The 121,896-nt window shown below is 38.6% G+C and overlaps 1 protein-coding gene across 1 annotated transcript; it reads left to right on the forward strand.

Moving 5' to 3' along the window:
• The first annotated feature begins 25,166 nt into the window (after positions 1 to 25,166).
• On the forward strand, positions 25,167 to 121,242 carry grin2da (glutamate receptor, ionotropic, N-methyl D-aspartate 2D, a). Its single transcript, XM_087787201.1, has 18 exons — positions 25,167 to 25,643; positions 33,010 to 33,147; positions 38,145 to 38,411; positions 46,070 to 46,257; positions 49,015 to 49,155; positions 68,582 to 68,696; positions 76,927 to 77,132; positions 78,811 to 78,979; positions 81,457 to 81,610; positions 91,996 to 92,121; positions 93,544 to 93,656; positions 97,780 to 97,896; positions 98,245 to 98,405; positions 101,930 to 101,999; positions 103,303 to 103,420; positions 111,431 to 111,492; positions 111,613 to 111,783; positions 117,335 to 121,242. Exons 1-18 carry the CDS (start codon positions 25,203 to 25,205, stop codon positions 120,425 to 120,427), a joined length of 5,850 nt encoding a protein of 1,949 aa, XP_087643327.1. The 5' UTR covers positions 25,167 to 25,202; the 3' UTR covers positions 120,428 to 121,242.
• The last annotated feature ends 654 nt before the right edge of the window (positions 121,243 to 121,896 follow it).

The following is a 121,896-nucleotide window of genomic DNA, read 5'->3' on the forward strand; positions in this document are numbered from 1 at the left end:
GTTTGTGCAGATGGAAATCAGGCAAAAGTCATAAAATTGGAAAAATCAACTAACGAAACTAAACGCAGACATCTGTCTTTTACAAGAAACTCACCTGGTTGATTCAAGAAATGCAGTATTGCGATCTCTTAACTTCCTACACAACTTTGTAGGAAACTTCAACTACAGACAAAGAGGGACTGCAATCTTAATCAATAATACAATTTAATTCACACTCAAAGCTTCAATCTCAGACCCAGAAGCGAGATATGTCATAATCAATATCACCCTAGATACCAAACAAAATATGGCCATAGTTAGTGTTTGGGCCAAACAAGGACAACCCAGATTTCTTCCACAACTTATTCTCAAATCTTATTGACTTACCAAGTTCTGATCTGATTATAGGAGGTGACTTTAACACTGTGCTTGATCCAGTCCAGGACAGATCCAGTTCTATCACTAATACCAGACCTCCACTATCATTGGCACTTCTTAAACAGTACATGGAGGAGTTTGGACTGGATGATAGCTGGAGACTGAAAGATCAGTCACACTTGGGCTTAATATTAAACCTCAACTGAAGTCTTCCATTGATAGAGGTTTAACACATCTCCACTGAAAGATAAAGATTTTAAAAATTATTTTAAGAAAGAATGTTCCTTCTTTCTAGAAACTAATGACACGCCAAACATCTCTGCTGACCTTCTCTGGGCAACATCTAAAGCAGTACTACGTGGAAAAATTATCTCCTTCTCTTCGCATAAGAAGAAGACTGGGGACCAACGAGAAAAAGATTTAGAGAGAAAACTAAAAGAACTTGAGGCATAGTAATTAGATAACCAAACCGATACTCTTCTCTGTAAGATTAGGATAGTTAAATTTATAATTAAATGATATCTTGAATAAAAAAGTGAAATTTAAAATACAAAGACTACTACTAACTGAACTCTAGCACAGCAACAAATCAACTAAATATTTGGCAAATTTAATTAATCGAGAAAAAGAAAAATCTACAATCTCCATTACAAAGGACAGTAGTGGAAAATCCTTTCACACACAGGAAGACATTAATAAAGTATTTGAGGACTTTTATAAACGGCTATATAGTGCAGATTTAAACCCAGACACGGATGATATCATGAAGTTCCTCAATGGATTACAATTACCACAGCTCTCTAGAGAAGAAGTAAATAGTTTAGACAGGCCCATATCACCAGAAGAAATTTGAATAGGTCTTAACAAGATGTCCATCAATAAATCTCCAGGCCCAGACGGGTTTCCAGTTCTACAAGCACTTCTAGCCGACTATCTCAAATCTATTAATTCGAATGGTGATAGAAGTCACATCAACAACTAGGATTCCTTTATCAATGAACACTACTATGATTACTCTTAAAACCTGATAAAGATCAAACTGGCTTCATCAAAGGGAGACAGTCCTCTGAAAACACAAGAAAACTATTCAATCTACTACCAATCTCAAATCAAAGCAATTCGGATGACTTAGTATTATCACTAGATGCAGAGAAAGCGTTTGACAAAGTTAATTGGAAATTCTTGTTCTCAACGTTATCAACATTCGGTTTTGGGGAATCATTTATAGGATGGATCAGAGCACTTTACACTTCTCCTATGGCCACAGTCACAACCAATGGGATTATTTTAAAACAACTTTGGATGAAACAATGGCACTAGGCAGGGGTGTCTGCTGTCCCCATCGTTCTTTGCTCTTTTCATTGAACCCCTAGCAGCATTAATCAGGAGGAATTAAAGGTATCCCAACACCAAATAGGGAACACAAAACACACTTTATGCAGATGATGTGCTGTTCTTCCTTAGGAAGCCGGAGCCATCTCTTAAAGAATGTTTTCACAACATCCAAACATTTTATAGTATCTCCGGCTACACTGTAAACTGGTCAAGGATTACCTAATTCGTTGGACAAAATTACCTTTATCACTTTTAGAAATGGAATAGAAAAACAGTCAAAATGTAAATTCTGCCGAAAATCAATTTTCTATTCACAATGATTCCCATCACTCCAAACTGTTCTTGGTTCAAAGCTTTAAACTCTGCAGTTGATGAATTGGAAAAATAAAACTCCAAGAATGAAATGAACTACTTTGTAAAAAGCAAAGACACAATGTGAACTTGAATCTCCAAATTTTGAACTTTCTCATCTATCCTATCTGCTAAAATATCCAAAGTCTGACTCTTCCTGGCTTGACACAGAACAGGCTCATTGTAACAACCTACTGCTATCAGATCTTCCATTTATCACTCAAACTATTACAAATCACCAATGTTTTAAAACTCTGACCATAAATACAACCTTCAAGGCTTGGTGGAGAACCTTCAAAATCAACAAACTCACAAAAAATAGCCCCTTCATCCACTCACCCATCTGGCTGAACCCAGATCTCACTATCAACAAAAATATGATTAATTAACTTCAGCAGCTGGAAGGAAAAGGGTGTTACACATCTGCACCATATCGTACAAGAAAACTCGCTCATAGGCTTCTCTGAACTTGTAGATACATTTAATGACAAATTCACACCTTTTAGAATATATGCAATTGCATTCTACAAATTTACCAAAAATATATTGTCTGAAGATTCCATTCCAGTGAATAAAATACTAAACATCCCCGGGTAAAAGGAAAATAATATCCAAAATATATTCAGTACTGAACCAGACGGACACCTATATGTGTATACCAGCCTCAAAATGGGATGAAGACCTCTCCATGAGCACCCACTCTGACTTTTGGAGTCTTATATGTAACAACATTTTTATTAAGAATACAAACAAACATTTACAGCTTATCCAATGTAAAGTTATTCATAGAACTCACTATACTGCTTCAAGACTACGACAGATTGGGTTTACTGAATCAGACAGTTGAAGTAAGACTATAGTGGAGAAAGGAAAAAAACATTTTACTCAACAATGAGTAAATCACATCGTGGCGTTGGCGAGGAAAAACTTCCTTTTAGAAGGCAGAAACCTCGAGCAGAACTAGACTTATTGTTGACGGCCTCCTGCTGTGACCGGCTGGGAGGTAGGATGGTTTATTGTTTATGATGTTTGCTGATGATATAGTTAGATAATTATTCCCCGTTATTGCATTTTTCAAATGATCTAAAACAACTATTGAGTATAAAAAAAACAAGTTATTATGACCTTTACAAACTATTTCTTGTAGACTTCTTTAATCTTCTTTAAAAGAGCAACCACACACTTAAACACCCACGCCCGCACACACGCATGCAAACACACCTGCCCTCACTCTTGCTCTCTGCAGTAAACAGAATGTTCACTCTCTGCTAAGACATTCAAATCATCAGAGTGCTTGCAGTGGAAGGAGGAAAAATGCACAGTCATGGTTTCGTTTTTCATTCTGGGAACAGAAAGAAACGAAACTGATCCAATCTCTCAGCGAGCTTGAGCCTCTCCGCCACCTCTGTCGAAGATGAGCCTCCATCATTGTGGTCGTTGTCTGGTTTTTCACGTTCGGTTCATCGTGTTAAGACATTGTCTTCTGTTTGTCTCGTTAGAAGGACTAAATCTTCCGCCGTTGTATCTCCCAGTATTTAGGTCACAATTCACTCTCATCTAATTGATGGTCCATTTGTTGATTCACACAAGCTCGCCTACTTCTGAAACTAAACCTTTGTTGAACCAAGCAGAACATTCAGACTGAATGTCTCCTGTATTCAGGCTTCTGAATAGATTCACCTCAATATTGCCTTTTCTACTTCAAACGGATCATGACTTGAAATTCTCTACTTTGAAACCTCCGCCTGGCAGATGCCTTGCTCATGACTTAACTTAAACTACGCTTTCTGATGTGCTCTGTCTTGGCTTCACTCAACAGCCCTACCACTTGTTTAACCTCTCTCTATCTGATGTCTCGGTTCTGAACTCGCAGAACTCGGTTGCTCCTTCCTCACCAGTGATACCAACTCTTCCGCTCAGCTGGAAAACTATCTAGGGATCTTGTTAGCTGAAAACAAGATGGCACATGAGAGTGATCCAAAAGCTTTGGTTTGTGAAGCGAGGGAGGGAAAATGTTCTGTCGTCTTTTTGATTACCTTTGCCAGGGAAGGAACATGAGCTACAGCGTCAATATTCTTGTGACATCTGACATTTGTTTACTTTCGCTTTTACCTTGGTATTTTATTACGTTAATCAAAGTGCATCTACTACTTTATTTTCTCTACATGGTAATTGGATAAGCCCTAATGGTTAGGAGGTTTAACCAATGGGCTGCTTTCTTTTGTCATTAGGGTCCAAGTGCTAAAAGATATGCTTGGATCCGCTGTATTTGGCTACTATTGAGTCTGACCGGTCACAAATGTGTTAAAGGTTTTACAAATGTGTAACTGTATCTGTGCTGGGTTTAATTAATTAGTAATGACTAATATGTAACTCAGTTTACAAATGTGTCATTTTGAATAAAACATTTGTAAATCTCCCAGGTTTTACTGAAAAAGGAAGTCTGGAGTCGCCATTTCTCCTCAGAGCCGTTAGATATTGGTCTTTCTGTCGAAAAATGTTCCTGACCGATGGGTTCTGTCCACTGACTCTTCTGATATTTCTGATCAAGTCTCACTTTCGTGGCCCTGTTGCCAACACATACTTTTTTTTAGGAAGGCTTTTCAACTGTTTATTTTCAGTTGTCAATGAGTTCTTCTTCTCATGGCCCTTTAGCTACGTGTACACGGGCGGAAACTCTCAATATTCTCTAACTTAATAAGACCTAATAAGATAGTGAATAAACCAACATTGCTTTGAGGTACGATCTAATTGATCTTACCGATCGTCCCCAAGTAATATCCAACCGTCACGTGGGTATGACTTGTTGTGCGATCGAGTTTTGGAACACTACTGCCACCGGCTGTCCCATTAAGCTCATCACTTTCAAATGCTAAAGAAAGGTTTCAAGCTGCGGTTGAAAATGGATCTAGGAGAATAATATGAGATCACAAAATGGGTGTAAATAGGGTTTTTTGGGGGCTTTTCTCTTAAGTTCTGTATAATCTGAACACACGTTGGGAACAGAAGTTTTGACTCCATTAGGCAGATATTTTGTGTTTTTGTTGTGAGTCAGAAGAAGGAGCTAATGTTACCGCCTGCTCAAATCAGTGTGTGACAAATGGAAAGTGTAATATTTGGAATCCATCATCCAAAATGTATTCATGAAGTCCCCGGCTGCCAGAGCCCGGAGCCAGAACTGGACAGCTGGCGGGACCTTAGCTTGATTTCTCACCAGTAATTGGATCCACAAACCAACGGCCCAAATGGTTTGTATCTCACCCGTTTTGTTCGGTTCTATTTTCAGTTACAGTGTCTTAATGGTGCGTATTTGTGGATCAGAATTCAGTTTCATGGAACAACTACTGCTGCTAGTAAACAGCTTCTCCATTCCTTCAATTCAGTTTTTCTTTTTGGATATTTTCAGCTAACCAGTGTTTACATACTGTAAGTATCCATCTAATGGTCATTTGTTTCTTTTATGTGAATGATTTCTATTGATTTTTGACCTTCAAATATTGAGGAATGTAAGATGAGCTGGCAGTATTTACTGAAGCTAGAAAACAAAATGTAGTCGCTAAAACTAAAAAGGATGTCTGCAGCTCCGTCTTGACTTTGAGGGTGAATCCTTGCCGACGTTCGTTTGAACACACACAGATCTTTTCTCTGCCGCATTATCATAAATTCTGCCACTAGTGTTTGGATTCTTGTAGGTGCTGATGAATTGATTCAGTGCGAAGTCACGTATCTGCTCTCTCTGGCAGCACATCACTCCACATCATGGCTGCCGGCTGTGTCGGCCCTTTAATATCCACCTGTATATGCAGCAGCAGTTCACAAAGGCAAGACTGGCTGTCGGCGCCATTCGAACTTCAACGCCGGACAGGTCTGAGAACAGGAAATCAGAAATCTTTATTCATCGCCTGAAAGCATTTATAGCTAATTTCTAACACTCTTCTCGTGTCTTTCATACATTTCCATCAGCACTGCTGCTGCTGCTACACTTTCTTCAACACCTATGCAGTCAAACATTTATGACAAGAAAGTCCTTTTAATGCAACTTCATCTCAAAATTTTTCAACAAAATATTTAGCACCACCTTACACAGATCCTTGTTAGCTTGACTTTGTGTTGCTGTTAAAACAACCTCAAACTAGACAATGAGTCTCCAGGTGTTGTGTCATGAAATTATTTTAAAAGACACATCTCTTAAGTCATGGTGACCTGATGGAAAAAGTTCCTTTTCATTTTTTTTTAGTTTTGACTTTATTACAAGTCAGGTTTGGAATGATACTGGTTGAAACCAGAGAGCTGACTTCTACTTCTATTGTTTTTTAATTGATTTCAAAATAGACAGAAGTGTGTTGTTGTTCCAGCCTTTATGTCTGGTCTGACAAGATGATGTGGGATTCATATCAGTTCAGAAAGAGAAGGATCATTCTATGAAATATGTTATTCTTCCACTGTGCAGTTTAAGGAAATCATGTAGGACAAGACATTCAAATTACATAAGACACACATTACCCTAAAAAAAGGTTTGAAACCTCAGGCATTAATTAGTATTTCTGTATTTACTTTGAACCAGATGCCTTGGTTTTTTTTAACCATCAACAGACAAAATGCACTTTAAGGAGCAGTACAAAATATAATATTCAACAAATTGAATTCACAATAACTGTGATTATTCTGAATACTTGACACACTCATGTCTTAATAAGGTAGTTTTCTCAATTTACATTTCAGGAAGAAAAAAATCCCAAGACATCCCATTTCTATTATGTGTTATGAGCTAATAGATAAAGCTAAACAGACCTTATTTTACTGATAAATAGAACAACAACGTCATATATAATTGTGCGTTAGGCCTGCAAGTGTGTGTAATGTTGCACAAAAATCAGCCTGGACACATGCAAGACTTGTATACAAAACAAAAAATAGGTCCAATTAAATTTTGTTTGGAAAATGAGTGAACAAATTATATGTGTGGCATTTGTGTCTACATGATTCGTAAATATGACTTAAAGGTGTTTATTTATTATCAATACAACATTTATTGTGTGGTTCTCAACATTCCAACTAACAGATTTTATTCTTGAAATTCCCGTGGACATTTCAGAGAACTGAAACGGACCATACACAAAATTCTGATATTCGTCTGAAGAGTGAACCCTGCCATAAACCCCATGTATTATTTGGGGTGAAAAGCTTTCAGCCATGGTGCCCGCGATTGGGTTGTCTCTCTTGAAGATGAATTGGCAACATTATTCTTATCTTGACAGGTTGGTCATGCTCTGCCAACAGCCTGCATGTGTTGGTAAATGACTTGATTTCATGAACAGTCAAGAGATGCAGCTGTCATTACATGTAATTGGATGAAACTGGCAGAAGTAACGTGATAAGAGCAGATGTCATATCACACAGCACTCGGGTGTTCAGACCCCCTTTGATGTGTTTTTTTGAAACGTATATTTTTGTGATTGGCTTTTATTTATTTAATATTTTTCAAGTTTTCTTTCTCCAAATGATGTTGGCTCTATTTTATAAAAAAATGTATGTCATAAATACAATTTTCCTACATTTTAGTAGCTAGGATTGGTTTATAAAATTTCCGATCCAAACAATGTTGGTCTTAATGTCTTTGCTTCCCTCACAAGCTGCTGTAAACGTCTCCCTCTCTTTTGAACTCTGCTCTGAAATGAAGCGTCTTAATCATCTTTAAGTCTCCTGCCACATCTGCGTCCTCATTGTTAAGAGCCTTCTGGGACAAAAAACGGAGACCCAGGGATGAAGAAATTGAGTTACAGGAACTGGAGAAAAGCGAGGTTTAAGTGGAGTTAAATGAAAGTCTCGTCAAATACATCTAATAAGTTTTATGTTGTGAAGCTTGCTTCGATTTAGGTCTGCTCTCTCTGACATGTTTGAGAGATGATGGAACAGTATTCTTTGTCCGTGATACAACTAAGTTATTTGAAAAGCTGAATTGATATGTTTAGAAGGAAAAAAAAGAAGTAATTCCCATGATGAGATGCTCCATTTTAATCTCAAAATCAAGGTGAGTCTTTGGAAAGAAAATGATGACAGAGCTCTCCTACTTGAGTAGTATTGGTATTTCAACTGCCTACTTTTGGAACCAGAAAACAAGAACTCCATCGGGTCTCTTAAGTAGAGTAGTTTTAGTCTCAGTGTCTCCAGCCTGACTGAGCTCCTCAATTCATCTCTAAAAGAGAGACCTTCCTGCTTTTATCTGCCTTTTTTTTGGTAACTACCCAGAGCCATAGACAGAGGAAGAACAAAAAGACAATAAGCACGTGATAGAACAATAAAGATTTGACTGAAAATGAGGATTAAAAGTGTTACTGATTGCTTCATACTTGTTTACTCTAATAGCATGGAATTCTTTTTTCCTTTTGATAAGATTTGATTGTTCTAAACTTTTTTTAAATTACATGTTCACTCTAAATGTACAATACTTTCTGTCTTTAGGTAAATAAAATTGATGTTAAAGACAGACGACTATATACAGTATAAACGTACTTTGAGATTTTGTTCATTTCTTAAATATAGTTTCTTTGATATTTACTAAAAGATGGATTGTTGGATTGGTGGATAGATGGATGAATTAGGGGTTGGATCAAGGATTTAATTGATGGATTGATGGAAGGATGAATAGAGGGATGGATTGGTTGACGGATAGATACATGGATGGATCAAAGGATTAATGGATGGATTCATAGATGGATAGAGGGATGGATAGATGCATTGATGGATGGATTGATGAATGCCTTGATGGATGGATTGATGGATGGATGGAAGGATAAAAGGATTTATGGATACAGATCCAGTCCCATTTTTTCCTCATATTCTTGAGATACAATATAAAGAAGGATCTCTGCAATCTTTATAAAACTGACGTTTTAATTGCACTGTAAATATCAGAGTAAACTATCAACATATATTTCTTCCAGAAAAAGGGTCAATACTATAATATAAATGCTCTTTTATTCTTGAAACTTGCACCAATTATGAGTTCTCTGTCCCGCTCTGGAGTCTAACCTGCAAGGGTCCTGTACGATGCTCCCGAGTGCCTTGTTTGAATGATAAAAGGTCTTTTACGATCTCGCTCTCCTTCTGATGATGTTGCAGAGCTCGTGCACACATGACTCCTGAGTAGAGATGAATAAGGTCGTGCAGCTAATAAGCACCTCTCTTTGGAGGTCTGCCAGAGTCCTACAGCTGTGCACAGACCCCCGGGTAGACCCAAGACCAGATGGAGTTTATTACCCGCACTTGCGGTCCATGAGTCGGAGCCAAAATTGCCAAGTAATTGGAACTTTAGGGATTGCTGTTGTAAAACCACAATCCTTAGCTACAAACCGACCCTGGACATCCATCATGGAAACAATGCAAGACAACATCAGTGACCTGTCGGTCACGTCTGAGTCCGGTTGTGTTGTGGGTGGCAAGGTCAGACATGCACGTTGAAATGTAGCGCACACCCATGCATTATTGTCAAGGTTCAGTGCCTGCCAAAGCAACAACACACACACACACTTTTCTGTCCTCTCACCTCCTCTCCCATCCATTACACACTCCAACCTTCCATTCACTCTCTTTAATTAACCCCAGCATCCCTCCTCGCTCTCCCCCTCGGGCTCCACAAACACACGCCAGGAAGAAATATACATTTCCTTGACTAAGCAGCGAATGCTCCTGCTCACCCACGTGCACGCCTCTGTGTGTGCGCACAGTCAAACACCCGGGAAACACTGTCGTCTTTTCGTCAAGCGAGTGGAGAAGTGGCGAGATCCTGTTGACGCAGGCTTTCAACATGGTGGGCGAGTGAGTCGTCTGGCAATCTGGGGTTTATCTGGCGAAGATGGTCGGACAAGAGAAGGGAAAGGTTGTCAGAATGATTGAAAGTATGATTCAACATGAACTCAAGTGAAGTCTAGGAGCAGAACATAGTGATGGTTTACCTCTTTGATTGAAGGTTGAATACTTTCTGGGCTTATTTCAGCCACTTTGGTTCACCCCCCTGTCAAACCATGTCTTATTAACTCCACTTTGCATTTAAAAACAAAACCATCAAGGACTAGAAATGTTTAAGACATCGACATGAGAAATGACGTCGCCAAATTTTTCATTACCACCCATGAATTCCATATAAAACATAATACATTCATTTATAATGTTAGACTCAAGTTTATGATGTAAATGATTCACAGAGATTTACAAGAGATTTACAGAATATATTTTGAAATGATAACAAAGACACCTACTGCAAATTAATTATATCTTTATTATATATTTATTTAAGGTGTAAAAGACCTTTAAATAGCAATTTGAAAGAAAAAGAAAAAGTTTTATGCATATTTTTTGCTTGTCCTAGCTAGCTACATAAAAATGTGTTAATATAAATCCTAAGCTAATAAATGGGGCAAATAAATAAGATCAAACTGTGTGTGTACTTGTCTGCTTGGCACCTTGGCTCCTTGGCTTCTCTCCTCCTCTAGCCAGCTGTAATAGCACCCTGCTTTGTTTATACAATGAGTCCCTTGGATGAGACTTGGCATTGATGAAACGTGATGACAAACCTCGATGTTTGACAAATCACAGCAGCACGTGTGTTCAGTGGGCGGGGCTGAAGCACATTTTCTTATTTAAATATTTAAATGAAAAGAGAGTTTTCAGACTTATACTGATGAGTACAATAGAGTCTAAAATATATTTTAGACACACTTACATCAATCCGTTTAAGTGCCAATTCAAAGTGATTTCTTTTTTTGTGCCTCACAAATTTTGTCATTTTTGATGCTATTAAATACATTTTGAAAAATAATAATAATTTCATGTTTTCCAGACAAAGCACATGTGAACGAATCCATTTGACCCGGACGTACCAGGAGAAAACTGTAATTAAATGTTACGACATGTTCACTGAGCCAAACTCTTGACAAATCAAAGGCTACCTACGTGTTCACAGATGATCACTTTCACACAGAGGAACATAAACCCAACAAAGGATCCATTAAAGAAATGATCAGACTTGATTTTTCGATATATATTTTTTCACTATGAATTTACTCGGAGGGCAGTCGAGCGTTTTATTATTTCTCCTGAAATAATGGCAAAACCAACCTTCCTCCCTTCGTCTCCCCTCGGGCTGATCGCGTTTCCTCTCAATTTTCCAACCAATTGTGTAGTTGGAGTTGAGGAGAATGATAATGCGAAACAACAATCGGATGATTAGGATTATCGATCGGCCGTGTGTGGGTGTTGAGGAGAGCAGTGACTCAGGTAGCGAGGGTCCCTCCTTGTCCTTCTCTGGTGTTAAAAAGACAAACTTTTGTGAGGACTTTTAAACATCAACTGTGAGATCACGGGCTCCATCTGACCCAATGTTCACGTCATATCTTCGTCTTTCACCTGTTTTTTGCTTCATTTTATTGAAAAAAAGACAAATACCATGAGTAAAAAGGATTTAGAAAAATTATTCCAGTAATAAAAACGCTACCAAAAGAAGACTTTTTTGTGCTGATACTGATCTGGCCTTGACTCGACTTAACACTGTCTGTATCCGGAGCATTATTCGCCACAGTTGCCACCCAGTGATGTGCGTCTTCCTTTAGAACATTTCCTCCATCTTTGTCCTTCTTCCGTCCCCATCTACCGCTCTGCAGGATTACTGCACACATGTTTAAAACTACATGTAATGAAAGGATAAAACAAAAGGCTCCTCTAACATATCAGGGTGAGTTTGGTGACTTCTTGGTTCCTGAAGGGTCCAATGATGCATGACTTTGGTCCACATATATATCCCATAATAATGGATCAGACATTTCTTACTCAGTATTGTATTTACACAAAACTTTTTTATTTATATAATACTGAGGACATGATACTAATAGGTTTGTAAACTTATAGTTTTTATTTTGTACAGTACATGACCTTTAGATATGTTATCACGTTTTTTAAAAAAAAAAACATCATTAGATTCCGTTTTATAAAACTATAAATCTATTGAGTTGCTTTATATAAATATTCTTAAACGCTCTCTCGTCGGTCACAATTTTACGGATGAAACGATATCATCAGGATTATGTCGTAAATTGGTCGTAACCCATTGAGTAAAGCTTCGTCTCGGATTCCATCTCGGTTCCCTGAAGTTGTTAGGTTAGGAATCCGAACACTTCTACTTAAACAAAGAAAAAGATTCAGATCTGGTTTGAAATCACACGTTTTACTTGTACAAGTGTAAAAGTAGGCTGGAACATTTGAAACATGTGAGTCAGGAGAGTTGGGTTCTTGACATTAGTTGACCTATAAGAAAATATTTTCTGTAAAAAAAATAATTGTTTGATTTCCAACTTAAAATTGAATCTACTATTCTGCCCCAGAACTGCCATCGATCCATGATTGAAATGGCAAAACCAAAGCTTGATAAATGAAGCACGGCTTCTGTTAAAAAGGCTCTGAACCTTCACTACATTAAGACAAAGATTTTACATCACAGTCTGGAAGAACTCGGTCGAAAACCCTTATAACAAAAAGTCGACCAACATTATTGAACAACGATTCAAAAACACATTCTTATATTTGCTCCAGTTTAAACAAATCCATGGTCTTGATTTTTTCTTCCTTTGTCTCTGTGGACACAACAACACCAGGAAACTGTGGATAAAAATGCTGATTCACAATCACCTCTTGTTAGTTACTGAGCGAACATTCACGGCGGAAGTACTGTCAGCTCCTAATGATGGACCACAGGGCGGATGTAAAACACACACACACACACACACACACACTCCTCTGTGACTGTAATTGCATATTGCGCACATGTATGTGTTCTCGTTCATGCTCAGTTTCATGCTCCGTGTTCGGTTATCTACGCCTTTGATATGCTGATGTGAGCGTGTGTGTGTGTGTGTGTGTGTGTGTGTGTGTGTGTGTGTGTGTGTGTGTGTGTGTGTGTGTGTGTGTGTGTGTGTGTGTGTGTGTGTGTGCGTGTGCGGCAGCAGCTCAGATTTATTGCTGTGCCTGTGTGTGCTCCAATGATGTGGTACTGAGTCATGAATCAGCCCGGCCCGTGATGAATCCCGATGTCCACCGGAGAGGGAGGAGTCTGAAGGACAGAATGGAATTTAGGGAGGCAGAGTGTGAGAGAGGATGGAGGAGAATAGAGGACTAGATGAGAGGGAGGTACAGGTGAGGATAATGTGCATGAATTCATCAGCGTACCTGATCCATTTCCACCTCATCTTCTCTGTATTCAGGTTCCTTATCGGGTTTTCATCAGCAAGGTTCTGCCGGTGAACGCTGGGCTGATAATAAGATCATGTTACCGTAACAGGTGTGTCGGCTACAGCTGATGGATTACGCTTGATTATTTCAACGATAAAGCGGAATATTTATGGAGACATTTAATCAAATGTGCTGAGAGAGGATGTCTCAAAGTGACCTGGAAATATCCCCCGGAACATTCCCTGGTTACCAGATTTAAACATGCTTTTTTTTTTTTTTTCTCTAAGAAATAGGAAAAAAAAATCTGAAACAAATATGCGATCTATATGATATATATGTTTATTTAGGGATAATAAATACATTTGAGTCATAACCTGTAGTCCTATTTTGATATTGAAGGCTTTTGTTTTTCTCTGGTATCTAACTTGAGCTCTATTAGAAAACTAGCAACCAAAATATGTTTTTTTTTTTTTAAATGAACATGTGACTGAAAATGTGTTATCGCTCACACATGGACATCATCTACATTTTTTTCGGTTTCAATTGCATTACATCTCTGAGTAGGCTGAAATAGAACTGATCTAGTGGTTAAGACAACAATTGTTTTCATAATTTCACATATCCAGTCCAAAAACATACAGAGGTTGATTGGGAACTTGGGGAAATTGTTTGATTGGTTGCGGTCTTTGTATGTGTCTGACTGGAGTCCTGTCCAGGGTGTCCCCTGCCTCTTGTTCCGAAGAAACTGGGATAGGCTCTAGCCCCCCTCACAGACCCCCATCAGAGTCAGAATTATTTTTATTGGCATTTTGAGTGCAAGCTTTGACCAATTAGGAATTTGCATAGGTAAATATCTTCAACATCAAACATAAAAAATAAAAGGTTAAATATAAATTAAGTCAATCTAATTTAATCTAGATAATGTCTCATTTTTTTACACACATTTTTGAGTCCGGCTTCCTTTATCACACAGCAGTTGATTCACTTAACATTTTAAACGTTCAGCCCTTGGGTGGAGTAATATTCTTTGATGAGTAACAATTTTTGCAAAAAGGATATAAAATATGTCAATTAATATCTATTTTCAGAAATGTATTATGAGTTCCAAGGGACTCACAATTGAAATAGCGTCGGTATTTTGTCATTCGCTTTAAGTGTTGTGTTGTGTTTCTTTCTATTTTTCAAAAACGAGTGTCCATAGTGATGTTGATTTTGGACTGCACACGATGGGAAATAATTCCATGGAAATAAGGTTACTGTAGTTCTCCACTGGCATCTAATGTGAGTCTAAAAAGCTTCTTAAATTAGCATTACATTGGATCTTTATCAAATCATGTTAGATGCGCAACAACCTGAATGTTAAATCGCAACATTAATGCGAAGAGACACACAATTACACACCTACACACACGCACACAAACACACACACACACACACAAACACACTCACACGTATGCTGACAAAAAAGATGGAAGACTGGTTCTGGAAACATGGAAACCGACATTTAAAAACGACTCTCCCAAAGGAAATGATGAATATGAAAAAAAAAATACTTTAAATTAAAAACATGAAATCATCAAATTTAATCAAAACCACAGAGCAAGAATCCTCCAGGGACAAACATGAATGTGTACTGGTCCGGCCCCCCAGAGGCTCCTGAGGAGTTGAATCTTGAAGTGTAATTTGACCCAAATTAATGCTGACTTTGAGCGAACACCCTAGACTGGCTTCGAGCTTCAATCCAGACTGAACTCGGCTCATAGATCATATTATTTATTTATTTCCTTCCACGTTACCATCAAGTTAATTGATATTCCCAACAAGACTTCTCCTATAGGGTTTCACATAAACAAATTAAAACCTAAATTATGGTTTATATATATTCATCAGAATATCAGAAAATGATCTTAAATGATCTTGATTTTTCACAGTTTTTAAATCTATTTTCTGAAGACTTACTGTCAATGCACAGGAGAACATGCCTCAATGTCTTGTCATATTATCTTCATCACAGTCTCAGGAGCTCATTGGGCAAATATTGAAAGGGTTTCTTTACTCATGGTTCTTCATTTCATCCATATATATGGCTGAGCTGATGATACTGGACACAATGTTGGGGAAACTCTTGGACTCGTGGTGATGAGAGAGAGGGAGAAGAATGTGTGAGATATCAGGGGAAGGTGTGAGAGGACGAGAAACGTTGAGGTTCGTGGATGTTGTAAATGAAGACGATAAGGGTGACTAGAGAAGGTGGTGAAGGTAAAGATGGAGGAGGCTTGCTATTGAAACCTCTGTCAGAGAAGAAGACTCGTATGTGTTGCTGTGTAAATAGAAAGCAATTTCATATCAAGTCCAGATCCCTCATCTGTCGGAAGACAAACAATAAAAGGACGACTCTGATTCCGTACTATAGATCGTTTTCAGCAGATATTTTATTTTATCATTGGTATTAAAAAAAGGGACAGATCTAGTGTCTTATCTCTACTTCGTCAACTAATGTCCTTCTGTGAATAGAAACAAAAGTAAACCCTCATACTGAAAACACTATAATAGATGTGTTGATTTAAGTTTGTCGTAAATAGATGTTGGACTCTATTGTACTCATCAGTATGTGTCTGTTTGTACAAAACTCTCTTTTCATTGAAATATTGACATTTGAAAATTATCTTGAGCCCCACCCACTGAAAACGCTTAGTCCACTCTGCTGTGATTGGTCAAGCATCAAGGTTTGTCACTGTGTGGCATAAATCCCGTAACCCTCTACCTCCTAGGGACTTGTTGTATAAACAAAGGAGGGCGTGATAAAAGTTGCCTGGAGGAGGGGTGAAGCCATTATTACGACGTAATGGACTTCGCTCTTGTAACCTCTCGTTCGCCGAGATTTCAGAGGAAGGAGACCTTTATAGAAATATAAATATACGTGAAGTAATAAGTTCAAAACATGGTCATGATGAGGTTCTTACTTTATCTTAGAGAGGAAGACTTCAACATTTGAAATATTTGGATTGGATCTAGTTTTTGGAGCATTTCTTAACCTCTTTTTATGGAAACGACCCTCTTCTTCATCTCGACCATCTTTTAGTCCGTGTCAACTTATAAAAACCCGTAGATATGCTGCTAGTATAAATGCAGCGCCTGTGAAAATGACACTAAGATAAATGGTAAAGCAGCTGTCAATGAAATGAAATGACTATATATTGAAAAACTGTGATTACGTGCAAATTATCGGTTGAATTACACTAAGCTCGAGGACCTACGCGCCACAATTGTTTCTCATCGCAGCCGGTTGACAGCTTTACCAGTTGGAACAATCTATTAGTTCACAGCTGCAGATGTTTGCGACGTTCAAGGTTTGATTGCTCTCCGAGCAAGACAGCAGAACACTGATCGAGGATCAATTATTCCTTATCACATTGTGAAGGAGCTTTACCAGCACCACAACACTCTAATCGCACAATGTTCTCCAGCTTCTACACAACGATCTGCATCTTCATCAGCGCTGAACATCCGGCGTTGGAGTCGAGTGAATTTAGTATTCACCCTTTTCTTCCATTGTTTCCACTACAGCTGCTTAATTGTAGGAGTCGGAGCGTTGGGACGCTCCTTATTTCACTGTTGAATCATCTCGAATGTTGTGTGTGTATATGTATATATATATATATATATATATATATATACGAATACGAATATGTTGATATCAATCAGTTTGGTTACATTTTTAAATATTAACAAAAAACGGTAGAAAATGATCCTCTAATAGTCAGAGCAACAAGTGTATTGATTTGTCCAGAGGCAAAATCAGGTCATTTTTCAAAACACCTTTCAGACACAATAATCTATACAATGGAAATATCGTCACGTATTTATTCTGTGAGGCCTGGTTACCCTCATAGGCCAGTACTTTCGTGATCACTTTAGTAAATTACAAGGTTCGAAAAAAATATAAAATAATAGAATATTAGTTGAAAAACACACTTTACTATATGTTGGTTTTATTTGTTATTTAAACAGGTGGGCACCATAGAGCAGAGGTCCGCAACCGTGGACCAGTATTAAAAACAGTAAAAGTAAATCATAAGAGTTTGTAATTCACTGATTTTCACTAGTTAACATATTCATTTTTTTAAATAAACGTAACTATTGTCTCTACTTGTCAATAGCCACAAGCTAATTTTACCTTGAAGAAAATACCATCTTCTTTCAAAACAAAACACATTTCGGACACTAACAATCAATAACTGATAACAAAACATTAGGAAAATGTAGTCATAACATGATCTGGATCTTGTAATCCATGTGTTTTTGTCTTCTCGTCTGGACTATTGTAACAGTTTGTTTTCTTGTCTTAACAAGAAGGAGCTGTCTCGCCTAAAGTTGATTCAGAACTCTGCAGCGAGAATTCTGACCCGCTCAAGTATAAGAACTTACATTTATCCGATCCTTAAAACTCTTCACTGGCTTCCAGTTTCTTTCAGAATCAACTTTAGAGTTAAAAAAGAGATCTATTCATGGTCAGGCCCCTCCTTGCGTCAATGATCTGATCCAGCCTTACACCCCAGCTCAGGCTCTGAGGTCTGTGGATCAGAATCTACTGATGGTTCCTCGCACACGGTTCAGGACCAGAGGAGAGAAATCCTTCCAGGCTGTTGCTCCTAAGCTTTAGAACGATCTTCCTCTCTCTTTACGCTTGATGGATCTACTGACTCCTTTAAGAAACATCTTAAGACATTTTCATATTCTTTTCCTTGATTTTCTCCTGTGTTGTTCTCGGTGTTATCTTGATCTTTTAAGTATATATTTTATTGAGTATTGTTTTGATTGTTTAATCGCTTTGTGACCCTGGTCTAGAAAAGTGCTCAACAAATATAAATTACCTACTTACTTACAAATGCCTCATGGACTTGTGCCGGTCGATTGAAGACCACTGACATACACTCTAGTTTAACCTGGAGCATCTCTGAGTTTTGGTTCCCCCTGCGCTTGAGTAGGTTTCCTCCAGGCACTCCGGTTTCCCTAATTTCCCAATGGAACTAGGGATCAATAAAGTTATATCTTTTTTGTTTCCTGCCACAGCCCAGAATCAAAAGTTAACAGATGACTAAATTGTCCGGGCCTGGCTTCGTGCCTCCAGCAGCGTATTATAAAGTGTTTCTTTCTTCAAATCATTCTTGCGTTGACCAGGACTGATGGTAGATCAATGGAACCAACCTCCTCCCGGATACAACACAATTATGACGGACAAAGGTGTTTTACAGACCAGAAGTCTGCAGCAGGAATGGTTTCTTTTCGTGTTTTTATGTACTTCTTTTTGTAATTGACAACATTTCAATTTTTACTATCCACTTTGAAACGACCCGTTCACTGGTGCTCGTGTGATGGATGATGGAGAAGAATCTCCTGAGAGAAAACAACTGTTTGCCAAACGAATGGCGTCTTCAAATGGTTCCATCTGGTGAGTGACAGCATCTGTTGCGAGGTATCACTCTGACGTATTTGATGAAACAAACACAGGAAGCAACAGGGAGCGTACAAGAGAGGCAGAGCTGCATATGTTTTCTGGATAAGTGTCCTCTTTACCAGCATAATGACGCACCAAACGGGAGGCATGGCGCTGAATCAATTGAGGAATAAACCGAATCAAGGCGACGAGAAGAATGGGGTCACTGTTGCTGGAGATGAAGATTAGCTTCGTTTCACTTCAGAGGATTTTGTAGTTTGAGTATAACTCCTGTGTTGTTATGTATGATGTTAAGAAGTACAAAGATACTAGTTTTTTAGGTCAACAGGAACCTCATCACACACAAGTTCTATTATGTGTTTAGAAAAGACAAAACTCTCAGCTGATTTTTCAAGAAAGATGTAAAAAGAAGGTGATTTAAGCTGCAAGAATCATTCTCTCTCTCAAATCGCACACTTCCCAAAGTGCGCTGTCTTACAGTACACTGTACATTTTACAGTACACTGTAAGATAGCGCATTTACTTGGGCAGTGCTCAAATTTAGACCGAGTAGTACTGCCACATATGAAACACTGTCGCTACACACTTACCGGAAATGACTTGACCTCTTCTACTTTTTAACGCTGATTGCAACCAGTTGTTGACAATGCTTTTCGCCAATTGAAACAAGTAGTTAAGTTGTGATTCATTTTGGTATTACTGTTGTTGTGTTATTTTGTGGTCGAATATGTGTTTTTTCTAGACATTTACGCCGTCCGAAGACACGTCGTCAGTAGCTTTAACAGTGTATTGTTTTTGAATGTTATCTAGAAAGGCGCTTTAGAAATAACCATTACTTAATTACTTACTTAATTACGTTTAGCGTCATCTACGGCACCAAGATGGTGGCCGTTAATAGTGGAAAGTGTCCATCAATCAACACTCAGTTTACTGGCCAATTAATTGCTGATTGTGCACTACATTTGATGCGTCTTTGTGCACTCAAAATATTAAGTGTAAGTGCAGAAGTACGTGGTTTGGGACACAGCCCCAGTCGTTCATTCACTATATTGATTATCTGCCAGATAACCTTTTGTTTTTCTGAAGAGTATTTAAGTATTTCAACATTTTGTAAGAGTGTGCTTGTGTGACAAGATGGGTAAATTATCTAGATGTGTAGTATATGTATATATTTCAATGCCAATATATTTTTTGATGAAAGTGCAAAACATTTTCAATATTTCTATTATTTACATACAGCTTGTATTCTTTTACATAGCAAGACATTGACATTTAGAAAAAAAAAGCTGAGTGAAAATGATAGATTCTTATTAGTTCTAGCCCTATTCAAATAATAGTTAAAATACTACTCTACTTGGCCTCATGTCGACTAAGGGTTGGGATTATTTAAAAAAAATACACACTTAAAAATATCGAAATACCTCTGTACTGCTCCCAGAGTAGACAGTAGACACAGCTCAAGCAAGATTTAGTTTGTCCTGTCTCTGTAGCATATTAGCTGTTTAACTTCTGCTAAAAACGACATTAAAATTGCCATTTTTTTAAGAACTATTTCCTTGTTGAGGTATGACTCCAAAGAGTCATCACTGCCGAGTAGAATGACATTATTTAGATGTTTTTAAGTTTGTCTTTTTTCGACGAAGAAAATTGTGCACAGTGACTGTCATATGGACATGAACATGTTTGTCTACAACTAACAGATTACTGTGAAAATAAACCCGACATGAGGGTAGAAAAATTTGTGAATTTTGGTTGAACTATCACTGTTTCTTTCAGTGCTTGTGACAGTTTAGCATACCACCCATTCACACACCAATGAAAACAAGTACAAGTTTGGGTGGTCATGTGTCTTACAAAGGAACACATCGACACACACATACAGTATGTAAGGATAGAATCGAACTACCGTCAAGTCAGAAGACGAACGTTCAACCATATCAACCACTTAAATGATTCCTTTTTGTTTCCCTCTGAGAATGTTGTGCCATTTTAATATGATCCCAACATTGTAAAAGGTCTTCTTAAAGGGTTGATGGTCACCCCTGACCCTTGTCTCAAGCTCACATTTCCTTTGGTCAAAACAAAAGTCATGTGCATCTCCAGTGGTAGCCATGGTATGTTTATCTTAAGTTAACTTTTTTGATTTCTCTTTCCATTCATCAGTTTTCCTAAAAGGTAAGCACATATTAGGTGTAGTAGCATCTACTAAATCAGTACAATGTCAATACCGATCACAATTCAGATCTTCCAAGCTCCACTTTACCGGAGTTCGGCTAAGCCGGACAGAATTTCTAAGATGGCCGCCATTATGGTTCAGTTCATGTCACAATTAATGCATCCAGATTTTGACTGTACTTTTGACTTTAGTTGCTGTTCGTTGAAGTTGAAAAACTATAGTTCTTGGTACGTACGTTTTGATAGTTTTATTCATGAGCTGCTTGTACTTTATTGTTTCACATAAGTCGTATTCACATGTTCACTCAGGCTCCAGCAGTGTCTTAATGGGAGTTTCGCTCTCCCACAATCTAATTTGTGGTTCATCATCTGGTCCGCCACATACGCTGAGTCGATTCTGAGGTCTTCCTCTCACACACCAGCTGCACCACAGTTTGAGGAAGATTCGAGATGACGGTTACCAGTGTGACGTTGGCCCGAGGTGCATCATGTCCAACTTTTAACAGCTGCAACCTGGTTCTGTACTCCAGTCAAATCTCAAGATGAAGCCAGATTTTCTTGAGGAAATAAATTATGTTTTTTTGGACGTTTGAAAAACTTGATTTAATTGACACCCAAAAGCAGTTCAAGTTGTATTTGTAAAAAAAAAAAAAAAAAGCTTGAACACAAAAATTAAATTTTCTCGTTGATTTTTTCCACGGCTCATGAACCATTTGTATCTATTATTCCGGAAATCTTTCTTTTCCATGTTGCCGTTGAATTTGTGTTCCAAATGAACATCGAGCTGCTGACTCGACTCCAGGATCGGACCAGCTGTCTGGCCCGATCGCTCGGCAGCCTGCCGCACTGCGTTTGCCTGCCGCTGTGACTCGTGTCAACAGCTTGAGCTAATATAGACGACGGCTAAGGTGAACATGATGAGTAACGATTGGTATTAAGGAGGAACACGATGATTCACGGGCAGAATGTTGCAGCAGATTTCAGCAAAAATAATCTTCCTCCTGGCAATTCGTTGGCGTTGGATGTTTCCAATTTGGTACTTTGCCGAGAACAAAAACGTGGGACTTGCTTTTAACCTTGAAATGAAATAGTTTCATTACGTCAATAAAAATTTAAAAAAAATCCAAAAATAGATCTTCATAATTCACACGGACATAAATGGTTCCATTTATAGTACTTGAGTAAAATGGGGCGACAGGACTATGTCAACTATGACAACACAAATGAATCTAACCAATCAGAAACCACATAACCCCCGTCCTCAATGAACTCCACTGGTTCCCTGTCATAAACCGCATATAATACAAACATCACTTACAAGTCCCCCAATAACCTGCCCCCCCTCATATATCATCGACCTCCTCCACTGTACACTGTCCCACCTGCCGCCTCAGATCCGCCAACTCCAACCTCCTCCCTCCCTTCAGGAGAAAACACCGAAAACTGGGGATCGCTCACTCAACCCATCCCTGCCTCACTCCAGACTTTTAAATCAATCCTCAAAACCCACCTGTTTAATAATGCCTATTCTTAATTCATGTATTATTGTTATCTAAGTTGGTTCATGACTATAATGCTGACGTTAAACTGGTCTGTGGTTGATTAAAAAAGGTTTGGGGACCCCTTCATTACCATCTGGGTCGTCAAAGAATTTCAAGATTTAAATAATAAGACTAATTAATTTCATTATTAAGAAGCCTTCCAAAGCACACAGGGACACAGTAAAGGGAGATCAGAAGCAACAGTGGAAAAGTCAAAGTCAGACAAGAATTTGTAAAAGACACAAAAGCAAAAAAGTTAGAGTAAAAACTACAAAACATGACCTTTTTGTTGTACATAAGTCTTGTCCTTTGGTTTGTAAAGCATCTTTGGTGTCTCCAAAAGCGCTCCATAAATACTGTCATCATAATCAGAAAAAGAAAACATATGGTTTATATTAGGGTTTTGTACTGTATGCCCCTTTTACTTTTAATATTTTGAGGAAACAAAAAGTCCATCGTTTTTATATTTATTTATTTGGTGTAGAACTATACTTGAATACAAGAAGTGAAAGTTGAGAGGAAAGTGTGAATCTCTTACACCTTTAATTGCCGTTTTTTTCATTGTCGCCCACCTTCTGCTTATTTCATTGTAAAGTAGACCAGATTCTAATGTCTCCTTCACATCCTGAGGTTGGACGGGGCACCCTGACACCTTGACAGAGTGACATAGTTGTCAATGATCCGAGTACAGTGGAAGATCTTGCTGACTCATTCCTGCTTTTGGAGCCATTACTGAACATACGATGGATTTTCTCTGTCCGCCTGTAATTCTCCTCCCACGACTCACTTTACTGCCTTCGTGTCCTTGACATATTTGCTGGGGTTTTTACTGTCATTATGACCCGGGGAAATGTCCCAATCTCCTGCTGGACGGGAACACAATGAATAACACTGTCATCATAAAACCACTTCATTGGTGCCACAGAAACCTCCGAAATGTGGTGGATATCTGCTCCACAATAGCAGAAGAAGTATCGAAAGACGAAATGATGGAGGATAAAACCGTCCTTAAGTAACAGGATGGGCCGAGTGTCTCGGGAAGAAAGTGTGAAATGATCTTCAGATAGCTTTACTGTTTTCATTCATCTCTCAGGAAATTTGTTCTCAGAGATGTTTTATCAATTTAATAAGTAAGACCGACGTAATGTCTTAACGTCTTAATACGCACTCAGAGATGTGATTGGAGCGACCGTATAGTCTAACTGGGGTGTAACACAAGGACGGAATATTAGTCTGGACTCTCAGATTTAATTATCTGCCTTCAGTCAAGCTCTGCTGTCATTATAGTGTTATTATTAAGTGAGAGCCTCTTGGATGTCCCTCTGCTGAGGACGCCCCAGGGCAGACCCAGGTAATACCATAGTGCTTGACCGAAGAATAACTAGATCAAATATACTTACACTTGAAGTAAAATACAATACGCTGATGGCGGCTGTGCAGCAAGTTCGTTAATGTCGATGATGACACTTGTTTCAATTACAATATTTGATAGTTTCCTCAAAAACAAAACTGTAAACTAGTGAAAATGATTAAAACTTTATTTAGTTTTAATCTAAATGTCGGTCTGTGACCATAATGCTGTTGTTTATTCAGTGCCTGGTTAAAAAAGGCTGATTACCATCTGTGTCCTCAAATAATTGGAAGATTTAAATAATAAGTATAACTGATTCGACTACAAAAGCTTAAAAAGTTTTTTTTTAAGGGAAACACAAGAAAAAAAAAGAAAACTACAAAACATGACTCGCAGTGAATAAACCAGTTTATAAAGGTGTTTATGTGATTTTAGAGTTGGAAAACTTCGCTCTACGTGAACTACTTCAAAGTTCAGTTCACCAGTTATACATTTTTTTTAAATATATTAGTTATTACAAGCTCCTATTTTTCAAACTCCTATATAAAACCAAAGTTTTAACATTAAAAATATACGTCATATTTCATTGTCAAATGAGAAACGATAAAACTCCTTGATACTTGATACGAGTGTGTCGACTTCATGCTGCTGTAGCTTCACCTGCTGCTCTTTGTTTTGATGATGTAAGCGGTTGTGCTTCGCTGGTGTTGCCAGATTTTGTGTTGTCCTGCGATACATTAAGACCTGTTTAGAGAGTGTTTTTGCGGGTTTCAGCCTGTAAGTCTCCGGCAAACCACCGGACGAAGATAAACGGTAAATAAGTCCCCAGAGTGAACATGTTCACAGAAGCATTCATTAGACAGTAATAAACTACGTTCAGCTCTTGTTCTTCCAAAATATGAACTAGTTCAGGAACTATCGTACATTGAACTTATTCAGGCAAGACACTGTGTGATGTGTCACTCTTTGTAGTGCAGAAGAGGCTGCTGTGTTTACTCCTGTTTTTGCCCACGTCCACTATGCGAGTTGTGCAAGCGAGCTTCAGAACACTACTGCTACCTGCTGGACCAATGAGCTCATTGCTATGAATGATATTTCAAATGCTAAAAAAGTAGGAGGATATAAAGGGTTCTGAAATGTGGGTGCATCTTGGTGGAGGTCTGGCCTTCATGAAGTGCTTATCCACTTGTGTTTGTCAAGTGTTCACAACTTAATAAAATGATAAACGCAATGAAAGCATTTTTAAAATGTTCTTCTGTCTGTCTCCACCAGGGTCTGGTCTCCACATCAGGTGAAGAACTGTGAGCTGCCGTCCCCCTTTCCCTTCCTGAGAGAGAGGTTACGGTTTCGAACCCCTGCCATCCTCACCTGCCCAAACCCCGTTCAGCAGCTGCCATTGGCCCCCCAGTACCCCATGGTGGCCCCGAGGCCCGCCCTCTCACTTCTACTGGCTGTCCTGGCCTGCACAGGACCTGCACGCCCCTCGCCCCCCCTGCTGCTCCGGCCCCGGGAGAGAGAGAGGGACTCGGGTGGTGTCAACATCGCCGTGGTCCACTCGGGCTCTTCCCTGCTCCCGGAGACGGCTGCTGTGGGAGGTGTGGGGGTCGGCGAGCCGGGGCAGGGGTCAGGTGTAGGGAACGGTCCGGGCGGAGGACGAGGGGTGACGGATACGGCGTCGGTGGCCGGAGTGTCGCTGTCCTCCTTCTCTTCCTTCACGACGCTGGCGGCTCTGGTCGGGGAAACGGTGATGACGCCGTCGGGTCAGGCCAACGTCATCTACCTGGCGGTGAACGAGAGCAGTCCGGGGAGTCTTCTGCTGCAACTGTGTGAGCTGCTGGCCACCACACCTCTGCAGGTAACCACCCACACGGACGCCTGACAAAAACACACCTTCAGTGCAGTGAGAGTTAGACGACGGATTGACTATATATTCACATAATAAATATCTGCTCAAAAAACTTGAGGTGAAGGGGCCAAATCAGGCCCGCCAACTAATTTCAACCATCAAGAGATTCAGGTAAAAAAGGAATACACATAAAGACATCCGGGTCAGAAAATCAATTGAATTTTGTTGAGTTTATCAACAGATATAGCACTTATCAAGGTGTCTGTGTAGTATTTACATTTACAAAGTGTTTTTCTTTTAATAGGAAACTAATGTGTTGATTTAAGTGTCTCTTAAATAGATGTTGGACTCTATTGTATCATCAGTATGTGTCTGTTTTTACAAAACTCTTTTCATTGAAATATTTACATTAGAAAATGTGCTTAAGCCCCGCCCACTGAAAACATTTTGTTTTTCTGGAGATGACATCTTGCTTACCATAAACACACCCACTCTGCTGTGATTGGTCAACCATCAACGCTTGGCACCGCGCTTCATCAATCGCAGAAGTCTCCACCTTCAAGAGACTTGTTGTATAAACAAAGCAACGTGATTACAGCTGGCTGGAGAAGTGAAGCCAGCGTCATAATGGCATATGCTCTCGTAACCTCTCGTTCGCCGATATTTCAGACGGGGGAGAACTTTATAAAGTAATAAGTTCAAAACATGGTCATGATGAGGGACTTAAGGTAAGGTAAGGTAAAACTTTAGTGATTACTGCATCTTGGAGAGATAACTTCAACATTTGAAACATGTGAGTCAGGAGAGTTGGAGTTTCGCATTAGTTCACATTTAAAGACTAAACTGAATGAATTTGGTCATTCTTATAATCCAATAAATAGCACATTATAACAAAAGCAAGATTGCTTTAAGAGCAGTAGAAACATGCTTTCACTGGAGATACAGAGAAGCCAGAGAGGTGATTAAGGAGCTATTTTACTAAAAGGTTTTTGCTTACTTGAACAAATGCTAAACTGTTTACTGATGCTGAGAAAATGCCAGAGCTTTGGGGGAAAAGACAAAGTTACAGTAGATTAGTTATGTTTAGCTTTTTTTTGAGAGACTGCTCACAGTGAAGTCATTAGTCCTGCTCCTTTAGTTTTCTTTGTTACTTTGTTTACTGCAGATGAAGCAAGAAGAAGGGATGAGGAAATTAAAATTAAAGCAAAATGATAATGACTAAGTGCTGTTATGAATATTTTCTATGAAGGAGAAAAGAAGACAACTGAACAAATTCATTTTAAACTGATGGTCAAAGCGAATTAACCCTTGTGCTGACTCTGGGTCACGGTGACCCTGTGGCCTAAAAACAAATGTTTGTGTCATACCAGAGGCAACACAAGGGTTAACATTAAAGCACAGGAAATTAATATATTTAAAGATTCATTATTATGTGATTTTTTTCAGAGAGATTATGTTTAAATTTGGCATCTTGCATCGTGTGTTTATAATTTTAAAGAGCGCTAAGCTGTCAGCATCGCGCCAACAGTGTCATTATGTCACTATTTGTTTTGGGTTTTATTTCTATTTCCACGACTCAAGCTGTCTTCAATGTTATTAAAAATGCTCTGCTATTTCGGTTCTTCTTCATAAAGAAATGATGCAGCCGAATAATCAAATCTGTTTATGGACATCAGTATATATGATGTGTTTGTGTGAATGTGACGATGAAAGTGCAGAATATAAATGAAGGTTCAAAAAGAAATTTTAACACAAAGAATATTTGCAGCAGCTTGAATTCTCAAACACATGTTTTAATCATATAAAACTGATAAAACTAAATGAAAGGGGAATAATCCACACATTTCAGCCAATTGTGTTACATTCCTCCTGGAAGAACAAAGCTTTTCCTTTCACAGGTTTCATGTAAAGCTTTAAAGAAACAGTTACACACTCTAAATACACATTGACACACAATTGACAACATATTGTAGTGTTGCAGGAGGGGAACACAATTGTTACCTTCGATGATAAAACATCAAATTGAATCATTGTGTGTATCATCTTGCTAAAAAAGGAATTATAATGTTAATAGAAGTATATTTCCTCCCTGCTCATCTGAATCAGGAGTGAATATTTGAATGATTCTTCTCTGGAAAAGTGGGTCAAAACCGACGCAAAACTTGCACTTCTGTGCTGAACCAGCATTTGAGAAGAAAAACACGTCTCTGTGTGTTCCAGTCCAACAGTTGTGTGTGTGTGTGTGGTTGACATGGGGAGTTGTGTTAATATTCTTAGAAGTAAAAGAAAAATATTGGGCCTCGCCACTGGTCGTAATGATGACCTTTGAAATATACGACTCCTACGACTTGATTCGTCAGCAAAAATGATGATAAATACACAATAACATGATGGTCTCGTCGTCGCACTTTCCAAATTGAAAGAACCAAACCGGTCCCTAATAACATCTTCTGCTTGTGCGGCAGTCGAGCTTCTTTCTCCGGGATTATTTTTCCTACGCCGCGCTGAAGATGGATGAGATTGGGCCACGCTGTAATTGAAACCGCTGGCTCTGGTTTCGCTCCCCTGGTTCTGCCTCATGAAGTTATAGGTCCTGCTCTCTTTACGAAACGGGATGTGACCTTTTTTTCCGAACTGAAAAGTCAAGTCCACTTCTTGTTGTGTCGGGTCTGTCATGGCTGGATAATCTGTCCGGTGATTTCAGATTAGTGGTGTTGACGCGAAGCTGGCGAGGGTCACTCCAGATCACAAAATTAAACATCATTTTAATTATATTTTAATGAACATTTCTTTCATTTTACAGATTACAAATGCGGAGTTGATTAAAAAATAGATCTTATTGACTGCAGGATAGTTTTCTCTACTCACTAGGAGTCGCTCGAACATCTGGGTGAATGAAGAATCATGTGATGAACGCTTGAGCAGGAAACCGAAGACAAAGCAAATGAGGCCAATAGTACGGCGGAGAACATTTGTTTCCATGGAAAGAAAAACACAGTCAGGAGGGTCAGGAATGGAGGAGAAGATGTGAAGATACAACGGAGAAAACGGAAACGCTAAAGTTAATTAAAGCTATTTAATATATGTTGTATCAGCAGTGGAGGAAATTAAATTAAAGAAAAGAAGGAAGGAGGTGAAAGAGGAAACTGATTCTCGATTATTATATTGAAAGCAGCAGTTTTGTTGAAAGCTCCTTATTACTTAGAAATTAACAAATACAATTTAAATACCATCCGACTAAACCGTTGTGTTATCTCTGGGTCAAGGTGACCCGAAGCCTTGAAAACAAATGTGTTTGAGGTATCCCTTATGTTGCCTTTTGTTTAAGATGAACGACCTGCAGCACTGCATGTGTATTCTAGGGAGCCACACAAGGGATACCACAAACACGTTTGTTTTCGTGCCTACGGGTCACCTTGGCACTGAGATAACACAATTGTTAACAACAAATAGATTGAGTAGATTAGCAGCATTTTTGTTGGAATATCAAAGTTGGGACAAACTAATTTGTACATCAAAATGATACTAATAATACAAGAAAATGGCCAATAAAACACATTAATCTCTGTTTGGTCAAACAATTTCTAAACTTTATTTTACGAGTTAATTTCTCATGAGTGATGAAAACTGCAGTTTTCAGAAGTGTTGACTTTCGGGTGGTATTTTTCCTCAATGGGTCTGTGCTTTTCATGTTTGAAAAATAATCTGACAAACCTCTGAGTGCTGGAAAACTGCACAAGTAGTGTTCAGTAAATGTATCGTTTTAGAAAGACACAGGAAATCAATGAAAACTATACCAGGCCTGGGACTGACTTTGTTAGTTATTTATACCTTTTTCTAGAAAGAAAACAAACCAACACAAAGTTCTAACCCTTATTATATCTTATTAAAGGCCCGAAGAAGAATGTGTTTTGGAACCGTTTCATACAGTTAAGGAAACACTTGGAGCCGCAAAACTGTTTTGACTTCAAAAATAAAATATGATGCCATATAAGGATTACTTACTTTGTTTAGCTTTATGCTATTACTACATAACCTGTAAAAAAAAAAGTTAGGTTAGAAAAAGTTTAAAATTCACTCATTTTCTACTCACCCTGATGTCGACTCATGGTTGGGATTATTTAGAGTAATCCGTTTCTTTTTAGAGTTATAGAGAAAACTGTATTTTCACTCTAAAAAGGAACTGATTACTCTAAAAATAATCCCAACCATTACTTTGAGAGAAAGTGGTAAAACAATTCATGTAGTTAACATGTACTAGTCAATGGATGGTGGGAAATGAATCCATCTTTAGTGAGAGCAGATCACTTTAATAAGATGATGAAAGTAGTGATAATGTGAAGATATCTTGCCTCTAAAAGCAAATGTACTTTTTGTATCATAGCTATTTAACCCGTACATGTATAATATGTTTAATTTCGGCACTGAAAATTGTCAACTACTCCATGTGATTCTCAAATGCTGGCTCAGGACCCAAAAGTGGGGGCAAGGTGGATTTTCCAGGTAAAAAAATACATATTTTTTGTTATCCAGTATAACTACAATTAGACTGTTTGCCCTGATTTAAGACAGACTAGTTATTATAATCATTTTTTACATTTCTTATCAAACTCAATTTGTATTTTTTGAACAAACTAAAGTAAAATACTGTAAGATGTGTTGTGCGTGTTACTGTTCCTTTAAGACTGAGACAGGTGAGGGAGGGGGTGCTGTGTGAAGTTACATCTTTTACCGTAAAACTTTTGTTGTCAGTGAACGAGAGGGCTGCTGAAACAAACTCTACAAAGCATGTATATTAAATATCCACATTATACCAAATACTTATTTTCAAAAAACTCAGTGAACCGCATCAGAGGGCGGTTGTCGACCCCTGCTCTAGGTCAAGGTGAACGACCTTCACCACTGCATATGTATTTATGGAAGCCAGACCAGATCGTTTGTTTACGGGCCTCTGGGTCACCTTGACCCGGAGATGACACAAGGGTTCATCATTTTAATTAAAGCTTCTGCGTTCGACAGCAGGTGTCCTAAACCATTTTGCAGCGCCTGACAACATTTTTGATGTCAGGACGGGACGACCTTCAGATAAAAACCTGGTCTGACATGTAAAGTATAAAGTTTGTGTTCCACTTATTTCCACTACTTTTTTTTATTTTTATTGAGCAAACTTAAACTTGCGTGTCTTGACATGTCAAGAGTCGCAACCTTATGTTACTTTATAGACTATACAATCTTTTTTTTCCAACATAAAACTCCTTTGAGACAGTAATGATGAATAAAACAGAAAACACATGAAGTATTTTTTCTTTCCGTGAGGCCTCACCGTCCAGTGCTGTTCTACAGTACTCGACATAAAGCAAAGACAAAAAAGACCTACAAGATAACCTATATAATTGAGTTGGACTAAAGGATTAGCGCTGTTATCATGACCCACCTTCAAAAAACTTCCATTGATCTAAAACACCAGTTCAGTGTGGAGGAAAATGCTAATCGGAAAAAAGAAGTCACGCATATTCCACTTCTTCTGCTTCAACACATAAACTATCAGCATTAAGAAAAGACATCTCATACATTTTCATGTCGTATTTCATCTTTAGTTCATCAATGGAATCAATTCAATGTAAATTTTTGACAATCATGTCTCACATCATCATCATCACATCATTATACACGTCGTCTCTCATTTACTGTATAAGTGATTTAATCTTCTCTAAACCGATCTACATATCAAACACTTCCGATTGAGACTCACGCTGCTCTTACTTTCTCTCCGGTGAGGTCTGAGTGACGAGAAAACAAACATCAAGTCTTTCCACCTCCGCTGGCGTCGAGGTTTGATCCTGACATTTCTTTTCTTTTTTTAAATCGACTAAATGATCCTCAATTTCTCGCTCGGTTTTCCTGGTTTCCTGAAGAAAACTGTTGGGTTCTTATCGTGAGCCTCACCTGCTGCATTAGAGACGAATTTATTTGTACCTCCAATTGATCTTTTTTTTTTTTAAATCCAACTCAAAAGAAGGAAGCGCAGTGGGTCGCTCACCTGTTTCTTCTCCATCCGCATATTTCCATGTTAGTCCAGCAGAGAGGTGGCCTCACAGATTAATGTTTTCATTCCGGTGATCACAGATAAAGCTGCAAACCTGTGAACCAGCAGGTGTTTGGACTGAAAAGAAAGTAACATAAAAACAATAAGAAAAATAAAGCTTGAAATATACACAAATAAAACGTATGACATCATTATTTTAGTGCAAAATAAATTGACTATATTATGTTATTATTATTGAATGGATTATATTTAATCCATTGCTTTACAGCTTGGACTAAGGTTGGGGGTCAAATTACGACAAGCTAGGGGCCAAAATGCAACCAGAGTTTATCTTGTTACACAGTGACATTATATAAAGAGTTTTCTCAGTAGTTAAGGAGTTGGAAAGATATCGTGTTTATATTTTCAAACCTTTTAACTTAAAACTGGGAAAACTACTTTACGGACACACAAGAAAACCTTAAGTATTTAGGAATTACGACTACACTTCAGGGAAACTTACTGTGAAAACTCCGTACCTTTATAACCTTTTACTTTTACAATTTCAAAACGATGGGTTTTAATTTTAGACGGATCAAACAGAAAGGCCCCATGAAATTCTCTCAAGGGCCAGACATGGCCCCAGGCTAGACTTGTACAAGCCTGGTTTCAACTACTTATTTTTAATAAGGTCAGTTGTAGACTCTCTGATAAAGTAATAGGTTTTTTTTATCAGACCTGTGACTTGGACAGTTTTTGGTGCGTTGCAACATCATCCGTGAGTTTCTTGGAGTAGCATAGAGGATTCATTAGAAGACAGGGAGTCATAATAGGTGTTATAAATATCTGGAGTAGTGACTGGAGATGATATCAGAATAATTAAAACTCCTTTCAGGATAACATAAAAAAAAGTAGAATATGAAAAAACACTGCAATTGAATGTTTAGGAAGAAATCATGTTGAATACTTTATGAAGTATTTCTTTGGGTTGTACAGTACTAATATACAAATAGATAATTGTGTGATGGAAACAGGTCAATAAAAGAATATTTATGTTGTGCAGTCCAGAAGAAACAAATGCAAAAAGGATGTTTAATCAGTAACTGAGATAAAAGAAGAGAACTTGACATGAAAACGTTTTTTTCTTCAAGCAGCTTAACTGTCGGTTTGTTGGAGTAAATTAAGGAAATTGTGAATCTCGCTCTTCTCTTGAGAAAACATCCACCGATTTTGCGGATTTCTGTCGAGCAAAGAGTCTTAATAAACCTCCAGGAAAGATTGTCAGCAGGCAAAATACTTCATGGACGTCTTTAAATTTATATGATGTGGTCTTTGTTTTTTTCCTCCTAGGGTTTGGTGTTTGAAGAGGAGCGACCGCCGCCGCCCAACCGTGCCCCCCTGGCCCCCATGTTGGAGTTTGTCTCCGCCCAGACGGGGGTTCCTGTGGTCGCCGTCGGAGGCGGAGCCAGTCTTGGACGAGAACCGCAGGTAATAAGATGAGCGTAGTCCCATCAACTTATTTCTCGACCAGGTGTTCATTCAATTGAATTCAAGCTTGTAATATGTTCCTCACAAATTATATTTTTAAACATTGAAATATATCAAATACAATCAAACTAAAACTGTAGCTACAGATCAACTACATGGTTGTTACACATGTCAAGAATATGAAAAACATATTTTTTAATTTTAGAGTCACACCAAAAATGTAAAATATTCCAAGATTCTGGTTATTTGTAAAGCTCCACTGTGAGTGAACATACAATATTCAACGGTGCCTGAAGAAGTTCATAAAGGCTCAACAAGAGAAGTTCTTCGGGGAGTTCAGAATTTTAATGAAGTTCATTTAAATGAGAAAAGACCGAGACAGTTCCGAGATTTCCAACCCAATAAAACCCCTTTAAATTGGATTCTTCAGCAAATAGGAAGTCGATGGAGGCTTAAAATTGGGGTCACGTGATCTCTCCCTCTGCTCTTTGTTAGTAGAAATTCAACTAAATCCTGATTCCAAGGTGTCTAAATTATTTAATGAGGGAGAAAGAGAATCAATGTTTGTTGATTTAGCATGAAATTATCTGTAGATATTGATCAGGTTTTTTTTAAATGTTGTGTGTCGACGCAGTCAAAACAGAAAGAGGAATTTAAACAAATGATGAAAAAAAAGAAGTTGCTTTTGGGCTAATAATTTTAATAATAATAATACATGTTATTTAAAGGCACTCAAGGTCACTGTACATATAAATTAAAATAGCAAAGCACAATAAAACACAATAGAACACAAAATAAATCATTAACACATAAAAAGTTGGATAAAATTAGTAGATTTGAACAATGCTAGGATTTGAAGCCGGAAAACAGTTTTTAAAAATACTTTTTGTCGACTTTAAATGTCCATGTTAACTTCCGCCATAGAAACCAAAGACACTAACAATATGACCCGATCACTATCACTCATGAGCAGGAAGATAGTTTTTAGTTTTAATAACAAATACCCGAATAACGCTGTCTTACCATTTGTCAACAGATGGGATGTAGTTGTCTATCTGTGTTCACTGAAAATCTGAAGTCAATCATTGTGTAAACAAATGTGTAGATTTATTCGACAACTTCCTCACAGCACCGCATACTTCTTATCCTGTCCACGGAAGAAGAATCTTTTACCACCATCAGTGGTGGTTGCTAAGGCAAATCCCCCAACTTAAATTAAAGGGATAGATCACCCAAAATTCAAATTTCTTTATCATCCTTGTCCAAAAACAGACACCAAAAACACATCCAAGTACTTTTACATCCTATTAAATCACGCCTATTCTCTCCGTGTCCTCATTTACTGCATCAATGAACGTCATTGATTGTCTTTCTCTCCTCTGTTCACCTGTTGAAACAATGTAAGTCCAACACTCTTTGTATCTCACACCAGTCCAAACCATCTTGATGAATTTATCTCCACTTGAGCCATCCCTCTGATATTCTTGAGGTTTGTCACCGTGCGTCATCGATCCCAGAAGTCTTCACCTCAAAGGGACTCGTTGTATAAACAAAGCGGCGTGTGATTACAGATGGCTGGAAGAGGAGTGAAGCCATTAGTACGTCATAATGAAGTCCGCTCTCGTAACCTCTCGTTCGCCAAGATTTCAGACAGACTTTATAAAGTAATAAGTTAAAAAACATGGTCATGATGAGAGACTTACTGCGTCTTGGAGAAGAAGACTTCAACATTTGAAACATGTGAGTCAGGAGAGTTTGCCCCCTTAAGAAAAACCGTCTGATTGGTCCACCAGTGCAGGGTTGGATATTGATTGGTAGTGTCAATAGCATCACACATGAATACAACTTGCTTTATCATTCAAACACTTGTCAAACTTTTTTTTTTTACAGACCTGTAATAACCTTGATATTCCTTTATCACGGTGTCAAAAATATGGACCGAAAACTTCAAGCTTTTAACATGACTACCAGTGGCTTATATTCCTGCCTTTGGCAATGTTTATCTGACTGGAGAGTAATTGCATTCAAGCCCCTCAGGGATGGTGAATGTGACATGTTTCACACACAGACACACAAACACACACACACACACACACACATTGAGAATCATTCAAGCGGCTTTTAACGCCACGGTTGGACTTGGCAGACGACGTTAGTCATTCATAATTAGCGCTCTAATGACACATGGGCCGTCAAAGTTCTCTACCTCGGCAACAGCTTCTTGAGGGAATTCAGAAGTCATACACCCGATCTCACTTCACCCTCACAGCACGCCGGCTGCTCCTGCCACCCCTGACTCGGTGGAGTGACAAGCTAACATCATAAATCAGACTGTAGAAGTGATGTTTCCACTGCTTCCGTGCAGGAGAAGCTGAGGTGAGAGCTGTCAGTGAGAGACTTGCTTTGATTCTCTCAATCCTTCTGTCTGTTTATCTCAGGTCCTGCAGTCCAACTGTCAGAACAAGAAAACACTAGTGAAAGAAAAAAAACCCCACCTTTTTACATTCTTTAGATCGTTCTTTGATGAACTGATTCATAGAGAAAATTAATACACTAAGTCACAGCTTTTCAAATTTCATTTTCTTATAAATAATTTTAAAAAATGATTAAATTCAACGAGTAGTTCTTTTCTGTAATTCAACTATTCAATAAAGATTGGAATGTTGGATTCAACTATTCAATAGTTCTTCTTATACTAACAGTTGATTTACAATAGTTTATGTGTGTTCATTAAAATCCTGTCCTGGTTCTTCATTAACCTTGAGGCTGCAGTGCTCGGTTTTTATTGTTGGAAAAACCTTTTTTTTTACAGTTACAAATTTCTTACAACATCGCCCCAATTTAATTTGTTGCCAACAAGACTTTATTTAAGAACATGCGTTTTTTTTCATTTCCATCAAGGGAACCTGTTCCTTTCCTGCACATCTTAAGCAAAAACCCATTGAGAGAAAAATGAGAATGAAAATAATTTTCTCTCAGAGCTTCAGATTGCATTAGGCAGTCGTTGCTTCACTCGTTCGACTAAAAAACCTTTTCTTTTTCTTTCTTCAAAACCAAGGACGGGGTCGGATCGACGTTTTTATTTCCTCAATATCAACTTTAGTTTGTCAATGTCATTGTGAGTATTTATGCTTCTGCATCATTTGGTCTGTGCTTGTCGCTTTCATTTGATGGTTAGAATGTCACTTCCTTTCAGGATTTTTTTTTTCTAAAGACCTTGTTTGCACTTTTCACTTGCAACTAAGTGATGCATCATCTCACATTTACTCCTGACGCACGTTCATTTAACTGACGGGTTCTTCATTGTGCTCACCATAGGTTCAGAATAAAAAGGTGATTTTAAGCTCTTTAACTACATCAACGTCACTGAAGGCTGTTTTCTGCTTGACCAGGATTGAACGACCTGTGAAGATGCACTCCTGTGTCAAATGTTTACTTAAGAGAGATAGGTTTCTCTTCCTGTCTTCCTTCGCTAAGGTTTTCTTGCTGGAAATCTTGAGAGAAGTTGCTGGTGAAATGCCACAGCATGTTGTGTAGAAAACACAACTTCTTAAAAGGATGAATTACATCTATATTTATCCAAAAGTGAGATGAAAAAAGTTTCCATTAGAATCTGTCAAATAATTTTTGAGACTTGGTCATTGTAGCGCTGACTGGTTTCTAGTTATGTTACTTATTAGTTGTATTTGTTGAGAAATGTTGGGGCGACTTGTTGAACTCTTGGGGTCCAGTAGGACAGTGGTCCCAGACCCCGGTACAGGGACTGGTACCGGTCTATGAGAAAAAAAAGTTGTATATAAAAAAAAAAGCTTTTCTATTCTATTCTATTTAATATTCGTGCCTAAACGGTGTTTATTTTTTTCTGAAATAACAATAGCGTGGATCCTCATTCCATATAAATAATACTTGAATACAAACTCACACCATTGGCTCAAAGTCTCTAAGAGTTAGGAGACACACACATACAGAACCCCATCGTCGGCATACAATCATATATACATAGATGCAAACAAACCTGAATGTAAACGGTCCAAAACTATTGCTGAGTCAGCATTATGGTGAGATTCCTATTGTATGTTTCCTTTTTCTACCTGAGCCTCTCTCTGTGAATATAATCCTGACATTTAACTGGTCTAAAGGTTGGAGGCTGCATTAGGACAAAGTTCAGCACTGGCTTGTCATCTTTTCGATCACGATAGACGACAACGTTGGCATTTTTACCGGTTGTGTAGTTAGAAGAAATGTCGGCCTCCTCATAAGGGTTTAAAATGTACTAAAATGGTTTTGTTCCTGTCTTCAATCTCACCGTTAAGTTGTTTTTCAGTGCAGCTGAAGTCTCATTTAGGTACTCCAGTCTGATATCAATTGTTAACTGAAGTACTTTAAAAAGTCAATGGTTTAAATATTTATCTCACAACCTGAAGGCTGGTGAGTTTTTATACTGAAATAATTGCATTTCTTTTCAAGCAAATCTTTGTGTTACGTCTAGAGTCCAACTTATATTTGTTCTGATCGGATAATTCAGTCTGAAATATTAATTTTCTCGTTATTTTAGTTTAAAAGTCTCTCCAATCCATTCTTTAATAATTTATATATAATCTTAAAACAATTTTCTAGTGCTTAAATGCATCTTTACACTTACATTTTTAAATATCTCTGAGCTTCAGACTCCGACTACAGTAATAATGTGTGTTATTGTTTTATGTTGTTGATATAGCGATGGTTAAAACTGTAATTCAGTTCATTAGGGAAGTAAAAAACGAGCGATAAATGAAACTTTAATCATGGCTTTTGGGAAAATTGGCCGGTGAATTATATATGAACACATTCCTTAGAACCCTCGAGCGAAGATGGAAGGAGACTTTTAAGAGTTGATTTTCTAAAGAGCTTTAATGAAGAGCGCGGTGAAAAAGGAGGAAGAATTAGTTTCGCAATAATCTTAAGAGAAAATGTTGAATAGAAGTATGTTTCATAAAGCGCCTCCCTTCTCTTCTCAGGAGAGCGGCTCCATCTACCTGCAGTTCACCTGCTCCACGCTGCTGCAGCTGGAGGTCATCTTCGAGGTGCTGGAGGAGTACGACTGGACCGCCTTCTCGGTGGTGACCACCCGTCACCATGGGTACGAGGACTTCCTGGCCATGGTGGAGGGGATGACGGATGGCTCCTTCATTGGGTGGGAGAAGAAGAGTGTGGTGGTTCTCAATGTGACCGACGACCCTGGAGGAGCCAGAACCAAACGCCTGCTGAAAGACAATGAAGCCCAGGTGAGTCTAGATGGGATCAATAAAATATTTTATCACTGTATCTTAATGATTTAAGATTAAGTTAAAATAATTAATAATACCCTATTAAAAATGACTTTATAATCTCTCCTCACGACCACGACCACGTTCTAAACCACTGAATCAATTTCTCCTCAGTGAAGCCATTTCTCTCCTCATGATTCTCATTATTACACTGTTGTCGGTGCAAATGACCTTCATGAATACGATGGACGAGCGGGGAGGAAGGGGGGAAGAATGGACACAAGGCAAAGGTCTGGTCCGAGCATGATGAAATGTATTGAAAGTAGAGAGGAAACCTGAAATGAGGGAGAAGGAACGAGCAGGGTGGTCGCTCTGTTTGTGATGTAAAACAGCTTGTCTCGTTGTCACAGGCTTTTCCATGTGTGCCAAGTGTTGGTTCACAATAATTGCTCTAGTTTCAGTTTGTGTTTACACACAAGTCCTGATATGGATGTTTGTATAATGGGGATCATTTCAGGAAAAGTGGGCTAAGATTAAAAATCAAGACAGACATTAATGTGCCACCGATTGGTTGGTAACATTTACAATTTGAATACATTTCTTTTCTCAGTTTCATCTTATTACAAAATGAAAAGCACATTTAGGTTTAGGTTTAGGTAGAACTTTATTGTTCCCTCAGGATGTCTTCTTCGGGAAATTGTTTTTTTCCGAATTATCCACAGCAATTTTTCATAAAAAATAATCAAAATAAAACAAGAACAAGAACAAGATGATACAATCTAAGTCTAAATATAAAGAACATAGATCAAAGAAAAATAACAAAGACAAAGGATACAAAGATTAACATAAAACGGAACATCCAGATACTTTCACTCCACTCCTGCCCCCGAACTCAGAATTGTACAATTTAATAGCCCGAGGAATGAATGTTTTGCATCTAGAAAGGAGCATTCGTTCTCTCATTCTGCTTCTCTGCTCACTGATGACAGTGTTCAGAGGATGACTGTCATCATCCATGATGGACAGTAGTTTGTCCAGTGATCTCCTCTCAGAAACTGTCACCAGTGAGTCCAGCTTCATTCCATCCACAGAGCCAGCCCTTCTGATCAATCTGTCCAACCTGTTGACACTCCTCTTGGACACATTCCTACCCCAACACACCACAGCATAGAACAGGACACTGGCCACCACAGACTGGTAGAACATGCAGAGGAGCTTCTTGCAGATGTTAAATGATCGAAGCCTCCTCAGAAAGTACAGTCTGCTCTGAACTTTCTTATACACATGGTCTGTGTTGCAGGACCAGTCCAGTTTACTGTGCAGCCACACACCGAGGTACTTATAGTTATCAACTATCTACGACTCGTCGCCTCTGATGGACACTGGACGTGGCTTTGTCCTTGGTCTTTGAGGTGTTCAGTTGCAAGTGGTTCCTCTCACTCCAGTCCACAAGGTCACGTATAAGACTCCTATACTCGTCTTCGCTGTTGTCCCTGATGCATCCAACAATAGCAGTGTCGTCAGCATACTTCTGGACGAGACTCAGCTCTGAGTTGTAGCAGAAGTCTGAAGTGTAGATGAGGAAGAGGAGAGGGGCCAGTACTGTCCCCTGAGGTGTTCCTGTACTGCACACCACAGTGTCAGACTTGATGTCCTTCAGCCTGACATACTGTAAATTGTGATGTAAGCATAGTCTTTTTAAAATTATGAAATGATTTAGAAATATTTTTTATTATTTATCTGAAAGATCATTTAAATGGGAAAATGGTCAATAGAAATATTTAGCTTTCTTAAAAGATGTCATTGAACTATTTCATTTGCTACAGTCGTGACATTAATGTATTTTCTTGTCTCCAGATCTTGTGATACTTGTATCATAAGATATATTCGAATTTTCAGCCCCATTTATGGGAGGAGGAGGCCATCATTGACCAAAAACGACTTATAGGCTTTTCGTTAAGATATGGCTCATCAAGAGATTCTTAGCCACGGACAGTATTATTGTGAGCAGGAGAAACATAATCATGATCCTAAAAGCACATCGACGATATTCAGATATAGAGGATGTGATTCATTCTACCGGCGAGCAGTTAACTGGCCTTGGTTACAGATGGATTCTTGGAAGATGTTAATTTCAGAGATTCATTCTGTGAGTATCATGAGGGACGGAGGCAGTTCTTCAAGTCATTCTTTTTCATCGTTCAATAATTATTATATTATATTATTATATAATTATTATACTTCTTCGGCTTCTGGTCTCACAATCGATCACTTGGTCATTTATGATTTATTAAATAATTATAAAAAGGATCGTGTATGATCACACACACATGTTGAAGCACTCAAACTGCAGAGGAGGTGATAATATTTATGTCTGTGCTTTTATCATGTATAACCTGAGATGACACTATCACGAGATAGGAATATCCCAATGTATGAACATTACGAGATACTTATATCATTAAAATAATAATATCGTAAGGTACGAATAAAATGAAGCTTTTTTTAAGACTTAATTTTTGTCTTTTTCTAGCAATATGAATGGTTAGGCTTAAATTCTGTAAATGTATGTAAAGTGTTGACCAACATAAACTTCCTGCTCAGTTTGCTTGGAGGGAAAAATTAATGGTTAAGAATACGGCGTGTGAAGGTGTACTATATGCTACAATTAGCACTCAAGAGTGTAAGCAGAGATTTATATCATTCTCTGTTTAGCACCTTGCAGGAGCTGTCTTGCCTGCAGTTAATACAAAACAGGAAGCGAGAATTCTGACCTCTAGTAGAAGGACTTTAATTTCTCTAATCCTTGAAAGTCTTTCAGGAGCCATTTTAAAATGATTTCTTGTTTCTTACATTCAAAGCTATTTATGGTCAGGCTCCTCGTTACATTAGTGATCTGATCCAGAATTACACCCCAGCTCGGGCTCTGAGGTCTGTGGATCAGAATCTACTGAAGGTTCCTGAACACGGTCCAGGACCAGAGGAGAGAAATCCTTCCAGGCTGTTGCTCTTAAGCTTTGGAACGATCTTCCTCTCTCTCTTTGTTTGATGATCTACTGACTCCTTCAAGAAACATCTTAAAAAATCTTCATTTGTGTTTTTCCCTGATTTTCTGGGACTCCTGTGTTTGTCTTATGTGTCTTGATCTTTTAAAGTATATATTTTAACTATGGATTGTTTTTGTTTGTTAAAGCGGTTGGTGACCCTGGTCTAGAAAGGCGCTCTAGAAATAACCTTAACTTACTTACTTACCTGAGGTCAATTCTTTGGCTACCTAATGGAATCTCACTGTGATTTTTTTGTTTTCTGTTCATAACAAAAAATTCAGTTGATCACTTTCAGTCACTTTTAATGTCCGTGAAACTTGAACCAGTGAGTCTTTGATCATTTTTCTCATCGGCCTTTATCTTCCAGAACCGTCCATCTCTTAGTAGTCTGTGGCCTCGTGTCCTTGAAAACAGCTTATTGCTTCACCACTCACCCACTGACTTCGTTTCACCGCTACTTTGGGAAGCAGATTTAATGTTATTCGTGGCGCTCGGTCGCATCTCATTTGACGTGTTTCATGCACTTTGAGTGAGAATTGATCCTGTGAAACAGCTGAAGGGCGGCAATGATGCGCCTGAGCGCTGTGCGGATGTTGCGTTTAAGGAAGCCTCGAGACCTGGGTTGTGTCCTCCTCCGTACAGCCGCTTTATTTCGGGGTTTTTTATATTTATTTCAATGATTTTTCACGTTAGATTGTTTTCACAAAATATACTTTTCAAAAGCGTGGAAAACACTCAGAAATGTGCTCAAGAAAGAAATACATTATTTACCAGGATGGAAGCACCGTCTTTCTTTGAGTTCATACAAATTAAATGATACCGGGTTGTGGCTTTTAAGGTAAGGTAAGGTAAGGTAAAACTTTATTGATCTGAAATTGTTTTTTACCAATAGCCAGCAATTTTTCATAAACAATTAAAAAATAATACATCAAAAATAAAATAAGAAGAAGAACATAAAGAGGAAGAACAAGATGACACAATCTAAGTCTAAAGACAAAGATAAAGAACATAGGTCAAGGAAAGAAAAACAACAAAGACAAAGGATACAAAGACTAACATGGAACAGAACATCCAGATACTCTCACTGCACTCCTGCCCCCGAACTCAGAATTGTACAATTTAATAGCCCGAGGGATGAATGAGTCCCTGAGTCTATTTGTTTTGCACCTGGGAAGGAACATTCGTGCTCTCATTCTGCTTCTCTGCTCACTGATGACAGTGTTCAGAGGATGTCCACATACAATGTCAATATATTCCTCCATGCTACTCGGATGGAGAAAAATAAATTATAAAAACATGGGTTAGATAGAAGGTTTTTTAAAGGAAAAGTGCTAAAAACCTGTAGATTTCAAATGAACAAAATCCAACAAGATTTGTCAAAAACATATTTAAACTGCATCATATGATTTTATTAACAAACGGTAAGAAACAATTCCAAGGGAGTCTTCACCACCAATCCACAACAGTCATCGGCTGCAAGACAAATCAACAACAGGAACACAGTTTGTCATCACAATACACGTAAGAAGATTTTTTATTGCTTAGTTTAGAGGACCCAACTCTTCTGACTCACTCACATGTTTCAGCTGTGAAATCTTGGCAAACAAGAGGTTACGTGAGCTGACTCCATTATAATAATGGCTTCAATCCTCTTCCAGCCAACTTTGTTCATACAACAAGTCCCTTGGAGTTGGAGACTTCCGGGATTGAAGACATGCGGTGACAAGCCTGTGACCAATCACACCAGAGTGGGTGTGGTTACGCTTAACAAGATTGCATCTCCAGAAAAATGTGTTCAGTGGGCGGGGCTCAAGCACATTTTTACTCGTACTGATGAGCACAATAGAGTCCAATATCTATTTAAGAGACACTTAAATCAACACATTAGTTGCTCTTTAATATAGTTTGAATAGTTGTTAATGGAGTTGGGGCACAGGAGAAGCAGTTAAGCCGTACAAGAATGGTAAATAAAAAAACGTTACAACTTTGTATTTTGATGTTATAATTGTGTTCATATGGGCTTCAAATAGACTTTCAAATGGTCACAATCGACCGCGCAATGAATTGTCAGATCTGACCCGAGCCTTTGAGGTGATAACTGGGCCAGTACTCATGCTTCACACACCTCACAGTTGAGCGACGCTTCACTTCCTCTGCTCCCTCCTCAGTGGCACCGTAATTAAGAGCGTTGGAACGCTTTGGTTTTTTGGCAGAAGTACTTGACCTCGGAGTTAACCGAGCAGCCAGAGTGTCACACTCCAGGTTCTTCTTCAGCCCTCTTTGAAGAGTTACTCATTTAAAAGATCGGAACCTTCTTTTTCTTTCTCTCTCCAATACATTCCATTTATTCATTTTTACTATGAGTTTAAGATTCGAGCAACACCACGTCACGATCGTGACGTGGATCGTCATCATTTCCGAGACCTGAGTCCACATTTTTGGCACCATCCATCTGCTGGAGCCGTTCTCTGTGAAAGCTGTTGGTATTTAGACCAAATAATAAAAAAATGAAAAACCTGTCAGACCAAGCTGTGCCGCGAATTTCCCTCAAGTGCTTCCTGTGAGTAATCATGTGAAGTGCCCTCCTTATTAACGACACACACACTTCCTCCGCCACACACACACACACACACACTCTTCTGAGTTCACACTTTATTCTCACTTTGTCTTTTTAATCTTCCACCTCCATTAAATCCCTCTTCTTCAATAATGTATGAGCGGAGACGCTGGCGGAGCAATTCTTCATCATGGTGTTAAAATAAATGTTTAAAAAACAGTGATGGAGGAATTAAGGGATAACTGCTCCGAGTGCATTGATGTATGAATTAATAACACACGTAACTGTAACTGAAACACGAGCAGGCATAATGGGATGTCGTGACACCTGACGCCGTGAAGACAAATGAGATGTATTCATTTTCCCCTCAGAGTCCGTCACTCCTCCTCTTTCCTCTCCGTCATTGCAGCTCTGAGGAAGCTTTTTGATGTTATTTATCAATACGACGACAGAAAAAGACGAACTATGATGGATTCCAGGAAAGCACTCAGCAGGTGCCGACCTCTGCCAAGCAGATTTTTCAAACGTGTCACCCAAATGATTGTCCTGAATCAGATGGATCTGTACCATTAGACACTTCCCTACATTTGAAATCTCATTAATAGTGAAGTTAAAAATAGCCTTATAGGACAGAAGATGAATTTCTATCCGAGTTTCATGTTTTCTGTTGCTATTAAGGCCATAATATTTGAGATACAATTGTCATTTCTACATGTTTTGAAAATATGTTTTAATATTTAAATAAGCATGAATTATTGGTCCAAGCTTTCAATATAATTAGAGGATATGTGAACTGTTCTACATAAGTAGTTAATATCCATTGACTAATCTAAATGAAATAAAGTTGGACAAAGTTGGGTTTAATTTAATTTAATTTTTTAACTAAATAAAACCAACTATTTATGTCTACAGTGTAAGTAAGTAAGTAATATTTGTAGAGGCACACATCCTCAATTTAAATATTTTCAAATACAATATTGACTGTAGATGCTTTTTTTTTGCTTTTTACTGCCAATAAGTTAATACCAAAATACCAAATGTATTTATTTAACAGAATATAATTGAAAGGACCACAAAATAGTTCTGTAAATATTAAAATAAGGGCTTTCTTAATATCATAAACTCAGGAATTCAACATTACTAGAAATACTATATTTTTCTAGCATTCTTGGGTACATACATTGTAGCTGTGTTCGGATTTTAATATTCTTTTCCACAATACTGTATTGATATTCGGTAACACTGTATTGATTATTGAAAAAAAAAAGGAATGAAATAATGTTTGTCATTTTTTAGGTTCTTTTTTTGGCGAGGAAATCATATTTTATGTATTGCAATATTTTTCTATGATTCATTATTGTGTGTGCAAATTAAGATACAATTCTGTTCACATTGTTTATTCATTTTTTTGTTGCAATTAAACTTCTTGCCACTAGATGGTACGGATATGTCCTTTTCGGCTAAATTACAGTGTAATCCCGCTAGATCTCTGCGATGACTGAGGACAAGAGGATACAGTCGACTCGAGCTACTTTTAAAGCAGATGTTTGTACATATTTTAGTTTAGAAACAAATATAAACAGTTCCGACTTTAGTCAAGAGTCATGTGATCTGTAAATTCTGCAACACCAGAGTCAAGTACTCGACAAATCTCGACAAATAAATCCCTGTTTCTCCAATATATCAATATATTCTAATATATTACAATGTATTGCATTGTTGCCCCTGTATCGAGATGCGTATCGTATAGCTTGATTCTTGCCGATACATACCCCTAATACATTGTATTCCATTTTTAACACTTTTCAAATTTAAATGAAATAGAGTAATGCCCTATGTTGAGTTATCATCAATTACAAAAACATTTGTTTCTTTTCATTTGACATGTTCACACAAATATGCCATTTGTCTTCAACTACCAGACAAACAGAATGAAACATGGTTTGTTTTATTAAAAAAGCAGAAATGGTCAATACTCATGATTTATTAACAGTGTTTACTGTTCACCTGAGAGAGTTTTTCTTCCGTCAGTCATCCTTTATTTAGTTTCCCTCCTTGTGTTTGCTGTCCAGGTCCGTCTGCTCTACTGTTCTCTGGAAGAGGCCGAGCTGATCTTCCGGGCCGCCTGGGCGGCGGGCCAGGCGGGGCCGAGTCACATGTGGTTTGCGGTCGGACCTGCGCTTTCCGGATTGGGTCTGGAAGGTTTACCCAAAGCCTTGTTTGCCATTCGACCCCAGGGCTGGAGGGATGAACCGCGGAGGTGAGTCCTTTCGTCAGACTCTTATCACGAGAATGCAGATAAGAAAGTCCAGCAGACAACAGTTTCGCTCTGACTCGCCCCAATATTCTCCCAGCAACACGTGCACAGCCTGCCTCTCGCAGTGACCTTGGTTCTCTACTCTCCATCAATTATTGATGGAATAAAAGAGGGTCCAGAGAATTAAGGTTGGAGGAGGAATCTTAACGTAGTCTGCGGTTCACACGACCTTATCTCTCTGCTTTAGGAAGATGTCGCGATGAAATGTTAAAATTAAACTGGAATCATATGCTCCCTGTTATCTATGTTTCTATAATCATAATTCAATTAACACTTTGTTGTACCATTTCAGGTAGATTTGTGCTATATTACTCTAATGTAAGGACCAATGTCTAGTGGATTGATACTTACTCTGGGATATATAATTTAATCTTTCAAACATTACACGCATCTCAAGGTCTTGTTCATGAGTGATGGAAGGATGGCGATTGAGATTGTGCCTCTTCCAGTTCTTCATCATCTTCTTAATGGACAGATGGTAATTCATCCAGACTCAGGACTTTCTTCTGGGAAGATCCATTAAAGGCTGCTGCTCGCACATGGAAACCACTTTCTTTAATTATAATATTGAATTCAGCATCAAGACTTTTTCAACTTGCATGATGGACTGAGATCCACCTGAATCATGTATAAAAGCCAAACCACCACCGGCTCTTAATGGTTGCCAGGAGATGAGGGTTTTCAGGAAATTCTGTGGTGTGATAAAAAATACAATATATGTCGATTTAACATTTCCACTCTCCTCAAAGCACATAGGTAAGTTTAAAATACATCATTCTATAATCAACAGATAAATCCCAATTAATCCTTAAAATTTAACAACCTTGAAATGTAAATAAGAGCGATTTAAGTCTACTTTTCAGACTTTACAATTTTATCATTTCGATGGTTTAGTCCAGACTTCACCAAGATCACCCAAAATTCAAACATTCTACTCACCCTCATGTCGACTAAGGGTTGGGATTATATTCAAAGTACTTCTGTATATGTTAGAGTTTAGGCAAAAATGTATATCCCTGCTTATGTAGCGATCCATTTGTCTTCGTCTTATTAAAATATAGACTTATTTAGGTTTTTTTTTTAACAATGATTAAGACGAAGACAACTGAGCTCCAGTCAGTGCATTAAAATGAACGAACATTTTTGTCTATAACTCTAAAAAGGAACAGATTTCATGAGGGTGAGTAGAAAATGAATGAATGATATTTTTTTTTCTATTTTTTAATTCAAAATCTCCACTTTTGAGAATTTTTTTTTATTAAAGACATGCGTGGGAGGTCATCTATTTAACACGTTCCACTTTAAATTATGATATAAATGCATTTTATATTGTTACATCTGTGTTTGAAGAGCTTTCGGGCCACATAAAATGAGTGTGCTGGGTAGAGAGTTTGATAAATGTGGTCCAAACAAGTGGTCCCCTAAATAATTGGTATAATTTCCTTTGTATTGATTTTTGGATTCTAAAGAGGAATTGAAAACACATGAATAAAAGTTAGTTAGTGGGGACCATTTTCTTGTTGAGAAACACGCCCCGGGCTCTACTTGATTTAGCGTTATGGTTCCATGTATTTTCATACACTTAACAAAAGTTTTTAAGGCCTTCTTGTTAGATTTTCTTTTGCTGAAATAATATGCCAGACATTGAAGCCCAGGCCAAGAAAATAATAGTTCTTTTACAGATTATTGTTCTTCTGCTTCCCCCACCAGTGCAGTGGTCCTTCACAAATTTCTAATTATCGTCAAATTAACTCTACGACCCTCGAGGACTAGTACAATACATCCACACTGATAAAACAAGATTCTGGCGCCGCATGTTGCTGGACTGTGTCTTTCCCTTTTCCCAGAATGAGCTGTGGATTCCACTGAGAAGATCAGTGCAAGAGTATGAATGAATGCTGTTTGAATAGTATGTCTGTAAATATGTCTCATCTCTTCTGACATAGACTAGTCAAATAAAAATAACTGGATTCAGGCCTTCACTTCTACGTTGTCTTTGAAGTTTCACTGTGATGCCACTTCCTGCTTTCCCCATACGGTCTTCACATTTAAATTTCTCTGTGAACACAACAACCCTTCAGAAGTCCAGGCGTTCCAGCAACATGGCGCCACCCTGTGATGTGATGAGAAGGCGAACAATCTGCATTGTAAAAAATCCTGTGTTTCTTTTTTTTCCATGATTGTTCCGACAGTACAAGGGACGCGTCTGGGATTGGAAACCGAAGAGAAATGATGACTGTCTGACTGAATAATAATCTGATGGAGCATGGAAATCGTATTTCATGCTCATATCATTTGTGATTTTCCCTGGATCTGAATGTGTATCTGTGATCAACATTTGTTTTGCTTTGAAATGTGACAAAACAGAACATTATTCCATCCCTCTTTATTTATCAGTGTGTTCTAAATAAGTTTTGGATTTGTATTCAGGTGAGCAAGAAAACAAACTTTTATGAAAAAAATAGTGGCCCCCGTTTTGAGCTCGGGAGTATCCAAATTGACGTATTAAAATGAACCCAATGCCTTGCACTGTTAGCTGCGAATGTAGCTTCGTCATCACTGTTGGCGTCTAACCACTCCTGGAACAGCTGCGTTCCTAAACCGTGTCCTCTTGGCTCTTTCGACGAGCCTCGGCAGACTCGCGCAAAGACCTTTTAAAGCGTCCCAGAACCCACCGCTCACGCTGCTCTGCTCCTGCAGGCGCATCGCCAAAGGCGTCTCTGTGCTAACCCACGGAGCTATGGCGCTGCGGCGGGACCAGGGACCCACCAGCCGCGCACAGTACGCCGGGAACTGCCAGAGCGACGGGAACCACACCAGCAGAGTCCTGGACCGAATCAGGTGAGCTGAGAGGGAGGGATGGAGAAGGATGGCTGGAGGCTTGGCTTTCTGTAGAGGGATGGGGAAGAGCCAGCAAACGCACAAAGGGTCGCTCAAGTGCTGAAACGGATGCAGTGTAATTTGTTTTATCACCATATTAAGGTTACGTTTTTAGGTTTTTAAGCTATGGTTTATATTTCTTTAGGTTCATTTGGACACAGCTTAACTAAAAAGGTGCCGGTACAATTTGACATGCAGATCAATGGGTATATATGGCAAGAATATTTCAGATCATGCACGTCTAACAGTCCTAGTAGGGAGACCAGTGTTTATTCCACTGATCTAAGAAGATTATTTATAGACTATTTCTTATGACTGTCTTTTTTGTTATGCATTACAAAAACATTCATAAGACATTATAACACATTTTGAAGTAGGGCTGGGTATATACTGTATATATATATATATTTTACGGATACTGATACCTTCGTCCAACATTGGTTCATGAAGTTGTACCTTTTTATTGATACCAAGTCATCAACTCTTACAAAAAGAAAATGACACATCAAGAAAACAAGTTTTCGTCGAATTCCACTTTTTCTTACAGAAAAATCAATCTGAAGTATTTCATGCGTTCGTACCAAAACTTGGCACCAGTAGACGAAGAATGTTTAGATACGCGATACTATTGAGGCATTTTGGTCGGTGCCTTCAAAAACTGAAGATCGATACGCAGCCTATTTAAGGCTTTTTTTTCATTTTATCCCACATTACTTATTACTACGTCTATAAATCCTTATTAATACAGTTTTGTATCTTATGTTCTCATAATTGATCATACAAGACATTATAAAAAAAAATGTTACCAATTGTTTCATCATAAAAACGTTTTGGTTTGATTGTATTGCGAGTCACATGAACTAAGCTCCTTGGGGGAGGTATGTGCCGTCTCGAGTCTGTAATGTTCAACTCCTGGCGAGAAATTTCAAATGCTTCACAGCATGTTTTCATGCAACTCGTCCTTATTTGGATCTGATAATTAAGTGTGAACCACTTGCTTACTTCAGCGTCGACGGAATCTCCGCTTAAAAGACTCTCCGTCTTTATCTTTATCAGGGTCGCTCAACTGACCGCCTCACATTTAAATTCCTGCCTTAAACAGCCCATTTGATTGACTGCTGCTCTTTGGCTGGGTTCCCACCGGCATCCGTTTAGAGGTTTGGTTCTGTTTTCAACTGTCTGTCAGCAGTCAGGTAACAACAGCTCTGGAGAGTCAGCTGCACAGCTACTAACGTGGTGGTAATGAAAACATTTGTGGTGCAAAACTTTGCTCATAAATTTGGCAACGGCAGGATCACCAAAGTTAATTGAGTCGGACGTCTCTTTTTCATTGACATTTTCCATGTATTTATTAACTTTTTTTAAGTAGATATTGATTTAGAATTGCATATATTTTTTGTTGTTTGACTTTGGGATTGGGTTTCACCTTAAGATTATCAATATCTTTATTCAGTTCGTGAAAAAAAAATCCTGTTTCTCTCTTTTCTTTTTACATAATTGATTTTATTCAGTGTAAAGACATTTCTGTTGCCTTCTCTGACCTCAGGAGGAGTTTTATAAACTAAACCAGGCGTGAAATATTGAGGTCAACCAGTGAATATTTCTTCATTCTTTTGAGGAATGATGACCAGAATCTTCACTTTGGTGTAACCTTTAGAGGTCAATTTTCACCCAAAATAACTTTTTTTGATTAGAGGAATAGGTGATCAGAGGGGTAGACGCCAAGTTAGAGGAATCGTATGCATCTGCAGATAGTTTTCGGGGCGCAAAATCAAAAAGAGATGCAGGCAGGAGAAGATCAAGAGTCCAGACGTGATGAAGGGCCACAGAGCCCAGCGCCAAGTTCAGAGACAGGTGAGCTGATTCCCCGAAGGCAACACAATCTCGCTTATTTGGGGGCTCCGGTGTGGAAAATAAAGAACAGCGACTGACCCTAAAGACTCTGTGGACAGAATGAGGGCGACATTCTCTGCCTGAGACACTATTGTGCTCCAGGCGGTATTCCAGGGTCTTTTGAGGATCTTTGGAAATATTGAATGTATATTTATTAACACAAGTAACATTCTTTTACACTGAGTCTGATATCTTGGTTATTATAACTGAGCTTTTATCATTCAGATCTCATTTTTCAACGGTTTCACTGACAGGACTTAAGATTGATTGACAGCATGACTTGTTCTTCCGGCTCTGCAGAAGGAATCTGTCTCAGAAAGGACAAAAAGGAGACTTAAACTAGAGTTGGACATGTTTTCCAGGTGCTTCCTCAGATCGATGAGAAGTGATTGACAGGGTGATGGAAGTCTGAGAGCAATCGTTCCAGCACAGGTTGAGATGGAAGGATTGGTCGGGGCAACTCGTTATGGGATAATCTTTCACACCCATCAGAGTCGGTCTGTCAATCATCCCCCATCAGCAGATGGATTTTCTGCTGCAAGTAAATGGTGTCATTGAATTTTCTTTTTGGCCCAATTTTCACACATGAACTCCGCACTAGTTGTTCATCATCACGATGCCAATCACGTGTATTTTAATCCACAATTTTGTTTCTTGATGGTATTTGCGGAGCTGAAGTCCAGATGAGTCACGCACCTCCACCTGTGACTCACCTCGGTTTGCCTCCCGAAATGGAAACTGCGGCATGTTTGTGGAGTCGGCTGTCTGCCTCGTGATCACGTTCACTTACTTCAGGAACGGCGGGATAAAAATAGCTGTTGCCGAACAGGTCGAGGCCATTCTGGGCTTTGAATGAATGAATAGCTTGTAGTGGAGCCTTTCATGTGCGTTGAAGAGAAGAGAACTCTAAATATCACCTCTATTTTTAAGGTTTCTATCTTGGAAGCCTTTAGATTTTGTTTGTATTCTAAAGATCTAACCTGATCTAGGAAGCTTTTGAGGGTCATTCACTTGTATGGCCTCTAACCGAGGTAAGCAAGAACAAAAAAAACCTGACCTTATAAAAGAAAATATAATCACTCAAGAAGATCAACTTTTATGTGACTGTGATTGCAAAACCTGTTGTTAATAAGTTTGTTAGTGGTTCTGACACATGATTATACTCAAGCAGTTTCTAGTGTTGAAACTTTGCTTTTACTGTGAGCAAATGTAGTTCTTTGATACGTTTGCAATTGATTTGACTCTATGGTGTGTTTTGAAAAGTTTTGAAATGAACACTTTGGAAGACATTTTGATCGTCTCAGTACTTAACTAGTTACCTTTACCTTTCTTAATGTCTTACACACTTGTTTCATTAGTTTGTGAGTTAGTATAAACTAGCTTTCCGTTAATAATATTAATGGTTCACACAGGATAAGAAATGTCAATGAAAACCACCTAAGAGCGCCGTTTACTTCAATATAGTGGATTCCAAATATAATAAAACAATAGTTATAATTATTATTATAACTAACTATATTTAAGCTTATGGACTTTATCTTCAGATACAATTAAGTCCAGAAATGGTTTTAATCTCAATCTTATACAAAAAGAAAGATAAGACCAAGAAAAATACAATTTAATATTTAAAAACTACATTTTGGCCTTAAACAAAAAACTTTTTTTTTCACGCTTATATTGAACCATTTAATACTCAATATTTATATTTTCATGATAATTGACGTTGGTCCTCTGCGTAAATCTAGACAAAGCGAAAGTCATAACACAATATTCACCGATCAGATGCTACAAAAGGCGGGTCTAACTCAGTCTAACACTGACAACAACGTGTGATCGATTCATCGATTCAACATTTTAATACAAGTACAGCGCTGACATCATAATGCTGCCAAGTTAACCCTCGCTCGGGATTCTTCACTCTTGAGCCAAATTTAAATCTGGACAGTTCTCGCTAAACTTAATTGTCATTTTCCCACAGTAGGAGGAAATAAACGTTCTGCTTTCATATTAAGAGCTTTTAATCAGCTGCTTCTTCCTTGTAATCCTTTATTAACAAGGTCATATGCTATACTGTTTATTCTAATAAAAAAAAAACAGCAAATATAAAACCAATAGAAGAAACAGATCAAACATTTCCTTCTCTAATTTTGATTAAAATATTTTCATCAGTTTTCTTAAATATGCATTTTAAGGGGTGCTGTTGACCTGTGAGATCTAGTAAATGGGTGTGAATTCATAGTCCAAACATGATTCATTCTTCTTGAACCAGAATAATAAATGGCTAAGATAAAGATTGCAGATTTGGTTCAGGAACAGGCAGGTGACATCACAGATACTGCGCCTATGTTTCAGTCATGTTACAGTCCATGGTGCTTCAAAGATATATCAAAGGTACATTATTCATGCCTTGGGAAGGTTCTTTTGGAAAATAAGAGTGTTTTCAATGTTATTCAGTATCACAAAATGAAAATAAAATAAAAAAGCTGGCGTAGATTACAGGTAGAAGAATGGTCCATTTAAAGAAGTTAAAACTAGGGAGTCAATGGGTTATTATTGTTATTTATTTATGTTTGGGATTCTGTGATGTTTTTTTAGGTGCATTACATTTACCCACATTAACAGCAGGTCAATTCAAACTGGGATAGGGTCATGTGACCTGGTATATTTGGACAGAATATGTTTTATATGTTTTTTTTCCACGTTACTCAACTCCCTTTGGATAAAAGCAAATGTAGCAGAACTTTTCTATCAGTGAAGCTATAGTTGATTCATATCGTGCACCTGGATATCAGAGCAAATGAGGAGATGGGAAGAGGAGAACTTTTAACCCCAAAGACCAGGAGAGACGACAAAGACAAAGTGAACTGGAGCACAAAAACCACATGCACTAGAAATCCTTTGGCAGGTGATGAATGGAATAAAATTCTGTCTCGACTATAATGTTTTATGTTTCAGTTTTTGTCAAAGGTGAGTTGAAGCAGCAACTCAAATAACATTAAAGTTAAATGTCTCACTTCTAACCCACTTATTCTACTTGTGTATCTATGAATAGTGTAGATCTTGAACTTTTAAAAGAATTATATCTGAACTGATTGGAATTATAGTATCAAAAGATGCTTCTACTTTCGGTGCCAAGTTTCTGTACAGTTTAATCATGTGATCAAGACGTTGATAATGCTGAGTTGCTGTGATGTTTACGTGAATGCCTCACGCAGGAGAAATCTGGTTCGCATGGAAAGATATATAAATCACAAGATGGCAGCGGAGTTCGTCTTTCCGCCAGTAAGGATTGAAGCATCTAGGGATACATATATATATAGTATATACAGTGGGGAGAACTAGTATTTGATACACTTCTGAAGTTTTTCCACTTACAAAGCATGTAGACATTTGTATCAAAGGTTCTCTTCAACCGTGAGGGACAGAATCTTCAAATACAAATTTCCATTTTATTGCCTGACATAAGAATTTGATACATCAGAGAAACAGAAGTTAATATTTGGTACAGAAACCTTTGTTTGCAATTAAAGAGATCAGATGTTTTCTGTAGTTCTTCACCAGGTTTTCACACACTGCAGCAGGAATCTTGGCCCACTCCTCCATACGGATCTTCTCCACAGCGTCCAGGTTTTGGGGCTGTCGCTGGGCAACACAGGCTTTCAGCTCTCTCCAAAGTTTTTCAATTGGATTCATGTCTGGAGACTGGCTAGGCCACTCCAGGACCTCGAGATGTTTCCTACAGAGCCAGTCCTTAGTTGCCAGTGTTTGTGGCCGTTTTCATGCTGGAAGACCCAGCTATGACCCATCTTCAATGCTCTTACTGAGGGAAGGAGATTTTTGGCCAATATCTCATTATACATGGCCCCTTCCATCCTCCCCTCAATACAGTGCAGTGGTCCCGCTCCACTTTTGTCTCATCAGACCACATGACCTTCTCCCATTCCTTCTCTGGATCATCCAGATGGTCATTTGAAAACCTTTGATACAAATTACAGACCTCTACATGCTTTGTAAGGAAAGGAAGTATGGGAAAACTGCTGAAAAAAATCAGCAGTGCATAAAATGCGTGTTCTCCCCACTGTATGTACACATGGTTATGTGTATCTATGTTGCAACTGGGTGGTGCACGAAACTGTTCATTTAAGGGACCTTGTGCATAGATTTTCGTACACCAAAAAGTCAAGAAGTCAAAACAGTTTCCGAGTCATGTTTCATGATCATAACAGCAGTTCTTCAGTTTTTATATATATATATATATATATATATATATATATATATATATATATATATTAGTAGTAAGTATGCTGATAGACAGTATATAAAAATGCTTTAGCATCTTAAAAATGTGTTTTCGACAATGTTATAAACTGCTATATGGCTAAAATATGATAATTTGTTTGTCAATACCTCAAATATTCTACATTCAAATTTCATTATATTTTGTGAAATGGTAGTTTTCCTCCTCTAGTAGCAGCCATTTACCTCAACACCAGACTGTATACATACAATCCATCTCGGGATGAGTATTAATCAAGTTCAATAATGGTAGGTTATATATAGATATATATATATATAGATATATATATATATATTTATACCTGTAAAAAAATATAAATGAACTCGTATATGGGTTGAGCTTTTTTTTTAACCCAAGGTTTGTGTCGAATTGTTCAATGTCAGCGTTGACAATAAATCCTGACGCCTTAAAACCGAGACGGCTGTCGTTCATTTTGGATGCTGTACTCCTGCTGACATGGCGCCGTAAATAAATCTGGCCATGTGGCGTCCAGAGATCTCTTTGTTGAAGAATCATTGTTCCAGATCGACCTGAGCATACGAAGTTCAGTATATTCATCCACAGCCGCGATCAATAAAACAACCGCTTCATTTCCTTGATCGATCAATGAGGTTTAATCAAGATAATTCACAATTGTGCTGGTTTTATGAATCCATCATTATGAGATAACACCCTGGTCTCAAGCAGAGAAGGAGAAGAAAAAAAAAAGAAAAAGCATTTCAACTAAGAGCCGAGGTACAGATGAACAAGCTCTAGTGCCGGCGTTATTTATTATCTTGTCAGAGAATGAAGAGGAATGAAAAAAGCTTCTTCACAGAACGTTCTTTGTCCGCTCTGACAGCCGAGACGGATTTATCTCCAGCTCGACCACAGTCTGTGAAGATCAGCAAATATTTGGAGGAACAGTTTGTTATCCACCAGGCAAACCACATGTTTGCTTGCATGGTGAGAGAACACGGCGAAGAGTCGTCATCACGACGGCCGTCTGATTTCCTTTTGCCTGAACCTGCCTATTTTGACCTCTGTTTTTTTTGATGACCGCTCGTGTGATGTTTGTCAGAGCTGCAGATGTTACTGTGGATTCTATCGCTCCATGATCTGTGGTGGATTCTTGCGCCTGGACTGTCACGGCGTGAATCCATTCACAATGAAATCACAAGCCGTGTCCAGGACTGCGAGGCTCCCTGCTGGGCCGATCTCAGTTCCTGGGGTTCGTAAAAGTTCCATGTAGTCTGCCATCAGTGATTATCACTTTTTTTTTCGTATCCGTCTCTCTTTGACTTCCTCCGTCTATCTTCCTCTCCCTGTCCCTTCCTGTCACCCCCCTTGACTGTCTATCTCCACTCCTCCGGGGTAATCTTAGGCATCTCGCTCTGTGTGTATCACAGTCCAAACACCGGTACTGTGCGTCCGGGTGCTGCAGCCCGACATCATCCTGATCCACACATGATGAAAATCTCCGATAGAATCCATCGTGAGACTCTGAGAGGGACGAGTGCGTCGCAGTCATTTTCATGATGGAAACAGAACCTGATGAGGTTTGAGGGGTCAATCTTCTGCTCGGCCGGACAACAATGCATCCCAGCAGCGAGTCGTTCGCCTGGTGTGTGTGATATGCATTTGTCTATTCAGACCTGTCCGTCACCAGCTCCTGTGGTCGGGAGGGGTGTCAGAGCTGACACTCCGGGCCACCAAATGTTCTGTAGAACGAATTGAACACATGTTTTTCTTTCCTTTTTGCATCAAATTCTGTAGAGCAGTGGTCCCTGAACTATACAGCCTGCAGGCCGGATACAACCCCCTGAACAATTTACTGTAGAGACACTTTTAGATTGTTTCGTTTTTCATATACAGTGCAATTGCCTTCAATTTATTTTTTCATTTGCGTTTCAAAATTAAAATTAAATTGAACTGAAGGTATACACGAAGAAAAGGAGGGCAGAAAACCAAAAAAATAAAATAATAAATGTACAATTTAAAATAAATATATACCAATGAAGGATAATTTCAATAATTGTAGCTAATTTCAACCATTATATATCTATATATAGATATAGATATATATCTATATATATATATATATATACATATAAGCTTTCATATAAAAGGTCACACAAGGTCGAAGCCTCAGGGTCGCAGAGGCAGAATAAAACCACTGTCAAACACACAGATGCAGTGTCGAGCTTTAGTTCTGGCCATGTACACCGATTGGGAAAAAACTTGTAACTCTGTGCGAGGCGCATCGCCATGGCAACCTCGATCGCAAGACACACAGAGACCAACGGAGGGAGGAACGGATCCAATAGAAGACGTCTGTGGCAATCTTTCTGATACAAACAGAGAAATCATTGACTCTCCAAGATTCAGATGAGAAATTGTTCGTATTCTTGTGTTCAGCGTCTTCAGTCCTAGAAATGACATGTTGACTTTTTTTATTAAAAATGTCTTAATATTATTTAATTTGACTTTTTGTCTTTACTCTTCTAATTGTTTTTTTTTTTTTAATCTATGACTTTTGCATCTTAGGCCTCATGGAAATGTAATTTATGGTGTTTTAAGTGTTTCCTGATTATGTATTATGTGCTGCAATATTGCATCCAAACAGTATTTATTTCCATCTTAACCCCCTTACTTAGGAGACATTTATTTATAACGGTTACATTTCGGATTTAAAGTGATAGTTCACACAAAATTCAAACTTCCCTCATGTCGATTTAGGATTATTTTTAGAGTAATTTGTTCCTTTTTAGAGTTCTAAACACTAATGTTTGTTCATTTTCATTTTAATGAATTCTCGTCTGTAACGTCCATCGTGTATCGAAGCCTCGACATGAGGAATTGTACAGAATTTTTTTTACATTTCATACATGATGTCTGTATTTTAAGCTTTTTTCTTTCATTGTGTTTCAATGAGGAAAGACTTAACCAGGAACTCAGAGACTGATAACTTATGTTACAAAACTTTTAATATAGAATTTTCAATTCCTTTTGTCGAGACTTCAATACAAGATGTACGTTTCAGACGAGCAGTATGGAGGTATTTGGATGTTTTTTGAGTGTCTTTTTGGATGAAGATGAAGATGAAAAAAACTGAGCTCCATTCACTGATTTAAAATGAACAAAGATTTAGGTCCATAACTCAAAAAAGTAAAGGATTACTCTGAAAATAATCCCAACTCTAAGCGACATGAGGGCGAGTAGAAAATGAGCAAAGTTTTGGGTAAACTATCACTTTAAATATTGAGTTGACCTTTGGATGGAGGTAAAAAGGACCTTTTAGGATTCTATTAAATGTTAAAACGTGCTCAGCTTTACAAATGGTATTTATTTATCACATAAATCACTTTTTAGAAGCCGATCTGTTTCAAATGTAAATCGTCAGTCACTGAGTTGAAAAACTATTTTTCAGGACAGTTTCTAAAACGAAATTGCGGATCAGGTTGAGTTTGGCGCCCTGGGCAGTTTTTTTGTTTTTGCCTCCGGCATTAGAGTTATTTTAAAACTTGGATTGATGCGATGCTTGATTAAAGAGAGGGAGGCATTCTGTTCAAGAAAAATGCAGAAGAGGGTTTCTTTTTCAACATCAAACACCGACGAGGAGGAATTAATCTTCCATTACGGTGTTTATAGAGACACACACACACACACACACACACACACACACACACACACACACACACACACACACACACACACACACACACACACACACACACACACACTTACACACACTTAGCATCCTATTATCTCTTCACTCCCTCATGACAGATGCGAGTGCCATTATTAGCACTGATGTGGCTCTCTTGTGTGCCAGTGAGCTGACAGTGATGGCAGCCGGAGGACATCCTTGTACCACTATACCTGTAACTTAGCATTCTGCTAACATGTTGTGCCTGCAGCTCTCCCTCGTCTGCTGCTGATCTTTGCTCCTCCACTCCTGCCGGAGAAACTGTGAACTCACCGGCACCACTTAGTTTCTGTTCTTTTCCTTTTTCGACAGCGTCAAGTGTTTTTCTATGTTTATTTTATTTTTATTTTAGTGAGAAGACCATTTGCACCTACAGTATAATGATATTTGCTAACCAATATAGTTGGTTATAGTATATATAGGTTTTTTTTAATATAACTTATATCAGTAAAAGTTCAATCAAAATTCTCAACCGGAGAGATTACACATTAAACAAGGAAGACGTCAAGCTTGTTCTGTGGCTAAGAGTGATTGATCCTTCAATGATTAATGGGTCCAGATGGTAACAAAACTAATATTTAATTTAAATCAGTTCAATTTTGAAATCATGACTGATTTATCTCACTTTATAAGACAAGAGTAAAACAGGCGAAGAGTGACAGTAGTGAGAAAAGAAAGTCCTTTTAATTGGCAGATGTCTCGAGCAGAACCAGACTTGGTGAGAGCAGGTGGGATGGAGAGAGAGAAGGAAAGAAGGAGAGAAGGGAGAGAGGATAGGACAGTGTACAACAAGGCGCCTATCGACTTTAATTTTATGTTTTAAAGTTAGATTAAATTGCAAAACCTCCTTAACGGTTGCCAGTTTCACTGCTCTTTTTTCTGAGCAATGACAATAAAAAAAGTCCAAAGTGTAAAGTCTAATTAAAATCCAGAAACCAACTTTACGCTGACATCATGAGGTCCAGATAAATACATATTGGCCTATTTTAAGGAAAGCTGCCTCAGCAGTATTCCAGCCACAGAGCTGTTGTATGAGATATCATTTTGTTTGGTTGTTTTATTTTGATAGAAATGTGGAAATTAAAACCATGAATACATTGAAAAGTCGGCTCACTAGTTGAGGCAGGAAATGTGTGGCCTCGATGTTTCATCAGTCTTGGCGAGGAGAGCACGTATTCTTCTGTGTGCACAAAGATTGCAGCACTTACAGATTTAAAAAAATTGCACATCATGAAAAGGCTGCCGCACTCAGATGTTCTGATGATTCGGCAAAATGCAAAAGGTCCCTGAAGGCATCGACTAAACAGCTCCGCGATCAGATTAATCACATTTCATAATGACATTGTTGCAGTGGACGCCCCTCCCTCAGATATTTCCCTCCCCTCCTCCTCCCCTTGCTTTTTCTCCTACATACTACAATTCCGCTTCTGAATCTAGTTATCCAATTTACGGGCAAAACGATGCATCAAAGGCCTTTGTGGACGAGGAACCAGGAGAAGCCAAGATGGAACAGAAATGGGCTGAAGATCAGTTCAGAGGGATGGAGGCCGGGAGAGAAGGGGCGGGGCCTGATTAAATAAGTCGGAGCGAGGGAATGAAAGATGGGAGAGTGGGAATAAAAGGGGAAGACGGAAGAGGGAGGGGGGTTGAGGATGTGTATGAATGAGGAAGATGCTGAGGAGTAGAAAAGCCGCAGCGGGATCATTCAGATTGATAAAAGATCAGACGCTGCAAGAAAGAAAAAAGATTGAATAGGATCAAAGATGTCCGAGGAAGCTTGATTTGGAGACTTTAGTTTCATATCAGCGAGACTAAACAGCGTTTGTACTGCTGCAGTGTTGTGACACTGTACGAGCACGGCTTCTAAACTCCATCACAACCTCCCACCAACACACTTCCAAGTCACTTTGGTGTTTTATCGTGTCTTCTGAAATTGTGGAAAAACTTTTAAACACGAGAACGTACTGCCAAGCATCAGCTCCGCTCTCAATGTCTATGATGAATGACTGAGAGCACGAGGTTGCTCATCCTAGTTTTGTAACACACTTGACGCATGATGTTGTGAGGCCTGGTTTTAATCTGGGTTCTTTTAACATCAGAATGCAAGTTTAATACTATAATAAAACATTTCACATCTAAATGTAAACTCATCTAGCAAGATTAACATGAAGATAGGAACTCATCTGGGTCTTTACCCGGTCTATATTCTCTGGCACGATGTGGCTCCTGGACTATTTTCAAGTTATACTCGTCTAAATATGTCCTTATATCAACCTACCTAAATCAAATTGGCTTCATTCAACCTGTTTTTTACTTTTTGTGATACATGCCAAAAACATTTAACATTGGTCTATATATAAATGTAATAAAAACACATTGAAGCCATTTATTAAAGGATTAAATGATTGACCAACTATAAAGCAAATATGTATTTATAAATACATTTAGTTGTTTATTTTCAAAACGTATCCTTTCGTTGCTTCATAAACACATGAGACAGTATCAACACAACACAATTAACTAACATGGACGAAAAAACAAATGTGTTTGTGGTATCCCTTGTGTTGACTCTGGGTGAAGGTGAATGACTTCCACCAGACTACTGCATATGTATCCATGGAAGCCAGGGAGGTCGTTCACCTTCACCCAGAGACAACACAAGGGTTAACTATGTACATTTTACAGTTAATTTGACACTTGAGCCGATGCTAACGGAACATTTCATTAGTTTAAACCATCAATCTTTGCCCTATTGGTTATTTTCTGGGCTGGTCCAATCAGCTGGACTTAAACAAAGAATGTTTTCCGGGTCCGTGACATCCTCCCCCAAAATGATGCTGTCTTTGGTGTGAGTCTGGAGTTAGTTTATCAAAAAATGTCATGTGACTTGCTGACCTGTAAACTAGTCAAGTGACTGGATGGATGATAGGATGACGTATCATTTTTAATTTCATGTGATCTCCCTGATAAAAAAATGATGACCCTGTCTTTATATAGTATGAATTTCTAAAAGATAATTACGGAAAAACAGACGATAAAAAAGGTATTCAGATCTCCCACAGAGTATCATTTTTAAATCCACGAGTAGATGTTGACACTATTGAAACGCGGAATGATCTCCTGTTTCACACCCACGAAGTTCTCTTGAATTGTGTTGCCCTTTTTAAAAGCTTAATGAAAGCGTGTGAAGTGCAATCGAGCAAAAAGGTCCACTTGGATGGCACGTTGATACAGTTGCACATATCAAAAATGTTCCGATTTTAACCTGGATAAAAAAAAGTGTGTGTCACAATGTACAACTACACATTAGGAAGTACACCTTCATAACTGATAATCATACTCAACTATACAAACGCAATGGTCTCCATGTACATTTAATACATGCAGTTTCTACATAATATGTTTTTAAAAGTAGTTGGTAAAGTAATTATTTTGTCCTCCAAATACTAAACTGTATATGCATATTAATAGGTGCAAACATGCTAGTTGGAAACCATCATGCTGTCTTTGTGCTGCTCCAACAACAAGTGGTTCCCTGTTGGACTTAATCCGAGATGTTTTCTAAGACAAATACTTGGTCGGGTTTCTAAACCATCCTGAGCCAGTCGTTCAACCCCACACTGTGACTCGCAGTGTATCGGCGGCTCACGCTGCTACTGTGGAAGTCGTGCAAACACGGAGACGCAGAGATAGTTGACTCCTTTTTATCAGAATCATCCCAGGATAACATTCCATTCTCCTCACCGCTGCTCCTCCATTCGTCGGTTGTGACACCTCTTCAGGAAAAATCTTCCTCCACCACACCGACATGGATGACTGCACCCTGACACATCTATTGCCCTGCAGTTCATATCTTCTCCTCCCGGCACTTATTCTCAAAGTATCTTTGAAAAAAAAAAAGAAAAAAAGAAAGATCTTCCAAATGTATCCGTGAAACAAAGCGGTGTTTAATTATCTCAGCGTATTTAATGCGTTTGTGTTTTAATCCTGGCGAACCCTCGTGGGATGTGATCGCTGCCAAAGCGCTCTTCTTCTCGGAGAGAGCGAGATCAAACCGGCGCCAGAAGACCGAAGGTGCAGCAGGAAGCAGCAGCAGCAGGAGGAGGGAAGGTGTCGCACTTGATAAAGAAAACAAAGAAACACTAATTGTGAGCCAGAACTCGCAGCGAAGACACATGGCTGACACTCAGGTCGCCAGACTCTGCCTGTGGGAGACGACTTGTTGATGACAGACGAGGGAGGCGTGAAAGGAGGAGTAAGTAGGGGTGAATACTTGACATTAAACAAGAAGATGATCTGAAGAGATTCTCTTTCTGCTCCGTTAGCGTTGACTCACACCTGTGAGCCCATTTAAAGTCGTCACTTATCTGTAATGAAAGACTTGCAGCTCCTACGGTTTAGGGGTGTAGTGAGCCGGAAACTAGAGCAGCCTCTTCACGATTTAAGGAAATTATCAATAAGTGGTTGCAAAATTGTCCCACTGGGAGGAAGACCCAGGGCAGACCCTCAACAGATTATGTCAACCAGGTTGTCCATGGTATATTCCCGAAGAGAAAGGTTCAAGAAAATGTAAGGATAGTGACAGGATGGGTCGTCGAGGTCCTTTGAATTCTGCTGTAAGACACTCCATCCATACCCATCTTGATACACTGGCAGTGATACCATATGAATGCGATACATTGAAACCCACTCACAATATGATGTGATACAAGTCACTGTTCACCATGCCACGCAAATAAAAAAAAGATTTTCTCAAGATATCACCTAATTTTAAAGTGATAGTTCAAACTATTATTCGAAGATACTTGGGATTATTTTCAGAGTAAGAGTCATCCTTTTTTTATAGACAGAAATGTAAGTTTGTTTTAATGTAGCGACTGGAGCTCAGTCTTTGTCGTCTTCATCTTAAAGACACACTTAAAAATATCCAGATACTTCCTTAATTGTTCACAAAAAACTTGAAATAAGTCTGCTGAAACAAGCTTAAAATATAAACTCATTCAAGTTATTTGTTGAATATTTTTGAAAGCAGAGTCAATTGTAAATATTATGAACTGCAACACAAACTACTGCCAGACTGATGCACTGGACAGTATTTCAGTATTTCAATGTCTTGTGGTTTCCCTCTTATTGTGTAAAACTTGCCTAAGGTTTGATTTCACCATCATATTGTCTGATGTGTCGTGAATTCAACAGCAAATAGCAACTTTAATTTTCAGTTGCAGCTGCATCTTGTATATGTGTATCAACGTACAAAAAAAATATACAGTATATATCAGTGAATCTCCAAGTACATAAGGAAGACTCATAAGGAGTCTTGAATGCTTCAACATCTGTGCGGTCCATGTGAAACATCATAGTTCGTTCTGGAATGTACTTGTTTTCATGAGCCAACACCATATTCCAGTAAATGCAAGTTGTTGTTGCTCTATTGAATATGTGCCAGGTTAAAAAAAAAAAGAAAAGCTAAACAAAGCCCTTGATGACGGTATGAACAATAGTCTTGTTTGGTTGCTCATAACCATGAAATGCAGGCGCACAAACACACCAGTTATTCTGATGTTTGCTTGAGTGTAAGCAGCACAGATGGACGAACGTCTCTGTCTGCGGCAAAAAGAGATCATTGTTCCAAAGTGAGAGCAGGCGGTGAGATTTTCCTCCGCTCCAGACGGCAGTTTTGGAGAGCTAACAATGAGATTATAAACCTAAGACTCTTGTGTCTTTAAATATCACACCTTTTTTTTTTTTCTTTCTATGGATACGAGCTTGTCTTTCTCTCCACACAAAGACCTGCACTTGTGTGTCCTGACAGGCTATCACGCAAGGATCATGACCTTAAAGTCATCATGATGAAGAGGTCAAAGTATAATGACCTTGATATGTTAGTCACCTTGTTAAACAAATGATTGTTGAAATAATTCTGGTAGTTGTTTTTTTATTCATTCGGGTTTTTTTCTAATTCTTCTTAGTTCACAAGGCATCTGGCACTACTTCCTCGCAGCAAGAAGGTTGCTTTGAGACAAACTGTGGCCTTTCTTTGTGAAGTTTGAGTTTGCCTCTCGCCCTAAGTAGCTGGGATAGGAATCCGCCTCCTGCATCGTCTGTAGGGAAATAAACAGTTAAAATATATATATATATATTATTAATTAGTCATATTTCTTAAAAGTCAATTAAATATGTCTCTGTAAAGCTTAATTTTATTTTATTGTTTTCTCTTCTTTCGTTCTTTAAATCAGCTAGTGGTTCTCAAAATAAACGGGAAGAACTTTAAAAAAAATTAAACCAAATTGATTTTATATTCGATGTGCATGTTATTTTAATAACGATTTATATTTAAGTAAAAAAGTATATACAGTAGAATGATATAATATTCATCAATGAATTAAAAACATCATTTACATGATTTTAAGATTTTACACGCATTTTAATTGCATTTTTTCCTTGTTACTTCCATCTTTTCAAGTTTTCTCATCATACATACATTTTTTTTTCTCAGTCTCTTCTGTCATAGTGTGCAATGTGGATGTTGGCTTCATTTGAAAAGACATCTTTATCTATGCCTGCCTGCTTGCTGCAGTGGTAGCGTCCTTGTTGGATATGGAAGACGCACAATAAATGGTTGAACTGTTGCGTCTCTCCATTGAGAGAAGCCAGGAGGTGACGTGGCCCAAGTGTTCACTCATGGTGCTGTCTGGACACGTCCTCCCCCAGTGAGGCCCTCCTGGCATGATGAAATGGGAGGATGCTTGGGTCAGATCCAGGATATGCTGGGGAATTCATCTCTCTTTTGAACTGAAAGTAAACAAGTGTTTCAGAGACAATGATTTCAGCTGCTGGTCCTGGATCTACAGAGAAATAAATAGGACTTACAGAAGGAGTAGGTCGGTGTTTGCTTTAAATGTTTGCATAGATATTTGAACCTCTTGATTTCCCAAGAATACAACGGATCACTGAAGGAGAGACTGATTTTTTTCTCTCCTTCAACTGCCACAATGTCACCCGATCTGCCCTCTTTAGCATCGGCTCCTCAGTTTCTTCCCTCCCCTCTCGGATTCCTCCCCAACTTTTCTCCTAACCCCCCTGTGGTTTGTGGAAAAGTTTCATGATCCTCACCGTCTGGGGGTGATCAGCAGATGTCACGTGACCCTTTTATGAACTAACATATTAAGTTATGCTCGGCAGTGTTGTAGATATAAGATCAAGGACGGTCTCCCGCCGAGAGTGATGGCGTCTCCAGAGTGTTCTCCTCTTCCTTTATCTCAGTGGGACGCGACAACACTGAAGAGTCTTCCTGAGCTCTCGCCATAGAATGGGAGGCTGGAAACTCTGATAGTCCTAACAGATATGTCGACATAGTATATTTGAAGTGGGAATACTTCATCAGTTGGGATACATTCTCTCATGATTTTCAAGATATCCAAGGTCAATCCTATGCTAAAGATAGATAAAAAAAGAGAACCTCCCTTAAGAAATACGTCTTGTGGCGCCACCACCACGTCCTTCATTGTCTACTCATCTTATCTTCTCTTGATTCATTGTAACTGCTCAACGATTCCAAACAAGCACAATGTTGTCATGGATTCTTGTTAATCGTGTCGCCCGGACACATCGAAGCGAACTCCTGTGACACTTGTGCTTGTGTTTGACAAAGCAGCACGGTCGATCACCTCTTAGCGTGGCCATGTTTGCAGACAAACAAGAGGCACAGCTGCCATCGTACCCGTCGCTAATGCTCTAAAAACACATGGTCACTATCATTCTGAAGGTAAAATACTGAACATAGTTTTATTATAAAGTGGAACTTGTGAGTTGATTTAAGTTTATCTTAAATATATGTTGGACTCTATTGTACAATCAGTATGTGTCTGTTTTTACAAAACTGTCTTTTCATTGAAATATTTACATTAGAATATGTACCTAAGCCTAACTACCACCTCCAAGGTTCACGTTGTATAAACAAAGCGGGCGTGATTACAGCTGGCCCTCATTTAAAACAGCTGTAGTAATTATTTAAACTTGTAATTTTTAAATTTGAAAAAATATCTTGATACAAAACTAAAAAAGATTTAACGTCTTCTTATACTTTATCATTATTATTAATAATTTTGTAAATTCACAGGACACATGTTACTTATATAAACACTGATTTTACTATTAGCACACAATGTACAGAAGAAAAAAAACAATTGGCTAAATTCCCAATCATCAGTTTCTATGAATTTGGTGTAGTCTCAACTAAATAGTCACTGTTTAATCGACCAATTGGTCTAAACTCACTCCTGACCTGAATAGACCAAAATACTGCATTTCGAAAGTGGCCACAGATAAAACCATGGTCCAGTACCAGAATGTTTGTTTCATCCATATTTTATACAGTCAATACCTGTGGTTTTTAGTTTTCATTTTAATGCACTTTTGCCTAATCAACCTTTTATAACTATTCACTTCCTCAGACGAAGAAAATTTTACGTATTTGTCTTCATTTTATGTCAATAAGCTCAAAGTCGTCATAAATCTGAAGTTTATATTCATCTTTCAACACAATTTTTTACCATGATTTTTTTAACAGCTTAAAGTTATAGATAGTCAAATATTTATAAGCCAGAATGGATGATTGATTTCTAAATCTTAAGTATGGAATGAGAAAAAGATCTGTGGATTTTCTCTACATGTCCATGTCCATCAACAAAACCTTTGAGTGACTTATGACGGAGTAAAATCCATGACTAGCTTTGAACTACAGTACGTTGGCTAACATTACTATTAACACTCATATTTGAAGATCCTGAAATGAAGAGGATTGTTTTTCTTTTTTTCTTTCTTCAATTAAGTAGATGAAAGACAAGGGAGGATGTAGCTAACATGAAAAAAAAATCCAGATAATAATCATCTGAACATGTTGTTGGTGCTCTGGAACTTTCTCTTTGTGTGCGTGTGTGTGTGTTTGTGTGTGTGCGTGTGCGTGTGCGTGCGTGTGCATGTGAGAAATTCCCGCTGGTTTGAAGTTCAATTACAGATGATTAAGTGCAATTTGAAGTCGTTTTTGTCGGCAAGGTCGCAGCATGTGGGGATTTTCATTACTAGCCTTTCATCTGTTTCTTCCCCCACAGATGCTTTTAAGGAAATGTTTCATTAAAGGAGACGAGTTTTCCTCTTCCGTCGTGGAGGCTGTTTGTCTGTGGGTTTTTATTTCTTCCTTTCTTTTCGCCTCAAACAATTACACAAGTAGAAAGACCTTTATCTACTTGTTGATATAGAGCAGCATCACCACCTATGTGTTCACTGTATAGCGATCCACAATCTCAATATAAGTGTTTTATTTCTTTAGAGGTACATCATTTACTTGGTCTTACTCATAGTGATCAGTGGACAGTTGCTCATCCATCAACTGATGGATTATTTTAACAATATATGCTCAGAAAAATGAAAAAAAAAAAAACTTCTAAAAAGTAATTAAATAGAATATTGACTTTGAGATTAATAGAATATTTCTTCTTTGTCTCCTTCAGGTACTTCACCAACATCTCCATCGGGGGAAGGGACTATTCCTTCAACAACGATGGCTATTTGTCCAACCCGCTGCTGGACGTCATCTCCTACACCAACGGCCGAGGCTGGGAAGAGGTCAGTCCACTTTGGTTAATATTCCTCATCTTGAAAAAGGTTTTCCTTTTCAACTCTAAGGGGGGGAAAAAAAAACTCATTTGAGGGGGTTTGTATCCATTTGTGTGTTTCTCGGTACTAAAATGAAAGACCCATGGTCTGGTTTAGGATTAAGAATACAGTCAATTTCCCCGTCAACCCTTTTAGTCACGGTTCTCCTCGCTCCCAAGTTTTGCCGTGCAATTTCTCTACTGTAAATGGTTCAGAGCAAGGCACGACCAGTCGATCATCCGTAGTAAAGTGATGAACACTTGAGTGTATTGAGAACACTGTGGCCATAATCCTTATGAAGATGTGACCTTGAACAACTTTACATCATCAGCGAGTCACTGATCAGTACCAATAGTAACTTTGAGAAGATCGTCATGAAAAATGTGGGAACCATTTGGCTTTGGTTGGTAAATCTTGTTAAAAAGAAAAGGTGGTTTTGGAAGTGCCTGGAAATATTTAAGTAATCGGTGACCCTGAAGCGAAAGACCCTTCGTACTATTACTACCACTCACAGGTGTATTCTCCACATGATCTCACATCGCCCTGTCTGGGTTTTTATACTTATTTTGCTCCTGTGGTTGTTTGTACTAGATATCACTGAACTTGATATAATGCCATATATTCCTGGATGAGAACCAGACAACTCTATGGATATGAAAGAAGATGTTAAGCTGTAAATGACCTCATGAAACCTCTGCCCGTAATGCAATCATTATTGTGGTTAAACAGACCGACCACATTTCTTCAGTACTTATTGGCTCCTTATTTACGTTTCATTATACTTGTAGAGTCATGAGTGGCCTGTGGTGCAGCAAATACAGTCAACAGAATTTAAGAAAGAGATACAATTAAAATATTCCTAATGCAAGAAAAAACTGTTGAAGACAAGTATAAAACGTGCTACACTGCTAACATAGTAGTAACTACACCATGAAAGTTCTAACCATAGAACCCTACATGTGACTTTCTGGACATGAGGAAACTATCCATGAAAAAAAAAAGAAGTAAATACTGAATGCTTTTGTTTCAAGGGACATTGAAAAATACAGTCCACGACAATTTACTGTTCTGATCCCCTTTTAATACACAAGACACCTGTTTGATGAAAGTCGTTCGTTAACACACCAAGACTCTTTATTTTCCTATAACTCACACCTTGGAATATCCACACAAAACCAGGAAAAAGTGTATTCTTGTTAAAAACCGGCTTTGTTGTTCATGCCTTCTTGTTAAACACATTTCCTTGCAAAGCGAATGTGAATAAAAGGTGTGTGAATAAAGTTGGAATTTATGAATAATTCATTGAAATGTCAGGAGATCAAGCACACAATTTTATTATTCAATGTTCGACTACCAGGAGAGTCGTGGTGTTTTAGAGCGGAACAATGGCTGCATTGTCGGTTAACGTGTGGATACAAATCATTTCAAACACCCATGACCACTTACTCTTTGGACTTCATTTACTTTTATGTTTGAGTTTCAACCAACGGGGCATCGCTTTGTCTGCCAAGATTCTGAGCTGTCTTTGAGTGGTGCTGCGACGTTCAATATTGAATTACAACCAAGACTTTCCTGTAGAAATAGAAGCTTGGTCATCCATGATGGTCTCAAGACACAACTCCTTAGGTTGTTGATTGACCTCTCGTGCAACTCCGTGATGAATTGCTCTGTTGTTATTCAACTGCATGGAGACCCCATGAAGGACCAATAGAATCCTCAAGCGATTAAATATAAATGTTGTCATGGTTGCACTCTGTGGAGAGTAAAGTAATGGTTTTCGATGATTTACGACCCTTAAGATGTTTTGGAAGATGAAGATTATTAAGCCAAACCTCAGTCTTTTTGAAAATAATGAACTTGAAAAGGAAGAATTGCTTATTCTCTTTGGACCGGCGGTAACTTTTCTGCCCTGTTCTTTCTCTCTCTGAAGCAATGTAAATCCGAAAAAAAAATCCCACGTCTGAACATCTAAAGTTGACTTCAGTCCATTTTTGTCTGAAGATGAAAAGGCTGCGAGCAAGATTGCGATCAGAGGAAACGTTAAAGTTAGCGGGGATGGTGAAATTACAAACCTTGACATGAGCCTGTCGGCATTGTAGCCATTTTTTCTTTTTTTTTTAAGTGCCGTCTCTTCATTTGATCCCTGAGAACCTTTATTTTTGCGGTGTCAGTTGTTTTCCTATTTTTGTTTGACGTGTCCGACTCATTGGTTCCGTATCTTGCAGATAAAAGAAGTGTTTCAGAGGGAGGTGTTAAAAAGGCCATCATGGCACAATCTTGGTAGATCTTGGCCTTTTCTGTTGAATCTCACCTTTCCTGTATTGAATTTTCTGCTGAACGCCGCCGAGGCAGCGACAGGCTCCAGACATTTTGTTCTCCATGGAATGGAAGCAGATAGTAGGGGGTTGAAGACTAGTTGACAGGGAACTGAGCGATAAGAAGCTTGGTTTAACCTGGGTTTCCTTTTCTTTCAGAGGGTTGAAAAGATCTCAAACTGAATAAATCTATAAAACAAGATTTGGTACCAAAATAATAAAAAATGTATATATTAATCATTTTTGTTCTGAAAAACATTATTTTCGGTAAATGTCACATGGCAGTTACATACATTTTGGAACATTTTCTTTATTCTTTTGTTGGCTTATGTAGGTTTTATATCTAAGAAATGCCAACCACAGAAATAAAGTATTTCGCATGATAGATATTTCTAAACATATTGAAAAACCTTTTCCATTTAAATTCATTCCGACCAATCCATTTAGGTAGTGATGGTCTGATGAAGCTTCACGAAGCAGTGTCATTATTTTCAGAGTCCACTAGATGGCGGTCTCTGTCTACTATTTTCCTTTGTTTCGAACAACTGTTCTATTGAAACATCACATCATTTATAAACTGACGGCTCCACCTACTAACCTCTAAACAACATGACACTGCTTCTTCAGTCCTCGGAATAGTGGAATAGAGTAATCATCATTAGCTTGAAAACTCTTCGTACCTGCTGGTGTTGTGATTAGGAAAATCTATTCAAACTTTGAGGCAACCAAATGATTGAATCACGTAAGTTGTTTTATTGATTCAATTTCATGCTCTAAGCAGAGGTATTCATGCTTCAGTGCTTTTCTAGTCGTTCCCTGGGTCTAATAAACCTCCTGGTGCATCTTTGATAGGGACCGACTAGAGATGAAACAATATACTTGTAAACTATCCAATAACAAGTTATTGCATCATTTCCAGCTAGAGTGGTTTCATCGTAATGCTTTAATACATTTTAACTGTGTCATCTGTGAGTGGTCATAATGTGTTGATTTGTTTACACTATCATTTTTATTCTTTTACAGAGACAATCATCTATATCACCACTATCAATTTCCAATTCAAAGTTTATACTCCAAGCAGTATTGATCCAAATTAAAATGACATTGTACTTCCAAAAGTTTTTCTCTCTCTGACATATTTTCCGGAGTTTTCCATTCCTTTGAAGTATTGTTTTGACCCAATATTAGGCGTGAAACTGAGGAGCGAAAGCTTCAGGTGAAGACGCAACAAAACTAGCCTTTCTCCAAGGGGAAATGTCTGTCCTTTGGAAGTCCTCTGAAGTCCTTTGGGACTTGGAAGAACATTAGCCGCGCTCAGCAGGTGCCAAACCCAAAGAAACAACTTGTGACCGTAGGATTCTTCGCCTTTAGCTTCAACAGAGCAACGCGCAAAAAAGTTAGCAGAAGCTCCAGAAGCAGTGGTAAGTTAAGTTCAGGCCAGGATTAAATGATTTGGACTTTCTATAACTACTGCTGACCTTACAGAAGATTGTTTTTTGTTACTTGAAAGTGCAGGGGCTTCTCACGAAATATCCAGTGAATCAAAAAAGAAATGTTTAGTTTAAATCGTAAGCATCCGTCGTCTGCACTTGACGTGTTAATTCTTGTAGCCATTTCAATTTTGTAGTTGAGATGTTTTCAATTTACAGTTTTTCTTCCCGTACTGAAACCGCTCCGATTGAGTGAGAACTGAAAGGAAAATAACTTAAAAGTTGTTATGGATTCAGCGCTGGCAGGAACAACATGGATGAACGCCTTTCATTGAAAACTTGCCATAAAATATCTGCGGGTCCCGCAGTAATAACTCAGAGCCGGCACAGACTCGTTCTCTGCTTATGGAACAATTATGCAGCTGCACTTTCTCCTGACGTTTTTGATATTGAACTTGAGAGCAGCTGCTTTTTAGCATTCAGGCAGCGTCACAGTCCAGCGTTGGTGGATTCGAGCACCTTGAGAATCTGAACAGACCCACAGCATAGTTTGAAAAAAAACAAGGCAGCAGGTCACTGACTCACTGGACGGAAATTTCTTATAGGATTAAAGACTTTGAAGCTTACTAAAAAAAAATGAACATCAGCTTGTTAAGTTGAGGTTGGCTTGTGCTACTGTCGCTAACTACATTTCAAATCATTGTCTGTTGCTTCCCAACGAGAACATTTATGACACATTAGAACTGTTGTCAGTCGATATGCATAAATTGTGCCTCTAAATGACAAGCAAATCTGTGATAAGACAACAATTTTGAAGGAATGTAACATTCTTTAATTCACCTTTTCGCGCTTGGAAGGATTGTTGGGGGCAGAGCGTATCCAAGCTACTTGGGGCGAGAGGCGGGACACCACCACCCTCAAAAAACAAACACGTTTTTGGAAAATTAAGATCTCTCAATCGACCTATGCAGGGTTTTTGGACTGCGTGTGAGAAACTTGACAGATCTATAGGCGGATTGGTGCGGCGTTAGCAGTTATGTCGACTTTACTAAGACAAAACTTTATGTATTCAAGTCGATGTACGTCCCTACCTTCACCTATGGTCATGAACGGTGGGTAGTGAACGAAAGAAAAAGATCACAGGTACAAGTGAGTTTCCTCCGCTGGGCTCTTTCTTAGAGATAAGTTGGGAAGCAAGGTCATCCAGGAGAGGCTTGGAGTAGAACCGCTCCCAAGTGTCTTGGGCATATGATAAGAATGCCTCCAGGACCTTTCCCTGCGTGAGGTTAAAGTGCACTTCCGACTGGTAGGAGGCCACAGAGCAGAGCCAGGACACTCTGGAAAGACTACGTCTCGAAGGAGGTCTTAGGGTGTTGGTCGTTGGGGTTCCACAGGAAGAGGTGGACGATGTTGTTGGGACGGGGAAAGTCTGGGCCTCCCGGTTAAAGCCGCTACCCCCGCGACCTGAACCTGGATAAGTGGAAGAAGACGAGGGGAGACAGGAAACTGGAGTAAACCCCCAAGAAACTCTACAAAAACAGGATTTGCAGGTTGTCTTGAGCAGAAGAAGTCATGTTCACTGCTGTGGCTTCGCGTTCTGATACATTGTACTAATGATACTTATCTTAACTAGAGGTCTTTGCTAACACTTCCTTCATGAGCTATAGCTGCAGCCTTTAAAACTATAGTTATGAAATGTTATCTTTAATATACAGTTAAACCTCCAGAAAGTGATCCACAAGGGCAAAAAACAAAAGTGATAATATCCGGACAGCAGAACAGGAGGCAGGGTTGGAGAGGGAACTCACGCCAGAGAAACTGAAAAGACACAAAATTACACATGATGAACAAAAACACTGGACAACAAGACAGCGGTCCAAATAGCAAATCCATGAGTTGGTAAAAAAGATTGCATTTAGAAATTGGCCAGTACCTGATCATGAGATTTGATAATCTGCTTGTCTCTCGAGAGCTGCAGAGCTTATTAGTTCCAGGTTTGTCCACCGAGGAAAATCCAAAACCACGACAACAAAAATAAAACTGAAAGGAAATCCTACCAAATAAAAGAAATCCAACAAGAAACAGTTGGAAATAATCTGGACAAAATGAATTAATAGACTACAGTTTTTACTCAAGCTCGATTTTAAAAAATGTAATATTATTGGCTGTGATGTCTGTAGAACCTTTAAATATGATAACTAAATACGCCGATGACACCCCGATACGTGGATCAATCAGCGAAAAGGATCAGACAAAAGACAGGGCTGAGGCAGAGGAACTGTTTGTTCTGGTGCTCAGGAAAGAGGTAGATATCCAAAGGGTTGGGAACCAACATCTACACAAACCACTTTCGAAATCAATTTTTTAGTGAAGAAGGCTCAGACGCAGCGGAACTTCCTGTGCATTCTCAGGAACAACCACACTGGGGCGATAAGTTTCTGTTGTCTTACCTTTTCTTGGATAGAAGGCATTGGAACGTACAGTCTTGTTGTGTGGTAAACTGTCTTCTGACCATCCTTGAACAAATCTCCACACCTTTCTAACTCAAAATAAGTGAATCAATCATTAGGGTTGCTCTTGACCTGATACCCACCAGAGACTGGGACACAGGTTGAGAAAAAGTTCACTGACTCAACTGTTATTCTTAATTCTTTAACACTGCTTATTTGCTTAAATGCTTCTAAAAAAAAATATTTATCTTGGCATTGGCTCTACCTATGTCCCTAATGCTGTTTTTAAATTGCCCTCAGAATATATTCACTTACAGTATTTGTCATAAGTTGTTCATGCATGGTCTGCTGGCAACAAAGTCACTTCTGGGAAATAACAGAGACATGTTTTATTTCAAGCAGATGTTGCTCTGAGTCCAGCATTGGCTTTAATGTATCCTGCACTCAAGAGGTCATAATTAAAACATAGAGTAACTCTCTAGTTGGGATGTATAAACCGTTTGCACAAACCTATAAAAGACATTAAGCCGGATGGTGGACATTTTTTTGGATAGCTTCTCACAAAAGTGGACACCCTGGTGTTTATTGTGTACATATCTTCTAGTTTTGTTCTAGCTATATGTTATAACAATAGAGCTCTTCTCTTCTTAATCTTTATTCTTTTGCGTTTTGTCTTATTTTCTTTTGTTTCCCTTGTTATTCAATTATTATCAATTCCTGCAGCAGTTTTTCTTGTTTATCATCCACCTGTTTTCTTGTGTTGCGTTCTTGAAGTGCACCTCGATTGTAAGACAGCAGTCTTTCATTTTTTTATTTGCTTTCACCAGATCTGAAGGGGTTTCCATCTACAGCAGGACAACTAACTAACTACTCTACATAATGAAGCAGGCTTGAGTGTAAAAAGAAGCCCAAAGGCCAGATGTGCCCTTTCCCATAATTTATTTATACGTTTTAACACAATTGTACAATAACGAAACCGAAGAACGTTTTTTTTAATCAAAAATATTTAGGGTAAATAAGATATAGAGATAAGTTTCTGCGAATACATCTTGTGCGTAGTTTAAAGTTCATTAACTACATTTGTAAAAAGTCAGATGTGTTTACTATTCTGCGTTTAGAGGCAGCATCACCTTTTTTAATACAAGCCTTAATGATGACACTGATGCCTCAGTGTTGCCCCCTGCTGTGGTGGTGGATGTATTGCATGAACTATACTAGACTGAATGATTTGTAGGATTTAGGTAAAGTTGTTTGTCTTTGCTGTGTGCGTGTGGCCTGCTATGTATGCTTAATATCAGCAATATTTCAGTCTCTCCATGTGGATTTCAGTTTCCTAATGATGCAATCATAAATATTTTCAGACCATTGACCACAATCCCTTTTATCTTTATTTATTAAACACTAGAAACTGAACCTTCTTTCTTTTGTACGTTTAGAGATTCAGCATCAGATTTTTTGGTCTGTGTTTGTGACAGTTTGCTTCTCTTCGTAAAAATGTGCAACAATGAATAACTTGAGGAGGGAATTATTCAAACAATCACAGTGTAAACTATCAAAATTACCCACTAGACCATGTGCTTTGTGTGGCAGTCGCAGCGGAACAGAACTAATAAACGCTGAACATTTTTCAGGCAATAAAAGGGAACCTTAATGTTAACATAATGATGCATCCACTTCATGTATGTTCGACATCACAGGATAGCTATACTTAAGCTAGTGATTTCAACTGTGACCTTCAAATGTTGGCATGGTGGAAATCAAGTACTTTGAGTGCTTCGAGCAGTGAAAAATCGCCATTTTCTCTGACCTACTACTGCTATTTACTTTCAAATGTTAAGGTATTTACCAATAATTATAGGTGTATAGTGCCTCTATTGGACTATTAAAATCCCTGCCTACTGAGGGAAACCCCTTATAAGAACTTGTTCATGCTGTCTCTGTTTTACATTCAAGTTTGTTTTATTTCTTCTCTTGTAACTTGATGTAACCACTCTTGTTTTTCCAGGTAGGGTGGTGGGAGAACGGTCACCTCCGTCTACGTTACCACCCTTGGTCCCGTTACGGATCTTTCCTAAAGCCTCTGGACGATGCACAGCACTTGAGAGTGGTCACTCTGGAAGAAAGACCCTTTGTCATCGTGGAGCCGGCCGATCCTGGAACCAGCTCATGCATCCGGGACTCAGTGCCCTGTCGCATGCCCGTCAACTCCAGGTAAAAGTTCCCGCAATCTCCAGACTTATAGCGTTAATTGAATGGAGCTGCCGCTTCTGAACCACTTTGTTAATGGAACTGATTGAAAGATCAGCTGAAAGATTAAAAGAGGCAGAAAACCACATGAGGAATCGAGTCGACACATACTAAACAACAGTTGGTAGCACAGATGCATGGAGAAAAGGCAGGAACTGACTGCATGTGCATTTATCTACTGCTGAGCGGAGACGAAGTTGTGCTGGCAAAACCCTTAAAACTCGTATTTTAGGTGGACCTTCAGTGGAGATTATAGCATTCAGAATTTAATGGCCCAAATCCAAATATTTTCAGGGTTATGTGGGTTGTCATTGAGCAAGATCTTGAACCCTAAACTAAATTTATTTTTCAAGGCAACAATTATTTTCTTGGGGAAGAATAAAGGGAGTGATTCTACGTGAGAAAGTGTTGTCTGGTTTAAGCAATAATATTTGAACTGAACAGCATTGATGAGGTTAAAACTTCCTGCAGTGTGGACATTAATAATGCCACTATCGCCAATGTTGCCAGCTCATCTTCATCCATCCTTCCATCCTGAGTCATCAGTTTAATGATAAACCAATGACAGAACCAGCATTTGGACAACCTTGCACTGACTTCCAAAAGTCCTGCAAAGACTGAACAACCCAGCTACTGCCTTTGCTTATGCCTAAAATATATTGCTGAGATATGGAGTAGAATAAACTTTCAAACAAAGCATAACCAATGAGATCCCTGACAAATGAAAACCTTAATGCCTTAGTGATTGACAGCACAGTTAACAACCATAAACAGATATACGTCTCATCCAAATGTTAGAATGAAGAAGCAAAGTACCCCTATTGTATGGAAGTATATCTGTGCCATCAGAATATTGAAGGGTTGAATTAAACATTTCAAATATAGCAACTTTGAATTTGTGTTTTTATTCTAATAACTAAATTTAGTTATTTGTATATTGAAAGGGTGAATTGATTTTCTTTTTTTCTTTAAAATAACTGACGGGGCAGTGGTTTGTTGTGGTCACCTGATCGTCTATGCGTCGCAAGATTGGCTGAAAGTACGATAAATTACTTCGGTACTGTTTTTTTATGGTGGAACTATTATACCAGCACTTTATATTAAATTTGAAAGGCTTCAAATGTTTTAATATTGAATTTAAAAGGCTAGGAATTAAAGTAGTAAGTGTTATTGAATCTAGAACATTTATTTCTTAACCCTTAGAATTTAAATATCAAACTCGATTTGTAAAAAATATTTTGGATTAAATTATATAATAAAAACTAATTTGAACTTACAATATTCAAATTATTAAATAACATTTTTCAATAAAAAACCATACAACCTTTTAATATCTGAATTATTGAATTCAATTCTTCAATAAAAACCAATTCAACCTTTCAATATTCGGATTATTGAATACAATTATTTTTAAAAATGTGACGGTTGAAAAAAAAAAAATACAGAAATTGCGAAAATGTTAAATTCAACCATTCAATATTACTTCCATATCATTCCAAGTGACCCTAGTTTTATAGGTAAAGGATCAAGGTCGAGGATTTAGTTGCTTCAACCTGTGATGGTAAATCTAAACTGTGACAGTTTGTTTCTACAGTATATACTCTTTTGCTGTATTGCACATTTTCTCTTTTCCTCTCCCTAGTTTGGTGGTGGAAGGTTCCATTCCGATGAAGCACTGTTGCAAAGGTTTCTGCATCGACGTCCTCAAGCGACTGGCCAAGATCGTGGGCTTCACTTATGACCTTTACCTGGTGACTAATGGACGACATGGCAAGAACATAGATGGGGAGTGGAATGGCATGGTGGGCGAGGTAGGACCATTTATTCTTACCTTTAACTAGCTTTTGATTGTCGGCGTTTAATTGTCTCAAACTATTCTGAATATATTAAAGAAAAACTTCACTCATTTTCTACTCACCCTCAAGAGTAAGAATTATTTTCAGAATAATCTGTTCCTTTAATAGTTATGGGAAAAAATGTACGTATATTTGAAATTTTCGACTGACTGTCTTCATCTTACTTTCCGTCCAAAAAGACACAAATACCAACATGTGCTGGTCTGAAACATCTGTAGCAGAATTTGAAAGAATAAAAATAGAATGTTTGTACTCTGGAAGCGCTCGCTATATTAAAACTTTTGCTGCAAACAAGCTGAAAATATGTTACAATTATTTACATTTCTCATGATGAAGTGTCAATACTAGAAGGATGTAATAGATGAGCACACTGGAGGTATAGGGTTGTTTATAAGTGTCTTTTTTTTGTTTACTTGTGCTTTTTATTTCAAATTTTTTATACGACATACCTACTTTTCAAACAAATGCATTTACTTTTTTTTAACCTTTTTTTTTTCTTTAATTGTTTGTTATGGTTGTCCAGTGAATGTGGTGAAACGTTGACTCTTGCAAGTTTATTTATTGTAGTACAGGTTTGCTCACACAGACTACAACGCATGTTGAGCAGTGAAAGATTGCGGTGACCTTAGAGAAATCTTCAGCATTCCACACCAGGCAGATACGGTGCTGTGGGCAATGACTCGGGAAACCAAAGCCAGGACCTAAGAAGAGAGGATCTATGAAAGAAAGAGCAAAGAAGGCCGAGCTGGTCGAGAGTTTAGAGAAGTGCGGTCCCACTGGAGCTCAAAGCTGGAAGCTCAAAACGCCTTTCAAATCATCTGGCTGAAGGGCAAGAGAGGGAGTCAATGCTATGATAGAGCCGGTCTTGCTTTAGCTAAGTGTGTGGTTTAGGATGCAGGATCCAGAAAATAGAAGGGTTGCACTATCTAAGATAGTATGACCATGTGAGCCTGCAACAGAAAGGAATTTTCCCACATTGAGATCTGGATTATCAATATTGGTTCAGTGTCAAGAGTTCCTGTCGCAATAGAAAGAAGAGTACAATCCACTTTTTGTACGGAGTAAGAGATGTTCTTATGAGCTGATCTGAAATGTTTACCAACAAGCGTTTAATCAAAACTGAGAATTGTTGCCAGAACAGAGAGAGGAGATGAGTCACTCTCTTCTAATGGTCCAATGTTCAGAAACCACTTGCAGCGTGACCTTTTGTTAGAGTGTCCACTGTGACATTACATCTTTGTTTTCCTGTGAAACAGACTAACTCTTCTTCTACTAGAGCTCTTTTTTTCTTTCATTTACAAAAGAAGAGTGGATGAGCTCTCTCCAGGGAATGTCATTTTAATCTTTTCTTTTTCTTAATTCTCACAAATCCCTGAAAAACACAATATGTCTGCAAGGGAGACCAAATTACAGACAGTAAGACTGTGTGTGTCCTGTTGGTGTTTCTAGTGTTTCCATGACTCACAAAGCCACCCCTACGGTGGAATCCATTTCAGCACATGTTTAATAAGATCAGCAATGAAACACTTACACCGACGGCCCCTTTAATAAGGACAATAGTGTTGAGCCATTATCTTTTTACATTTCAATTTTCAAATGTCCATGAACTCTGGGTAATGGTTTATTGAACATGAATTCTAGGAACAGGAATGAGTTGCTGTGCAAGGTGGCAGGTGTCACCGGATTAAAGTAGGTTTTTGCAGAATCTTGTTTCTCACGTAACTTCCATCAAGCCAGTAACCCAAACCTAATTACAGGCAAGTGTGAGGATCATCTCTATCTCAGAGACCATGCTTCAGGAAGAAGGAAAAGTGTGCAATGCTCAGTACAGGTTGAAAGTTAAAAGGAGTAAGATTGACGGGTGGATGACGGGCGAAGTCTTTATCACTTTAAACTGGACGAGAAAGAGCTGAGCTAGATGGAAAGTCCTATTGATTTGTTAATCTAAGGGCCTTCAGACTCACAATTGGTCCGTCAGAGACACTTCCCATGCTTTAAGAACGTCTTTTTAGGACCTCTGTCTTTAAGTCTTTAAGGTGCTCTGATGCAATACAGAATTTTTTCATCTCAGGTCTTTAGATGGGAATACCACCAGCTTCCTGGTCATTGATGTTCCTGGTATGGACTACGAAGTATCCATGGCAGACCCAGGGATTACGTCTCTTGGTTGTTTTTTTTCTTGACATTTCACAGCAACTGCTCCACATTATAAGGTTAGGAAAGCATTTGGCCAAATGGAAAGAGATTTGGACTGGTAGAGAAAATTGAACCACTGAGTCTCGTACTAAAGATCTGTTGTGTTTCATATATTTCGTGGAGATTAAAAAATTGCTGAACATCTAGATGCCAACCTTGTAACAAGAATATGAACAATGTAGACAGTTCTATTCAAATGTATCCAGTAATACCAATGTCCATCTTCTCCTCCTCAGGTGGTGTCCAACCGTGCTGACATGGCCATCGGCTCGCTCACGATTAACGAAGAAAGGTCCGAAGTCGTGGAGTTTTCAGTTCCCTTCGTGGAGACGGGTATCAGTGTGATGGTGTCGCGCAGTAACGGCACCGTGTCGCCCTCGGCTTTTCTTGGTGAGTTTTGAAAAAGATAAAAAACTGGCTTTGAAATGAAAATTCTGAATAATGTAACTCATCTGAAAATGGCCATTCATAGAAATATTGAGTTGTATGGAAAGTTAGAGTGTTTAAGTTTAAATATTAGTCATAAGGTTATTCTATTTGAGGTTCAACGCTAGTTTAGAGAGTTTAATTTAGAGTTTCAATGTGATTATCCACCATGTAAAAAGCAATTTTCGCTTTAATTTAGAACATTTGGAAAATCAAAAAAATACCTAAAAAATCCTGAATAATAAAAGGTAAGTGGATTTGTTTTCCAAATATGTATAATGGTTAAGGTTTTTTCAGTCCACATTTGTTTTCTTATAAAACACCAACACATTTCTAACAATTCAGTGAAATCCAATTAAACCGAAGGTGACTGGGGTATAGTAGTCAAAGGGTTAAATCAATACAAACCAGACTCCTCTGTTAATATGTGAGTGTAAGAAAGAGCAAATGTGCTCCGTGTAAACAAACCCATAAGGACATAACTAATAAACTGTGTAAAGATTCATGTCCTACTGGAATACATTCAATTACAACACAAGAAATGAAAAAACCTTTTGTCCCTTCTTCCTTGCTTACATATACACTGCCACGTTCCTTAGGGTTCTTCTTTCAGCTCAATGTTGCTGTGTGTCTTTGAATAGTGATGTAAAAGTGTTTGTAATTTAGCTTTTACTTGTTTTTATACTTTCCTGAGAATCATATGGTCTTCAGAGACGTACTACCTGGGAGCTTTATGATGAGTCATTCTTTAAATGGAAGAATACTACAAACCTTTACAGAAGATTACCTTGCTTGCACCAGATGATAAACTGCTATAGATACAGTATATTATTCACCCAGGAATCTGTTTCAACATGAGTTTATGAAACTTGAAAATGAAAATACAATCATTAAAATAAATAACTTTTCAATATTCAATCATTTAATTCTTGTTGAACTGGCCCACGAATTATTCTTGTTGACTTACAAGATCAATAAAAAAAAGTAAACAATTGCTGAAACAATTTAAAGCAGCACTGGGTAGTTTTGGGTACCTTAATATTTTTGTACAAAAATAACTTGATGACACATCAACTTAAAACTAGTTGAATGACTCATATACGGTGACTCGAGGTGTTTTGTGTAATCATTATTTTCACTGCGAATTACAGTACAAAAACAAAGTTAAAGTTATTTTATTTACAAAGCCGTCATAACGCATATCATATTTTATTATCCACAATCTGATTCATTACCTCATCAGTATCCATCCTTCATTCAACATTAACTGAAGTCTGAAAACCGAAAATTCGTCCAACTGCTGCAAACCGGGACATGGCAACTTTTGTGACGTTTAGCGAGTGCTCATGGGAAATGTGGTCTCCCGTCAGGCTAAACACTACCACTTTAGTCCACTGGCGTAGCTCGTCTAAAAATCGCATAGAGCTGCTTTAAATGAACTATATTTTGTTACCAGCGACACCTTTTCTTCAAAGTTGTTGCTAGTTCACATCATTTATTTTTAATAGGTAAATAATGTACACTTCTAAATACTACTAAGCGGACTTTGATCATTTGAGGAAAAGGGCAACTTTGATATTCATAGTGTTGCAAGCTGGAGCAAATTATACGATCAATTTCTAAATGAATAGCTCAAAGAGACTCTGTACTGCAAATTCCTTAGACTTGTAGATTTGTGTTGATGCGCAGAAATCCAATGTCAACCTGTCTTATTTCACAAAATAAACAAATAAAATAGCCTGTCAGGCTAAGCATTAAGTCATGTTGACAAGTATCGGTGTTACATTGAATGCACTGGAGAATTGGTGTGATGGGGATTGGCATGATGGGAAAGTAGAGTTGTTTCTACTGAAAATAAATGATTAGTTAGTTCCCACATGAGACGTCTAAACTCTTCTGGAGTGAGAACTTCAAGGTTTCATTTAAGAGCATTTACCTGCAGGTGTCTTGATGTATTTAACTTGAGGGAGTTCTATAATATACTTTTTGATGATTTTTGGTGAAGATATTTTCTTAGAATTGTGAGTTCTGACACATAAATGATTCTTTACATGCTTCGTGTCCAGAGGACACTTGACACTTGCTTTGGAGCTGAAAGGATTCTAGTTCCTTGTTGACACTACTGGTCGATAGTTGACTTCTGATCTTGTCTGGATGCCAGAATATACTGTATGTCTACACATGGTTTTCGTTCAATCTGTATTTTAGTCACTGTCGTAGCTGCCTCGTCAACTAATGGAAAGATGATGACTCATCAACTTATTGTATTGTAATACATGACAGAGATGAACTTTCATCCTTTATTGAATCTCTTCCAATCTATTCAGCAAAACTCTATACATTCTCAACTCAAACAGACGTCTGCCCTTCTTTTTTCATCTTTTCAAAGTCTGCATGGAAGTGTGCATGCATTTCAGAGGGATGTTTATCTACATGTGTGTTTGTCAGAAATCAGAAATCCTTTATTTGTCCCGCGAGGGGAAATTCAGTTTAAACAACAGCAAGCGCAATACCTCAAATAAAAAAGATAAAAAAAACACCCAGAAATAGAATAATAAAATGAAAAGAAAGATCTAAATAGAATAGAATAAAAATCTGCCCAATATTATATATACACTATCATATTTACAAAAGTAACAAGAAGAAAAGGTGCTGTTAAATATTTATCTTGCTGAGTTCTTATTGTGGAGTCTGATGGCAGCAGGGAGGAAGGACCTGCGGTACCTCTCCCTCACACACCTGGGATGAAGCATCCTATCACTGATGGAGCTCCTCAATGCCCTCAGTGTGTGCTGGAGAGGGTGAGATAAGTTCTTCCTCATGGAGGCCAGCTTTCTCTGTATCCTCCTCCCAGACACTTCCTCCACAGGATCCAGGGGGCGCCCTAGGACGTAACCGGCCTTCTTAATAATGCTGTCCAGTTTAGCCCTATCCTTTGCTGTCATGCTGCTCCCCCAGCAGACCACCCCGTTGAAGATGGCAGAGGTCACTACTGAGTCATAGAATGACTTCAGGAGTGACCCCTGGACACCAAACGACCTCAACCTCCGGAGCAGGTAGAGTCTACTCCGCCCCTTTTTATAAAGAGCAGCAGTGTTATCCACCCAGTCCAGGCGGTTGTTGAGGTGAACACCCAGGAACTTGTAAGACGTGACAATCTCAATGTCCTGTCCCTGGATGTTCAGTGGTGAGGGGGAGATGGAGGGACACCGCCGGAAATCCACAATCAACCCTATACCTATTGTGACCCTATATGTGAAAAATGTATACAATTAAAGAAGGATCCAGATTATATTCTGATGGTGACCATCAACTGAATTCTTCTTGTCAAATAAATATCTTAAAATCAGCTTTCAAGTGAATTCAGAATATTATTAAAAGTTGTCAAATATTTCTTAAAATATAAATAACTACATTGTATATAAGCATACATTATAATTAACCATTTCAAACCTTGGCTTACATGTAACTGTCGAGTACTTGAACTACCTTTTATAGATCCTTCTGAAAATTGCCAAACAATGAGTTTAAACATTTATTAATCAAGCATATATTGAAAAATTTGAGAAAAACTAAAAAAAAAAGGCCACACAAATCATTTGATTACAAGACAAATTGGAACTTCAGTTTTTAATATGAGTATAAATGAACAAAAAACATAATAGTAATAAGATGAATTACATAATTTATAAACGTAAAATGGCTCAAATACAAGTGCCAAAACTGGAGAGGGATACGCAAACATAGAGAAAGAAAAGAAGCAAAATGGAAACCTGGCAGAAAAAACAAGTCAATCTGAGATGATGGAAGAGCGAGACAGCGGTAGGAAGAGCTCCTTTGGTGGCAGTGGAAAGACAAATAACGATACATAAAAGAAAAAAACGGAGGAGGAAGATGACATGAAACCACTCAGGAGATAATATCCAAGTGAAACAAAAGAAGCAAACATAGAAATAAGAACTCAAGAAAAACAACAAATATGAAAAAGTTGATACACATTATGACACAACTTGAATGAAAACAGAAAAAAGGATTTTACTTTATTGGATTACATTAAATTTGTCAAAGTTTAGGAGAATGCTGGTTAAGTACAATATACGTTTTTTGTTATAAAAGTAGTATTATTTAGAAAAATACTAGTGGGTCATTCATGACCCACATGAGTTTCCTTGAAAACAAGGAAACTGTTTCTATTATATATGTTTAATATCCCTATTTATTGCTGTTTTTACTCATGTTTTAGTCCTTTGAACTCAATCAAGAATTCATTGAAACCTTTACAAACATCAATATTCCAATCATTGAAAAAAGAATCCCTTCAATAATCATATTGATCGACTGAGCATTGATATGTTCTGATTAAAAGAAAAACGAAGAACAATATTTGAGTCATGTCACAGATTTCTCTGAAACGCCAGAGACCGAAAGGCAATATTTGCTTCCCTTTTGTTTGAGAACTGCAGCATGGTAGTTTGAGTTGATTGAGGTCAAGAAAAAAAAGCTGTGAAAATAGAAGGTATCGTCAAATCAACAGAGCAAGTGATGGATTGTGTTTTCACGCCTGGTTTGTGTTTGTGCGTTTTATTTGCATTTATATTTGAACCCATTTATTCTCAGAAGTCAGTGGATCGAGGATGAAAGTCAAATGCCGAATAAGACCAGTCTTAAAATTGCTTCTGGAAACTTTTCTTCGGTTTCCACCAACATTGACTATATTTTGTGGAGTTCAACAAGATAACCACTAAAAACATATTTTAAAAACCTGCAGAGGAGATAAGCTAGTCAACAAACTAGATACATATCATAAATGGAAGAGCAGGAGCCACTTTATCTGTCACTACCAGAGATCAAATACATAAATAATACGTAATAATAATACATAAACATGTACGGTACCTCTTCCTACTTCCGTATAATTTATTATGAAAAAACTTGGTTCAACCTCCAACTTGAACAACTACAGATGCTGTTCATTGTTGGTAGTATCGAATAACATTTTTAACTCACGATTGACAACTTTAAAATCCAACATACACCTCAGATTAAGGGTCTTCATTGTCAGTCCTGTACTTTAACATGTGTTGACAACAGTTGAGTCGGTTGATTCTGCTCCAGATGCTCCTCAGCTTCTTCATAGAAAGACAGAGTGACATCTGGAGTTGAAGATAACCATAATCAAAGAAATTTAGATTTCTTAGTTACACACACTTACGACATAAGTCTTACTTTCATTTTAGTTTAGTTTAGTGTACCAATAGTACTTCTTCTTTCTCCATCGAGCAAAATTTACTCACTTGCCAAAACTTCCACTTGTTTCTTTGTTCTTTATCGTCCTGAAGGTTCCCCATTGTCCTTCGGGGAGCTATCACGTAGTTTCGAAGCTGCACCGAAACATCCATCCATCTGTCAGATGAGATTTAGGGAACAATTTCAAACATGTCACGGATGAACGGAGGCACCACAACCCCAAGGTTGAGTTATCTGAAGACCTACAGGCCTCCTGGGTTGGTTTGCACTCTGACGGTTGTATCAGTCTGATGAGCGGAGGTTGTGTCTCGCATGGAGCAGCGGGGGGAAGAAAAGAAGTCAAGGTTGCAGGAAACGGAAATGGCTTGAATTGACAGACAATTGTGAGACGGGAAGGAAGTGTTTTTGGCCGGATTAGCCACTTGATTTTTTTAAGCAACTACAAATAAATCATTAAAGACCAATCAACTATTTTAATATACAAGAGGCAAAATATCACAATTTGATGATTAAATTCTGTGCTTACCTTCAGGGATTTGTTCTTATACAGTTTGTATTCTTAAACTCATTGAACGCTCAAGAAGAGAAACCAGTGATTCCAAACCTGTGCGCCATAGCCCCCTAGTGGGACGCGAAGGTATTGCAACTGGTCCGCAAAATCGTTTCCAAAATGGTATCAATTTTTTTGTGGGAGGGAGAATGTAAGTGTATAAAAATAAAAATATACATATAATGTTTTGAAGTTTAAAACTCGTTAAATTTAAAAGGATATTAAACATTTTCAAATATTCTTTTCATTATATTGATTTCCTTCGAGTATCATACATGAGACAATGAAATGAGAACTTTTTTTGAGACTTAGAAGTGGGTTCCTAAGTTGGAAAAGGTTGGGGTCCACTGGTTTAAACAAATGAATCCCGAAAAAAATAACCCTTTCTGGTTAGTAAATGATCAAGATTCATTCTTATTATTGAATCAGCGTAGTTTACCATAATTCACATTTTAATTTAAAAGTTAAAATAAAATGTCAAGGCCTTATTATTAGACTGCTTATTTTATATGCTTATGTGCAATTATGGTTTCCATGTGTTCATGTTAATGTTGTCATAGTCACAGATCATCTCGCGAGAATAACAAGATCAGAGTTGTGTTTCCGGATCCGGTGTGTGTTGTTGTGGTCCTGATGGTGGTCTGCATGTGAGTGGTCTGATAAGCAAAAAGACTCCTTATAGCTCCGCCTGGTATTTTAATCCTTCAAACAACACCAGCCTATATTACAATACCTTCAAGAGGTTGGACAAGTGTAGAGTAAAATATCTTCGATGTGTTCCTAAAATTAACATGAAGTCATTAAGAAAACTCTCCAAATCCCATTGAGTGTAAAGAACTGAGTAAATGACACAAACAAACAGTATTATTTGAGGCGAGATAGTCAAGAGCAGCTTGAAGTTTTATCCCTAAAATAATTAAATGATGATATTTATTTTGCAGTTCACAGTCTGTGAAAGCTGAGCTTGTTCAACAACGAAGAGAACAAGGGTTGTTGTTCATAAGCTTCTGTTTCAAGTACTGCCCAGTGTTCGCTGCTTTGATCTGGACGACTCACTTGTTCTGGCAGAATAAGGGTGGATGGTTCTATTTTAGCTCTTGAGCAACACCTGCAGTGACATCTCAAGAACAAGTTTATTCTGACAACAGTGTGTCAGATTCAGACCGAGCGACGACGGAGCCAGCGAGACATCAATCATCGCCTTGTTGTCGTGGAACTGTCTCGTCTACATTAATTCTCCAAACATGAAGTGTCGCTGCTTTATTTACACAACATCGTTGTTGGAATTGAACTCTTGAAAGTTCCATCATAGACGGATGACAATGTTTTATCGGTCTCAGACGAACGTTACAAGTTTCTAGACACACACTAGATTAGGTATATGGACTTGGAGTACCTAGAGTAAACCCACACAGGCAAAGGTAGAAGAAACAAACCAATGACAGGAAATTCCCCTGAGCTTTGACGCCAATGTCATTATTTATTATTATTATAATGTGTACTCAGTGTGGAGCTGTCGGACTGCAGTGGGAAGCAGCCAATCATAGAGCGGGAGGTTCTGTAGAGCATTGATGGAGAATGTTTATGTACAACTTAACATTCAATAAAAAAACATTTACGATGACGTTTTGGTCGTTAACTTCAGGGATTCATGTGCACTAAATGCAGCTTGTAAAAATAAATAATCGGTGTCAAGACACAGTATATTTATTGTTAGTAAATTCAACTAAATTTTCATCATATATAATATATATTGTTTGGTATATTTTTGTTTTGCGGTTTTCAGTGTGATTTTTCTAATATAATAAATAATAATAAGAATAAATATGTTAGTCAAAAAAAGGTTGGGAAACTGTACCAAACGTCCTTCCTCCATCATGAATACCCACTCGTGCAAGAGTCCAAAATCTTCTCAAAGGTTCAGATTTAATGGAGTGAGTTTTAGATTGATCTATAGTTTATGTTTGTAACCATGAAAATTATGTATTTCAAACATGCTGTGTAAACACATGGTCATGAACAAAACTACTATATAATTCAGAAGTGTCAAATATACACTGAACATATGGCTAATATGGTTTGCAAATCCCTCACACACAGTAAAATGGTTTATAAAGTATTTCACTTAGTATCACAATGTTGGAGAATTTGCATTTGACTAAACAACACTGTGAAATCATTTCAAACCTTTATTCAAAGTTTAGAAAGATTTGACTACACTTCTGTGAACATTTGATTATGCAAACATTACAGTTTTTCTTGGTTCAGTCTTGTCAATAATGTTGACATGTTTATTTGCAAAATCACTTGTTTTTACAGAATGCTAATGGAACAAGATAAAGTTAAATGTTTTAGTTTTGGCTAGAATAAGTTGCTATAGATGAGAAAACTCATGGAAATAAAATCTAATGGTAACTTTGTGGTCAAGATTCCAAAGCTCAGTTTCTAGAGTAATTATGCTACTTTTTGTTTGTTTGGTAGGTGAGGTAGAACTTTATTGTTGCCAAAAATCAGATTACATGGATTATTTGTGTTTTAATAGACATGTGACATGAGCTCCTTGGTGGAGGTATGCACAGTGCTCTCTCAATGATAAAAAACAAAACAAAGAAAAACTATTCTGATCAGTTGTATTTCGCACTCTTTCCTCCGGGAATAAACAAGTATTGATGCATGAACACTGTGAATGTATTAGAAAGATAATATTTACCGTAGAAATCATTTTATTCACGTCAGCTTTGATCGATGTCCACAAGCAACAGTCAGAAAAGATGTTCATAAAATCCCCTGCGTGGGGGAAATGCAGTTTTTATGACAAAAAAACTAAACATCCGTTAAATCGTGAACCGTCGACTGCTTTTATTTCTTCGGCTGCGCAGCAAAAATAAATCCGCCAACCTTAGGTGTTTGTAGAAGCAGCACATAATTATTTACACAGTCTTCCCGGAGACTAGATTGATTGAACCACAGGGATAATAAAACTCAAAATTGGATTAAACAGAAGAGACACTTCTCAAATTGTTGTGCAGGATTGACAACAAACAGAGCTCTTGCCCTCGGCAGGTAACGACAGGTTGCATTTTAAATAAATGCAAATAAATACAAGCAAGACTGATTCCAGGCGCCGACATCACCTGCAAGGGAAGAGTTTGAGCTTTGGAGTTTTTTCACCACTCAATTTTAAAGTGTCTATACTAATGGTGGCGTTTAATTATGTTGCGTCATCTGTGATCAAGTTATTTATTTTTGGTGGTGAAATAAATGTAGCCTCCGTGAGTCTCATCCCACTCTGTCAGTGGTGAGCGAGCGAGTGACGATAATGATAGTATTTATTCAACGCTTTTCTGTTTGACTTCATTTTTCCTCTTGAAGTGTGTCAGCGTGTGAGTGATTGTGCGACAGTGAATTAAATCACTCTGACTGTCAATAATGCTCATTAATCACGAATCAGATGAATGTCGGCTAATTGAACATCAAATTATTTATTGATCGCCGGAAGATGACAGCAAATGAGAAAAATCTCAGTTGATGAAACAAAGTCTCGTTAATGAAACATTTTAATTAAAGATATGGTAAAACTGAGTTATTGAACTATAATCTAAAAAAAACGCACTTTTAAACAAAGGACTCAGGCCTGATAGAGTCCACCACATGCCTAATGTGACAGTTTCAAATTAATTTGTTTTGAGATTCTTCTTCAGGACTTTAAAGGCTCAAATAGGCAGTGATAAAACCTTGTAATTGTTCTTATAAGGGTGTCAAACGATGTCAAAGGGTGTCAAATGATATAGAGTTGAAATCACACAAACTTTGTTCAATTTAAAAAACAACTGTTTCTCCTGTTTTGTTTTTTCAAAATGAATATGTGATATTTCTTCCTCTCATGATACAATAAGATGACGATGATTTGAAGTTATCACTTTATAAAGTTCTCCCCCGTCTATAATCTCTGCAAACGAGAGGTTACGAGAGCCACGAGAGTCCATTATGATGTAATATTGGGCTTTACTCCTCCCTCTTTGTTTATACAACGAGTCCCTTGGAGATGGAAACTTCAGGAATTGATCACGCGCTGGGACAAACCTCGGGGTTTGACCAATCACAGCAGAGTGGGTGAGGTCATAGTAAACAAGATTTAATCTCCAGAAAAATAAAGTTGTTTTCAACTTTAAAGGGTTAAAGTACATTTTCTAGATTAAATATTTCAAAGAAAAGAGAGTTTTGTACAAACAGACACATACTGATGATACAATAGAGTCCAACATCTATTTAAGACACTTAAATCAACACATTAGTTGACATTAGTTGATAACTCCATGTTTTCTGTCATTATTTTTATTACTTTTTAATCCGGTGAATATCATTGATGTCAGAACTGCTGCCCTTATACTTAGTATCTGTACCAAACCATTGATACTAATGCCTCCAAGAAAAGTGGATGAAGATGTACTGTGAGATTGTTTAAGTAAGATGGACTTGTACCCCGGAGTGAATGTGGTCAGTAAAATAAATTGTGCTCATGTGTGTGTGTACATGTGTTCTTTTCTTCCAGAGCCCTACAGTCCAGCCGTCTGGGTGATGATGTTCGTCATGTGCCTCTCAGTGGTGGCCGTCACCGTCTTCATCTTCGAGTTCTTCAGCCCCGTGGGATACAACCGTAGCCTGCAAAGCGCCAAAAGTAAGAGAACAAATCCACGTAGGCTCCGACTCATTCACCACCACCTTTATAATAAAGTAAACATTCCAATTGACTTTGTTTGAGCTTCACACATTCACTCTTAGATTTGTGAGGAAGACTCTAAAAGGGCCTCTTGAAAACATCGTAGGCTAACTGTGGTCTGCTAACTCATGTATTGATTGCAATGTATTGATATAATGACCTACAAATAGGTGTTTGAAGTTATAGTTTACCCAAAATTCAACCTTCAAACTTAACTAAAATTCAAACTATACACTTATGTTCTACTCACCTTCATGTCGACTAAGGGTTGGGATTATTGTTTTTCTTCATCTTCGTCCAAAAAGACACAAAACAGGTTCTTCCTCTGAATGAAGGAATTTGTTTTTAGACAATGTAAAAATGAGACTTGAGTCTGGAATCAGCGATATTACTGTATTGAAGAAGAAAAAGAATACAACAATCTCTGGTACAACAATCGAAGCTTCAGACACATCTATGAGAAACGGCAGCTTTGAGTCTTTGCCACAGAAGTTGTCTTTCGCCTCCTTCAATACTGGTTGGGAGGTCATCCATTAACCACATGACAAACGTATGCTCCCCAATAAGCAAGACGCAAAAAACGCAACAAAGAGTTGCTAGGTACTTCTCCAAAAAGGATCCTCTCAATACTTTGTTTAGCACTCTAGGACTAACTAACTTCAAGGTCGCTCATTTATGAGTCTTCCCTTAGGGATCTTCCATGTGGAAAAAGTACACTTAGAGTTTATGAGCCTATATTCCCTGTGGGCCTTCAACTGGACATGAACTTAACATTTAACCGTAGTAGAGTTAAAGAGATAAATAATATATTATAAAGCTTAAAAGCTGACATGCTACACAGACGGGAAACACTCCAGGTAAATATTATAAAGTACTTCCCGTTTCTACTGTCTACAACGAACATACATTTTTGTCTATAACTCCAAAAAAAAACATATCACTCTGAAAATAATGTGTCAGTAGAAAATAAGGAAAAGGAAAATATATATTTATTGTTGTCAACCATTGTACATAAACCTACAATAATAAACTGATAAAGGAAAAACAAGGAATTGGACAGTATCACAATCACATTCATACTTCCTTTTGAAGTTCTGAAAATATACATTTAGTTCGGCCTAAATTGACTGATTTTGGCCCCTTTATGCAGTTGACCCCCCTGCCCTCGTCTGTATAACCAGCGTTAATGTGTGTCTAAGAAATAGTATTTTCTACTCACCATAGTCGTCACCATTAAGACGAAGGACAGTGAGCTCTGCTTGCTACATTATATTGGCCTTAGTCGCCATGAGAGTGAGTAGAAAATGAGTGAAATTTGTGTCAACCATCCTTTTTTAATCTTGACTACACAAACTAAGGTTTTTGTTCTTTCCCACTCAGAAACGGGCGGGTCAAAGTTCACGATCGGGAAGTCAGTCTGGCTTCTCTGGGCTCTGGTCTTCAACAACTCAGTTCCTGTCGAGAACCCCAGAGGAACCACCAGCAAGATCATGGTAAACAGCGACTGACTAAACCTCCTAAGTGGGTGGATTGTGTTTCGCGGTTGTTTGTCTGTGGCTGATTGTTTTCTCAACACACTTGAGATGCCGGTTATTCTACATCTCAGTGCGGATGACAATGATAAATATCTACAAATATCAACAATTACTCTTTTATGCCTAATCCCAACTTAAAAATAATATCTTAAATTTGCAACTAGTGAGTTTTTCCCCTCTAATTCAATGCTCGACATTTCTAACTTTATTTCCTGTCACCGCTGGTTTTATTTGAACTCAAACATATTCAAAATGACTCGACCTCATGTGTTGGCCGTGGGTGGTGCACATTATCGAAGCATTAGAAATAAACCTAAATGATTGGACCTGAAATGCGGGAGAAAATTAGTCCCTGCTATCACATGACACCAAAAAACCTGCCTGGTAATGATAATGATAATGATGATACGCGGAACTGTAATATTCATTAGTGTAGCCTGATTCCCAAATGCCTGGTTAGATGAATCGGTCTCAGGGTTGATGCCAAACTTCCTGCTGCTTTTCATCTTCATCACCTGAAGATTTCTTGAAGCTTTATTTGGAACCACAGGAGAGCAGGAGTTGAGGTGAGAACACTCGGCTCTTGTGATTTTCTCGACCACTTCTGTCATGTGGAGAGTTCATTAGCGGCAGCAGGTTTCAGTGAAGGTGTCGGAGTTGAGGAGGCAGAACTTTAAAAGTGTCAAAGCGTTGCTGCAACAGAGTTTTTAGACTTTGCCGATGTAGCGTTTGAGCTTCCGGATTCAAAACAACACCTCCTAGTAATTTGTGTGTCGTAGGAAACCCTCTTGAACTCAATATATGGCTTTTTTTCAGTTTATACAGGAGTTATTTCTTCAGAGCTTTAACTTATAACTCAAAGTAAGGATGATAAATACGTCTTTTACACAAAGAAACCACTTGATATAAAATATTTAAAGAAATGTTGTTTCGTAACTTTATCCAAGAGAGATTTCACACTAAATATTTAAGAAGCTGTAGATATATATATATGCATTTATTCTCCACTGAAATGGTGTATTTTCACCCAATCTGTTTGCATGTATGCTCATTACTAATGAAAAAAAGGGAATTTAAAGAGAAGCTGCAGTTCATAATTTTTATCTTTAGCTTTTATGAAGTTAGTATAACCGAGCAGACGCCTTATAAACAGAAACAAAATACATGGATGAGTAAGAAAAAAAAAAAAACACAAACAATCTGGTAGGACAAGAATGAGAAAATCATGAATTTAAAAATGTAAGTTTATCCCTTGTGTTGTCTCTGGGTCAAGGTGAACGACCTCCTTGGCTTCCATAAATAAATATGCAGTGGTGGAGGTCGTTCACCTTGACCCGGATGGATGGATGGATGGATGGATGGATGGATGGATGGATGGATGGATGGATGGATGGATGGATGGATGGATGGATGGATGGATGGATGGATGGATGGATGGATGGATGGATGGATGGATGGATGGATGGATGGATGGATGGATGGATGGATGGATGGATGGATGGATGGATGGATGGATGGATGGATGGATGGATGGATGGATGGATGGATGGATGGATGGATGGATGGATGGATGGATGGATGGATGGATGGATGGATGGATGGATGGATGGATGGATGGATGGATGGATGGATGGATGGATGGATGGATGACAAGGGATAAAGGAAAATAAATATAAATCACAAAATATTGTTGTGCTTATTTGATTCTTATAAACTGATGAAGATTCAGCTCTTAACTACATATATTTTCTTCGTAAGTTTTAAAGATCGATTAATGTGTAGATTTAAGTTAATCTTAAATAGATGTTGGACTCTATTGTATCATCAGTATGTGTCTGTTTGTACAAAACTCTCTTTGCATTGAAATATTTACAATCGAAAATGTGCTTAAGCCCCGCCCACTGAACACTTTTTTGGAGATCAATCTTGTTTACCATAACCACACCCACTCTGCTGTGATTGGTCAAACATCAAGGTTCGTCACCAAGTCTCTTTTGTATAAACAAAGGGTGTGTGTTTACAGCTTGTTGGAGGAGGCGTGAAGCCATTATTACGTCATAATAGACTTCGCTCTTGTACCCCCTCATTCGCCGTGATTGCAGACGGGGGAGAACTTTATAAGTATTAACTTCAAAACATGGTCATGATGAGAGACTGACTGCATCTTGGAGAGGAAGACTTCAACATTTAAAAGATGTAATGAGTTTGCTTTCACATCATTTTCCCTTTAATGTATTTTAATATTCTATAAACTGTATTATTGACCATTTTGTAAGTGTTGAAAAGTTGATCTGATTACGGTGATAGCACTCTATTAAAACTCTAATAATTGTCTTCTCAGTAGATCGTTCAGCTCGACATATTCTACTGACTGGTTAATAAGTTAGACACTTACGATATTAATTTTAACATTACTAGTTACCCGCCCTCACATTGACCCTTGACCTCAACAAGTCACCTCATCCAAAACTCCTGTAGCCCACAAAAGCCATGCGAAACCACGCGTGAAGCTGATACTGGAATCTCCGCCTTGTGTTGTGCATCAGCAGCAGAAGAAGTTAAGAGAGTATTTATTATCGTCTTCATTAAAGGAATTATGCAAATGAATGTTTGGCACAAAGTGTTTGGAGGCAAATTACTGTGTTAATTACGGAGCAAGAACGAATTCACTGCAAATATTAATGTTCTCATCACTTCCTCTCCGGCTGGGTGAACCTACAGCCATAAATATGATGCTTAAAGAACCTTCGGGGGACTTGTTTTCCTGCCTACACCCAAACAACACTTCAGCCTGGAGAAGCAGGAAAAACAAATTGTTTTTCAGGGGTAATTTATTTGAAACCCATTATCTCTAAAAAAAAAAAAAAAAAATCATACATAACTACTTAATACTGTGAGAAGCTAAATTGGAAAATGTTTTTTTTTTTTTTTTTTACAAAAACCTGCCAAAAAAACTCTGTAAACTCATACTAGTCCAGAAATGTACCTCTCCAATTCAAAATAATCATTAAAAGAGTAGATGCAATTTGTGTTCTGAATGAAAAATGCTCATAAAATCCAATAAATGCTCATCCTGGAACAGACTTCCTTCTTTTGGCTCCTTCAGTGATTCGTTTTAATCTAAACTCACAGCAAGACTGAGCGCGTTGTAATATAATGTATATAATACATTTTTAATCGCTCACAGACAAAGAACTGTTCTGCCGGATGAAATTCAATGTTTTGTCGATACAAGCAAATGGTTTCTTGAGGTGTTGCCAAGCAACAGTGAGTAAATATTCAACTGTTAGTTGATCGTTATATTTCTTTTTCTAGAAAAATAGAAAAGCAGGCAGACAGACACGGACGTTTGATTGTTCATCTGTGTTTAGTTCCGCTTGTAACTGAGGTTTAAGCCTCCTCAGAAGTTAGTGCAATTATTCACATAAATTGATGTTTAGCTTCTCCTCACGTTATACTTGTCTTTCTGTAGATATTTTTCCATCCATTCGTCATTAAATCTTCAGTTTATCGTTTCCTCGATTTGAGAGATCCTTGTAGAATTATCGAAGGTTCACAACAAAAACTGCTATTTAAAGATTTAGTTTCTAATCATTTGTCAGCACATAAGTTGTTTATTATGAATTATTGTCTATACATGTAAACGTAGAAGACAACTGCTGGGCTCCTAATAGGATGTTCTGGTTTGGAACATTACCGCTAACTGATACTTTGCTAAGTAATTGTCTAGTCGGATAAAATGATAATTGTCTTAAACTATTTTGTATGTCATGTATTGTTGAATGATTATGGTTCACGTTGTTTCTGACCCTCTGTCTTTCTTTGTGTGTGTGTCTTTTTACTCCAAATTGTGATGTTGGTTTAATAATAAATGATCATCAAATCTATAATAAAAATATATTTTTAAATGGCATTTACTAAACAAATACATGTGTTTTGTATCACTCAAAACTCAAGAAGATGCTTCACAGATTGGCTTTTAGAATGTGATTTTTTTTATGTGGCGTGTTGGACGAATGGACTATTGTTTGACTGTTAATAAAAGTTAGAAATCAATCACTGGTGTCACCTTATCTTTCAGGTTCTGGTCTGGGCCTTCTTCGCTGTCATCTTTCTCGCCTCTTATACTGCCAACCTGGCAGCTTTCATGATCCAGGAGGAATACATCGACACTGTGTCCGGACTCTCCGATAAGAAGGTACTGATAGAGACACAAGGGAGAAATGAATCTGACTAATGCTGTAGAAGAAATCTAGTGCCATTATAATAACAATTACCATTCAAATATTGAATGTAAAATCAACTATCAACACTTAATTTCCACAGTGTAGAACTTCTGTGGACTAGAATGGCTTTTCTTATGCCGGTAACCTTGTTATAGTTTAAAAATACATGAACAAATGGGTATATTAATTGGATTGGCGATAAATATATACAACAAAAGTTGACAATACTTGTATCTCCTTGGATAAATAATTTTCTCAGTGAAAACATTGTTTCTACTCATGGATTCAGGAGCTTAGATCTCCCTGTTTTTCTTCTCCAGTTCCAGCAGCCAACCGAGCAGTACCCTCCTCTGCGCTTCGGAACGGTTCCTAACGGCAGCACCGAGGAAAACATCCGCTCCAACTATCCCAACATGCACCAGTATATGATCCGCAACAACCAGAAGGGAGTAGAGGAGGCCATCGAGAACCTGAAGACTGGGTCAGTTGCAACAGTCAGCCCAGTCTCACTAATCTCTTAATATTCTAGAACATATTTTCTCTTGGGTCCTTGCACGTTAGTGCACCAACGACAATCCGTCATGTTCTTGAGCAACAATCGGGCTTTGTTATCAGGTGGAGCATTTGTGGCCGTCAATTTAGTCTTCAGGCCTGAGGTGAACTGGAGCAGCCGTGCTACCTTTGTGAAGCTATTCAATTGAAAAAAGGGATAAGTGAAGAAATCTGCCGTCCAGTACAGCTCCATTCTGGCTGCACGGTCATGAACTCTGTCTCTTCTGAGCCCGAGCTCTATTTCAAATGCCTGTTCATACCCGCTTAAACGCTCAGCTTCTGCTGACACACACTTCTGACTGCTCTTTTACAAATACCTTCATTTTTTTTCACATGTATATATATATATATTGCAGTCATCAGTTGCCAACAAGTCCAGGAGGAGCTGTCACGACAAGACGCTGCTCGTCGAGCGAGTGAATGATTTCAGTGGCTCTCGGTCAAAATGGTGATCTGGGGATCTGATAATGGATTTGTTACTACACCTGCTCTTCATCTACTCGCTCATTTTTATTAACACCAGGGAGTTGTACAGGAGCGCCGAAGTAGCATGGCAGTGGGCAGGAGGGAGGAGAAGGACAGAGAGATCAGGAGGAGGGGAGGAAAGTGTGATGTATAATCCGCGGGTTTCAGTGACAAACACCTTCTATTGATAACGTGTTTTCTTAGCATTTGATTGTAAAAAAACATTGTCATTCCAAATGAGTCTAGTTTTGTGATTAAGGGGACTCAGAAACTCCTTCCTGTCTAATGAGTTCTGCGCATTCATTTAATCCAAGGAAGAGTAACATTTAGAATTAAAACAGTCAATTTATTAAAAGTAAAGAATGATTACAAAGGTAGGCCATACAAGACCTTAAATACAACAGTTAACAAAGAATGCAAGTTATTCAGAAATACCAGAAGTTCGAGCGCTCGGTCAAGTCTGTGTCCGAAATCCTGGTTCACCCACCAGATCCTTCCAGAGAGTGGCTCAAAACCTTTTAGCCTGTCCCTTCTTTTAAGACCTCTAGACCCTCCCCGAACACTTGAAGTAAGTTGAGAATACAATTACAAACTCGGGATACGGGATGTTTTGCAAAATCTGACTCCTTCATGAACAACAGATCTTGTAATCATGCCTTGACCTAAACACTGACCTAAACAAATAATCTTTAGTCTTCCTTAACACTAACTTGAGTTATCTCAAACCAGGTCTGTAGACCATAAATTCTAGGTCTTGACATTTTTAGAATCGTATACGTTTCTTATCTCAACAAGAAGAGCATGTCCACATGGCTTACATCCTCTTCCCAACACACATAGCGTTCACAGTTTGAACTATTGACACACAGAGGTCATTGACAATAATATCTGAGACACATACAAAGGTTCACACAACGTTAAGCATTGATGCTTAGAACCTTAAACTTTTGAACCCTGCTTTTTGGGAATAACACATTTGTTAGACGGTAAAATACAAGAATATGTTTTAACTCTGACTCTAACTTGAATTCATGTATGTGGATCAATCTGAGGATATATCTTCATGATCCTTTATTTCTCAAGCACAGTTTCGGTGACTTAGACCATCCACGCCGATAGAAAGTGACACATAAGTTGCTAATATTCTCATTGTTGAAGTGAGAAGCAGAGGGAGACGAGGCTGCTGCTCTTCTAGAGTCGGAGGAGAGCGTCTAACAACATTAATCATTTATTTCTGGCACAGACCGACGTGTTAGCTGAGAAGCGGAAACTTCCTCATCTTATAATCCAACTAAACGCTTCGGACCCTCTGCCCGCTCACTTCTCTCTTTGAATTCCACTCAACGAAGCGACTTGTAACTGCTGTGAACAGTGAGGGCAGTCAGAATGCAACTGTAAAGCAGCAGGAGCGAAGCATCAGTCTACAGTTTGATTTCATTTCCTCGCAGGAGGCGACGAGGTCGGAAAAAAAGATCTTTAATGAGAACAATCATGCTCGGTCTGTTCATGTTGTGAGATACAGTTCTTCCATCCAAGATTTTCACACTTTACTTGATGTGTTTGTCATTAAGAAAATCCTTTTTTTTTTTACAAGTAAAAACATCCAAAGTCTGACCCACGGGCCATTACTGGCCCCTGAGCAGGTCGCAGGACTGTAGTAAATATTTAAGCAAAAAGCAGATTCATGGTTTATCCAATAAAGTCTGTCTGGCAGGGGAGAGTGGACATTAATAGCCACAACTTAAGTAGAGCGTTGATGAATATCTGCTCGAAATGAAACCAATGTAGTTCATTTATATCAGCAAACCTTGTTACATCCTCTTTGTAGAACATCTGTCTCTTAATGTGCATTAAGAAAAGCACACTCTGATGTAATACATATTTATAAGCTTTATAAGACTTAAGAAAATGCTGGATAAACATGCATCTACACACGCTATACCCTATACACACTATATATTATTTTGAGTCATTGTCTGTCCGAAGATAAATATAGGGGGTCAAATTATATCTATAAATTTAGACACATTCCTCTTCCTCAGCGTATCAATAAACACACAAAACTGTCTTACACAATGTCATTCACAGGGCTGCTTTGAGTGTGGCAGTCACACAATTACACCTGTTCTCACACCACACTTGAGATTTGATTTTACCCATTTAATAGTTTATTTTCTTTCATGATAAAAACTTTGGTCCTTTTCCTGTTAATCTAGCAAATCACGACAGACACCACGCGATACCAACCAATCAGAAGCAACATAAGGCGGGTCTTGTGTCTATCTTTCATAACAATACCAACAAACACAACACAGAGAAATCAACATTTTAACACAACAGCGGAAACACCATACGGAGGTCAAGCTATCCATAGTTCGTGTTTCTCCAGTCATGAAACGCTCTAATCACGGAGCATCCGAATTTTGCTTTTCTTAACGCAAAAAAATGACTACATACTAAACTTTGTGGGAATTTTTCACAACGCCACAAACTTCCGGCTTTTAAATGAAGAGCATTGAATCAGCTATTTTTGCCCTGTAATGAGTATTATCACTGTCATGCATCTATTGTCAAAGATGACAGGTTAATGAACCTATAAGTGGCATGAAAGTGAGGACATCAGTGTTAATAATTGGAAAATTACACATTAAAAGACGTCAATTGTTGGCAGCCCTGTCATTCTTTACAACATGTACCGAGCAAATAACCTAGTATCAACCAACAACACATGGCACAGACATTCATACACCCACGAAGTGAGGCTTTGCCTGAGCTTGCCGTGGAACTCTTTCTCAGTTGTTCAGTACGATAGTTGTTAAGAAGAACCAGCTGCGGCTTCAGATCGCGCTGTAAATGCAACACCTGTCGTCAGGAACATGGAGGTTTCGCTCAGTGTGGGCAGTGAAATATCCGCCGCTATATACACTTGTATCTATAATGTACTTTTCGGTTGAGGTTCATCCTGTGGTGTCACTTCCTCCCCTGCAGGAAGCTGGACGCCTTCATTTATGACGCCGCGGTGCTCAACTACATGGCCAGAAAGGACGAAGGCTGCAAGGTGAGTTCCGTTTCCTCCGTCTGCGTAGCCGTAATGACAGTCATTATTAAAGTGTCCCGCGGCTCCAGACTGTAATGAATCTTCAGCTCTCCGACTTCCTCTGCAGCACTTTGACAAGCGGGAAGCCAAGTGAGCCCTGATGAAGCGCCAACATCTGCATTTAATAAATCAAACTCTTCTCCTTCATTCACATTTCTGCCTCTTGGCCCCCCCGAGCCTGGGTTATATTGTCATTTTTTGGAGGGTGAAGCCGCTGTTGGTTTATTTATAAGTTTGCTCTGTCTCCTCGATGAGAATGGATTTCCTTCTGGGTGATCGTTTCTAATGCAGTTTGCTGCAGGACGTCGCCCGCGGCCGCCTCACGCCGCCGCAGTAATTACCCCAACCGGAGTGGATCTGTGTTAATTCCATCAAAACAATATCAACCACTGGAGCTGAAGGGCATCGCACGATGTTGCATAAAGCTGAGAGAGTCGTGCGTTCACGGTCCTGAGTTTCTTGAGTGGGTAACACCAGGCTGGAGACAACTGGCGTTCCACATGTTTAGGGCTCAGACCAGCTGGGCCATTCACGTTAACAGCCTCTTCAAACCGAGCAGATCCGAGAATTGGTTTAAATTTAAGCCATTGTAAACTCAAAGAGTCGTCGTTTTCAGAAGTATTAAAGGAAGATTATTCTGTGCTGGCATTGTTAACAATCTCCGTGACACAATTAGAACACGGTCCAGAAAGAATGTTCAAGTTTAAACAGGGCTCAGAAACAAGAGGGGACTATTGTGCAGGAGTTCTTTAAATGTCAACTCATCGATTATATTGTCACTGCAGATTGGATTCCTTTTTTTTTCTGTTTGTTTTGTGGAAGCAAAACCTTGACTCAAGAGCCCTGGAAACAAATGTGTTTTCTTTCCCTCTGACTTGACGGGGCTAACAATGGTTCACTGTGAAATGTAGACCCTTCCACTTAAAAAAAAAGGAGTACATAGTAATAAAACTACTGAAAATATGTTATTACATGTAATTTCTTTAATCAAGACCAAAAGAAACCAGACTCACGACAAGTCAAGAGCGGAAAATTACGCAGCTAATGTGTTGATTGTGTTATCAGTTATATGTTTAATCCAGAGGCCAGTAGGAGGAAACTCAATGAGTACCCAGTGTAAACCTAGTCTCCCATTGAAGGATAAGGTGGCTGCCGGTATTGAACTAGAAACCTTCTTGCTGTGAGCACTGCAGCCACACTTCTCTCCCTGTGTCTGAAACAGCTGAGTATCACATTATTAATAAACCCTCCTCTTCCCTTGAAGGTGATGACCATCGGCTCCGGGAAGGTGTTTGCCACGACCGGCTACGGCATCGCTCTGCACAAGAACTCTCGCTGGAAAAGACCTCTGGACCTGGCTCTGCTGCAGCTGGTCGGGGACGGTGTGTATTCGTTTTGTTTTGAGACACCGGCATCCGACTTCATGTTTTATTTATACTCGGCAGTGTGCTGTGGACTCGCAATAATGTACACCTGCAGATAGAAAACTGCTCACATAAGCACAACTGTCACAGACTCACGATCCTATATATATTCTGTCATTTACAATTTTAACATTGGCTTTTGATGCCGAGCTGGAAAACTGTTGATGGCAGAAAATGAAGCAGAACCAGACAGAGACAAAGAGAGGCGAAGGGGACGGCATGCTGGGATCAGCACGGCACGTAAATGCTCCTCAGCGTGACGCGAACATCGCTCAGAGAAAATGTCAACATATTGATTCTCTCAGCGTGTTTGACATGATAATGGAATCAGCCAGAAAACATTAAAATCACATTACTTGTCAGAGTAATTGCTCGATGGCGTCTCAATTTCGACGTGCCCACCGAGAGCATTTTTGCACATTTGGCTTCGCCTCATTATCATCTCCACGCCGCACGTTGGAAAAGTCAAACCAATTTCCTGCCAGGATCTGGAAACTCAACTGGAGGAAACATTAACCGAGTCTCACGCGCAGTGGTCCCACAGGTTTGGTAATTGCTCGTCGTAAAACACTGTTGTTGTTGCCTCGTTTGTGTAGCATGACTGGATGAGACGTCAAATTGGTTTCTCATGGGAGCTATTTAGACCGAGATAGACATTAGACAAGACGAGGGTCGTGTCAATGGTTCTCATGTGCAACACACGCGGAAAAAAAAGAATCCAAATTCAGTTTGTTACTTCAGACAAGGACAACGACTCCGGGGGCGAACACACAAATGAAGTCTCAAACAAACTCTAATGTTCCCATTAAGACGTGAAATTATTTGACTGAAGGCGGTGTGTAAAAGAAGAGCTGTGATGAAAGAAACGGACAGATTTTAAGGGAAAAAATGGACAAAGTGACATAAGATTTAAAGCTGTTTAAAAGTCATTATATTTGATAAAACAAAAGATGTTTACAAAAAAGCTTTAAAAAATAAAGGAGATACAATATATTTTTTAATTGTTTTTGACCTGCTGCTACATGCATGGATTTACCTTTCTAATGTTAAAACGGATTTTTATATTATTTATTCTCAAGCTTTTTTTTTAAATAATTGAATTCAAGAGTTTCTACTTTGAAAGGTTGAATTTGTTTTAATGGAATAATTTAATTAAAAATCTGTTTTTTGTAAGATTAAATTAGCTTTTATTGAAATCTATCGTTTGAAGTCACAGACAAAAGTGCTTCTTTCACAGAACGAGCCTGATAAAGAGACACGTCTCCATAGAAACAAGTTTATTCTGACACATGACACCGCTAAAAAAAATCTGGGGGTAAAACAGGAAAGAAGGATAATTCATTGTTCAATTGATTAAATTAAATCATTCAAAATTATTCCAATGCTGAAAAAAGATATAGAAAACCTCAATACAAATATAGATAATTTCTGTTTCATTCAATCTTCTGCAGGCACTGATATGATCAATAGACTTTTCTACATTGGAGACTTGTTTCTGCTGCACAATCATGGACATATTTCTACACCACGAAACCTGTTTTTTTTCCCACTTACCTAGGATATGGCTAAGACCAAGCAAAACACGGCTACATTGTGTGAGCCCTTGCTGTCAAACTGAAATCCAAAATAAGACTTTTTTTTCTAAAAGTTCTCCTTTTCAATTAGTTATGACCCAATTATCATGAAAAATGTAGGGATTGAAGCAATCAATTTGACTTTTCAAATTTAATGCAAAAGTGTTTGCTTTTTTTTAATAATTACTTTTGTCAACAATAAGAATAATGACTGTGTGAATGCTTGTTTTAAGTGTTATAGAGAAGTGGTCCTCAACTTTCGGTCTGTGAGACATTTGTTACGTGTCTGCAAAATAAATAACATTAGCATGTGACTCTTGACTAGAGAAAATGAGCAAAACACAAAGTATTTAGAAACAAAACTTCTGAGTCTTGTTCTGTATAAATAACACTTATACACAAACTGACACTGCAGCACAAAGGAGACACACACATACAGAACACCATCGTCTGCATACAATCATACATAAATAGATGCAAATACACAAACATCTTGTTGTAACCAGTCCAGAGATCTGCGTTATGGTGAGATCTTCTTTTATTTCATGCACTTTATTGTAGATTTTGTTTTTGCAGGTCATGCTGTTTTATCTGTAGGTCGGTCCGTGAATATAATCCTGACATTTAACGGGTCCGTAGAACAAAAAAGTTTGGGGACCACTGTTATAGATGATCTACTCCGACTTTATCTCCTTTAAAATGAGGTTTTGTGTTGAACTGTTTCCAGTCATACCTTATTTACGATTTGAAATATCATTCTGATATAAGATTTCCTACCCATGCAACAGACTTCTGAATAAATGTTAAAAAATCAATAAATAAAAAATGAGATACAGAATTAGACTGTATGAATTGAAATATACCCGAGAAAATAGCCTACACAGTCAGAAATATATCAGTGAACAACCACAACAGGTTTTTTAGGTGGTAGCTCATTTTTGAATGGCCTGGTAGTTTGTCCATGAATTCAGGAGAAAAAATAAGTCTTCATTCTTCTAAAGAAGTTGTGTTTTTTCCCTTGTATCAGAATCCAACACATTTTAACCCTGTTAAAACATGTTTTTTGTTTGTTTGTTTATGAAGAAGAATCTACAACAATATATGTTTTGTCCTAAATCATTTGTGATAAAATACCACTGAAAGCAAACCATCCAACTTATTATCCAAGAAGTGTTTATTAAACTTGTAGTAGCCTTTCAGAGCCGTTGATCCTCTTGTTAAAGAAGAAAAAAAAAGGAGCTTCATTTCCCACAAGAGGTCTTCGGCATGTTCTAATTATGCTGGAAAGGAAGCAGATGCATGACAATCTTCTAATGATTAGCTCTGAGGTCTGTTTCATTATTCCTTTCAACGTGACCTTTTTCCTTCATTTGAAGTCGTTCAAACACTGAATATTGCTGATGCCCATCGAGTCATAGCCTGGAGAAAAAAAGTGTTTTCCAATAAAAATCTGACAAGTGCAATATTAAAATTTGAGAGGCAGCACAATTACTCCTCTGTTGTCTTTCCCTCTTCTTTTTTTTCCTCTTTCCCTGCACCGAACAGAAATCCTTTTCACTATATTTCTGCTGGACGTTTCGGTGTCTTTGATTTGATGTTGATGCTGTGTGCTGATGTGCACTCCACACTCGTGTCTTTCCATTACAAAAAAAACATCACTCTGAATAACCCGGGAGCTGCTTCCAATAAAGGGATAGTATTTGCTTGCCGGACTGAAAATGTTTCCACTAAGTGTTCGGCACTGACAAGAAGATTGTGTCTGCGATTCAAGATCCTGTTGGATGCAGCTTGTCTGAGTGTGTCTTTGGTGGAAACACTGTCAGCAGAGAGAAGTGTTTCTATCATAATGTGGAGCAGATCATCTGGAAAATGGTTTGGAAGAATAATTCATTCATCATTCTCGCAGGTGCAGGGAAAGTGTCCGGAGCTGCCGCGTAATGATGATGTCACATCCTCCAGTCACATTTGAATTTTTTAAAAGCTCTTTATGAGTTCATAAAAACTAAAATGAAAGATTTAAAGAAAATTCCTACCACAGAAGAATACTTAATATTAACAAAAATAAACCTATTTTTTAATCTGTCACTTCCTGGTCCGTCCATTTGACCATTTATTTAACAGCAGTATACTCGTCACCAAGTACTGCAAAAGACATAAAAACATTGATAATTTCTTCTATTTAAAAGATGTAATGTAATGCATTGGACCATAACTCAGCCAATCACCAACGTTTTCAAAGTACCTTTGACAGATTCACTCATTCAATGTTTCGATGGTAATATAAAACTATTCTGCGGTCTTATGGTATTTGAGCAGTAGATGGTGATTTATAAAAAGGACAATGACCTGCCGTTGTCAGCCAATCACGAAGCATCGTCGGATCAGGAAGTGACAAAATGGACAGAAGCGTACAAAATGTTAATGATTGATGTGTTCCAAGTGTCGTCAAATTATTTATTTAAAGTATTATCAACCCGTGAATCAAAGCAATTAAAAAATCTAATTGTGACAGAGGGGTGTGACATCATCACTAAGCGACAGCTCACTCATAGCAAAGCAAAAACGAAGATGAGATCTCATTCATGTCACATCTACATCTCCTCGATATAAATGAGCACTAATTGAGACAAAAGTGGTTTTCTCATTCTTCTCAAATGTCTCTCCTGAGAATTAAGTCTCACAGTGAGCACTGTACACATTCTCTAAGTTCTCTCACAGCTTTATCTTTTCCTGATCTCAACTCGGAGAAAAATGAGACATAATTTGCTCATATTTCTCAATTTGATCTTAGTTATATCTCAGTGAGAAATACTGTCCCTCACTGCTCACTATTTGAGTTCTCAGATTCTCTTACAGTTTCTCTTTTCTAGTGGATTAGAAAAACGAAAAATTAGTGCAAGCTCTCAAATTAATCCTTTGAGCCTTTGTCAACAAATGTAGGGCCAGAGCAGGCCTGTTTATTCTTTTCAAAATAAAAGGTAGTTCAGCGCCATGTTTCAAATGGTTCACATTTGTTTACTACACATTTGCACTTTACTTGATATTTGCACTAAACTAGATTTGCACTATAATGACACTAGTGACCAATTCACTGGTTTCTCATTTGTATGGATGGGAATTCAAGTTCAAATAAAATAAAACAATACAAAATATGAAGTACAGTGTGGTTTTTAATTGATTAATTGAATCCATGCAAAAATACTATCCCGTTTTAAATTTCAATATTTAGTATTGTTTTTACAGTCATTTTTAATTACTAAAGATAATTCATTTTTAAATTGTGGAGCGAAAGTATCTGGATGTTCTGTTCTATGTTAGTTTTTGTATCCTTTGTCTTTGTTATTTTTCTTTGATCAATGTTCTTTATCTTTATCTTTAGACTTAGATTGTATCTTGTTCTTTGTCTTTATTTCTCTTTGTTCTTGTTCTTATTTTATTTTGATTTATTTTTTTATGAAAAATTGTTGTATTTTCTGTGGCTATTGGAAAAAAACAATTTCCCGAAGGAGACCTCCTAAGGGATCAATAAAGTTTTACATTACCTTACCTTACCTTAATTTGTTCTCATATTTCTCAAATACAGCCTGGATCAGGTGTTGCACAGTGTTCACTGTGAGACTATCATTCTCATTTATAGCACAAGAATGGAGTTGTCCATGGCTTGAGAGGTTTTGGGTTCGATCCCAGCTCCGGAGGAGCTTTTGTAAGATCGCGTTTAATGCTCATACTTTTCAGATTTGTCTCCTAAAAGATGATGGACAGTGAAAAGAGTGATGGAGGGTACAGTGAGAGAAAAGAGGAAAGTGTGGAGTAGAGCAGCAGAGACCAGGAAGGGTCATGGATAGAACATTTAACAAAAATGTTTTTTGGTTTAATTTTGTTTTTTTTAGGATGAAACTAATATGGTCACATGCTTGTCTAAAGCAACATGAATGTGTCTTCAGTGAGACTAGATTAGACAGGGAAAGCGAGATCAGCCCAACGCTCGTTGAAAGTGGAAGATTTCGATTACGCGGCGAGCCACACATGGAGAAGAGCGTCCGTGTTTAGCGTCTGCTGTCAGGCCCGGGTCGATCCTGTGTTAATTCAGCTGTCGTGAGATGTTCGAATCCCCGGAACGCAGCTACTTGGGAGCGTCGCCATACTCATCGGAGGGAGATTTATGTTTCATTTGAGCAGATATGACGTCCCAGTCAACACAGCTGAGTCACAGTGATCTAATCTGAGCACCGGGGCTTCCAGACGTTGTTAATTAACCCAGAGGTCAATTAATATTGCAACAGTGAGCGTGAGGAATCACTCCAGTCTTTGATTGTGACATTCACACAGTTTGTAAGGCTTCAGTTTCTGCATGTGTGGTTCCCAGCAGCTGGTTCTTCATTATTTACCTCCACTGTACTGAGAGGTTCAACACCTCAACATATGTTGATATTTGAAGTAACACGGAGCAGCTGACAAACTCATATGGATTGATGATATTGTTAATGTTTAGAATTGGTCAATATATGGTTTTTAACATGATAGCAATTTGATTTTATGATTGGCTTTATAAATATCTAATTTAATTATTCATAATATATTTAAAGTTATTCTCATTGTCCCTCATTTTCGAGAGAATGTTCTTACTGTTTAAATAATGGTGCGACATACACATGAAAACAAAAAGTACAAAAATACTTGTTTTATATCATGTAATAATGCAAGAGAATTGTTTATTTTGCTTTGATGTAAATGCTATATGGGGTTTTCACATACAATTAAGTGAACTTTGGGAGTAGAAAAAGGTCAACTATTGCTTGCAGTTACCCAACCTGAGAACTTTTTTGTCCAAAGAAGTTGCGTCTCTATTTATCTTTGTCATTGCACATAATTGTTTCATTCGTAGTAGGAAAAATGCGTTTTATACATTGACGTTGCTGGATCCTGATGAACTGAAACAGAATCACGAGCGACAGCAGAGCCTTTGACTTGACAGGTTGGTTTTCACAACAACAAAAAAAATCAAGATCTGGTAAAAAACATTATTTCTCTCAGCTTACTCTAAGCAAGTCAGTCAATTAAAAACGTGTACATTATTATAAATCTGGTTAAGTTTGATAAGAAATCATTTGGTTTTGAATGTCCTATTAATTAGTTTTCTGAATTGCTGAAATAATCATCATAATAATAATAATGATGATAATACAATTCTTATCATATATATGAATGTATATAAAACATCTCAGAGTCACTTAGTGCTTTACATAAGAAAAAGGAAAAACAACCATGAGTCAGTTAAAGAGGACAAACTGCAATAAATATACCAAACATTATTATGATAATGATCGATGATTAAAGTGATAGTTCACCCAATATTCAAACTTTAAATATTTTCTACTCACCCTCATGTCAACTAAGGGTTGGTATTATTTTAAGAGTGTTGTTCTTTTTAAAGTCATAGGTAAAAATGTAAGCCAATACTAATGTAGCGCCTGGAGCTCAGTGGTCTTCGTCTTCTTCTTTGTCCAAAAAGGCACTTTAAAACATCCAAATACTTCAATACTGCTCGTCTGTAACTTTCAGGCAGATTAAGGCTGACAGTCTGTTATCACCCACTAGGTTTTTTGGGAACAATTCCTCATATTGGAGCTCCAGTCGCTACATTAAAATGAACAAACATTTTTGTCTGTAACTCTTAAAAGGAACAGATTACTAAATAATCCCAACCCTTAGTCAACGTGAGTAGAAAACGAGTTTTGAGTTCACGATCACTAACTAACGTTTTATTTATAGTGTTTGTATATTTAGGTTAAAAAAGAAAGTGAACATTATATGGAATTATATTTAACCTTAAAAATCAAAAAGGATTTTACGGATCCCAGGGTTTTCTTTCCTGTATGAAACCAGTCCAAATGGCTCTTTGAGTGGTAAAGGTTGCCGACCCCTGGTCAATCTGGAAACTACTTGATTCAACATGTATTTAAAAATATAGTCATTATATAATGACTAAACCCTTGAATCCTCAATAACAATCATCTCGTGCAATTTAGCCACACAATTATACTGACAGAGCATAACTCTATAGTTTTTCTTTACAAAATATATTTATTTATTCATTTTTCTTAAATATTTTAGACACATTTTCAGTTAATTCTTAAGATGATTAAGGAGACAAGTTTAGTTATTGAAAGTTGTTTTTTTTTCTACCTGACCTTTATGTCAGATTGTATTTTCTGTGTATCTTACTCCTTTTTTTTCCCTTCCATCTAATTAATGTATATCTTACAGTACCCGCCTCCTTTCCTTCCCCTCCCTTCATCCCTCCATCTCCTCTGATAAATGCAACTTGTCTGATCCGGACGCTGATCTAGTTTTCCAGTTCTCTGATCGAATTTTCCTCTCTTGTCCCTCACAGATGAGATTGATATGCTGGAGCGTCTCTGGCTGTCAGGAATCTGCCACAATGATAAAATCGAGGTTTGTCATGCTACGTTTCTGCCTCATCGTCACAGATAAGATATACTTGTTTTGAATTGAAGTAAAACCAGCTGCTTGTTTTTAAACATCTCATCACCTCTTTTTCTCCGCCTCACTCAGGTGATGAGCAGCAAGCTGGACATTGATAATATGGCCGGCGTCTTCTACATGCTGCTGGTCGCCATGGGCCTCAGTCTGCTGGTGTTTGCCTGGGAACATCTAGTTTACTGGAAACTACGGCACTGTGTGAAGAGATCCGGTGGAATGGACTTCCTCTTGGCTCTGAGCAGGGTGAGACAAAAAAAAAGTCTGAAATATTTTATGCATTATTTGATGTCTGTGCATGATTCCAAAAACACACAATCTTTTTAAAATAAATACATTTTAGTTTTTATTATTTTGTATAGAAAAAGCTATAAATTCTAAATTCTAACAAATCCATCAGTGAGACCAACCGATAGCTGTTTTTGAAAGGACAGAAAATCGTTGTTGAGGAATCATTAGGGACTTTTCGAGACTTCATTAAGATCACATGAAGCCTTTGCTCAATAATGCTGCACAACTCACGACGTGGACGAGGACTCGCGAGCCAGGATGAGCTACTTGACCCCGGAATCAAGCCAAGCTGTGTCACGGCGGGTCACCGCGGAGAGATCGTTTCATCGTCTCGCTGCCGTTTTCTAATACAGTCAAAGTGAAATCTGAGAGTTGAGAGGTCACGGGGCTCGACTCAGACTCCAAGAGTCCCAGGTACAAAGGCCGAAACATGTGATTATGAAATAATGAGACAAGAGGGAAGAAGAATAGAATTTAGGATTATTAGAGAAAGAAATCCTACCATCCACCGCAGTAGCTTGTTTACTGCATATGCATCAGCGATGATACTTTATGGGCTTTAATGTAATAGACTACTGTTGTGAGCTGGAGACACTAGCTTTATTTGAGGAACAGATCAGGAGTAAAATTGTAGCGGATGACACATAGTATTATTTTAACATTTGTAATTGTTAATTCCTACAGTGAGTCAACGCACTCAAAACTAAAATAATCTTTATTTAGTTTTAGATGTAGTTAAACTAGCGTATCTGAGACTCATTTCAATCATATGATATTTTTCAAAGGTTTTATTGGGAGAGAGTTCAACCTTACAACATAACCACGTAGCACTTTTGATTAACACTTTTTAACTCGAGTCATGATGTGAACTACTTCATATTGGACTCTTGCATATCCATGAAGAACTTAAAGGTCCACTAATGTGAAAACCCAACTCTCCTGACTCACTCACATGTTTCAAATGCTGAAGTCTTCCTCTCCAAGATGTAGTAAGTCTCTCATCATGAGCATGTTTTGAACTTTTTACTTTATAAAGTTCTCCCCCGTCTGAAATCTCAACGAACGAGAGGTTACAAGAGCGGAGTCCATTATTTTGTGATATCGGCTTCACTCCTCCTCCAGCCAGCTGTAATCACCCCCCGCTTTGTTTATACTACGAGTTCTTTTGAGGGGGAAAAAGTGTTTTCATTACTCAGAGATTCACTTTCATCCTCAAATACATACCTTGATGATTCCTAACTTCTTCTCCAACTCTTTCAAAGTGGATGATGAAAGGTCTCAGTACCTGGCAAGACAAGTTAGATCAAGGTTATCCTTGTTATCGACTCCATTAACTAGCTTTGATTCCTCCCTCCGGTGGTCATGTTATTTCTGCTGACCAGCGCTGGTGTGGGTGGTTAAATATTTATCAGCTGAGCCTTTGGAACATCATTCGTAGGAGTCCAGAATTCATCCATCAGAGGGTAACTTTTAACATGAACATGGCTGCTCTTAACTGTTGACAGTCACCTCCATGTACCTCAGCACCATCGTTCCACCCTTTCCTCTTCTTTATGTTAAAGACTGCCTCTAATGGAACTAACGCTTTCCTCTTGACTTCAAGTTGCCATGAGAACGCAGGTTCCTTGTTAAGAAATGAGACGACTGGACCTCCTGCTTGGCAGGGTCGTCGTGCCTGATACAAGGACAGTGTATTCTTTGCCTTCTGTGATCTGGAATCCGACCAATTAATTCCCCAGATCCCTTTTAGGCTCCTTGTCTTGCACCTTTATTTCCATTTTTCAGGAAATTAAAGTGGCTGTACAAGGTGTCTTTCTTTCGCAAATTGCACTTTGATGTATGATTTATTTCACTGTATTTTTATTAATCTCATTCTATTGTTATGTATTGTTCTATTCATATTCATTTTTTCTGCTGTCTACAACACTGCATAAAAAAAATGTGTTTTCTTACAATACTGATAATAAATGTTATATATTATTCAAATATTACTGTGGTTATCTATGGGCTGTTGGAAAAGCTCACACATATAGAAAAAAGAGCTATAAACTAGTTTATTTTTCGAGCGGTGAACCTTTAAAATATGGACTTTGAACTGAACTGGTTCATTTTAAAATTAGTGAATTGAACTTGTTCATATAGAAAGTGAACTTTCCCATTATAATTTTGTATAAATCTATGGGATCCCTTGTTTCTTATGACATACTTCATAGATAAGTCCATCTTCAGAAAGTAAACTTTCCCAACACTGCAGATAGGGCACAGCTCTATAAGGTTCACCCACTGTTAGAGGGGACGAAGTACTAAGAAACAGCCATGAGTTGGTTTGGTGGTCTCAGGATCAGTCTTTTTGCAGATGATGTGTTCCTGTTGGCTTCATCAAAGCATGACCTTCAGCTCTTACTGGAGCGGTTCTAGGCTGAGTGCGAAGCAGCAGGGATGGTAATCGGCATTTCCAAATCGAGTCCATGATTCTCAGCTAGAATAAGCTGCTCTAAGAGGATTTCAAGAATAATGAGGTCTTGTTCGTGGACAGTTAAGGCTATGGACATGGACAGGTAATCCATGTCCATAGCCTTACCTATGGCCAAGAACAGTTGATTATGACCAACAAGATACAATACAAGCTCCTGAAATTAGTTTTCTCCAAAAGGATGGCTGGGCTGTTCAAAAGAGAAAGAGTAAGAAGCACAATAAGGACTCCTCGCTGGTGAGGTGTTCAGGGCATGTCCCACAAAGGTAGGAGACCACAGGGGGGAGCCGGGACGTGCTGGAAAGTCTTTATCTCTCAGCTGGCCTGGGAACACTTTGGATTCCTAAGGATGAGCTGGCCGATGTCGCTCTGTTGAAGTTGCTCCGCCTGCAAACGACCCTGGATAAACGGAAGATGGTCACCTTGCGTAGAGTATATTTTATTTATTTACTGAATTTTGAAAAAACAAAATTACATTAGAGGACTACACACCAACATAGTGATGTTCCCATGAACTTGACTTGTTCGGATGATTTGTATCATCAAAGGTTTCAAAAACACTTTCCATGACAACATTCCTGCACCATCACTCTGTGAGTAGACTTTTATCTGCAGCTTTAACCTCTGTGGGAATGAAAACATGGGTACTATACAAAGTCTGCCCCAGGAGCAGTTGGCTGCTCTCCCTAGAGCTGTTTTCTTCTCCATAAAGCCGCCGTGGCTTCTTTTAACCTGATCAGGGACTCGACCAAGTTTCAATTTCACATGGAAGTAAATGTCAGTCACTGGGGAGTCTGATCAGTCTCCTGCTGCTTCCACATAGATCCATGAGTCAGGAAGGAACTTTATTGCGACTCTTGATCGAATTTCAGGTCAGGAAAACAAATCTAACACATAGTAAATGTTGCAGCTCTGTCCAAATTATCTTCTCATATAATGAGAATCTGTTTCATCCACAAGCTCAGTTTTTTCCATGTGGATGCAGGACCCGAGGTGCTCCTTTGCAGCACACTGAATCTTCTTAGTGATGATGATGTAGGAATTTATAAATTCTGGGTTTTTTATATGTATAAATAATACAGTTCAATTGAAATATGTCTTGTCTGTGGTGTCAGGTTTGACATATTTGACTAAAGCAAGAACTTTTTCGGTCACAACTTATACTCCATTATAAGACAACCTATACAACTTATAACATATTATGTTAGACAAACTATAAGTACTTCATTGTGTGGCTGGACAGTAAACTGGACTGGTCCTGAAACACAGACCATGTATATAAGAAAGTTCAGAGTAGACTGTACTTTCTGAGGAGGCTTCGATCATTTAACATCTGCAGGAAACTCCTCTGGATGTTCTACCAGTCTGTGGTGACCAGTGTTTTATGCTTTGGTGTGTTGGGGTGAGAATGTGTCCAGGAGGAGTGTCAACAGGTTGGACAGGTTGATCAGGAGGGCTGGCTCTGTGGTTGAAGCTGGACTCACTGGTGACAGTTTCTGAGAGGAGATCACTGGACAAACTAGTGTCCATCATGGATGAAGACAGTCATCCTCTGGACACTGTCATCTGTGAACAGAACAGTGAGATGCAACACTAATAGACTCAGGGACTCATTTATTCCTCATGCTATTAGGCTGTATAATTCTGAGTTTGGGGGCAGAAGTGGAATGGAAAGATGACATATTCCATGTATCCTTTTCTTTGTGTTACTTTTTTTATACTTAGATTTTGTCATCTTGCACTTTGTTATTTTATTTGCACTGTTTTTGTTCTTGTTTTTATACATCTATCTATCGTATTGTGTTGCTGAAAAAACAATCTATCCATCTATGTATCCATCTATCCATCTATCCATCCATACATCTATCCATCCATCCATCCATCCATCTTATTTATTGACTATCCAAGAGGCGGGATCAAGGTTCAAACGGGAAACAAACTGACCAGAATAAATTACTTCTGGTCTTCAATGAAGGATTCAAATGTTAGGTTTTTTTTCCTGATGTCTTTTATGAATAAAGAAGGTACACGTCTCCTCTACTATTCTCCTGCATCATGCCTTTGTGGAAAGAAAATCACTTCAATCGGCTCCATCTTGTTTGGTTTGATAGAGGTGAAAACCTGGAAGTCTGCGGTCCTACATTACGCTGGATCTTTTTCATATAACATCATGACTGCTGCTGTTTACGAAGTTATGCAGTGAACCAAAAGCCCACTCCGAGATATTCCCTGCATGCTGACAGAGAGGGAGCGGCGCGAGTCTGTTTTCTAAAATGAGGTCGGTTTTAGGGAAATGTGTTTTTCGGCTCGAATGAGGTTCCACAGTTGGGAGGTTATGCAACACAGAGAATAAAGATAAAAAAGGGGCAGGAGAGCGGATGAATAAAAATACATGGCTTATAGCGCCGACACATTTGAAGTCTCTGCAGGCGTCACTGGTTTAACTTCTACAAGATATTTTTAGGAATCTAAAATATGCAGCGTCACTTCCACAAAATTATTTGATACTGTTTTGAAACACGAACATAAGCCATTCATCTGTGTTCTGAAGATGACAAACTGTGACTTTAATGACCACCTGCCTAGTGTTCTTGTGTTGCCAGGGTCACAAACCAAAATTGTCAATATCCCACACAAGAGGTCAGAGGACGGAAAAACGCTAAACCTGAAATGTCTTGGGGCAAATGCTGACCTTTGTCCATTCCTGAAAACATCGCTAAAGGGCATGTGATATAAGAGAAAATATGATTTGTCAGAACAGCCATACTTGTATTTGTCTGTTTATTTTAAAACCGAATGCTCTTAATAACAAACAAGTAAAGTATGCCTATTACTCAGTTTTGTTTGAAGCATCAATGACTTTCTTAATTCTATGTTCTTAAAACTGAAAAGTATTAATTTCATAACTGTAATTGGTTAATATACATTTAAAGGTTGTTACTCTCTGCAATTGCATCTCAGTTTACCGACCTCTTTGTCATCCCTCGTTTTATGTCTGTCTATTCACACTTTGCCTTTTATTTCTCAACACAGGGGATGTACAGTTGCTGCCAATTTGAAGACGAGACATTACCAGGAGGCAGAAGAGGCTCTTTGCCTCAATATCACACTGTGACTTCAATGCCATCAGCACCTCAACAACACCTTGTGACAGCCACGGTAAACAACACAACTGCCATTGCCATGGTGCAGCAACAGCCACCGCCCAAACATGCAAAACCACAGCAAGGGCAAAACTTTACCATGCTCCCTGGATCGCCACCAAAGACGGGGCACTCAGCAATGGCAATGGGGCCCTCAAACAGCCCCCTTCTCGAGGGACCTATGCCATGCTCTACCTTTTTACCACGACATGACCGGAGGCTGGCTGTTGTTGATCGTTGGAACAGGCAAAAGCCTGAAAAAATGATAAATGTTGGCAGCAGAGGGGAAGTAGGTGTTGGTGGAATTGCTGGTGGGATCACTGAAGTGCAATCCCAGCAACAGTACCAATCATCCCTCGGTCAGCTTTGGAAGCAACAAGGAAGTGTTGCTAGTGGGATTGGCGATAGTGGCCTTGATGAGTACAAGCGCTATTATGGCCCCATAGATCCAGAAGGGTTGGTAGCCAGTGCAGATCAACAAGCAGCTGGTCCTCAACAGACTCCCAAAGCTAATCCTAGAAGCTCCAAACCACCTGGCATGCCACGCCTTTCTTCAAAAAGCTCTCAACAAGGCCATATATTACCCAAACCTCCTCCACCCATTCCTTCTTCTCCACGTAGGCCCCCCTTTTGGCGACGAGGAAGTCTAGCTCAGGCAAGGAGAAAAAGTTTGGGAGGTCCATTATATGAGAATATACTTCCTCTTGGGAGACGTGGGGGTGGAAGATATGGTGCAGGGGAAGGAGGCGGAAGAAGAGGGCGTCGACTACCACCACCTCCTCCTCTGCCTGTACCCCTTTCATCCCCAACACACACACCCACGACACCGTCCTCCCCTTGCCGTTTCTACTCCACTTGTTCCAGTGCTTCATCCTCTTCTTCATCTTCTACTTCATCTTCCTCCTCTTCTTGTGGATCACTTTCTCGGTCGAATTCACCTTCTTCTTGCTCAAGTGACAGCTCTTACAACTCCTCCCTAGGTTTCAGATATAGACCTGGGGATCGTGAATTTCCCTTTGAAGATGACTATGATTCCGACTTGCTAACTGAGGAGTCAAGCCTTTTGCTGGGTTCTCGAAGAAAAATAAGATCCCGTCGCATGTCATCTCGCTCACTTCCCTGCAGCCCACCTCCCCCACCTGTCCCACCACGAAAGCCTCGCCATCAGAGAGATTACGGAAGAGACAGGACAGGTAGCCAGTTGGCTCAGTTACAAGAATGGTGGGCATCATGGGGTGATAGAGAGCGTAGGAGAGAGTCAACAACTGGTCAGGGAATTTCAGTATTGGGAAGAGAGGGGAAAAGACATCGCAAAGAAAGAGAACGTGAAAGGAAGAGGAGGAAGAAGGGACGAAAGAAGAAGAAGCATGAAGAGCAAGAGAGAGAAAGGGAGCGCAAGCGACGTAAAACAAAAAAGAAGAAGAAAAAAGATGATAAGGTTAGAAAGACGGAAAGAAAGAGATCAGAGCAGGAGGGAGGAGAATCTGAGAAAAGAGATGAAGCCAAATCTGCGACACCTGAATTCCCTCTGTACCCACAATTGAGACGAGAATCTTATAGGAAAAAAAGCGAGAGTTCTATTAGAAGCTATGGCTGGAACATCCCCAATGATGACGAGAGGAAAGACAGAGAAGACAAGGACAGGAATGATGGCCATGAAGATAGAGGAAAGGACAGGGTTCATAGACGTCGAAACAGCAAGCACTTTCAAAGCTCGGGCAGTAAACCTTCAACATCTGTCAAGTTTTGGGGGGGAAGCAATCCAGGCAATGATGCCCTTCCTTCAGCTTTCCTCCCTTTGTTGCCTGTCTCCTCCAAACGTCGAAAGAGTAAAAGCTCTGACAGAGAAGCCATGGGAAAAGAGGGAGAGCGGAAACCTTTGCTGGGCCGTGATGGGCGAGAAGAACTGCATTCCAAAGAGGGTTTGTCACTACATGAGTGGGAATCTGACATGGATGATGATGTTGAGTCTGAGCTGGAGAGAAGAAAATCTGATCATGGTAAACGGAGAGGAAGGACAACATCTGATGAGGAGCGAGAGCGTGACAAGGTGGTCGACATTTATTCTGATGACGATGGCTCTTCAGGAGAGTTTGGAAAATTTGAGAGGTACTGGGAAGATCACGAGGGCAGGGCTGTTGGAGGGATCGGTGGTGGAGGGTGGTTTTTTAGCACCTATCCTTCCAGGGATAAAGCGGGCAGCATTAACAGCCGAGACGACTTATTCTTGGAGCGAGGTGAGCGCTGGGGTACAGGGGAAAGTGGGTGGGGTGTCACAGGTGGAGGAGAGGGAGGAGAAAGGGGTTGGGGATCGGGATCTCATTGGCCACCCCCTCCTCTCACCCCTCCGCCTCCAAGAAGATACTGGTCAGTGGACAAACTTCATATACAAGATGAGAAGAAAAGTAAACGGAAGTCAAAAGACAAGGGAAGAGGACACATTCCTTATTCCTCTTACTACTCTCCCCACCATCATTCACATTCCCAATCCTCCAAATGGGCTCGCATTTCCTCACGGAGCCAAGAGGAGTTATACCACCACTTCCAGAGTTTTGGCGGACCAATGAAAAGTAAACAGGATTCCCTTTCATCCTCCAAACTGGATCGTTCGCAGAATCCATCTAAATCGGGAAGTCAGTCAAATATTAGCATTCAGCAGCGAACACAGAGATCTGATAGAGATCCTTCAGCCCTATCTACACTGCCTGCTCTGCCCGCTCCTCCATCATCAACTCACCCCACCCATGTTCCTCTGCCAACCTCTTCGTCCTCTGTTTCTTCCCCATCTCTGGCCTCCTCTACACCTGGAGCCCCACAACCCCCGTCCATGGCTTCGGCAAGTGCCAAACTGCAATATCAGAGATTGCGTTCTGTGCCCCAATCCCAGAGATTTCCTCAGTCCCCTCATCTACCCCTAAAAGCCAAGACTCTCTGCTCACGCAGGGGCTCAGCTCATTTCTCTAGTGTGGAAAGTGAGGTCTGATTTATTGATTGAGAATCTAAATGAGTAAGCCCTGTACTACCGACGGTTGACCAACAGGTGATCTAGACCTGGAAATACACTTCAACAAAGAAGGCTGTACACTGAGCCCTTTTCTTCACATCGTGCACAAACAACCAATAAACTGAAACATGTCCTAACGAAACAGGAGCAAAGCAGTTATGGACTGCCTGTTACACAACAATGAAGAAACCCAGCCAGAACTTTCATTCTGAACTGGGTTCATTATAAAAAATGAACTTAAAAGTGGTACAACTGACACATTCTCCTTTGCTACAGAGTAAAGGGCTTTGGATGTTCACACAGAACAGTTTGTATTCATAGGATTCTTAAATGCTTACTGAGGGCTCAGGAACTTTGTAGTACTTCATGCCTGCTGCTCTGGAAAGCCTTTAATACATAAACCTTTGGTTTGCTTATAAAATGTCTTACCCCACTTTCTCCCCAAACTGTTTACATCCCCGCAGAACTGTGATGCCGTCAGAGGCACCTACATTGTATATGATGGATTTGTTCTTGTTTAATGGATCATGAGTTTTACAAAACGTCCCTGTCTAAACATCTAGACTTGTATTCTGATGTTTTTTTGTGGTCACATGTGTCCATCCTCCTTTTTCTATTTGCAATGGTCCACAGAGGCAACTGGCAACTTAAGTTTCTCATTTTCAGGCACAAGAAGTCTTGAGGCAGGTTTGGGGGTTTCACTAATAGCAGCGACCAGTCAAGACCTGAGCAAAGGATAACCCTCGCAAGGTGTTGGCTTTGCCTCATGTAGCATTTCTATTCATGCAGTTATTTTTAATTGGGAGAAGTTCAGGACGAGAGTGGTAAAGACCAGACCTTTTTCTCTGCAGAAAGACGGTTTTAAAAGTAAGTACTTGGTTGTGTACTGAATTTTGATATGATGATTGACTGTCACGGTGTCCAACAGTGCCTTGGTCATTATTGTATTAAACAATGGTTCAGAGGAACACCGACCTTTGCCAATAATAGGTCAGAATGACTCTTGTGGTGAAATCTCCTGACCTATATTTTTTAAGTAATGTAAGTAAAAATGCTTTAAAAGCATTAACACAACACAGAAAGAAGGATGGGCAGTAAACAGAGGTTGAGCTTCTCAGTGCGACTGGAACCAGAGACAAGAGAACTTTCTTTGTTATGCAGATCCAACCCCAAGGGTTCTGATTCATCTTCTACGATGCCACCTGCTCTCTGAGTAAGAGTATTTATTATCTCTGAGAGCGGGACTGTTCTGACAGAAACTTAAGTCCAGTTGCCTTTTCTTTCAGACCTGGATGAGGGTGAACGTTCCTTGACATCTGTTTCCCAATGTGTAGACTGCTTCGTTTCCCACCTGTCATCTCCCAGCCTTATTCCATGGCTCCGCTCTGTGGCGTGATTATTGCGTGTCTGTACTTCTCTGTGTTTGTATTCTTGACAACAGGGTAAGT

Source organism: Callionymus lyra, chromosome 3, assembly GCF_982586985.1.
Source record: "Callionymus lyra chromosome 3, fCalLyr1.hap1.1, whole genome shotgun sequence".
Classification (NCBI taxonomy): domain Eukaryota; kingdom Metazoa; phylum Chordata; class Actinopteri; order Syngnathiformes; family Callionymidae; genus Callionymus; species Callionymus lyra.

Excerpts from the sequence above, each read along its gene's own strand:
- grin2da (XM_087787201.1), top strand. The coding sequence starts at position 25,203 with ATGGTGGCCCCGAGGCCCGCCCTCTCACTTCTACTGGCTGTCCTGGCC. Across the intron at positions 46,258-49,014 it reads TGGAGGGATGAACCGCGGAG|GCGCATCGCCAAAGGCGTCT; the intron begins GTGAGTCCTTTC and ends CTGCTCCTGCAG. Across the intron at positions 111,784-117,334 it reads TCCTCTTGGCTCTGAGCAGG|GGGATGTACAGTTGCTGCCA; the intron begins GTGAGACAAAAA and ends TTCTCAACACAG.